Source organism: Peromyscus maniculatus, chromosome 14, assembly GCF_049852395.1.
Source record: "Peromyscus maniculatus bairdii isolate BWxNUB_F1_BW_parent chromosome 14, HU_Pman_BW_mat_3.1, whole genome shotgun sequence".
Lineage (NCBI taxonomy): Eukaryota > Metazoa > Chordata > Mammalia > Rodentia > Cricetidae > Peromyscus > Peromyscus maniculatus.
In genome coordinates this window covers 83,262,107-83,398,598 of record NC_134865.1, presented here as the reverse complement: position 1 = coordinate 83,398,598, position 136,492 = coordinate 83,262,107, and the positions used below count along the sequence as shown (strand labels likewise).

The following is a 136,492-nucleotide window of genomic DNA, read 5'->3' as shown; positions in this document are numbered from 1 at the left end:
CACACCTTTAATTCCAAAACCTGAGAGGCAGAGGCAGGATGAGCTCTGTGTCTCTGAGGTTAGCCTGGTCTACATAGCAAGTTCCAGGCCAGTCGGGGCTAAATCTCAAGAAAACAACAATATTCAGAACTCTGACTGACCCAAGGCTGGTCCTCTCATGAGAACCCACATAGAGTTACAGTGCAGAGGGGCAGCTGGAGAGCCGGCTCAAACCGGTAGGAAGACTTGTTCTTGTTTGGTTCCCAGTACCCACATGACAGCTCACAACTGCCTAGAACTCCAGTCCCAAGGAATGTCCTCTGACTTCCATGGTCACCCATACACATATTCCACACACTCGCATTCACACACACACATAATGAAAACAAAATCTTTTTTGTTTTGTTTTTTGAGACAGAGTTTCTCCGTGTAGTTTTGGTTCCTGTCTTGGATCTCGCTCTGCAGACCAGGCTGGCCTCGAACTCACAGTGATCCGCCTGGCTCAGTCTCCCGAGTGCTGGGATTAAAGGCGTGCACCCCCACCTCCCAGCTGAAAACAAAATCTTAAAAAAAAAAAAAAAGCCACAGGAGTGGTAGCGTGTGCCCAGCACTGGAGAGACAGAGCCAGGAAATCAGTGGGGTTGCTGCCAGCCCGTCTAGCCCAATCAGTGAGCTTGAGATTCAGCGAGAGACCCTGTCTCAAAAGGTAGAGGATAGAGGAGCCTCTTGATAGAGGAGCCCAAGGTCCACCTCTGGCTTCCAAGGGTGCACTTCCGAGTTCAGAGCTGCTGGGTGCACACAGCCGAGGAAATTCAAAGACTGCAGGTAGGAATTACATGAACCCAGACAGAGTGCCCATGAAACCTGCTGTTTATAAAACACTGTAGTTTTGTTGTTGCTGTTTAAGATTTTATTTACATGTGTGTACATGTGCCTGCTTGTCTGTATGTACACCGTGTGTGTGCGGGTGCCTTCAGAGGCCAGAAGAGGGCATCGGATCCCTCGGAACTGGAGTTAGAGATGGTTGTGAGCCACCATGTGGGTGCTGGGAACCCAACTCTGGTCCTCTGCAAACCCAGTAGTTAACTGCTGATCATGTCTCCAGCCCGGCTGCATTAACATAATCCTACTATGTAGCCTAAGCTTGCCTCAAATTGGCAATCCTCCTGCCTCAGTCGGCTGTGTGCTGGGATTATAGTTCTATACCTCATGCCAGGCTTGTTTTTTGACTGAAAATTTTTTCTTATAAATTAAGTTTAATTTTTTTTAAGTGCTGGGACACTAGGCTTCACTTCAGGAAGACTTCTGCACTCAGTGCCAACACAGGAAAACCTAGGCTCCCTAGAGTTGGTAATAATTTAAGAACAACTTCTGTGAACAAGCGTAGAAGTCTTCATTTTTACTCTTCTGACTTAGGTCCACTAAAATTTCATCTCCCTTTTAATGAAAACATTGTTCTATGCAGAGGTGAACAGGAACCTGTTGTTCCTGTCAGGACAGCACACTTAAAAACAATACACAAGTCCTGCTCTTGGGGTCCCTGCTTCAGGGAGTGGGTCAAATCATGTCCCCTGAATCCTGCTTCCCCAGTGTCCCAAGAGCTGGGGAGACTTGCCTCCCCGCCCCAGAGTGGAACTTGAATGGTTTCTATGGTGAATCATGGGTGGTTGTTGTTTTTGGGGTTTGTGGTTTTGCTCCATTTATATAATCAAGCCAAATTTGATGAAACTAAATTCTTTGTTTTGTTTTGTTTTTGTTTTTGTTTTTGAGACAAGGCCTCTCTATGGAACTCTCTGGCAGTCCTGGAACTCTCTATGTAGACCAGGCTGGCCTTAAACTCACAGAGACACCCCTCCTCCCCCGCCACTGCCTCCCAAGTGCTGGGATCAAAGGCGTCATAAAAGAGAGAAGAAATGTTTTTCTAAAAACTATAATATACTTCATATTTATGAGGCTGTACTTCTGTGGTTTTAAGGCTGGCTTTTTATGTGTCAAGTGCTTTGCATGTACCTGTGTGCATCACTTTTGTGCGGTGCTCAAGGAAGCCAAATCCCCTGGAACTGGAGTTACAGATGGGTGTGAGCTGGGTGGGTGCTGGGAACTGAACCCAGAGCCTCTGACAGAGCAGCCAACGCTCTTGATCTCTGAGCCATCTCTCCAGTCTGTTTGTTTTTAAGGGATTTTTTTTCTACTTCTAGACTAGAATCCATCCTAAATCCTTGCCTGTGCTGCCAATCTAACTTTCTCTATTCCTTCTTGTGAGGGGAGTGTGCATGTATGTGTGCATGTTCAGGTGCATACAGGTGCATGTGTGTGCGTGCAGGCGTGTGGGGCAGAGTACCTGTGCAGGTGTCTTCCCTCTGGAGCTCACGAAGACTAGATGGGCAGCTACCACCCCACCCCCCAGCACTGAGGTTACAGTGGTTACAAGCTTGCACCCCATGCCTGTGGGGTCTGGGAATCAACCTCAGCTCCCCCACTTGCAAGGCAAATATTCAGCCCACTGAGTCGTCTCCTCAGCCCCTCCGCTCCTCCTCTTTGCTTACTTTGTTTTTGTTTATTGAGACAGTTTTACGTACTGCCCAGGCTGTCCTCAAACTCCATCCTCCTGCCTCCGTTGTTAGCACTGGGATTGCAGGCGCTCACCACCATGCCTAGCACTGATACAGTTTTCCCCACAAAACTACTAAGAACTGGAACTGCTCTTTCCTACCTCCCTGTAAGCTAAAGCCAGGCATCCTGGGATGAACCGAAGGGACAAGCTTCCTGTCCACTGTGTGGCTACAAAGAGCAGCCCCCTGCTCCTGCACCCTAACCAGAAACAACAGCTACAGACCAGAATGAGTGAGTGCTGATGCAGTATCCAGACTGAACCTGGCAGTGAGCTGAGGGAACCTAAAGTCACCAATTACTTCCCTCTGACATGAGACCAAGCCTGACCAGGTCAACAACTGGGACAGGTCCATCCGAGCATCAGTGGCCATCAATGGCCTAAAGCCCCAGCTAATCCTGGAGGCTAAGGCAGAGAGATACTTGAGCCCCGACATTTTAATGTCTTCCTAGGATATATGGTGAAACTCCCATCTCAAAACAAAACACCATGACGAGTGGGTAAGAACACTTGCAGGGCAGGTCTGAGGACCTGAGTTCAGATCCCCATAAGTCACTTACTTAAGTATGACCACCCATGCTAGCAGGTTAAAAAAGAACAAAAACCCAAACAACCCTTTATTGGACAAGGTGGGCCCGTCCTTGCCATCAGGAGAGAAGTCGTGGTCTCAGAGGGGATGAAGAGTCCACTGGCTGGAGGAATAGCATTCTCCCAGGAGGTCAGGCCTCTGCCTCTGCCTCCCCGGCAAAGAGTGGGTTAACGAAGTAGCTGAAGTTGGTGTCCACGATGTCCACCTTCTGGTCTGAGCCAAGTGGCTCCACCGAGGGCTGTGGCTGCGGGGTTACAGTGTCAGGGGCTCATGGTGCCAAGTACCAGCCCCCCCGGAAGACCCCCAAAGCTTCTTCCCGCTGTCTCACCTGCTGCTTGAAGACCATCACGTCGAAAAGCGGATTGCGGAAACCCAGCGGCAGCCCAGCGGTTGCGGGCCCAGCCTCTTCATGCCTTCTCCACCTGCGGGATGCAGGAGCAGGTGAAGCCCTCCGCCCGGCCAACCTCTGGGAGGCCGCGCTCGCTCGGGAGGGGCCGGCGTACCTGAGCCTGCCGCTGCGATGCAGCAGCAGCAGCACGGTCCCCAACAGTGCCAGCAGCACCACGGCCGCCACGCCGCCCGCCAGCCAGGCACCGGACCCGTCCTGATACAGCGCGGAGCCTCCCGTCGCGGGCATGCCCGACTGCCGCAGCGTCGCCGACAGGATGCCGAGCACGCCGCCTGCAACAAGGAGGATTCAGCGGCGGCTCCCGGGCAGCCCGGGCAGCGGAGGGGCGGGAGGGCGCCAGGTTACCTTGTGCCACCGCGTCCTGCAGGAGCGCCTGGCCCAGCCGCCCCGCTGCGCCGGTCTCGGGCCCGGTCTCCACCAGCACCACCTGGATCTCGGTGTGAGCCTCGCGCAGCACCTTGGACACAGCCACCTGCACCCCCTGGTACTGGGGCTGGGGAGGGAGAGCGTTGATCCGGAGTCTGCCTTCGGGCTGGGGGCGGGGGAGGGCAGTAGAGTCGGGGCGCAGCTGCCAGCAGCCGGGACCCTGCCTGTGGCCTCGTTACCTGCTTTAGGAAGAGGTCCAGCAACCGTGCTCGATACTGCTCCAGGTCAAATGTGGGGTCGTGGGTCAACGACACGATGGCTCCTGCGACGGGAGGACAGATCAACGCCGCGGACCCCAGCAAGAGAGGGGAGCCCGCGGGGAGCGCATTAGAGGGCAGGCGGGGCGCTCACCGCAGAGGTCGCAGCACTGGCCTTGGGGCAGCACCGGGTCGCGGCAGGTGGCCTGGGGGCAGCGGCCGCCCAGGGGCTGCAGCAGAGACGCGCAGATCCACGGCAGCGTCTGGGTGGGGACACGGCGGTGAGTGCCGGAAAACGCAGCGACAGCCGCGCGCCCCACCACGGCCGAGCGGACCTCGCGCCGTCCCCGGCCAAGGCTCACTCACCTCGGCGTAGCCGCAGACGCAGCCTGACGCGTCGGTGCAGGCCTGGGAGCCCACTCTCAGCGCGCCCGGCCCGTGGAAGCGCAGGCGACCCTCGCGGGACGCCAGGAAAGCCGCCAGGTCCTCGTCGCGCGTGAACGTCTGCGGGTGGCGGCATCACCGGTGGCAGGCGAGGACAGAGTCTGAGCGCGCGGGGCCCCGCGCGCAGCGGCAGGACGCCATGGGGACGCGCACAGGGGGTGGGACCCGAGCCCTCCCGCGCCTGCTCACCTGGCCCACGGCCGAGACGCTGCGGACGTGCACCGGGTTGGGGCCCGGGCCGAGCGCTACGCGGAAAGACCCGTCGCGCGGGAAGAGGACATCGTCGTAGCTGCAGGGCACGCGCTCGGCGTCCACGGAGAAGAGGCCGGGCGCCTGGGTCGCGGAGCTCCACAGGTGTGGGTCAAGCCAGGAGAAGCGGTCGGGATTTCGGAAGAGCAACGGGGCGCCTGCGGGGGCACGCACCAACCCACGCCGCGCACTGAGCCCCGCGCCACGCCCTCTCCAAAGCACGCCCACTCTAGCCACGCCCCGAGCCCGCCTCCCGGGGCACGCCCCCTTCACCTTCCTCTCCGGAGTGACAGGCCGGGTCCGAGCCCACTCCTGCAGCGCTGAATGAGGCTCCAGGCGCCAGGACGAACTCCCCGTCCAGCGGCAGGAGCTGCGGAAGGCGCGGGCTGAGGTGGCGCAGGGCCCAGGCACGCACTGCGCCCAACTAACACCTCCCGGGCACCAGGAGAACCCACGCTGAGACGCTGGCAGCGATCTCGGTGAAGGGGTCAGGGCCCCGGGAACCTTAACCTGGCTGAGGCTAACCGGAACAGCTGGATCTCACCAGGGAGAGAAAAGGGAAGGGTGTTGTACACCGGGCACAACATGTGCCAGGCCTGAAAGACCCCCAACTCTGAGCTGGAGCAGAGGCTAGAGGGATATATAGGCCTAGGTGGCAGAATCTGTTGCTACGGGGCAGGACACAGCTGAGATCCTGGGAACCCGTGGAGCAGGAGGTGACGTTTGCCAGCACCCATCACTCTGGAGAAAGGATAAGACAACGTTCCCCAGGTCCTAGAAGCCGAACTTTAAAATATTCATACTCCACTGGGGAAGGGGCCCCCGCTTCAGGGAGAGCGATGCCGGCGAAGGCAGGCACCGTGAGAGCGCCTGTACCTCGTGGCATGGATCCACTTTGGGAGCCCCCTCACCCCTCACATCCTCTTCTATGCTAGGGATATGCTGTGGGAAGGGAACATACCATTTCCTGATCCCTCAAGCCGCATCCCTCCATCCTTCACCCAGAGTTTGAGGGGATGGGGGCCCGTGGGAGCTGCGCCTTGCGGGGCCACCACGTTATCATGCGTCACCCACAGCCCAGGCTCTTGTCCCCACTTGAGGGGGCAGGGCCTGCTCCGTGGCCTCCCCAGAGCTCCAGACCTGCCCCAAAGCCCACAGCAGAGAGGGGAGATGAGGTCGCAGGCTGGCTCCACCCATGCCAAGGGTGAAGCACACTGAATGGAAGGGCCTCCACCCACAGCCAGGGACAGCGAGGGACAGACATAATGTGTCTTAAGCGTGGTAGCACCTCAGCCCAGGAGGGGCACACACACACACACACACACACACACACACACACACACACACACACACACCGTGTGAATGGAATGCATTTTCATGAAGAACCGGGCTGGGGTAGAGCTCAGGGGTGCAGCACCTGCCTAGCATTTGTGAGGCCCAGGGCTCTGCCCCTAGCATCACAGGACATGAACAGAGCTGAGGAGGAAGTATGGAGAGAAGGTGGAAAACCACCCCAGTGAGATGAAATAGGCATCAGGGCTGATCCAGCTGAGGGTGTTCAGGCCAGGCTCCACAGAGGACAGCAGAGAAGTCCAGAAGGGTGGACTACTAAGACCCAGATCCACACTCGAGGGCTGGGGGAGGCGGAGGCCGAAACAAGGGAGAGAGCTTCAACACCTGAGGCTGGGAAACTTCAGCTCAAGTGCCAGCAAGCAGACTCCAACCCACATGTACCAAGCACAGAGAATATTCTAGAAAGGAAGGACAGATCACACAGGATATACAGAGACAAGAGAGGGCTGGAGAGATGGTTCAGTGGTTAAGGACGCAGACTGCTCTTGCGGAAGATGCAGGCTGGATTTCCAGCACCCACGTGGTGGCTCACAACCCGCTGTTATCTGACGCCCTCTTCTGGCCTCTTCAGGTGCTGCATGCACATGTTGCCAGGAAGACTTGGGTGTGTGTGTGTGTTGTTTTTGTTGTTGTTTTTCTGAAAATTGAAACTGAAGGTGGAACTCGCATCTCAATCCATTAGGACATGACACTGAGAAGTTCAACTACCTACTTAATTTTTAAAAAAAAGCTGTTAAGCTTTAGTAATAGAATTTCTACAATGTTCTAAAGCTTACGTCATCCAAATTTAGAGCCAGCATGGCACCCAGTAGAGAAATGTAACACACTTTTCCATTAACTAGACAACCTGACAAGGGCTCCTAATTCGATAGGAGCAGTGAGCATGACCAATAAGGAAAGGAAGAGACATACACGGCCTGGAAACAGGAGAGATGACTGCCGTCTTTCAAAAGAGAAGAGCCACCGGAACTATAGAATATAATTCTTTTTGTTTGCTTTGTTTTTTGAAACAGGGTTTCTCTGTGTAGCCGTGGCTGTCCTGGAACTCCCTCTGTAGACCAGGCTGACCTCAAACTCACAGAGATCTGCCTGCCTCTGCCTCCCGAGTGCTGGGATTAAAAGCGTGCCTCACCACTGCCCGGCTTAGAATATAATTTTTAAGGGTACCATTCATGATAGATAAAAATGCTATAAAGTACTTATGAGTTAGTCAGTATTCTACACGACCACCTATCTTTTTTAGTTAATGAAAAATTTATAGTATATGTAGCATTATGTATGTTTATATACAAGTTATAGAAAAATACTGAATTTCTTCAATATAAGTTCTTAATGATCATTAAACTGGGAATCCAGAATTTTGAAAACATTTCCTGTTTTCTAGGATGAAATAATGTGTTTCAGTCTTCCTTTTCAATTATGGCTACACATTCGAACAACAGTTTCCCCAAACTTCAAGGCTCCAGTCCAATAAAATGAAAACACAGTCCTCCACAGTCCCTGTGGGCCGGATGGGAGCTCTGGGTCGGATGACCACCTATTTTTTGTTTTGTTTTGAGACAGGATCTCTCTGTGTAGCCCTGGCTGTGCTGGAACTCACTCTATAGACCAGGCTGGCCTTGAACCCACAGAGCTCTGACTGCCTGTGATCCAGAGTGCCGAGATTAAAGACATGCGCCAGCACTCGGAGAGCGTCTTAAGTTTGTAGGAGAATGAAGCTGGCGGAAATACTGGGAGACGCAGCCCATGCTCTAGAAAGGAGAACTCGGCAACTCAAACACTCGGGTTCTGTTGGGGTGTGCATATGGGTTCTCTGCGACAATCAGAACCACAAGGAAGACCCCCATGTTGAGGTAAAGGGGGGGAGGGCTGGGTATTTGCCCACCAACAAAGATGAAGATGGAGATAGAAGTGGGTAGGAGGGGAAAAACTCCAAGGGAGGAATGTGTGAGGAACTGATGAGGTCCAAGATGAGGCCACAGGAAGCTGGAGGGGACTCCAAGAAATAGGGGTGACACTCTGCCTCCTCAAAGTGACCCCGTAGACATCCCTGGCAGTTCACACCCTGAGCTGGGGTACTGAAGAGGAAAGCGAGAAGGAAGGAAAGCTGACTGCCTGGGAGGATTTCACCTATACACATATGACTGTCTCTGGGGCCAGGGAGGTGGTGCTCTAAGTGGGTTGGGGCAATAGCTGAGACAGGGACCGTCCTCTGGGTCTGCCACACCCATGAGCCCCAGTGAGCACTCGGTGAAGGATGGGTGTAGTTAAAACTTGGGCACTGAGGCCGGGCGGTGGTGGCGCACGCCTTTAATCCCAGCACTCGGGAGGCAGAGGCAGGTGGATCTCTGTGAGTTCGAGGCCAGCCTGGGCTACCGAGTGAGATCCAGGAAAAGGCGCAAAGCTACACAGAGAAACCCTCTCTCGAAAAAACAAAAAACAAAAAACAAAAAACAAAACAAAACAAAAAAAACTTGGGCACTGAGTCTTGGCTGATGGCTCACACCTGTAATCCCAGCCTCCTGGAGGTGAGATGGGAAGGTCAGGAGTTCCAGGTCTGTCTCACGAACATAGTGAGTACAAAGCCACCTTGGGTTACTTGAGACCCTGACCCACAGAAAACATTATTTCTTGCCGGCCAGCACTTGGAAGGCAGAAGCAAGTGGATTGCTGAGTTCGAGTCCAGCCTGGTCTATAAAACGAGTTCTGGGACAGCCAGGAATACATAGAGAAACTCTGTCCTGAAAAACCAAAAACAACAACAAAAACAAAAACTTGGGGAAATGGAGGGTTTTTTTTGGGGGGGGGGGAGTTGCAATGAAATATTGTTCTTTTGGTTTGGTTTGGTTTGGTTTGGTTGGGTTGGGTTGGGTTGGGTTGGGTTGGGTTGGGTTGGGTTGGTTTGGTTTGGTTTGGTGGTGTTGCCCGCTCAGCGGTTAAGAGCACCGGCTGCTCTTCGGGAAGGACCGGGGTTTGAATCCCAGCACCCACGACCCATGGTTCACAAACATCTGTAACTCCAGCTCCAAGGGCCCCGCGCCCTCTTCTGGCCTGTGTGCACACTGCACACGGGTGGGTCACAGAAAACCCCCAGTCCTAGTTCCAACCACAGGAACTGAACGCGGTACCGAGGCCGGCAGCCTACCGCTCACTGAAGTCTTAGCATGTGCGGGCGGCAGAGGCTGTTCAGCCTCTTGCTTCTAACCTTCCAGGATATCTGGGCCACCAGCTTTGCAGACAGGTTGCTATCGTGGCCTCCAGGACGGGAAAGGGCAGGCGGCTTGCCAGAGCCCACCCTGTACAGCAGACTGGGGCGGGGGGACGGGGAGGAGAGCTGGGCTGTGAGACCCCAAGTGCTCTCTGATGTCCCCTCCCAGAGAGTATCTCCACCCAGCGGCTCCCGTGGCGACGCACAGAGGCCTGGAGAGGGATCTTCGGCGACCCTGGGGCAGCCATGACCCCCTGTGGCCACAGCCCCGAGCCTTACCATGTCCGAGATGGCGTGACTGTCTCGCACCAGGACCGACACCATCTGCAGCAAGAGGCGGCGTCAGCTGCGGGCCTGGCCGACCTCCCCACCCCAGTGCCTCCCGCGCCCCCTACCAAGGCACCTTGTCCGCCGGGAACTGGACCGCATCTCCGGCGCACGGGGTCCGGTTCTGGCTCCAGTTGGAGGCAGAATCGAAGTAGGTGTTGGGGACCCAAAGTTTGTAGGCGGCCTGAGTCAGTGCTAGAGAAAGGAAGGCTGGGTGTCTGCCTCCCTCGAGGAAGGCGGCCCTCCAGAGGAGTGGTGCACACAGCCCGGGTGCAGGTCGGGTCCCCGAGGTGGCCCCGACCCGGGCGCTGGTCTCTCAGCGCAGGTCAGACCCCACAGGAACCCCATTGCGCGGCCTTCTCCGGTGCACTCTTAGCGGATCTGCAGAGCCGCGCAAACGTGCCCTCCCACGGGACGAAGTCCCTGTTCACCCGTCGCGGACATCCCGGGATGGAGGGGAATAGGACACAGAAAGACAGAAAGGAGCTCTGGCGGGAAGCGCCCTGGGCGTAGAGAGGTGTCCCGGGATCCGGGAGCCAAGGCCCTGTCCCTTCTGCGCACAGAGGAGCCGCGAGGGGCTTGGAGTCCACAGGGACAGGACTGCGGGTTCTCCACCTCCTGGGCACTGGCGACCTCACCAGCCCATGCCAGAGGACGGGGAAATCGAGGCAGGCTACGAGCGCCGCCTCCCTTTCCCGCCCCGTCCTGAGATCACGACCCCTCGGGCCTAGAGAAACAACCTGAGGGTCCGCAGACCCCGGCCTACCGCACAGCTGCAGCCACAGCAGGACCCGGCCCGGAGCTCCCATCTCGCCGCTGCTGACGCTCGCTCTCCTGTCGCAGGTGCGGACTTTGCTCCGCCCGCCCATGTGGCCGGGTGGGGCTGAGGGGCAGGGGGCGCCCAGATGTTACACATTTACCTCCGGACCGCCCAGCTGTCTCCTGAGGCTCCTTGGAGGAATCTTCTCAGTGACCTAAAGGGCAGGGCCCCCGGTGCCCAGTAAGAGGGTGTTGGCCTGACTTGCCCTCTGGCATGGCTTGGAAGTAGCCAACAACCCTGGGGGCTCAGCGTCTTTGCCCATCTTCTCCAGGCCGGAACTCCTGGCCTGAGTTCATGCTCTGCACGGATTGTGTGTGCTGGAGACTGGAAAGGGCAGATGTGTGGTGGTTCTGAAGGTGCACATGTAGGTAGGGCAGAGTGTGGTGTTCCTGGATAGGTAGAGGGACCGTGAAGATGCGTAAGGACAGCCGGTCACCAAATGGTGGAGGAGGGGAGGGGGGCTTATGTGAGCTCAAGGTTGACAGAGGCTCCCGGCGCTGGATATTAAATGCCCGGGAGCAACGGGTGATGACGATGGCTGGAGATGACTAAGTCGGTGGCAGAGGGTGGCTGACGGATAGTAGTGGGTGGGTAGGGGACAGTGGGCGGTGGCAGGGTGGCTAGTGATGAGCAGACAGACATGAATAGGTTGTGTGGGAATGGTGGGTGGCTGGCGGATGGTGGGTAGAGGAGAGCGGGCTGTGAAGGATGGGCAATGAGCTGTTGCTGTGGGTGAAGATGTTGGTAGGCACATCTGGATGGAAGGTTGGTTGAGGTCACAGAGACGGGGAGGAGAGGTGTAGACTTTTTAATGGGGAAATGGGTGGAAATGGACGGTAGATGAGATAGGTCGCTTGGGGGATGCTGAAAAGATGGGGAACGGGCAAATGGGGATAGTGAGAGGTTACTGGGAAGCTCTTCCCTGTCCAGAGGTACACGCGTAACTCGAGAGTTGTCCCTTGTGATCCAGCCCTGCCCAGTCACGTGTCCCTGTGGGGCAAAATAGATGCGTGCAGAAAGTACCGGGAAAGGAATGTGAGTGAACAGGGTGTGATGGTTATATTCATTATCAGCCTAACTGGTCTCCATGGAAACACCTCTGGGTGTGTCCGTGAAGGTATTTCCAGAGAAGCAGGGAAGACCTGCATCAAATATGGGCAGCACAACCCCACAGGCTGGGGTTCCAGACTAAACCCAGAGGCAGAAGCAAGCAGCGCGGCAGCACTCATGTCCGCTTCCGGAGAAGCAGCACACCACAGTGCGGCCAGCTGCCTCACGCCACCATGCCTTCCCAGCGGCGTCCTCTGTGAGCCCAAGTACACGTTTCTTTCCTGAGGTTGCCTTTGTTGGATGTTTTGCCACAGCAGGGGTGTTGGAGGGATCAGCTTGGGTTCGAGTTCGTGGTGACCGAGGGACGATGCCCGGGTGATGGCGCACCTGTGGATGGTAGATGGATGTGTGTGGGTGATGGAAGGGAAGAGGTGCTCAGGCTTGGGGATTCCCTGAGCCCTCCTCCCTGGGGTCATCCACACTCATCTGCAGAGTTCAGTCCTTAACCCTCCACGCTTTTGCTTCTCCCGTGCAGAAGGCATTTCATCCACTAGGGGGCACTCATTTTCACACCCAAGTTGGGCCCAAACTGGCCAGGAATGAGCTCGATCCATCTACCCTTCACTCTGGTACAGTTGTCTTCAAAGGGGGCATCAGCTGTCCTGGCTCAGCAGGAGTAACTGTTGAGAGGGTCTTGCTCTTGGCCTCCAGCTAGGCCATGCACAAAGGAGACTTGCAGGGGGGGTGGGGGGGTGGAGGGGGGTGTCACATTCTTGTTGCCTATTGTTCTATTTCTTCCTGGAGAGGAAGCACTGTGACAGATTGGGCTCTGGCTCTCGCTGCCCAGCCAGTATGGCCGGTAGGACATAAGTTCCCGTGGCTCAGAGCCACAAGGTGGCCACATGGGAAGGGCAGTGAGTGCCTGGGCAAAGGGGGTTCCTGTAAGGGGCTGCACGAATCAGCAGCCACAGAAAGGATGGGTCACAGCGGCAGTCACAGGGCAGGAAGAACGGCGGGGGCCAGCAGGCAGTGTGTCCAGAGAGCCCTGGATTGCAAACATGACCCCAGGCACATGTAGACACACACCTGTGAACTGGTCAGGACCTTCTTCACAGGAAGCGGGAGAAATGCAGAGCCCTAGAGGAACTAGGCGTACTCATAGCATGGCTACTCCAGCAGGTAAGGGTGGAGCCAGGGGGTTGTGCTCTTGTGGCTTGACTGCCACCCTGTGTCAGATTATCTGTACAGTCAACCTGCACATGCCAGGGAAGCCATCTCCCTCACTAGGCCGCTGATACAGTCACCACGGGGCTTCCCATTGGTTCATTCAAACTGTGCAGTCAATTAATCTGGCTGGTTTTGTGCTTGGTCATTGTGGCTCATGGCCTACCCCAGGGTTGTGGGAACCCTGGATGACAGCCCTGTGGCGCTGCAGGGGCGGGTAAGCAAAAGACAGATGGACAAGGATGTCTGCAGAAACAAAGCCTACAAGGCACTGAGGCAGGGGCATGGGAGGCTAGGAGGTGGCCAAAGCTAGAAGTGGAGCCGGCCCATTGTTGCCGAGACTGGCTTGATACAGCTCTGAGGGGCGGGGTGGAGAATGTGAATTACATGGGTTGGGGCACAGTTACACCCAGAGGTTCCAATGCTGGGAGCTTCTCCGACCCTCTAAGCCTCTGGTTCATTCTTCCAACTGAAAAGTGGGTCCCAGAGCCAGTTTCCCCTTCCTGTTGGGGTGTGGGACAGGCTCTCTCGGCGGTTGCTGCCTTCTCTATCTGTAGGCAGTGGAGGCGGACAGCGGGGAGGCAGAGGGAGGGCTCCCAGCTGTCCTGTCCTGAGATACCATTTAAGTCACTGGCCTCTAAGGATGAAGAGCCAGCAGCCTTTGTCCTCCCCCCCCTCACATGGCCACCTGTCAGCTTCTGTTTGTTCCTTTGCATTGAGACTGGAAGGCCATAGGTCTCTGGGTCAGGGAAGTCACAGCTGGATGCTAGGCTTGCTGACTCCAGGCCTGAACACTCTTTGTCCCTCCTTGGGCGGGGTCCCTGCAAGGACAAAGGCTGCTTGGCTAGGAGCTGTTTGGTTGGTGGCATCCCAGGGAGGAGCAGCCCCAGAGCTGGTCCCTCGAGCTGGCCACCCACAGTGTGGTCACAGGGTGGCCTTCAGGACCCTACAGAGGTGGGGGCAGCTCACGGCAGGGTCCCAAGTCCCATAGCCAGGGGCACACAGTGGGAGTCTTTTGAGCTCAGTGCCATGGTCCTGGTGTGCTTCACCCGGGGGCTGCAGTGCTAGGCACCCCGGGAACTGAAGCACGGGGTGGAGGTGCAGGGTCCAGCAGTCCGAAGCCACCGGAGGATTCCCCCTACATGGGATCTTGGGGACAGATGCCTGAGAGAAACCTTCATAGGTCTGGTGTATTGCTACTCCAGAGTCAGCCCCCTACCGTCCCTGCCCTCAGCCTGGGCCCACAGGCCCTGCCAGTTCCCAGGAGTTCCGAGTTCCACTGTCCATGGCATCAGTCCCCATTTTGAGTTGTGGGCCACCAGCGTGTGCTCAGGGTTCTGCGGCAGGTGGCTGTGGCAGGGTTTGAACAGGACAGGGAGGGTGGCTTTGAATTCTCCAGGGTTTTAAAAATGAAGTGTTGATGAAACTGTCCATTTCCAAAAAGGGGGAACACCAGACTTTCCAGTCTCCAATGCTCCCATGTGTGTGGTTCTAGTTACCTGGCAGCATCCTACAGAGCAGGCAGGGAGCACTGAGTGATCCCCGGCCACAGGCAGCAATCCCTCACAGGACAGAGCACATGGGCCCCAGACAGCCCGGGGCCTGCCTTCCTCTCTAAGCCTCATGCTCTCTATTGAGACAGAGCTTTCAGAACATGGGCTCCCCACCTGGCCACGGCTCCTATCTAGTCCTGGTACCTGTGGATCTGGTTCTCACTCATGTTTTCTTCTTCACCCTGGACCGCCACACGGTCTTGTGAGCTGCAGGCAAGACCTGGGTGACATGAGCAAACAGGCCTTGCTCAGCACCTTCTGGTATCTCAGGATGGTGGCAGCTTGGAATGAAGGGTGTCCGCAGGCAGCTGTCACTTAGCCACTTGTGAGAACAGCTGGAGGAGGCCAACCCAAAGCTCAGTGGTGACAGACTGCAGTAAGAACGCAGGACTCTTAAATCAGCTTTATTTTCCTCTAATAGACACTTTAGCATTGCAAAATTTTGCATTCTACAGTCTTACAAACTTTATTATTAGCAGCAGAACAGAAACATCGCAAGACCTCAAAACACAAATAAATACCAAATGAAACCACACATAACATACAGTAAACAGAATACAAAACATCATAATGCTATCAGGAAATGAGACATGTTGCTAACTCCTAGTGACAGGATTATTGCTGAGCAATAACTCACACTGTCTCAGTTTCTTAGAAGAGCGGAAGAACACGGGACGCTAATCACTGGTCACAATCACTTGGACTGTCAAGATGGGGCCTCACAGCGAGCGGTTTCTACAGACGGCAAGTGTCGAAACAGGCAGATTAGAAATACAGTCAAATGAGAGATTGGCCTTCTTTGGTCTTTGTTTTTGGGTAATAGGACTGAACACAAGAGGCGTGCCATCAGAGAAAAGAACGCAACTCCACAGCAGTTATCTGCATTAATCCCCACTTCCTCAGTCAGCGCCTACAGATGCTTAGGGAAATCCTTGGAAGGAAGGCCGGCTTTTGTGTTTTCCGATTAGGTCATTTATTTGCTTTTGAAGGTTATCTGACTTGACTAAAGGGGACTAAGGGTGTACGCCAGTCACCACTGACTACAGAGTGGCACAGTGACCTCCTTTCCACAGTGAACTCACAAGAAAGACTCCAGACATGGTGTGGCAGGGGAAATGAATCACTCTGCTTGGCTGCTTGGGCCTGCTTAGCTGTATGGCTGCCTTTGTGTGGGTCACTGCCCACCTCCTAGCAATGGTGCCCAGGGAACCCTCCAAGTGGACAACAGGCTGGGACATGTCCAGGCCTTTGGGATGGGCTGCTGGCCTCTTTCTACTGTCCCTGCAGGCCTGGCTCCCTGATGCCACAGTGCCCATGGCAACCAGCACCAGCTGGAGTGGAACAGTTAATGGTGGCCGGATCACCAACTATCCCCTCACCTGACCCAGACCCTGTGGACACATTCTAGGCTGGAGAAAAGAGCTGCTATGGATTTGCAAACGGAAGACAAAACCATGATCTTAGTCTGAGAAGATTTGGGGGCAGACCCTCATTTGTCACACTCAGACACAATGAATGGCATGCCGGGAACTCACACTGGCTCTCCTGCAGTCTAGCCAGGAAAGGGCTGGATTGAAAGTTTAAAAAAAGACCCAAAGTACCCTAAGCTCCACCAAGTCATCTCCCCTCACTGGTGGTCCCAAGCAGAGGGGTGTATAGGAGGGTGGGGACTGACCCACCCTGTCCCCCGTCAGCTGGCAGATGTCTTGGCCAGGTACAAAGTGCTTCCCTGCAATGCTTGGCAGTGTGCAGGGGTGGAGAGGCGGCAAGGGTCATGCTGTTGGCACTGGCACTCCCCTGCTCCCCTCCTGGGCCGGCAGGAGTCGTCCACCTGAGACCCTGTTGCTTGGCATGCCCAGACACACTCCCCTTGGCGGGATGTAGTCCACTGGTCATCAGGCCTGTCGTGGGTGACTGCTACCATATACTGCTCAGTCACAGCGGTATCGTTAATGTCAGGCCCCAGGGAGCAGGCATGTGGCCCCGACTCCAGGTAGGACTCTGGGGCAGACTAAGGAGGTATGGGAAGGTGGCCAGCTACCCGCAAGGGACTGCATCTGACCTCTAGGGCCTCATGAGGCTGACCACAGACAGTCAGACAAAGCCAATTCCAAGGGGATCTGGTGGTGGTGGGTCTGAAGGCCCTGCTGGAGGCTGCCCAGGGAGCAAAGCCAGTGCTTCATGCCACAGCTCCCTGGAGTCCCAGTCTCTGGAGGCAATGGAGGAAGAAAAGAGAAAAGGAAGGAGGCAGGACGTGGCCATGCGCAGTGACCTCCTCCAGCTGAGTGCTGTGCTGTCTGGCTGCTCTGCTCTTAGGGACACGGTACATCTGTGCACAGGCTACTTCAAGAAGGGGAGACGGAAATGGACCGAGGTGCAGGCTCCCTCAACAGCCCTTTGCTTCTTCAAATGCTAAGCACGGGTTTGAGAGAAACTGGTGGCTGGGTAGGTTGGGGTGTGGGCACCACTCGCCTCCTCCATGAGCCCATCACGCATACTCATCTGCAGTCTCATCCATTGCTGTCTTACCCGCAGCCTGGCAGGCTACACGGCCTCGGTTGGGTCTGTCTATCCCCAAGAGGTAAGGGAGGCCCAGTCAGGGCCTTCAGGCCACCTTCCTTTCCCTGACCAACGAAGGTAGAAGGCGCTCACTCCCAGCCTGCTCCTGGGCTGTTACTGACGCAGGCTTTCCACTACTCACAAAAACCCTGGGTCAGGCCTCAGGACACACTGCGACTTAGTGGCTTGCATCTTACCGGGGTGGCTTTGAGCAGTACAGACACTGGCCCAGGCCAGCAGGAGTTGTGTCCAATTTCCTCATGGAGGCCACGGGGCTAATGGCCTTTATAGAGTGAGCAACTGACACTTTCGCAGAGCCAGGTACACACACTACATGACCAGCCTGTGTTTCTTGTGGCCAGGACCCTGTGAAATGGTGAGGGCTGCCTGGCTGCCAGAACTGGCAGCAGGGCCTCAACTATGCTGAGACCACAGCCCAAAGCTGGCCCAGGCGGTGAGCACCAAGGGGCACCAAGGAATGCTGAGCCGGAGCAGAGCAAGGCACACCCAGGCAGGACACGACACGCTCCGCCCCTCCCGGGAGACATGTCTCGCATGCACGTCCTTCACACACTGAGACAGGGCACAAAGGGATGAGCTGGCCCACTACTCTACAAAAGACACACTACAGGAAGCTGTGACATGCTGGGCCCTCATCCCAGGGGACAACAGTTACTTAGTTGCTTTCCTCACATCCTGCAGGTACCCAGGGGGGGGGCCAGGAGGGCCCGCATCACGTAGGAAGAGTCTTTTAAAAAGTCTCACTAACAGGGACCCTGTGCCTGAGGATCCCTCAGGGTCACCCTTATAGCAAGGTCTAAACCTAAAGACCTTTCTATCAGCCCACAATGCTGCTGGCCTCTACCTATTGGCCCTGTGCCGACTTCTTCAAAGGGGTGTTGACAGGATGTCCCTGCTGCTGACACCTGCCCATGAAAAAGCTACCTGAGGCCGGCTAAGGACTGCCAGGTCTTTGGGGAAGAACCCTGGGGGGCAGGCCTGGAGGAAAAGAGGGCACCTCTAAAAGGATGTGGGCTGTGCAGGCTTCCACTGACTTACCCCAAAGCGATGCCAGCAGAGTGGAGAAGGGAGCAGCAGGTGAGGAACCCAATGTTTCAGCCATGGAAGGGCAGGACAAGTGCTGGAGACCAGGAGGTCACTCATGGAGGCATGGGGACAGGTGTGCAGGAGGAGGGCACTTCCAGCAGGCACTGGGGCAAAGGCACACCCAGGACAGATGGCAGCACCAGAGACAAGGTGGGCCACCAGGCACCAACCCAGCTGTCCCCGCGCGACCATGGGGAGAGCCCAGAGGCAGGCAGTCTGAAGCGCGGGCCCAGCTGGCCAATTGTGGGCGCGCCTTTTGGGCAAGTGGCACAGATGTGGTGGTTCGCACACATTGGTTTTGCCTAAGAAGCACCCGTCGCGTGTAGCACCCATCAGTGTGAGAGCACCATGAAGTGTGGTGCATAGCAAAGGGGCACCGGGGCAGGGCTCCAGGCTTCTATCACAGTTGGACCATCGAGAGACGTAAACAGTGAGCTGGGAGTGCCATCTGGACAGGACAGGCTGGGGCATCAGCTGGCCATCCTTCTAACAGGGAGGCCAGGGCCGCTGCTGGCCAGCCTGGGCAGGCCCCCAGACCAGTGGTTCGGTCTTGGGAATGCTTAGGGTGGGGTGTGGGGGGGGGTTTCTCCTTCATGCTGTGGGGGTTTTCAGGGCCCTTGTGGAGACCTGGAAGGGTGTGGCTTTTGCTTACACCTCCCTCCCTTGGGGTGGGACTGAGCTGCTCTTGGGGGCCTAGAGTTGGAATCCGTGACTAGTTAGCAGCAGAGCCTCCAGAAGCTGCCAATGGAGGCCTGGCTTCCCCAGGCAGGTTCGCAGTTGTCTGAGGGCCCTGGTAGAGACAAAGATTGGTGGTGGAGAGAGAAAGATCTGGTTAAACTACCACTTTCTAGAATCATGGTGAATGCAAACCCAAGGACGAGAAGCAGCATGTCACATCTAAGGCACATGTACCGTATGCCACCATCTCTGAGCACAGACGTTGCTTTCGGAGATCATTGGCCTCCTGCAGCAGTATGACAGAATGAGAAACACTGGCTGGGGCCTCCTGCAGCACAGGTCACCTGCCCATCCCCATACACTGGACACTGGAGACCACGGCTGGCGCTGTCAGCAACAGAGAGCTTGTCTAAACATGGGGCAGAATTTTAAAAACCTACAGGGTTTTGTGTAGAACTCCAAAGTTCAACTAATGCCCTATTTTAGGGTGAAGACAACTGTAAGTCTGCAATGATGCACAGCATCCATGAGCATTGTCCCTCTCAGTCATTGGGAAGATGTCACTAACTACGACAGATAGTGAAGGGTTACATTTCTAACGAGAAATAACGACAGGTTGAATATTCTCTTTCCTATCACAAGTGATAACCAGTGTTTGATATTTTACATTTTCTTCCAAGAAATATCAGTCTATCAACGTTTTAAAACAAAATGTTGCAGTAACAATTATTTGTAGAACTTTAAATTAAAAATGACTTCTGAATTTAGAGACTTGATGTCTACTCAGGGCCTTCTGACAAACAGATTATTAGAACAGAGACCAGATGAGGCCTTAAAAATAGACAATATACTATATTTGAAACAAGATTGCACTCTTGAATTTTAGGATGAATATATCAAAACTGTATTATTATTTCGTAAGTTCTCCTTTTAAATTAACATGCTGACACGCCCAGCTACCTCCACGTGTGTTTTCTGTTTTGGTGTTCAAGTTAAGGAAGAAAAATCATGTTTCTTTTTAGCATATATGTTTCCACCTTAATTAACTAGATCTTTAAAAATGAAAATGAAAACCTCCTCTGACAGCAGTATTTATCTTGTTGAAGGATAAATAATTCTTCAGAGTGAGTGTGGCTAGTCTATTAGAAATCCGTTGGGGTCTGTTTTCACGTGTGGCTCCTCCAGCCACGCCTCCTCCTCCTCCTCCTCCGGCTGCTTACCCTGTTCCACACGGTCCTTTTTGAGGGCGAGGACCTTCGTGAAGACAGACCGCTTCAACCCCCCAGAGGAGTTACCTTCTGCTGAATCCACCTCCCCAATCACTTGTCAGGGGTCAGGCAGATCCGAAGTATCCACTATGACTTTAATAAAAATTGTATCATCTTTAATATACGTCCCATTCTCCAGAACAGTTTGGGCGACAAAGACTGGGCAGCCAGAGGCGATATTCATCTCTCCAGTGGGTTTCTTGAAGCTGCTGCTGTTGGGATCAGGCTTGAATGCATCTCCCAGATGACGTCGAGAGGACCCCTGATCCATCAGCATGAGTGTCACTTTCTGCTTGAATGGCCACGGCAACAAAGCATCATATTCTCCACGCATAATGACAAAAAACAGCGACAAGTGTGTCCCTTTCCCCATTCCGTCCCCATTCAGGTAGACCCTGGCGCACATCTTATAGCCAAAATAGCCCGTGTAGAAAGGCTGGCTGTAGAGAGACAAGGTCTTCCCCATGACGGCTTCCTGCTTCCGGCGCTTGTAGTCACGGATCTTCCAGATCAGCACACCATTGTAGCTGGCGGTCTCAAGGACCTGGAACCGCAGGTCCATGTCCGCCAAGCGGATGTCATGAACACTCAGCATCTGGTCATGCCGGCTCAGCTGGGACTCCAGCAAGCCTGCCACAGGCAAGAAAACATTTGGCAAACGAGACATGCAAACCTCAGAGAAGCACATATGTACCAGTGTCTGGACTGTGACTGCACAGGGCAGACGTGCAGGGTGAACAAGGTGTGGGGCATCTGCATTCTATCTTCCTTTCCCTCCTCTCCGGTGGCCACAGTGTACCTACCGACTGTCAGGCCACAGCTGTCAGAGCCTGGCGGCCTACTTGCCCATGCTCCCCTGCCTTATGGCCTGAGCCTAAGCTGTCCCTACTCTGTTCTGACCACCACCCACCCATGTAGCACAGTCATCTACACCTACTCCCTAAGCCTTCCACACAGGCCATCACTGCACTCGTTCCGACTCAAAGCTATAGGCACACATCTGCTCACCATGTCGGAGATACCTGTGCACTAGGCTGCCCACCTCCCCTGCCTGGTCTGCTCCTGTCTCCGGGCCCTCAGAGTGTGTCTGTGTAGTCCAGCCTCTCTAAAGGAGGGCTCTGTACCCCGCCATGCTGGGACTCCTGTGGAGGGACAACTCTAAGTGAAAGCCCGTCTCTGCTGGAAGCCTCTCCGCATGCAGCACCTGTGCCTCCAGGCTGTGGTGCGGCTGCCTGTGCGGTGCCTAACACACCCCCTCCTCAGGCAGTGGTGCCTGTGCGGTGCCTGACACACCCCTCCTCAGGCAGTGGCTGCCTGTGCGGTGCCTGACACACCCCCTCCTCAGGCAGTGGCTGCCTGTGCGGTGCCTGACACACCCCCTCCTCAGGCAGTGGCTGCCTGTGCGGTGCCTGACACACCCCCTCCTCAGGCAGTGGCTGCCTGTGCGGTGCCTGACACACCCCCTCCTCAGGCAGTGGTGCCGCGGCAAGTGCACGCCGCCGCCTCAGACCCAGTGCCTCACCTGTGTTGCGAGCCGCCTGCCCTGCACTTTTGTCCACGCTTTCCAGCTCGGTCACACGGTTCTGGAGGGACTCCACACTGCTCTTCATGCTGTCTGCTTCCTCCCAGTTCTGCCGGAAGGGACGGATCTCCTTGTCCAGTTCTTTCAGTTTCTCTGCTTGGCTGTCTATTACTCGCTTCCAGACCAGAGGGGTTAAGGGTAAAAACCAGTCAGAACTCGGGGCATGCTGTGCTGTCACCCCCACGTGCCAGGTGGAGCTGTCAACCCCTGTGCACCCACTGGCGGAGACCCACCAGCCTCCAGGGGACAAGAACTTGTCAGAACACAGTGAAGCTGGAAGCAGTCAGATAATGACCTGGATAACGTGCCATCACATCGAGCCTGCAGGGTTTCTGTGTGCATGTGGTCCAGAAGTCGTTCTTCCTTTTCCTGCCCATCAGACATGTGGTACATGACCTGTCTCTCTTTTCTTTCAGAGTGTGTGTGTGTGTGTGTGTGTGTGTGTGTGTGTGTGTGTGTGTACAGCCACACACACACATGGAGTCAATTCTCTTTTTCTACCATGGGTTTTAGGGACTGAACTCAAGTTGTCAAGACTTGGCAACAAGCACCTTTATCCACTGATCTACTTTACCCCTCGCTCTCTCGCTCGCTTTCTCTCTCTCTCTCTCTCTCTCTCTCTCTCTCTCTCTCTCTCTCTCTCTCTCTCTCTCTCTCTCTAAATATCCCTTGAAGTGGTCCAAATGGAACCCAGGGTCTTAAGCATGCTAGGTAAGCACACTACCACTTAAGCTTTGCATTCAGCCCTTTTTAGTTTTTAGTTTTATTTTGAGACAGGCTATCACTAAACTGCCCAGGTTAGCCTTGGACTCTCCATCCAGGATATCTTTTTGTTTTTGTTTCTCTGTGACTGTCCTGGAACTCACTTTGTAGATCAGACTACTCTCAAAGTCACAGAGATCTGCCAAAGGTGTGTGCTACCACATCCGGCTACTATTTTTTAAAAAATGATTTCTTTTTATTTTATGTGCATTGTGTTTTGCCTGCATGTATGATTGTGTGAGGGTGTTGGATCCCCTAGAACTGGAGTTACAGAGAATTGTGAGCAGCTACGTGAGTGTTGGGAATTGAACCAGGTACTCTGGAAGAGCAGAGCCAGCTGTCAACTGCTGAACCAGCTCTCCAGCCCCCAGGCTACCATTTTGATAAAAAAAAAATTGGTTTGCTGGACCTAGGAGCAGAGGTCTGCAATCTCAGTTATTGAAGAGGTTGAAGAATGAGGGTCACAAGTGCAAGGCCTACCTGGGCTATGAACTGTGTTGAAGCCCAGCCTAGGCAACTTACTGAGACTCTGTCCCAAATAAAAAGTCAACAGGGATCAAGTTTAGCCAGTTCAAGAACTTGGGTTCAATCCCAGTACTGGGGGTGGGGTGGGTGTCAAAACCCAAACACGTTTTCTTTTTTTTTTAGTGTGTGTGTGTGTGTGTGTGTGTGTGTGTGTGTGTGTGTGTGTGTGTGTGTGTATGCAGGTGTGGCTTGTGCAAGGGCCAGAGGTTGACTTTCGGATTCTTCCTTGCTTGTTCTTCACCTTATTCTTTTCAGAAAGTTCTTTCAACTTAACCCAGAGCTCACTGCTATGACTAGTCTTGCTAGCCAGACTTTCTGGAGGCCTTTAGAGCACTGGAATTATAGGCAGGTTGCCATGTCCACCCAGCATTCACATAGGTCCTGGGGTACCCAACTAGTTTGTGTGACAAGCATTTTTCCCATGACCCATCTCCCTAGCCCCAAACATATTCTTTCGTACTCACAAAGATTCTCCTGCCTCTGCCTCCCAAGTGCTGGGATCAAAAGCAGGTGCCACACAGCCAGCTGTTCTTTAAAATTCTGTTAAGAAACACTTCAAGCCGGCTGGTGCTTTTTATCCCAGCACTCGGGAGGCAGAGTCAGGCGGATCTCTGTGAGTTCCAGGCCAGCCTGGTCTATAGAGTGAGTTCCAGGACAGCCAGGACTACACACAGAAATCCTGTCTTAAACAAAACAACACCCCCACACCCCCAAACACACACACAAAAAAACCACAACATACTTCAATTCTATTTCCTTTAACAGCTTCGGCACCACATGAATGCAATGCCCACAGAGGCCAGAAGAGGGCACCAGAGTCTTTGGAAATAGAGTTACAGACAGCTGTGATACAGGTTCTGGGAATTAAACCCTAGTCCTCTGCAAGAGTAGCTGGTGCTCTTACCCACAGAATATCTCTCCAGCTTTGCAAAAGTTTATGCATTTGTTCTTTTGTGAGGATCTTTGGATTATTATGGTAAAATAAAGTTAGGAGTGTGTGTGTGTGTGTGTGTGTGTGTGTGTGTGTGTGTGTGTGTGTGTGTGTGTGAAAACTCAGAACCAGCAGTTTGGCTTGATTTTGCTTTAGGAAGTGAAACTTGGCATACAGTACTAATGAACAATGTATCTTAAATAGTAATAAAAATAAGATTGTACACACACTGTCTTTTTGCAGTGGTGGGGGTGGAACCTAGGGCCTTGCACATGCTAGGCAAATGCTCTACCACTGAGCTATACCCCATCCAAAATAGCTCATTTTCATTCTCTCTCTCTCTCTCTCTCTCTCTCTCGCTCTCGCTCTCGCTCTCGCTCTCGCTCTCGCTCTCGCTCTCTCGCTCCCTCTCTACCTACCTACCTACCTATTTTTGTTTTGTTTTGTTTTTTTTGAGACAGGGTTTCTCTTTGTAGCTCTGGCTGTCCTCAAACTCAGAGACCTGTCTGCCTCTGCCTCCCAAGCACTGGGATTAAAGGTGTGCACCAACGTAGCCTGGTGGTGGGCTAAAAACAGCTAATTTTTAAAACAAGGGCTTTAAGTTTTACTTTGCTCCAATGGGTTGAAAAAACACAAGAGGGGTTTTGGGTCAGCTTCCTAGGCAGGTCCATGCTGACCCACGTTGCTCAAGTGTTCACACAAACAAGAGAAGCTGTGGGCCTGTCTGCCGGGACTCAGTGAGTGATGCCTGCACCAGGCAGGGTGCTCACCTGCAAATGAAGGATTTTGGATTCATTGTTTCGAAGCATTTCCTTCTGTCTCTCAATTTCAATTTCAAAGCTACATATCTGATTGTGCAAACTTTGGATGCTCTTGTTTTTTTCAACGCTTTCATTCTGCAGCAAGGAAACCTGAGGAAGAAGTTCTTCAATTAGTTTAACAAAAAGTGGTTTGGTATTAATTAACAATAATGATAGTAATTAAAATTTCACGATATAAGCTTTCTACTGGCTTCTGAAAAGGAACCCAGGAGAAAAATCCCTCCATACAAAAAGAGGGAATTCTGGAGAGCTAGCAGGGAGCCCTAGGGAGGGGTCAACAATTTCAGAACAAGGGGCTGGTCTTTAAAGTGCTCACTGAAGCTGGGCGGTGGTGGTGCACGCCTTTAATCCCAGCACTGAGGAGGCAGAGCCAGGCGGATCTCAGTGAGTTTGAGGCCAGCCTGGTCTACAGGGCTGAGATCCAGGACAGGCACCAAAAGTACACAGAGAAACCTGGTCTCGAAAAACCAACAAACTAGTAAGTGCTCACTGAAAACAAGTCTTTTACCAGTGAAGCTTCCAGATTTGGCCAGGGCACATGGTAACAGAGTTTCCTATTTTATCCAGCTCACACAAGCACTGAAACACGGGCCTCACAGAATCACACCTGTTCTAAAAACACAGCATACTCCAAAGCTTCTGCTTTAGTCTTTCTTTGTGACACAAAAATAATCATAGAAAGCTAGTCCTGGAGGGCATCACTGGCTGAAAGCAGGCCAGGGACAGAAAGACACACTGCCTGTTTTCACAACTGGAACTGAAGAGCTGAAGCCAGAAGCAAAGGGAAGGGGCACCGGGACTGGGGAGACAGACACCGGCCACATGCACAAAGCTTCAGCGTAACTGTTCTACAAACTCCTGCACAATATGCTGGCAATGGTTAGCAATGACATGAGGACACCAAACTGCTGAGAACAGATCTGAAATGTTCACATCATTAAAAAAAAGGGGTGGTGGAGGCGGCAATGTATGGGCCCATCAACTAACTTGTTTTAATCATTTTCTAATATATGAATACCCAAACATCACACTATACATACAATCACTATCTGTCATTTTTTTTTTTTTTTTTGAGACAGGGTTTCTCTGTGTAGTTTTTGGTGCTCGTTCTGGATCCCGCTCTGTAGATCAGTCTGGCCTCACAGCTATCCGCCTGGCCCTGCCTCCTGAGTGCTGGGATTAAAGGTGTGTGTGCACCTCAGTCGACTTTTAAAAAGCCAATCCCTGCCCAGTGAATGTGGTCTCAACTCTGCAAGAGCCTACCCACTAGCGTGACATCCCTAAACACAGGAGAGGGGCTGGAAAGCTGTCACACAGGTACTTCATCCCACCCTCGGGCTAGCCCGTAACTCCTCACAAACAGATGGAGCTCACACCCAACGAGACCCTGACACAAACACTCAGTGAAGTCAGCCAGGTGTGGTGGCACAGGCCTTCAATCCTAGCACTTGGGAGGTGGAGGCAGGCAGATCTCTGTGAGTTCCAGGACAGTCAGGGCTACACAGAGAAACCCTGTCTCGAAAAACCTAGAAAAAGAAAGAAAACAAATGGAGCGCACCAAGGCTGCATGTCTCTTAGGCAAACGACACCTTCAAGTTCCCAGCTTTCTCTCACCACCTAAGGCCATAAGCTTCTGCAGTACCAACTTGCACCAATGAAGGGCAACAGCAGTTTTACAAAACTCTTCTCAAGTTAATGTTCAATCATTCCCATCTGGCAAAGCAGATCGAGTTTCCAGGCCTTTCTCACCCTTACCCCAAGTGGGAACATCATTTTTAACAAGAGTCTCATTGATATTTCTAAAAATACCAATTTTCCTCAAGTATTGGTTGAGCAGAAGCAACTAACAGTAACATGCACCCATTGTACCAACTAATCTTTCTTCTCTGTCGAGTTTCCCGTATTTGAACTGTGAACTCCCACTCACACGCTGCCTTCATCTGCCTCTTGAATAACCACCATCGAGGGTAGCAGGCAGCTGTGTTCCAGAAGTACAGCATACCCACTCCCTCCCGTCAGTTACAGTAGAGACCCCAGGAACCTGCAAACCTGCTTCTACCCCGGCACTTCCTGAGCGGGCCTACTGGACAGCCACACACCTCACAGCCACTAACGCCTATGCTGCTGTTACAGTGCAGTGAACAAGACCAACAAAACAAAACACTAATTCTTTTTTTTTCCTTTTGAGACAGGGTCTCAAGGAGCCTAGACTGGTCTTGAACTTGCTATATAGCTGAAGATGACCTTGAACTTCTGATCTTCCCTCCCTCCACCTCCCAAGGGCTGGGATTTTACAGGTATGTGCCACAATACCTGGATAAAAATTAAGTAATTAAGTAAAAGGAAGAGCCTTTTAAATGTACACGTGAGATACAAGACATCCTGAGTTATATAGTAACTTAAAAATGGCGGAAACAGAACACCTTCTTCAAGAAGAGGGGGAAAAAAGATTCCTAGGGAGCTATCAATGGGCTCAGAGCAAAACTATGTGTCCCAGGGGGAAATGGCCACCGACTGGGCTACCAGAGACTTTCTGTGCACTGGCACACTCCTGCAGCTGGTGGCTCTGGTTCTTCCTAGTCCTCACCTCACCTTTCCAGTTGTACCAGCACATGGTACCATGCTGGCTCTCTTGAGAATCTCCCGTTTTGTCACTTTAGACCAGCAGTTCTCAACCTGTAGGTCGTGACCCCTTTGACAGGCTTCTATCTCCAAAAAGCATTTACATTACAATTCATAACAGTAGCAAAATTACAGTTATGAAGTAGCAAGGACTATAATTGTATGGCTGGGGTCAGCACAACCTGAGGAACTGTATTAAAGGGTCACAGCATCAGGAAGGTTGGGAAGCACTGCTCTAGACTCTGAAGCACATTTGTATTAAGCACTTAACACAAGACTCTCAGATCTTTATAAAACTCCGGTGTCACCTACACCAAGCTCTTAAATCCATCTCAGTGCCCTCCTGACACAAGGTTTAACCGATGTACTGAATGTAAACGAGCCATGGTGAGTGTGAGCCCATAACCAGTTCTCCCTTCAGTCCTTGGAGTGTCCACCTTCACCATGGAATCCAGCCCTGCTGTGGGGGAACACCACAGCACAGACGGCATGAGTACGGTGCACTCTCACCGGAAGGACCTTGCTTGAGGCCCACGCCCTCCTGGGAAATGAGACTGTTGGTAGTGGTGCTCTCTATGCGGTCGGCACAGCCGAGAAAACCAACTGCAAACACAGGGAGAAGGAAACACGTTTTCTGCTCTGGGTCTTACAAAAGGCACAGCTGTAGATCATCAACACTAGTAGCCAGACACGTGGGGATTGGCAAACCTGCTCTGTGAGGAGCCAACCAGTACTTGGGGTTAAGTGGTCCAGCCTAGCAGTTTCCATGCCAAAGCAGCCAGAGGCAATTCACCTGTCCAGAGTATGGATGCTGGGCCCATCTTTGTGCTAGATCAGTGCTAAGACGACCACAAGACGATTCAGTCGAGAAGGAATCGGGCACTGCACGTTGCTTGGCAGCTTAACAGGAGCAAACACCTCTATGTGGAAGCTCAAGATTCAAAACAGAACTGACTCTGACAATCTCTTCATGCTGGTCCTTTCATTGAAAAACCCAATGATAATTACAGAAGAGATTTCCTCTTCAACTAGTCTGAAGCATTACAGAACCTGACGAAAGCCAGGAGCCCCGAGCCTACCTTCTTCTCCAGGGAGTTGCTCCACTCCTTGAGCAGATTCACGTGCTGCACTGCGGAGCTGGCCTCGTGGGCCTTGATCTGCTGGTTTGTACCCTGCAAGAGCCAAGGGGGGACACTAAGCCAGCCACTCCACTCAAGGGACAGAAAGCCTCAGACTCAACTCTAGGAGCAGCAGTACACATGAAGGGGCTTATTTATGGACAGAGAATTCCAGACTCTCACTCGGGGCCTCCTAGGCTACGGTGCAGGGCACATGCCAAGAGCACTATGATGCTGCAGAGCTAACCTCAAGTTCTCTCTAGTGGCTTCTCATCAACGTTTCATACTTGCAAAACCAAATAATTAAATTTGAAACTCATCCTATTCCTTTACAAATCATTTTCATTAAGATGTACCAAGAGAATATTCTGGAACCTATAGCTGCAGCCAGATGCTGCTACAGCAGTCCAGTGAACTATGGTACAGCATTGTACCCAAAAAGACATCGCCTCACCAGGCTGAGTGTGCTGAGGAATTTACATACAGAACATAAACAATCTACAGAGTACATAAGATGCAGATCATTCAAGCCAAGAGCAAGCACATTAAATAGTACTTTGCATATTCAAGGAAACAACCAACTTGAGATTATAATTTGTTTTGATACCAGAAAATGAAGAAATCAGAAAAAGCGTTTTCATGATCTCCAAAACATATACTCTGTACATAGACTCTCTCTCTGTATGCCGATCTGAGCACAGCCCCGCATCAGCATACACACGCACACACACAGATGGATGGCACTACGCACGACACAACAGGGAGGTGCAGGCCCTCCTAGACTAAAGCAAGGGAGAACTTCATTCTCAGTCTCAGCTTTTTCTTAGGAAAAAGTACTGCAGCCAGGCGGGGTTAGCACTCGCCTTTAATCCCAGCACTAGGGAGGCAGAGCCAGGCGGAGCTCTGTGAGTTGGAGGCCAGCCTGGTCTACAGAGCGAGATCCAGGACAGGCACCAAAACTACACAGAGAAACCCTGTCTCTAAAAACCAAAAAAAAAAAAAAAACTAAATAGATGTTTTCTTTGTAACATATTTTGCCTTTTGGTAAATAAACTCAGTCTTAACTTGTAATCCTAGGTATGTTTAAAAACAGAAAACCACAGGCAGGTTTCTGATATGAACACTGTTTCCCAGGAAGTAGTTTTTTTACAGGCTTTGCTCAGTCAAATCCAACTCTGGCAGGGTAAAAGCCAGCACATATGTGTAAACAAAGCATTACAGACACCCATGTGTGATTCTTACAGCTAAGGGCTGACAGACGATGTCAAAGCTACGTCAAGTTTAATATTCACTCAGGTAATGAACAGTTAAAATCGCCACAGAAACTCCACCAGATGCCACTGCTTTCTTACTACCCGGAGCTGTCTGGGAGGGAGCAGTTCTCCTGGCATACTGACTTCCCCATGCTGTTCCATCTGAGTCTCAAAACGCCCTGGCCTGGCAAGTGAACACCCCCCCTGCTGCATGTATGGCTTGTTTCACCCATGCAGCAGGGTGATGTGGTTTCACAACAAAGACTGAAAGAGTGAGAACTCAAATCTTATAATATTATTATGAGAACTTTCTTCAATGGCAGAATGTCAGTGACTGGGAAGGACAAATGTTGGATACTGACCTGAAAAACGCAGCCATAGCGCTTAAAACTACAGGTGCTGGGGGCATTGACACACTCTGACAAGTGTGCACTCAACTGCAACGGGAAAAAGACGTGAGTTGTGACACAAACGTTTGCATGAAAATGTTCAAACATATCAGGGCACAGAGAGCATCCAGGCCATACTGTTAAGGGTGTTTATCAGCTGCAGGTGTGTCGCATCGTCTGCGTGCTGGACTTCAGGCAGTAAAATACAGTTTCATCACAAGTGTACACGTATACACACCAATATACATAAATACATTCACTGTAACAGTTCTTAACTTCCAATTTCTTTAGAACGAATTGTTCAAACTGTGACATGCCGTCTGAAGTGCCAGAATTGAAGAAAGAAAAAAAAAAGAACTGAAATGCACATTTAAAGACTATTAACAAAAACTGTATGAAACACAAAAAATCAGAAAGCATTTGGGATGCAACTGGGTCACACACCTACTATACAGTACACAAAAAGAAACCCATTTTCAAAGCAAGCTCACACACCCAACCATTACTAGTAATACCTGAGATGGCCGAAGGCGAGTTACGCCTTCATCTGAAAAGCCTTTTGTCCCTGGCATGTTCATAGCCTCATAAGCTTTTCAAAGGTCCCTACAGCTATTCTAACAACAGGAATCTCATACTCTCTCCTCTAGCTGATAGATGAAAATTAGGAGCACCTGGAAAAAATCCAAGCTACCCTGAGAGAAGACAGCCTCTTGTTTAACTCCAGGATGCCCCAAGCAAGAGACCAGGGAACTGAAAAGATGATCCTAAAGACAGACTTGTATCTGGGCTTGTGTCGCTGTGGGCTGCAACACAACTCCTGCATGCCTGCTGCCTTATTCTCACCGCTCTAACTCTGCACTGTCTGCGCAGATATGGGTAGGTGCAGGTTGGTGTAGCTTTGGGATTTTCCTCGGTCTACCAGGACCAAGGTGGCTATTCGCTATGCCTGGTATTTAGGAATGAGGGACAAACAGGGATCCAGTCTTGCTCTGCTCACTGACCCTGTCACAATAGCTCAGCAGAAAGGCAACCTGGAAAAGGGCCTTGAGGCCCCCCCCACAACCAACCATAAAAAGGGCCTGTTAGTTAGGCAGTCATAATGATCAGCAGCCTAGTGAGCGTGCAGTTTCCCTGAGCCCAGCCAGACACCCTGGGCTGGACTCAGAGGAAGTCCCCAGAAGGCCCCACAGGCAGGTCAACGTGGACCAGTTTAAAACTTGAAGGTGTGACATTCTTTCAGGGCCATTTACAATCACAACCAGCTAACACTTCTAATGCTACAACCAGGGCATGCTGTTCTGACATGTTATTTCTACCATAAACTCACTGTCCCACCTTTTCCTAACCTGGTTTTATTATAAGCACACTCAGGGCCCTGAAGAATTTACAGGAGCTTCGGAACAGACTAATGCACAGCCCAACAGCTCCTTTCACTGAAACCAAGGGAAACGCAGCTGAAAGTTTTATTTTGAAATAAAAGTAACTTAGAGGATGCCTTTCATCTTAATTCCGAGCTCTGAGTGGACAGAACTGAGGTGAGGGTTATAAACTCGGGATCATTTCAGCAGTTACCCTCTCCAGACACTGACTTTAACAGAAGGATCTTCCAGTGGCCCAGCATGGACAGAGGCCTTTCAGCAACCTTACCCATCATTGTCCTGGAGGCTGTACCTAGGGAGTGACTCTCAGGGTCTTCCCAGCTCTCTGGGCCCCTAGCACAAGGCCCACGTTAACTCTGTTTCTAAGCCACCTTCCTCCAACTGCCAGGAGGATGCCAGGCTGCTGGAGAAGACTCAGGAGGCTCCAAAGACTAGAGACTCAAATACTAAGCAACCACGGGGGCTCCAGGTCAGGTCACATGTAAAAGTGTTAGGATCCCTGGAACTTTCCACATGGATCCATCCATATGGGCAGATCAAATGAAATCAATGATAAAATCTACCACCCCCACCCCCCCACCCCCGCCTTACAGAAGCACCTGGGCAGGGTGCAGCGCACAGTCGCTGGGAGCAGATGCTCCTCCACTCAGAATCTACTTCCCCTCTAGCACTGCCCTGCCCATGAGGTGGGCAAATGGTTTTAAAAGTCTAAAATCACTTTTTTGAGACAATCTTACAGAAATTCATTATTTTGTAGAATTTAAAAATAAAGACTTTGAAGCACCACCTTTACTTACAATTGTAAATTAGTCACATTTTTTTTCAATTATTAATATTTTCAACCCCAAATGTACCTTTTTGTAGCGCTTTGTAGCTTCTGATTTCCAAAAAATCCCAGTTAGTTTTGTCTTTGTTGTTACACACATTACCATAGTTGACCATGAATGAAGACGATACAGATGCCCACAACTTGGGAGAGTGGACCTACAGGACATGGGACCCACTGTCACAGGGCTCCTGCCTGGGCCCTGGCTGTGCCTTACCTCACTTCTCAGAAGAGTCTGGACGCTGCACTTATGCGGGCAGGACACCACCACACAGGGACAATCAGTGTCTTCGTGTTTCTACAAAGAAAAAGGAAGTGAGTCAAGTGTGGACCAGCAGTCCATCCCTCTCAGTGCCCACCAGCTCTCCAATACAGACACAAAGGAAACTGTATCCACCATTACCCCATCACACTCATCAGACTATGACTGTCTAGGACCTTGTGACATCAGGTCAGATCTGACTCAAAGGGAACTTGTGGAGTACACTGCTGGTGATATCCCAATGCCAGCTGCCTCCACAGCAGATTCCAGGTCAAGGGCCCTATGGACAATGTGGGGTTGGTCAAATGCCCATGCTCAGATTTTTCTCTGGCCTTTCAGTTTGGAGTCTGAACAATCCTGAAAGTGGCATGGTCTCCTGGATACTGTCCTAAAATCTTGCCTGCATTATCTTTAGTACACAAGAATGGGTAAATTTTGGTCTAGGCCCTGTTGAAATTGTATCATCTTTAGCTGTGTAGGAGAAGAGCAACTGCTCAATGCCAGGGGCACCTGTCCATAAAAAAGCAAGGGCAGGAACTTGTGGAGGACATCAAACCTAAGGGCCCAAGAAAGTACCACTAGACCCACAATGACGGCACAGGCAGAGACAGAAGTGCCAGTATAGCAACTCCTATTGAGTAAGGATACTCAGTCGCTCTTCTGAGGTCCTGGGACACTTCAGGTCTCAGTAGGTCCTCTGGTTCCTTTGGCCTTCACTGACACTTGTCTTTAGGTGGATTTGGACCATGGCACTTGTTCCAGCACTGGTTCAGTCTAACTAGGCAGGTACAGGGCCAAAACAGTGTCCATACAATGGAAGTACATGGTTTGTTTGTTTGTTTGTTTGTTTGTTTGTTTTTGTTTTTCAAGACAGGGTCTCTCTGTGTAACAGCCTTGGCTGTCCTGGAACTCTCTGTAGATCAGGCTGGCCTCAAACTCAGAGATCCACCTGCTTCTGCCTTCCAAGTGCTGGGATTAAAGTCATGTGCTACCACTGCCTGGCTAGAAGTACACATTTAACAGAGGATATCAACCTGAGGGGGGTACCAGGCTCAATTTTGTTGGAATTTTGAAGGCCTATGCCTTCTTAGTATGAACACTGCATCTGCAGAGCAGGGAAATGCCTACAAGATTAGCTGCTCTGACAGGTAATGCCTGGGGGGCGCTCACCAACCTAAGACAGAGCGCCTGTGTGGCCTGGGCAGGCGTCTCCATGACGGGTAAGGTGACCTGCTGACGTCCCACCCAACCCAAGTCAGAAGCTCATTTATTAGTAAAACGAGGACCTGTAGGGTCCTGGCCCTTGTTTTGGGTAACTGTTGCCTTGCTTGCTGACCATGACCTTGATAGCTTCTCTATGCTAATTCCCTCCCGAGTTCCACCCTCTTGAATGCTTAAGGGAAGTTCCTTGTCTGTGTATCCTGCATAATGGGCATTAATAGCTTTGATGCAAGATTGTAAAACATCAGTAGCAAACTTCTGCCCTCCAGGGTTCTCCCATTGTGCTATAAGCCTGTATTTAAGACCTCTTCCCTCCTTCAATAAACAGCATTTGGCATTAAATTTAAAAAAAAAAAAAAAGAGAGAGAGAGAGATTAGCTGCTCTGCTCCTGACCTGGGTCTCAGAGTCCCTAGAGTACATGGTAAGCAAGTCAATTACCATTCCATACTGACCAGGGAGAACCTGGTCATAGGCCTACCTCAGGAGACAGCTTGCTCAAGGACCCAGCATACATGCTGGATTTGCATTGAGCTGGAGTTTTCAAGACCCACAAAGGCAAGGCATTCTGTACATTTCAGAGGAAACCCCAGTAACCAGTCTTGCTTCTCTGATACTGACCATATCTGTGAACCAAGTTTGACTACACAACCTCCCAAGCGCGGAGACCACAAGTCCCCATCATAGAGGGTCTCTGAAACATGGTGAAGGAACCACAGGTGCTCTCTTTGCTCCCTGTACCTACTACACACTCCCATCTTCATTCTCTGGGCTGGAAGCTTGCCTCGTGCCTCATGGACACAAGCACAGTGGAAGGGGGGGGGGACCAAGATAGCACTGGGGGAGGTAAGGGAAAGCAGGGCTGGGAGAGGAGGGGAGAAAGGGTGGGCAGGCTGACTGGGAGGTCAATGAGGCAGAACAGCCAGTATCTTTGCATGACTTCTGCACACCTATGAAAGAATATCAGGAAGGTTTTAAAAGCATCAAAGGATGCACATTTTAAGTTAGATTTTGATGAACTGTTGTCAAATTGCCCTCCAATAACCTGACCACAATCTGGAATCTCATTATCATGAGAAAGCATATTCCTGCACTTTACCAGTTCTATCACACTTTTTAATCTATGACAGTCTAATGGAAGGGATACAATGTGGGGAGGGGGTAGGGGCGTGTCCTGCAGCGCAGGCATTGTGAATTGTTATATTTCCTCTTATTAATCATAGATTTTTTTCATTGAATTGCCTGTTCAAGACTTCTAGCCATAATAGTGACTGAATAGTGGGTCCTCTCACAATACTGCCTATGTTCATTCAGAACCTGTGAATGGGACCTTATTGGATCTGGTTCTTTGCAGCTGTCATTAATTAGGACAGACCCTCAGTCTCATGACTGCATCCTTAGAGAAGCAAGGACTCAGGAGCAATCACCTAAACACAGAGACAGAGCAGGAGCTGTGCAACTTCTAGTCAAAGGTGGATGACAACCAGGAGAGTCTTGGGAAAGGAACAAAGTACTCAGAGCTGCTGCTGGGAACACAGCCCTGTCAACACCTTGGTTTCTGATTTCTTTTTACATTTATTTGACTTAATGAGTGTGTGAGTGTTTTGCTTGCATGTATGGCTATGCATCACATGTGTGCCAGGTACCATGGAGGTCAGAGGATGGCATTACAGATGACCTTAAGCCACCACGTGATGCCTAGTGATACTGTGTTGTAACAGCCGAGGGAAGGATGCAACACTGAAAACACAAAACTTGGGCCAGGCTTGCACATGGTGCATGCCTTTAACCCCAGCATTTGGGAAAGGCAGGCAGATCTCTGTGAGTTTGAGCTTAGCCTGATCTCATAGCAAGTTCCAGGTCAGCTGGGGCTACATAATGAGACTGTCACAAACAAAACAAAAACTTGATGCATGCTGTAGTGGTTTGTAAGAAGACTGGTTACCTAGAAAACAGTGTAGCTTTGAATCCTTGCCTCTGCCTTTCGATTGCAAATTTGACCACACATGTGGGAAATACAAAGCCTAGCTATACAATGAACATTCATGAAGCACTACCTAGGTGGAGAACATAATCAACACTTCCCACCTACCTCATCCTTACTTCCTTTAAGTAATCACTAAAACAATGCTGAATTCTGTATTTCTGCCTTTTACTTAAAAGCTTCATCACATATTTATGTGTCCCTAACAAAAGAATTTCATTTGGGTTGTATTCAGATTTTATTAAAATACAGTTTGCTACAACAAGAACCGCATGTAGTCTGGTCCTGCACCAGACACTGGCGGTAATGCATTGCCAGCTATAAAGTGTACGCTACAGGTCCTATCCTAGCCTACTGTGTGGCACATTTCACTGTGGAGAGATTAAGGGTGCTAGAGCTAAAAATCAGAAGATTTGGGCATGCCATGCTGGCACTAACTAGGAGAGGAAGACCAGAGCAAGTCACAGAACCTTCCTAGTATTACAAAGAAGTGAGTGCACACTTGCTCTGCTAGTGTCAGGAACTGTGCAGTGTCACAGAGGGGATGCACAGGCAATGCTAGTTAAAACCACTGCTGGAGCTGCAGACACACAGCTTATAGGTAGAGTGCACGCCTAGACCAGCATGTTCAATGCTCTGGCTTCAGTTGTCACTATGATTTAAGAGTCTGAAAACTAGAGGAGAATGTGGTGGTATTGTGTTCCCCAAAATATTATGTACCTTAATAAACTTATCTGGGGTCAGAGAACAGAACAGCCACTAGTTAGGCAGTGATAGCACACTTTAATCCTAGCATTCCAGAGGCAGAAATCCATCTGGATCTCTGTGAGTTCAAGGCCACATTGGAAACAGCCAGGCATGGTGACTCACGCCTTTAATCCCAGGAAGCAAGCCTTTAATCCTAGGGAGTGATGGTAGAAAGCAGAAAGGTATATTAGGCGTGAGGACCAGAAACTAGAAGCATTTGGCTGGTTAAGTTTTCAGGCTTTGGAGCAACACAGTTCAGCTGAGATTCATTCTGGATGAGGACTCAGAGGCTTCCAACCTGAGGAAACAGGACCAGCTGAGGAATTGGCAAGGTGAGATAGCTGTGGCTTGTTCTGTCTCTCTGATCTTCCAGTATTCACCCCAATAACTGGCCTCGGGTTTGATTTTATTAATAAGAACTTTTTTTTTTTTTTTTTTTTTTTAAACTGAGCTTTTACAGTAAGGCATATCTCATCATAAGGTCTCTTTTCTTTTTAATAAGAACTTTTAAGATTCCTGCTACAGGAGAAAGCAATCTGGGCCTTAATACAGGCAGGTAGTTGTGGCACACACCCATAATCCTAGTGCTTAGGAGGTGATGGCAAGAGAATCAGGAGTTCAAGGTCATCCTTGGGAATCTAGTAAATTGAAGATCAGCCTGGGCTTTTACAAAAGAACCTATTTCAAAACAGAAATGGAAACGAAAGGCCACTGGGGTGCCACATGCTGGTGACTATAACTACTTAGGAGGCCAAGGCAGGAGGATGCCAAATTTTAAGCCCAGCCTGGATGAATGGTGATTTCAAGGACAGTCAGACCATGTCTTAAAATAAAAACAAAATTAAAAAGCAGTCTCTGAGGATGGCCGAGTTCAATCCTGAGTAACAAACAAAATGAATGCAGCAGAGGAACACGCCAGTGACACTGTTCAAGGAACTTGCAGCCAGTTTCCACCACAAAGGCCTCCAGAGATTTACAAGCAAGTCATTTCTTTGTGAACTTCAGATCTCAAACTGCCTTCCAGGTCCAATTAAAACTCAAATGAAATAAATAGGCACTGCTTCTTCACTGACCTTTCCTGGCCCTTCCTTATTGGTGTTCTGTACACATGGTGGTCACAGTACTTTCCATACTACAGGAATTTAACTGCATACCTGGTTCTCCTTCTGCAGACTGCTGACTAAGGATAGAAACTTCAAGTCAGCCCCTGTGCCATCAACACGTGGTTGACCATGACCCTCCTGACTCTTACAGCCTCGCCTGCTGTTCAGAGGTGGCTGCTTATGCGGCATCTAACTGACATGTTTTCAGTTCCTTCTCAAATGAATACTACTTGATTTTACTCTGTAAATAACTGATCTCTGCAAGAAGCAAAGTGTAACTTTGGTAGCAGTGTATTAACATGTGTACAGCCTGGACGGCTACTCATTAGGTCAGTGTCTCCCTCACTGCAAGTTTGTTACTGGATAAACTGCTCAATTAGAAGACAGTCTACTATTGCTTCCCAGGTGGGGAGACACAGTCCTGGAAAGCTCTTAGTAACTGGTAGTCTATAAGAAAAAGATGTCCAGATAAAATGAGGCCCAGACTCAGGCCTGGCTGGTGATGGAGTGAGTGCTGAGACAGCAGAGCAGAACACATCTCATTTCACAGGGTAGGAGACTCATGGTGGCCATGACATGTACCCTGGCTATACCCAAACAGTGCCCCTTCTGATGACCCCAGCATCACCACCAAGAGTAGTCCCTACCTGCTTGGCCTCTCGACAATACCTGGCCAGGGCCCCAGCTCTCCTGACATTCCTAAAGCCCCTCTCAACAACCTGCAAGCAGTCCATGTGCTGGAATGGCGTGGCACACAGGTAGGTACACAACCGATGTTTATTCGGTGAATGACTGTTTTTAAAGTTGTTCTTCTACCCTCAATGTCTCTTTCACCTTTCACACAGAAATGATTCCACTGCATATACACAAAGACCATGCCAAAACAATGAGGCAGGAAAACATTTAAATGCTCATCTCTCCCCAAGACAGACAGCTGCCTTTGACACTGCAGGAAAAATGAGCCTGTTGTAAGTGATGGTTGTGTCATACAGCTGTGAGAAGATGAGCACTCCATCAAAATTTGAGGCTATTCTTTGGGACAAGTTACAAATTCTACCTTTTTTGAATCATCATTCTTCATTTTTTTTTGACATCTCAAATGAGTCAATCAAGGCAATGGAAAGTGTTAATTATATAAATCAAAATAGGCAAAACAAATACAGCTTTACTCTGAAATAAAGTTAGATGAAAATTGCTATTTAATCCTCTTTCTCTTTATCCTTGTTAGAATCCTCATCTCTGCAGAGGAAGTGCACCTGAGCTGAGCAGAAGGGACATGAACAGCACAACATCGCACCTGCAGTGTGATCATGGGGACTTGGCTCTTGCAGTGATTGCACGTGGCCTCTCGGTATTTACAGGCCTTTTCCACATGATCCCGCAAGTCTTTTCTCAATACTTTTTCTTTGCAATCGGCACGAAGACAGGGAAGCTCCTCAAACTGGCATTCATTTTTTAGGTGCATCTGTAGAACAAACCAAAGTTTTTAACTGGCAAAAAGTGAATGTGAAATGGCAGGCTGTAACTGCCACAGTGAGGTCCTACAGAATGCTATGACCCTGCTATAGGGACAGCTCTACGCAACAGAGTGGCAAAGCACAGCAAGAGACAGGTTCACTGTGTGCACCTTGGGTTTTCTCAACACACATGTGAGTGAGGGACCATACACCCTTCTCTCTGTTACCAGAACTGAGCACTGAGGTGTCTCTGCTGAGAACTGTTCTAGCCAGATGTGGCAATATAGACCTGACCTGTCATCCTAGCAGAATGGGCTGAGATGGGGGGGGTCTGGAGTTCAAAGCCCACCTGAACTATATAGCAATACCAATGTCAAAACCTACACACAGACACACACAGACTATAGAGTAATACCTGTGTCAACTTCCCCTCCCACAAAAACACCACTACCACAGACACACACACACAACACACCAACCCTTTAAAGTCTTTATTCTAATTCAATTATCCACTCTGAATAAAATACAAAAATTAAAAATAAAAAAGCAACCTTAATTTATGTGTAATTTCATGGTAGAAGTAATAAAGTGCCTTTGAAAATCAAAACCCAACTCCAATTTCTTTATTCTAAGTAGGACAGAGGATGACAACTCACTGATGTCATGAAAAGTGACACTTTAGGTCCTAGGATTGGACACTCTCTTGCATGGCTCTGTTTGGAAAGAATATAGTAAAGAGAGCACTATGGTGCACACAGTGCTGTCGACCTGGCCAGGCAGTTAGATGAGATGATGCAGCTCTCTGCTGAACAGAGATGGCTCTGGTTCTGGGACCACTCGGGTACTCACCAGCAGATGTCCCAGAGTCAGTTGCTCTACACAACCTCTGCTTTCATTCCGACAGTAGATCTGAAGGGCCAGGATCTCTCTCTTGCAGCAATTATCCTTAAACACCTGAATTGAAAGGTAGTTAGAGGATTAATACTTCTTAATCTTCACATGTTGCCATTGGACAAGGCAAAACCACTCTAAAAATGCTAAGAGCAACTCTTAAGTGGGCCTCAGAAAGCATTAAGGACTGTTTTAATTTCTGTAAGTACAATGAAGGAGCTGGCCCCACTAAGACACCATTTAACTCATAGAACTTTAACCATTATCTCTTATTAGGTAAATCAGAAGACACATGAGCAACGGTACTTTGGAGCACTATGGTCCTTGAGTACTGACAGCCTCAGGACAGGGTAGGATCAAGCCCCCAGCCAATAAGCAACAGATGGCCCTGGAGGCACACCTCCTGCCAAAGGACTTGGCAACATGCTGGCAACTCAACAGAATGTATAAAAAGCTTGTCAGAATCAAACCAACAGTTATGGAGATAAGGTTTTTGGACAATATGTGAAACAATTTTGGTTCCTTCTTAGTGTATGCTGCTTATAACTCAGTTTTTTACCAAAGGATGCTTCTTCTTTTTTTTTTTTTTTTTTTTTTTTGGTTTTTCGAGACAGGGTTTCTCTGTGTAGCTTTGCGCCTTTCCTGAAACTCACATGGTAGCCCAGGCTGGCCTCGAACTCACAGAGATCCGCCTGGCTCTGCCTCCCGAGTGCTGGGATTAAAGGCATGCGCCACCACCGCCCGGCCAGGATGCTTCTTCTTTTACTTTCTCTTTTCCCCAGAAAGGATGGACTCCCAGGTCCTTAAGCATGCTTGGGAAACACTCCAATCACAGAGCCACATCTTAGCCCAAAGGAAGCTTTAAATATGTGTCACAAGCATGAGCTAGTACTGAACTATTTCTCCTGAAAACGAATACCTGCTTGCCTTTAACTTTCCTGTAGAGAACAAGCACTCTGCCTCTAACAACAGTCTATAGCCTCAGTCCTCAGGCATTTCTGAGACACTCCCACCAATGAACTGTGTGACAGGAAGACAGAGCACTTAATATGCCCTTCCAAACTTCCAGGCAGAGACAGATCAGTAACTGGTAAAACTAAAGATAGAGATGCCTCAGTCACCTCTGTGCTTGCTGTACAAGCACAAAGATCTGAGTTTGGATGCTGACATCTACATAAAAATCAAGCGTGGTGGTGTGCACCTTTACCCCAGTGCTGGGGAGGTGGAGACAAGATTTGGAGCTTATTGGCAAGCTAGTCTATCCAATCAGCAAGCTTCGGGATCTGTGACAGATCCTGTTTCAAAACTAAGATGGAAGATGGGCATGGTGGTGCACACCTTTAATCACAGCCCTTGGGAAGCAGAGGTATGAGAATTTCTGTGAGTTTGAGGCCAGCCTGGTCTACACAGTGAGCTCCAGGACCATAAGGACTATGAAGAGAACCTGTCTCAAGAAGAAAAGTTAAAGGTAAAGGTAAAAAAGGTAAAGGAAAAAAAGGGAAAGGGAAAGGGAAAGGGAAAGGGAAAGGGAAAGGGAAAGGGAAAGGGAAAGGGAAGGAGAGGAGAGGAGAGGAGAGGAGAGGAGAGGAAAGGAAAGGAAAGGAAAGGAAATAGGAACCATGATTGTGAATGAAACAGATACTTAAAAAAGCCACCTTAGCTTGTGGCTTTTAACTTCTTCCTCTCAGTCATACTTTTCAATACATGTGAAAAAGGTAGCCCACTGCCATGTAAAGAAAAGAAATGGGGTAAGAGCCAGGCTCGGTAGTGCATGTCTTTAATTCCAGCACTTGGGAGGCAGAGGCAGGTGGATCTGAGTTCAAGGCCAGCCTGGTCTACATCTACACAGAGAAACCCTGTCTAAAAAAAAAAGAACAAGAAAAAGGAAGGAAGAAAGGGGGGGGAGGAAAGGAGTGGGGTAAGTGATCTGCTTTTCTTAACTGGCTGGAGTCTTCAGCAGCGTAGATATGCTCCTGTGCTAGACAAAGCGGGGAGCATTGGCTAACTGCCTTCCTAACTATTGAGAACAAGGTCCATCAGAGGCCCTTCTCTCTAGAGCCCAAGGGCCCTGTGGCCAGCTGCCTCACCTGGCCTGCCCTGACCAGCAAGTCCAGCATTTGCAAATGCTTTTGACAGGAAACCCCAGAGCAAGACTCTTACTGTGGGATTTAATAGCCTACATTAAAAACTGTTAGGTTCATTAATCAGAATATTGGAATCATAGATATTTTTATTGACATTTAAGTCCTTAAGAGTGAGCTATTTCAAGCTACAAGTGTGCCTGGAAGGGCTTAGCAGTATGTGGGTGGCCATGTGCCAGAGGAAAGGAGAGGGAGTGGGTTTAGGAAGAAGATGGAGGAGCGCCTCGGTGGTACCCACTCACTAAGTGCACACCGACACCCACAAGGGCAGAGAGCAGGCTGATCTCACTCACTGTCTCAGCCCTTCAAGATACTAGTGAAGGGGAGGAGGACAAATTCCACTGCCCACCCCGCACTGGCACGCTGAGGGCCGCTGTAGGAGAGAAAGCTAAGAAGAGCAATGGCTGGACCACAGGCAGCACTGCCGTGACAGACACCTCCGCACTTCTCAAGTCCCCACTCCACATACACCCTCCCCTGCAGCAAACAGGTGCTGACACTGTGATGGGGAAGCAACTGGCTCAGTGGACAGAGTGCCTTGCAGGAATTAGAGCAGAAGTGTCTGCCCAGGCACTCACATGACACATCAGGCCCTGGAGCCTGCTGCACTACTGTCAAAACGAAGAGCTGAGTACTGTGGCACACACCTGCAATCCTAGGAGGCTGAGGCAGGAGGACTGCCATGAGTTTCAGGCCAGGATGGGCTACATAGGAAGACCCAATCCCAAAAAACAAAACAGAAGGAAGGAAGGAAGGAAGGAAGGAGGGAGGGAGGGAGGGAAGGAGGGAGGGAGGGAGGGAGAGAGAGAGGGGGAGAGGGGAGGGAGGGAGGAGGGAGGGAGGGAGGGAGGGAGGGGAGGGAGGGAGGGAGGGAGGGAGGGAGGGGGAGAGGGGAGGGAGGGAGGAAGGGAGGGAGAGAGGGGAGGGAGGGAAGGGAGGGAGGGAAGGGAGGGGAGGGAGGGAGGCAGGCAGGAAAAAAACAATCTCAGGGGACTTGCCATGTGTGGAAGCAGAAGCAGGTAGAGAGGCCTCTGAGTTCAAGGCCAGCCAAGGCTACACAGTGAAACCCTGTCTAAAAAAAAAAAAAACACCCAAGGTATGGAGATCTAACTCAGTTGGTGGTGTGCTTGCCTAGAATACTTGAAGCCCTGGGATATTTCCTCAAGTGCTGTATAAACAATGTCTGGGAGTGCATACCTGTAATCCCAGAATTTGGGAGATGGAAACAGGACCTTAGCTACTAAGTTTAGTTCAAGGCTAGCTTGAGCTAGACTGCCACCCTCACCTCCCCACAAAAATATTAACTTTTTTAAAAAAGACAGCCTCTCTTTATTATGTAGTTCTAGCTGTCCTGGAATTGCCTATGTAGATGAGGCTGGCCTTAAACTCCCAGAGATCCCCTGCCTCTGCCTCCTAAGTACTGGGACTAAAGGTGTGCCCCACCATGTCCATTTTAATTTTAAAAGGTGAAATAGCTAGGCAGTGGTAGGACACGCTTTAATCCCAGCACTTGGGAGGCAGAGGCAGGCAGATCACTGTGAGTTCAAGGCCCAAAAACCAAAAACAAAAAAGTGAAATAAAACTAAATTTCAGTAAACTGTACAAAAGTTATGTAAAAAGGTGGCTCAGAGATAAATTATTTTCTGTGCAAACCTGGCAACCTGAATTTGATCCCTAGGACCCAATTAAAGACAGGAGAGAATCTCATAAAGTTGTTCTCTGACCTCTACATGAACACTTAACTATGGCATACATGCACCTCCCCCCAATAATAATGAATAAATAATAAATAAAATAAAAATTTAAGCTGAATTCCAGAGCACCAAATGCAAGCTATGTGAAATGTATCAACCACCCAAGAAGCCCAGCATGGTGACACACCCCTGCACTCAGAGGCTGGGGCCACCCTGGACTATAGAGCAAGCCTCCGTTTGAAGAAAGGAAACAGTTAAGAGTACCTTGTCTTTGATGATGCTTTCTTGGCACGCTGTACATTTTGGACTCGAGGAGCTGAAGGAAACAAAGTAAGCATGTTAGAGCAGCAGCCTCCTTCCTTCCCTCAGGCTCCCTGGGAACACAGAATGCTTTCCTTCATAGGCAGCCCGCTCTAGCTTGTAGCAACAGGCAGGGCTGCAGGATGCCATTGGAAAATCTAACTTCAACAGCAATCCACAGGAGAACAAGAGCCAAACTTTAAAAAATGGTAATTTTTCAAAAGGAAGCTATTTTGTTCAATAACCCAGTCCCATTGGAAAGACTTAAAGAACACTCTGGTTTTCAGAGAGGGCCTTCTGAGAAGAGCACCCACAAGTACTGAGGGCCTTTGATGTTCTCGTCTTGGGCTACAGACAAGTTCTCTATGTGTAAAAACGCCAGTGGCACCTGCACAGGGGGACGGCCCCCTCCCCAGGATAACCCAAGTTCAACTAGGGTCCTTTCACCCTCAGCAGGCAAAGCCAAGTGGGCTGTGTGGATCCAGTGAATGGATGCGATGAGAATCTGGGGTACACAGGAGACTGGCTACTGGGCCTGGCCTTGGTCTCAGGCACCCAGCTGTGAGTGGCCAGCTGGGAAGAGGGTGGCCCTCTCATGCTAATGTGCCGAGGGGCACTGAAGGTCCGATGATGCAGTATGTTCTGTAGTGACGAGTGCCAAGCACAATGCCTGGTAAATACACAACAGGATGTCGTTCTTCCTGGCCAATCCAACTCTGTCCTCTAACTCCAGCCTGCCCTTGTGATTTTACCACAGCAACCCATAAGGCTCATGAGCATCTCGGGTCTTGGTACAAGCTCTATGTGTACCCCCTGGGCAAACATGCATACTTACACCTGTTTTGTCCTACAGGTGACCCTGACCTTCCTCTACCATGGGCCAGTGGTACCCTTCTAATTTTTTTTAAAAAGGATTTAATTTATTATGTATACAGTGTTCTGCCTGCATGTATGCCTGAGCACCAGATCTCATTACAGAAGGCTGTGAGCCACCATGTGGTTGCTGGGAATTGAACTCAGGACCTCTGGAAGAGCAGCCAGTGCTCTTAACCTCTGAGCCATCTCTCCAGCCCCCGCACCCTTCTATTTAAAGACTTATGACCATTTGGTGTCACTATCATAAACGTGAACTTCACGAGCAGAATACAGCAGCACAGGTGGGGGACAGAGGCTTTGTAGACAGAGTGCTGACACCACTGAGGAGCCTTCAGGGGAGGGGCCTGGGGGAGTAGGATGTGAGGCAGGCAGGGCAAGGTGCAGAGGCCTCAGAAAACTCAGCCATGAGATCTGCCTAAGTTTCCCTGAAGGCCTCTGAAGCTGGACCTAAAAGCATTCACGGTTTTGAGGGAAACAGGTGAAGATGTAGGCAGCACCCACCTGAGCAGGGCAGCCATGCAGCTCTCACAGAACCGGTGCCCACACTCAGTCTGCTTGGGGTTGCACAGCACCAGGCGGCACTTCTCGCACTTGTACTTGTCCTCCACCGTCTTCACAAACTTCTCCTTGTAGCCGCCTTGCTCTGGCACGAGCACTGAGCCTGCACCCCGGTCAGGCTGCAGCTTGAGGGGTGGGTTGGGCTGCAGTGCGCCAGCAGCGTCCATCTTTTTGCTTGACTCCATCTTAGGAAAAAGAAATTCTGCCAGGAGAAAAGTAATGATAAGTGTGCATCATCTCCTCCTCTCTTGAAAAGGCCCAACAAACATGCCCAAGAAAAGTAAAAGTGCCCGAGGGTCACACTTCCGTATTTAAACAGTGACCAGAATCCTTCCCAGCCTTAGTCTGCCATGGCACAAGACATGACCATGTAACTTCCTTCTTTATGTTATCCAGACGACATTGTTAACACCGATACGCAAATACTTCCTGAGAAATAGACTTAGTAAACTGTATTTTCAAGATTCTTTAAAATACATATCATATTTTTCTGTGCCGAAACTTCATTCCAATGATTTGGCTGGAGCCTGAGCCATTGTTATTGTTAGGATTTGTTTTGCTTTTAATTGTGTGTGTGTGTGTGTGTGTGTGTGTGTGTGTGTGAGAGAGAGAGAGAGAGAGAGAGAGAGAGAGAGAGAGAGAGAGAGAGAGAGAGAGAGATCTACACACGAAGACACACACATCAGCGCAGGCACCCTTGGAAGCAAAAGGCCTCAGATCCATGGAGCTGGAGTTAGAAGTAGTTGTAAGCTATCACACTTGGTTCCTCTGCAAGAACAGTAGGCACTCTTAACCGCTGAGCCACCCACTCCTCCAGACCCAGCAACAGCCATTCTTGACCAATTTTATTTTCTGGTTAACTCCCTGACCATAACTCCCACCGTACTGTGCTAGAACCAGAGTGGGCCTGTGGCTAGTACACTACCTTTTGTTCCAGCAGTACTTACTGGAAACGAGTGTTTCCAGACCACAAGAGCCATGTGTGAATGCGCCTGCAGGATGTAGGGCCCTTGTTTCTGCCCTCTGCCCTCAAGTTTACCAAGCCTGGGTTGGCCTGAGTAAGCCCCCACATCACAGAGCCATGGTATTGTCACATGAAGCCTGTGAAGAGCAGAGAGTGGAAAGATGCAGGCAGGTATAAAGGTGCTCAGGTCAGGCCTGGCAGAGGAACATGGGACTGGATAGATCACCGAGCCCCTGCACAGGTTCATTTCTGACACCTGGCTACCAGTTTCTCTGCCTTCCACCTGCAAGTCCCATGATGGACAATGAGAGCACTCCCTAAATCAGCCACACAGATCCCAGAATAGGCAGCTCTGTTAGTTGAGCCTTGAGGTCAAGTAAGCAAAACTAAGCAAGAACACAAAGCAGTTGACTAGGTTCCTAAGGAAACACTGGCTGTCATGGAAATTAGAGCCAGCATCAAGAACACACACCAATACCGACTATCACCTTCAGCAGTCCCAGCACAGACGGAATGAGTCCAGATGGTGGTAAAAAGGCTGGTTTCTCTTTCCTTCCTTTGTGGATATTCCATAATCAGTGTGAAGTTTTATAACAAGAAACTTTGAATGATGGACAGCTGCATCTATTAGTACATTGTGAAGTTCCTCAGAGAAGTTTTTTCGGAGTTTGTCACACTCCTCTCTGGGTGCTTCTAGCACACAGATACACTTTGTCTCAGCTCTGCTTGCAAAGCTCCATGAGCCCTGTCCTGGGTACCTCAGCAGGGAAGCAGGTCAGAGACCGCAGAAAGAAGCCTGTGCTGGCCTCCAAACACAAAGTTTATTTTCCTGTCTCCCACTCCCAGTCCTTTCCCACACCATGCCATGTATCTGCTAAGTAAACAGGTTCTTTCAAAAGTTAACAGTTCCCTTAAAAAATGCATTGTGTTCTTGCCCAATTTATTTTTGCTACTTAAGAAACTACAGGTTTGAATGGGCATGTATATAATTCAGTTGGTAGAGAGTTGGAGTGGATTTGATCCCAAGTATCAAATAAAACGTGTCATGCACCTGTAATCCTAGCATTAAGGAGGCAAAGAAAAAGGAGGATCAGTAGTTCAGGGTCACCCTCTGCTCCACAGTGAGTTTGAGGCTAGTTTGAGATCCATGAGAACCATCGCAAAAACAAAAAACATAAAAACAAAACTCTCTAAACCCATGGGACAGATCCCGTCAACTCAACAATATCTGGAGCATCTACCCCCAGAACTCCCCTTACTTCTCATGTTAGTGTGAGACTCAGAGCTATGCAGTAGGACTGGGAACCCCCACATACCAGAGGCACAGAGCAGATACAAGTGCTCAGGAGAAGGCTGCGGCAGAGCCGAGTCCTCCTCTTCCCCTAAGCCCTGCTCATGTACTGTTTTCTGCTGCTCTTTCTGAGGTGCAAGGAACAAATGTTTCATGGCTAGGGATGCACAAAAATGGCTGTCAGCAGCCACACCTGGGTAAGCTTTAATAAGAAAGAATGTTGCTGTGGCCTTGTATGAAACCCACAGATGTGTAAAAGTAAATTTTCAAGGTGACTTCAAGCGGTCAGTGACTCTGCTTACAGTCTGACATTGAGAAGCTTGCTCACTAGAACGACAGCTTACCTTTCTGAGCTATGTGAGAAGCTGCCTGGACTGAAGATCTGCAGGGAGCTCACTGGCTGCCCATCACCAACAATTCTGTACCTCTGGGGATGCTCCAGTATCTCTGCATAGCCCAACCTCACTGTGTCCCCTTCCTCTAAAGGAGCTCCCAGCAATCCTGTGTGCTTGTCCAAGGCACTTTCCACTGAAGAGCAGACGACTTGGATACGGTCTGGGATTTGGATCTCTTCAGCTGACTTATGAGCCCCAGGTGCTGAGAGCCCCAGGTGCCTGATAGGTAGTGAGTGCTCAGTATGCACTTGCTGAGTTTCTAGACAGGCAAAGTCTGAGACACCCGTCTCAAATGACAAGCTAATTCCAGGAGCAGAGAACTTTAAAATACTGATCTAATTCTGTGCAATGTAAAAACCAAGAAGGATTTCTTTCAGCTCCTCACAGCTTTAGTGTGGTGCTCTGCTCTATAGTACTTGGGAGATCGGGGGAAGCTGTGTTCAGTAGGATCTCATGACGAGAAATGAGGGTAACTGAATTCCTATTTCTAAGTATCTTAGTTGGGGTTTTGTGGGAGCCCGTTCTGGGGTTCCTCGTGGCTTTACCCAGCAGGTCCGAATAGAGGATGATCAGGACCACGGGCCTGAGTGCAGGTGTCTGAGATGGCCTGCACTTGGCTGTGCTGGGGGAGGAGGTCTTTTGCTCCACCCCTTGGCGTCTCTATAAAAACCCTGGACCAGAGACAGTCCGGGCCCGTTGGAATAGGTTCCAGGCCCTCTCGAGGCTATCCTTTATTTTCTATCTGTTTATCTCCGCAAGATTCTCCGCTATAAATCCTTCTATCTAATATTTCCTGCTGCTCGCACTCAAGAAAACTCTGGGAAGCTGTGGGGGTGGTGGGTAAACGCCCCACAGAATGGCGCCATGAACAGGGACTAAAAAGGGACTAAAAAAAGGGGACTAAAGAAAAAAAAAGGGACTAAAGAAAAAAGGGACAAAAAAAGGGGGGACTAAAGACAAATGAACAGGGACTTAAGACAAAGTAATAGGGACTAAAGATAAAGGAAAATAATAGTTTTATTACAGAGTTTTTGGTGAAAGTGCTGAGTTAGCCCTGCCAGTGGAAAGGCATGCCGGTGTTATGGAATATATATATATTTTTATATATATTTTTTGGGAAGGCAGGCGTTTTATCCTCGAGAGAAAAGGAAAGCGGACTGGAAGGATGTCCGATGCTGCAGCGAAATTCTCTTCTGTCAAAATTTTCTATCTTCTATCCCTTTCTCAATTTCTATCTGTGATAAGTATAAGATATAGGGTAGTAATATAGTTTAGGAAAAACTTAGAAGTATAAGATTGTGTAGGAAAAAATAAGTAAGGCAACTAGACAGAAAAACTCAATTTTCTAACTTTGGGGGCTTTGAAAGCAAACTGGGGAAAAAATCGTTCTTTGGGCTTTTCAGGTAGTAAAAAAGCTCTTCTTGGAGCTTATGGGGAAGGAAAAGTTTCCTATGGAAGCTTTTGACCTGGGGACAGCTGAAAAGCCAAATCCAAGCAGCAGGAGAAAGTAATTTCTCCCTGAAGCAAAAATGGGAGTGTAAGAAGTCAAAGTTTAAAGTTGGGAAGTTTTGGGATAAGTTGGTCTTTCTCCTGGGGAAAAAAAACCTTTCTCTTAAACTAAAAGCTCTTCTTGGAAAATTTTGGGGGAAAAATCGCTCTAAAAAGCCTTAATCTTTCTCAAAAGCTCTTAAACTTAAAAACGAAAGCCTTTCAAAACTCTCTCTCAGAAGGACAAAAATTAGAATCACCTGAAGATATTAGTATGGGGACCACCTGTGATTAGCTCTAAGGGAAAACAACAAACTTAAGACAGCAAAACCTCTAAGTTCTCTTTCAAGCTCTAAAAATCCTCCCTGCAATGCAGGAGGCAAGGACAAGTTTCTAAAAACCCCTTCTAAGCTCTGTCTCTTCAAGCTAGTAAAAGACAGTGGGTCAGAGTACCCTGAGGGAAATGCTTGGGGAGAGTAAGGGTGAAAAGCTACAGAGAGCCCAAAAGGGCAGGAAACTTTACCTGAGAAAAGCAAAAAAGCCAAGCTTTTCAGTTACAGCCGAGCTGAGGCAGTAAAGGTTTTGAGTGAGCATTTCAGAATGGAAAGGTGCTCCTAATCATCCTAATGCAAAGATTCCCTGAAGCAATGCAAACTCGGTTAGCATTGTATCCTCGCTTCTGAGCAAAAACCCAGAGGTGACTGGCCAGCATCTCTGAGTTGGAGTGCATTTCGGGGATACTAGGGTTCCTGCAGTTGTAAACTTCCTGGAGCACAGAGCTGAGGCAGGAAGGTGCAGGACCCAGGGGAAGATTGCTAATGAACAAAGCTAAAGCCGGTGGGAACGGCACAGTTATCCACTTTCCTACAAGTCCCAGGTTTATAGGTCCATAATTGCAAAAAGAAATCTGAGAAAAGCTTTCCTATCAGAGTAAGGACCTTTCTGGGAAAACAGTAAAGCTGAACTGTCTGATGCAGTCATGCTGCCGAGTCAGAACGCTGTCTGGGGAAAGAGCCCAGCCAGGGCAGAACAGAACTAACCAGAAGTAAAGCTTTCTTTTCTGTCAGAGAAAGCACCTCTTTGAGAAAAGCTTTGTTTCAACTGACTCCCGATGAGATGAGGGAGTGTAGCCCTAAGGGGTGATGGCCTCTGGCATAAGCTCTGTCCTTGAGCACCCAGACAAGCAAACACAACCCACTGGGGGACTGGGCCAGGTGAAGGCCTGATGAGGCAAAACACCTGTCCAATGGGAGTTTAGAAATGGCGAAAACCTCCCTTGCTAAGCTTGATTTATGAACACAAACCTCAGACCCTGAAAAATAGAAACGTACAAAAGCCCCTACCTTCAGTAGCAGGGAAAGCCGCCGCTGTAGTGTCGGAAACCGTTTCTGGGGTAGAGGGGATAAACTGAGACCAAACTGGGAACTGACTGTGAGAAAGACTCTGAAGAAACAGAGAAGGGACAAAATCCTCCCCAGAAAATATGACCTGAAAAAGCTGCTAGAATTTGAGGCAGATTCAGGGGGAGAAAAAAAAGCCCCTACCTCCAAAGGCAGCTAGCAGAGGTACAGAGCTGCAGACAGATACCTGAAGCTCTGCATCTGGGGGGTAAGGAATAAACAAAATGAGAATAAGATCAGTGGGAGAAAATCTCTCTGAAAGAGCTATGGAAAAGCTGTTGTAAATGATCTTGTTTTTCACTGACTGGCTAAGGAAAGCACAAGCCCCGAGGAAAGTTGCTATCAGAAATGCCAGCCTCAATGCGCGCTAATGAGGCAGGTGTGGTTCTGATCGGGGGTCCAGTGTCAAATGAAGGAGAGACACCTGTTGAAGCCAGCTGAGGAGAATAGAAACCTCCCAATGTGCCATAGCTGAAAATGTAAAATGCTTGTTCAAATCTCCCGTTGCAAAAGCCAAAAAACTTTGTTCAAACCTCCCGGGCAAGAATTTGTAAGCAAGTCTGGTAAAAGAGAACCAGTTGACTCTCAGACCCAAAAAGAACTATGGGAAATGATATAAGGGACTGATATAAGGGACTGATATGGGACTGATATTATGGACTGATATAAGGGAAATGCATTCTGGGAAAGGTAGTTTTTCCGCTAAAGATGGCGACATTGCTCTGAAATCCTTTTGTCAGCTCAAAAATACGTTCATGGTAAACTTAAAATACAGCTTTTAAAAGAATAAGGAGGAAAATCGTCTAAGAGTTTAAGTGTCAGTTCCGAAGAAAAATTGAAAGGATACGGAACTAGGTGCTTCGTGGTTTGGGGCGCCGTTGGTAAAATGCCTTATTTACCCTAATAGCTGTGCAAAGTTTTTACGGCAGTTGGATGACAAAAAGCTACCTATAAGAGCAAACAAGTCACTTAAAAATCCTTAAAATACCACCTAATAGCTGTGCAGTTTTTGGTGAAGAGCTTTACAGCAGCTAAATATGGTAATTTCACCTTCAGTGTGAAGTGAAGTTTTTCAGTAGAACAAACCAAAAGTACTGCTGTGATAGAAATGTTTGTTTGAGTTGAAGTTCTTAGGGGAGCTATTATGAATTTGGGTGAAGGGACAGCCTCTAGTTAAAAACCGTTTACCACTGACAGTGCATCTCTGCCGGTTCGAAAAGGCCCACTCGCAACTTTGTGGTGTGGCTTTGTCCTGAGAATGTTACAATCCCCTAGCAACAAGTATCACAACTCTATAATGACAACAATCACTAAATCCCAGTGCTTTATAACAAAGCTAACTATAAACTGTAAACTTTAGAAATGATGTACGTACTTCCTGTCTAGTTAAGAGAATCTTTCTGATAGAGATGGTGATGATAATTAAGAGTAAGAAGTAGAAAGACGTATATAAGATATGTGAGTTTGTAAAAATTCTGTCTTGTTAGATCTGTGTTAAGAAATCTTTAGGTGTTTGCTAAATATATTTGCTAAAGTAGTTCTATAGTTTCCTTAAAGTATATATGCTAATGGTAGCCTAAAATAGATCTATAGAAGAAGTATCTAAGGTAGTCTTAAGACATGTAGTAATAAACTTGTAAGATGCTAGTTGTAAATGTATAAATAAGTAGATGTTAATATGTTGTATGTGAGTTTGTAAAAACGTGTAAATGTTGAATATGAGTCTAAATGCTTTGCAAGGCAAAAAATGTTATATGTGAGTTTGTGAAAAAGTGTAAATGTTAAGTGTGAGTCTATTAATGTATATGGTGAAAACACCTGAGACACAGGAGATAGTGTCCTAGTAGACTGCAAAATAGGCAGTCTGAATGGTTTCAAAAGCTCCAGAAGCCGCTAAGAAGCTAAGAATGGCGGACGCCAGAACCAGCACAAGGCATCCGCAGCCGAGATCCGTGGAATATCAACGCAGCACAGAAAAACCTGAGCTTAACAGCAAAAACGGTGCGGTTTAAAATCTTACTATACTAAAAAGGTCTGTCTGTGAGAACAAAAGTTGCAGAGACGCTTGTTTGAACAAAAATTATTAACTGCAAAAAGTTTTGGTTAAAAAAGTCTCTTCATATTTGGAAGTAAAAGCCTGGTACCAGAATTTATTTCTTATTTAAACTTTTTGAACTTAAAATGAGATAAAATTACAAAAACATTTTGGTTATGGATTTCTTCAAATTTGGAAGGCTAGTACCAATATTTATCATTTGAATTTTGGTACTTAAATGAAATGAACAATAGAGATTTCATTGCAATGGGACAATTTTGAGCTTACTTATAGTAATGACCTAGGAACGGTTTTCTGGAATTGGGTTAAAAAGGAAACTGTTTAAATGAAGAAATGTATTTCTACTTAGAATCAAGATGCAATTTTGTGTATGCGTATATGCTTTATTAACTGGAGATTTATGAATTGTTTTGTGGAACTGTTTATGTAAAAATGGAATTACTTATGGAACTGGTTTTGTGTTACAAATGGAACTGTTCAAACAGATAAGTTTGGGTTCCTCTAACTAGGTTTGAGACTTTGTTTAAAAAATTATAAAGAAAAGGAGGAGTTATGAGATTGAATTATGTTCGCAGAAACCTATTGATATTAATGCACCCTGGCTTTGTGGAATTGAGGAAATGTTTAAGTTTGATGTGAATACATCGAAGTTTTTTCTATGTTCTGTTAACAAGAAAATTCAAATGACTGAGTTAAAGTTGTAAGACGAAGAAAATTGTTAACTATATATAGCACCATATATGCTAATTCTAATGGTTCTGTTAAGAGTTTGTTTTGAGTTGTAAGATTGAGAGAATTGTGACTATGTATAGCAATATTTATGTTAACCTGTTAATGGTAATGATGAAGCTAAGGGATTCTTTAAGTTTGTAGTCGCCTTAAGAGTTTTGGTTTAGAAAGGGCTTGAGGCAGCTAAGACTGCTGTGGTCACCTTGGACCTAATTCAAAAGAGAAATGCCATCTATATCATCCTCTACTCCCATACTGGGAGGTGTAACAGCTATGGAGATTGCTGTAAGACATTAATAGTTGTTTTTTTATATATTAAGAAGGGGGGACCTGTGGGAGCCCGTTCTGGGGTTCCTCGTGGCTTTACCCAGCAGGTCCGAATAGAGGATGATCAGGACCACGGGCCTGAGTGCAGGTGTCTGAGATGGCCTGCACTTGGCTGTGCTGGGGGAGGAGGTCTTTTGCTCCACCCCTTGGCGTCTCTATAAAAACCCTGGACCAGAGACAGTCCGGGCCCGTTGGAATAGGTTCCAGGCCCTCTCGAGGCTATCCTTTATTTTCTATCTGTTTATCTCCGCAAGATTCTCCGCTATAAATCCTTCTATCTAATATTTCCTGCTGCTCGCACTCAAGAAAACTCTGGGAAGCTGTGGGGGTGGTGGGTAAACGCCCCACAGGGTTTCTACTGCTGTGAAGAGACACCATGACTACACCAACTCTTACAGAAGAAAGCATTTAATTGGGGCTGGCTTATAGTTCAGAAGTTTAGTACATCATCAGCATGGTAGGAAGCTTAGAGGCACACAGGCAGACATGGTGCTGGAGAGGTAGCTGAGAGTTCTACATCTGGATCCACAGGCAGCAGCAGGGCTTGGGCATTTGAAACCCCAAAGCTCACCCCCAGTGACGTACTTCCTCCATCAAGGCCACACCTCCTACGGCCACTCCCTAAGCATTCAAAGGTTTTTGTTTATAAGGGCCATTTTTATTTAAAGCACCACACTAAGGGACCAAGATAATGATGAATAATCTTTCTTCTTCTGTGGAATGCTATGCGCCACAGAAACAAGTAAAGACTGCAACTGCAGAATGCCAAAGAAAAGCAAACAAATTAAAAAAAAAAATGCTATCCCAAGCTTATCAACTAGAGCCTTGCAGCACTCTGCTGCAAAAGGTACAGAATATCTGGAGGCAGGTCTGCTGGGACTTACCTCACCACCTGCCCCCCAACACATACACCCAGGACCACCATAGGCCTCTGAAAACCTGTCTACCCCCATTACACAGCCATTCTTGAGCTCAGTGGTTGTGAAGGAAGCAGCTTCAGAAAAAAGAAACCACAGGATGGGTACAGCAGGTCTGTGTGCTGCACACTTACCAGCCATGACAGCCTGAGAAAAGCACCCCAGTCCAGTGCCCAGGGCAGGAGCCCAGACACAGTGGGGATCAGTGCTGCGGGAGCCAGGAAAGAAGACTGTGGCAGACGCACTGCCAGGGGGTGTGGGGCTTCTTGGTGGGAAGGTAAGAATATTCTGGAATTAGAGTGCCGTTAGCTATACCACCCTAACAGTAGACTAAAGCCACTGGGCTTGTACTTTAATGGGAGTGAATTTTGCATTTAAACATAAAATCTTGATGTAAACTAATATAAAATAATTTACTCAAAATAATACAATTTAAATTTGATTCGTTTGTGATATATAATAGATAGAGCAGGTCACATTAACCTTAATGCTGAAGCTGTACAGTGCTGCACGCTGTGGACTGTATTTGCCACGAAGGACAAGCCTCTCGTTTTTATTGTAATAATTAAGACATGAACAATCCCAAATTCCCTGATGCAACTACCCAGCAGACAATTTCTTCCCATGCTTAGAGTAAAGAATGCAGTAACCCAGCCAATGCACAAGCAAGCAAACAGCTACTCCTCCCTCCACAAGCTGGGCCAAACATCCGAATTAACCTAAGTTTTCATTTGCTTCCAATAATTTATCCTAAAGAATTCTCTTATCAGCATGTGAAAGCCTGAATTATTATTATTTGTTATTCTAGGATACTTTTTTTTTGGTTTTTCGAGACAGGGTTTCTCTGTGTAGCTTTGCGCTTTTCCTGGATCTCACTTGGTAGCCCAGGCTGGCCTCAAACTCACAGAGATCCGCCTGGCTCTGCCACCCGAGTGCTGGGATTAAAGGCGTGCGCCACTACCGCCCGGCCTTCTAGGATACTTTTTTTTTAAATCTTTTTTAAAATTTATTTATTTTTATTTTATTTGCATTGGTGCTTTTGCTTGCATGTACGTCTATGTGAAGGCGTCAGATCTTGGAGTTACAGACAGTTATCAGCTGCCATGTGGGTGCTGGGAATTGAACTCGTGTTCTCTGGAAGAGCAGTCAGTGCTCTTAACCGCTGAGCCATCTCTCCAGCCCTAGGATACTTTTTATTGAGGTATCTTTCACTCATGCTGTTATCTTCTGAGTTTTATTATACAGCTTACTACTGACAGTTAAATTGTTTTGTTTTGTTTTTTAACCTGTAAATAGCGTGAACAAGTTTCTCCATAGGGACACTGAGAAAGATGATATGCCACAGGAATTTTTCTTTTTCTCTTCTTTTCCTCTCCCTTCCTTCCTTCATTTTTTGAGACAGGAGTTCTCTTGTGTAGCCCTGGCTGTCCTGGAACTTTCTCTGTGGACAAGGCTAGCCTTGAACTCACAGAATTTCACCTGCCTCTGCTTCCTAAGTGCTGGGATTGAATGCATGGCAGTGCACTACTGCCTGGCACATGGTTTCTTTAAATTACATTAATTTATAGGGGAAGCTGAAGGGATAGTGAGTGTATGCTATGGTATACGTATCAGAAGACAATTTGCCAAGAGTCAGTTCTCTCCTTCCATCATGTAAGTCTTAGGAATCAAACTTCAGTCAGTAAGTTTGGCAGCAAGAGCCCTTACCCAATGAGCCATCTCACTGGCTTCCATGTAGTGGTGTAGTGGTGTGTGTGTGTGTGTGTGTGTGTGTGTCTGTCTGTCTGTCTGTCTGTCTGTCTGTCACTGGGATTAAAGGCATGTGTTATCATGCCTATATAGTTACCTTTCCTAGAATTTGACAATTAACCTAAAATTTTTCTTTCAGGATAAAGATAACTTTGCCCATACCCAGCAGGAAGCAATTTTAAGAATACGACGCCTACATTCCCAAAGAGGTGGTGTGGGGCGGGTGGTTTTTTTGTCTTTTAATGGGTTTTGGGTCTGGGATAATTTTCAGTGTTTAGGGGGGTTGGTTACAAGTTGTTAATTGTTAATGGTCAGGAAAAAAGCTGAACATGGAGATTAGATTCAGAGGTTTGTTTAAAAAAGAAAGAAAAAGCCGGGCGGTGGTGGCGCACGCCTTTAATCCCAGCACTCAGGAGGCAGAGCCAGGCGGATCTCTGTGAGTCGAGGCCAGCCTGGGCTACCAAGTAAGCTCCAGGAAAGGCGCAAAGCTACACAGAGAAGCCCTGTCTCGAAAGAACCAAAAAAAAAAAAAAAAAAAAAGAAAAAGAAAGAAAGAAAAAAGAATATAGATATGAGATAGATCACTGAATCTATTCTGAGAAAAAAGATAAAGACTAATAGGATAAGTGGGTAGATCACTGAATCTACACTAAAAAGAAAAAGGAAAATATAAAAATGACAAAAGGTAGATTATTGAATCTATTATGAAAAGAAAAAATACTTTTAAAAAGGAATTACTTGTTTTAAATAAAATAAGTAATGAAAATTTTTTGTATGAATTTGTCAAATGTTACTGGACTGGACATTGTTATATATTAATGGAGTTTTTTGTCTGAATCTGTCAAATGTTAATGGACTAGACATCGTTAATGTAATCTTGACTGTGTATATTGTATATACTTATTGGACATAATTTTTCTTCTATTAGCTTTTTTAAATTTTAGACAAAAAAGGAGAAATATGGTGGTATTGTGTTCCCCAAAATATTGTGCACCCTAATAAACTTATCTGGGGTCAGAGTACAGAACAGCCACTAGATACAAAGGCTAGAAAATGGTGGCACTCACACGTTTAATCCTAGCATTCCAGAGGTAGAAATCCCTCTGGATCTCTGTGAGTTCAAGGCCACATTGGAAACGGCCAGGCATGGTGACACACGCCTTTAATCCCAGAAAGGGAGCCTTTAATCCCAGATAGTGGTGGTAGAAAGCAGAAAGGTATATAAGGCATGAGGACCAGAAACAAGAAGCATTTGGCTGGTTAAGCTTTTGGCTGGTTAAGCTTCAGGCTTCTGAGCAGCAGTTCAGCTGATAATCACTGGGATGAGGACACAGAAGCATCCAGTCTGAGGAAACAAGACCAGCTGAGAAGTTGGCCAGGTGAGGTGGGCTGTGGTTTGTTTTGTCTCTCTGATCTTCCAGAATAACCCCAATAACTGGCCACAGGTTTGATTTTATTAATAAGACTCTTTAAGATTCCTGCTACAATGCCTGGCCCATGTCTTTTTTAATTGCAAAGCTAACAAAATGTCTAAACCAGATATAGTAACTGAGCTTCTACAGGCAATATATTTAAGCCAAAAGACTTAAAAAAGACCAACTGGGCTGTGGTGGCACATGCCTTTAATCCTAGCACACAGGAGGCAGAGGCAAGCAGATCTCTGTGAGTTCGAGGCCAGCCTGGTCTACAGACCGAGTTCCAGGAAAGGCTCCAAAGCCATACAGAGAAACCCTGTCTCGATAACAACAACAAAAAGATTTAAAAAGACCATGCTCTCTAGCTCAATTAGGGGAGTCTGGTTTCCTACAGAACACTCAGTATCAACAGCATGCTATACTCTCAGAGGCTGGATGACACCCTAATAATCCTGCTCAGAATATTTATCCCAATACCTTTCCCAGTTTCCAATTCACAAATAAAGATAATAGTTTGTTTACTCTGCTTCAGAAAGCCTCTTCCAAGTTGTTTTGTTCACAATGGCAATGTTCAAAAGTGTACTGAAGATAACTGGACCACAGACTATAGAAGCTCCTTCATAAGAACTTCGGAAGGAGCATGGGATGCAGTGCAATGCTAGAATGCATGGAAGCATGGGCAAGGTCCTAGGACTGATCCTCAGTGCTTTTTACACGTAAACTAATAAGATAATTTAAAAGTTCATGTGGACATGTAAGAGCAGACAAATTTTGAAAAAGAGTAACACTCAACTCAGCTCAGCAATGAGGACTCTGGCATAAGGGTAAGGGCTGCAGAGCTGAGCTGGTGGTTGGTTACTGGCTAGTAGCTGCTTGGACACTTGTGGTGTCCTTGTGGTTCCCTCCAAGTGGTCAACCCTATTGAAGACACTGCTTTGGGGACAATAAGTGGTAGGTTCTAAAACCTCTCTGGTGGGATCTTTTCTTTGCTTAGAAACAATGGACTAAGGGACATATTCTGATCATATGCAAAATACACAGACAGACCCATGAAGTGAAACTTCAAAGTTTAAGTATTGCTCCTTTCTTGTATCCCACCCCCTTCAAATGCAAACATCATCTGAACTTTCTGTTCCTAAGTCTCTTACTAACATTCATATTTAAAAATTTTTGTTTTACGTATATGGATATTTTGCCTACATGTATATCTATGCATGTCTGCTGCTCAGGAGACCAGAAGTGTTGGATTTCCTGGAACTAGAATTCTAGACAGTTGTGAACTACCACATGAATGCTGGGAAATCAAGCCAGGGTCTCTGTAAGAGCAGCCATCTCTTCAAATCCCTTGCTTGTTTTATTGAGACACAGAGTCAGATAGTCTAGGTTGGCCTCAAACTTAATATGTAGCTGAGGATGACCTTGATGGGTTGAATGTATTGGGCCAGAAGGACAGATAGAAAAAATTAAAACCATATGTGGCTAACATAACAATAAATTTATGGGGAAGTGATTTATTACAACAATGAAAAACACAGATTAACATTCCTCTGATCTCAAAAACAAACCATAAAGTAGAAAATGCTTCTGAGAGAAATATTAGGAGGCATTCTTAAAAGTGGTCACAGACTGTTCAGGTTGTACATAAGCAGGGCACAGCAGCTGGTGATGTTTCAAAGGTACCAACAGCCCTACCTTTATAATAGTTAACTGACAAACCCGTCTGGTGCAACAATGGCCTTTAACATCAGAAAACTTATGGGACTTAGAACAGCTGGTACAGGAGCAGCCAAATGTTGAACATATTGAAGGATCGACCAGTCCTTGGAATTCTCCTGTATTTGTCACTACAAACAATTCTGGAGAATGTTAACAGATTTGGAGCCCTAAATAAGAAAATTCAGCCAGTGGGATCTTTACAGGTTGGAACTCCCTTGCCTTATCTATTAGCTAAAGGCTGGTGTATTATAGTGATTGATTTAAAAGACTGTTTTCTTACTATATCTTTACAAGAACAGGACAGAGAAAATTTGCCTTCATGGTGCCTACTTATAGTAATTCTCAGCCTGTTAAAAGGTATCAGCGGAAAGTTCTTCCGCAAGGAATGTTAAACAGCCCCACCTTGTGTCAATATTTTGTACAAGAGCCATCAGAAATAATTCATAAAGTTTCCACAATCTATAATTTACCATTATATGGATGATATCTTACTAGCTGATTCAAATGCAGATACCATAGGAAAAAATGTTTGAAGAAGTAAAGAAAATATTGCCTTGTGGAGATTACAAATTGCTCCTGAAAAAACAGAGAGGAGATTCTATTAAATACCTAGGATATAAGATAAGTTTACAAAATATTCAACCACAAAAGATACAAATCAGGAAAGATCAATTGCAAACTCTTAATGATTTTCAAAAATTTCTGGGAGATATTAACTGGCTAACAGCCCACAACTGGATTAACAACTCAAGAACTATGTAATTTATTTGAAACCTTACAAAGTGATAAAGACTTAAGTAGTCCAAGAAAATTACCAGCCGAGGCTGAGAGAGAATTGACTTTGGTTAAAAAAAAAAAAAAAAAGTATGTGTACACGTACACACACACACACACACACACACACACACAGATACACATGTGGATCACTTGGATCCAGAGCTTGACTGTATCCTAGTCATTCTACCTTCTACTCATTCTCCTAGAGGAATTCTCATGCAGAGAGAAGATAATACTTTAGAATGGATATTTTTGCCACACAAACAATGTAAAAAATTAAAGGTCTATGTAGAAAAGGTTTCTAAATTGATTCTGAAAGGAAAGTTGAGACTTTGTCAATTAACAGGAATGGACCCAACAGAAATTGCAGTACCTTTTACTATTGCTGAAATGTTCTCATTATGGGCAAAAAATGAACACTGTCAAAGAGCTTACAATAATTTTTTTGGAGCAATTAACAACAAATATCTTCAAAACAAGAGACTTCAATTTATAAAAAGAACCAACTGGGTCCTCCTCACATTGTGTGGGGAACACCAATATCTGGAGCCCCTATGTTCTATACTGATGCAAATAAATCAGGAAAGGCAGTTTATAAATCAGGAAGTTTAAGTAAAGTGGCTCAAAGCCCTTATGGGGATTCTGTCAAACACTGAAATTATATGCGATTCTCATGGTATTATTAGATTTTCCAGAACTTCTCAATATAGTTACCGACTCTCAATAGGCATAACAAATTGTTTTACACATTGAAACCGCTGAACTTACTTATGATGATTCAGAATTAACTTTGTTATTTATTCAATTGCAGGAAATAGTCAGAAATAGAAATCCCTTATATATAACACATATCGGATCCCATACAGGCCCTACCAGACCTTTTAGCACAAGATAATGATGAAATTGATCAGCTATTGGTAGGAAATGTGCCAGAAGCCTCAAAATTTTGTAAGACACACCATGTTAATAGCAAAGGTTTAAAAACAGAGTTTTCTATCACTTGGCAACAAGCCAAGAAAATTTCATTATACTTGTGCCCTATAGAACTAAACTCCACTAACTGCAGGAAGTAATTCTAAGTGTATTCAAAGAAATGAAATATGGCAAATGGATGTGTTTCATTTTGCAAAATTTGGAAAATTAAAGTATGTGCACTATACCATACATACATATTCAGGATTTCAATGGGCAACTGCTCTGAGTTCTGAAAAGGCTGATTCTGTAATCACATACTTATTAAAGATTATAGCCATTATGAAATACCTGTACAAATTAAGATTGACAATGCTCCAACATATGTCTCTAATAAAATGAAACAGTTCTTTACATATTACAACATAAAGCATATTACAGGTATACCACACAATCTTACAGGACAGTTACAGAAAGATCTAATTTCACTTTAAAATATATGCTTAATAAACAGAAAGGGGTAATAAAGACCCCTAGAGATAGACTGCACAATGTTTTATTAACTTTAACTTTTTTAAATGCTAATGAAAAAGGAATAACAGCTGCAGAGAGACATTGGATAATAGAAGAAAATGTTGAACTAAATCAGCCAGTATATTTCAAAGATGTGTTGACCTCAGAATGGAAACCAGGATATGTGTTATGTTGGGGAAGGTTTTGCTTTTGTTTCCACAGGAGAAGAAAAGATATGGATACCATCAATATTGCTAAAGATTTATTTAGCAATTAGAACATGAGAGACCTCTTGATTAGGAGAGGTGATGGTTCATCAAACAGCTTGGTCATTCAACCTGGCAAAAAGGAAAATTTCCCCAAATTAAGGTTGGGGTAAGGTTTTGTTTTTGTCTTTCCAGGAGAATAAAAACATCCAACTAAGAAATCTGAAGACCATTGGACAAATGAAGCATCTGAAGAAGGAAGAATCATCTGGAAAAACTGTCCCAAGAAGAGGAAGGAGTAAATTGGCCTAACAGTATAGCACACTTTGCTGTGGGATGGTCTTTCTGTATGCTGTGAATATGCATTGCTACTATTGGTTAATAAAAAAGCTGTTTTGGGCTATGGTAAGGCAAGATAAGAGGCAGGTAGATAATCCAAGAAAGAGACAAGGAGAAGGGGGTGGAGTCAAAGAGATGCCAGCTCACCACCCAAGGAGCAACATGCCAGCAGACTGGTAAAGCCATGACCACATGGCAAAATATAGATTAATAGAAATGGGTTAATTTAAGATGTAATAGCTAGCTAGCAATAAGCCTGAGCCATAGACCAAACAGTCTGTAATTAATATTAAGCCTCTGAGTGATTATCTTATAAGTGGTTGAGGGACCACAGAACTGGGTGGGACAGAGAAAGGCTTCTGGTTACCAATGGTGCCCAATGTGGGGCACAAACCCATGACCCTGAGATTAAGAGTCTCATGCTCTATCTGAGCTAGCCACGGGACCGGGTGGGACAGAGAAAGGCTTCTGGTTACAACACTTCCAACAGAATAAAAACATAAATCTTTCAAAATGTTTGTTTCTGCTGTTCTCGACTGACATGTTAGGCAAATGGTCTTTATGTAGTCCTAACTCAATTAAAAACTTAAGTTGGCTTTGAAGCTGGAGTGCAGTTCTCTCCTTCTCTAAACCCAAGCATGTTTGTTAAAGAAAATCCAAATACTCTGTCTCATGTCAGGAGAGCCAGCTGGCATGGGACAGAAGAAAAATAAAATCTAGGGACTATTACATTGTCACTAATCTCATATCCCTCAAATTTATTTTGACTCTTTAAAACTTTTCTTAAGGCATAAATATTACCTCAAAATTTATAAGATCAATATACATATGTATTTATCAATATATGTATTTAAACGTTCTGTTGTGATATTAATAGTCATACTGAGTACTAACTAATGCTTTTTTTTTTTTTTTTTTTTTGGTTTTTCGAGACAGGGTTTCTCTGTGTAGCTTTGTGCCTTTACTGGAACTCACTTTGTAGACCAGGCTGGCCTCGAACTCACAGAGATCCACCTGCCTCTGCCTCCCGAGTGCTGGGATTAAAGGCATGCGCCACCATCACCCGGCAAGTTTTGTTTTTTGTTTTTTTTAAGACAGAGTTTCTGTGTGTAGTTTTGATGCCTGTCCTGGATCTTGCTCTGTAGACCAGGCTGGCCTCAAACTCACAGAGACCCGTCTGGTTCTGCCTCCCAAATGCTTTTAAAGGTGCCGCCACCACCCAGCTGAGTACTAACTAATTCTAACCTTAGGCTTCATGTAGCTTCCTGTATGTGATTTCATGCCTGAGTCTAAAGTGAGTATTTAGGAATTAAGCCTGTGTATCCTAGGTGTATTTAATATTTAATAATTAATATGGTCCTTTAACCTCTCCAAGATCTGCTGCACATTAAAATGTTTAAGTTTTCTGAAGTGAATGATGAGTATTCCTAACAGTGACCTTTGAAGTCTCCAAAAGATGATGGGGTCCCACAACAACAATTCTACCTGGATTGTGGTATTGCCGATAAGGTGACAAACACCATCCAAAGATCAGCTTTGGACTACCAAGTGCTCAGGACAACTTCAAGACAGTTAAGATGGTCCAGGCTCTTAGACTACTCCAGCCAGGACTTCTGATAGCCTTGCACTGTCCTGTCACACTAGACTGGACAACAGCTGGATTCCCCGGAACTTGACCACTATCTCTATTTTCTCAGGGTCCCCTAAAGATGCTAGCACCCCATGTCAACAGAAAACAGTCTAGAAAACATGACTCCTACATTCCCAAGAGGTGGATGGATGGTTTTTGTCCTTCAGTGTGGGATGACTCATCCCTAACAGGCTGGAGGGCCAGCCAGTCCAAACCAGAAATTAGACATTTTTCTGAAAGCCAACCTGGTTCTGCCTAAGGGCCCTAGCAACAGCAGCTGAGACATGACCTGGACCAATGAGAGGCAGCCATGTCATACCAGCAGATGAATATTCATTAGACTCCCTCCCCTACCCCGTGTGGGGTGGAGGGTATATAAGGCTGCCTCTTCCTGAATAAACTGAAGTTGTTTCAACCTTCTCCCAGAGTCTGTCATTGATTCTGTGCCTACTTGGCCCCCTCCCCCAAAGGGAACAATAACACAGGACCCTGCCACACTTCAGTGGATTATGAATGTTTGTTATTTTTAGGGGGGTTGGCTGAAAATTCTTATTAGTCTTGGTCAAGAAAAAACTATGCAAAGGAGATTAGATTTAGGAATCTCTTTTTGAAAAGAAAAAGGGGGAGATATAGGAATAATAGGAAAAAAGTGTAGATTATTGAATCTACTTTAATCCAAAAAGCAACTATTAATCTCAAAAAATTTTACAATGGCATGGAGTTTACTTTCTTTGTGGCAAAAGCTGGCCATCTGGGCAAGAAATTGCCCTTTCCTCGACTGCTGACAGTAAGTATACTGTTCAAACTGGACAAGCAGGACACAAAGAAATGCGACTGCTGAACTTTGCCAAGACAAGGTAGGGCATTCCTTCAAAATTTCCTGCTTCTCAGAAATATCTGTCAGATATTCTAGGCCTATAGGCAGAAGTTGGATGTCCCAATATCTCTGAGGAACACAGGGTGACTGGCCAAGCAGCCAACTGTTTCTGTCATTTCTTAGAATTTTGTAAGTTGTTTGCTCTGTATTTCCTGTTTACTCAGGTAACATTATATCCTTCTCAGGTCTTTGATGGGGTTGAAGACTAGATACTTACAGTTACAGTTCTCCTAAATCATAGTAGAAAGTATTTTAGGTACAAAACTTTGAATCCATCAGGAAAAGACAGCTAATTGGGTAGCTTCTCTAAATTTGACAAATACATATGGACTGGACATTGTGAATGTATTTCTTACTTGATAATTGCTCTTGTATATAGTTTCATTTTTTAGGGTTAATACCTTCCCTTTCTATTTAGACAATACCTGATAATTGTATTATATAGTTTTACTATGTTAGAGTTAGAACCTTTCCTTTTTAATTAGACAAAAAGAGGGAAATGTTATGGGAATTTTGTGTTGTGGTCTGATGTCCAATGGAGTCCAGCATTGGTTTGATACATGGGGTTCACATTCAGCTGGCCAGAATGGATCATGTAGTTCCCTGATGGACTTGGGAGAAGGTAAAGAAAGGCCCTTGGAGGAGGAAGAGGTGGGTCCAGGGAATTGTGTGGGCATTTTAAGCCAGGAAGTGGACAGTGGTGGTATGTTGTGGTTGTTTGCAGTTCTCTTGGATTTATATCCTTAATATTCATCCCCAAGTTTTATTTTTTAATAAATGATAAAAATTGACAAAAAAAAAAAAAAACCTGTCTCGAAAACTCCCCTCCAACAACAACAACAAAAAGGATTCCTAAAGTTAGACAGCTACATCCATCCTGATGGGTAAGGAATCCCCCATGTCCCACTTGTAAGCCATGCACTATTATCAGAAAAAAATAGCAAAATCAATCTTTAAAACCTTTCCAAATAGAAGACCATAGAAACTTTTGATTAGATTTCACAATTAGATAGAAATACTTTAATTTCACTTATTTTTGCATGGCTATAAACATCGTATACCTCTGTCCTAAAATCTAGATTTAGCAATTATAAGCTAATGAAATTCTGTATTTATAACTGTATTGAAGAAGAAAATTTATGCTGGGTCAGTCAAATGCATTCAAGATGGTGTTTGAAGCAACTTTTTAGGGTTTGGTCAACTAACGTTTAACAGCCTGAGCTGGAAAAGCAACATGGAGTTTCCAATGCCCAGAAACTGAACACATTCAAGTCTGGGTAACATGGCAGGTCACCCACACGAGGGAAACCTGAGGCTACTGCCAACACTTCTGCTTCCATCCTCCTGGAAATCAAGTGGGAAAAGAATGTTTGCTTCCACACATGAAGAGCTAGCTTTTGCTGAATGGACATGATGGCACCCCTAGGGAAGGGGTTACCCTAGGGAAGGGGTCACAGTGAAGGGAACTGCATGGCTAGAACATGGCATTTACCACTCATATACAATGGGACCCTGAAGAGGAACCACAGCCAGCAGTGAGCAGAAACAGCAGCCCTGGAGCCCACATCCTGGCACTGCTATATTATAGAACTCTGTGCTGTCCTTCAAGCAGACTTAGTGCTCTATTCTTCACTATCTGCTATATTTTCAGGTGTAAATATATGGTATCTGAAGGCCTTATTTTACCCACCATAAGATATCTCTAGGACATAGCTTTACGGTTTCCATTCAGCTGCTGTGGATGCTTCGCTTACATGTGTGATGCAGCAAAATGGATGGTGACTTCACACTTGTAACTTCAGTATTAAGGTCTCTACTGTGATTTCACCATATTTTAATTTTGGAGCTTAGAAACTAGAAACAAAAGTACATCTGCTGACAAAAGTATTCCAAAAAACTGGAAAGCCCGGGGAAAACCGAAAAAGGGAAGCATCAAATAAACAAAGAAAATGGCTCCTGCCAGCAAGAAAGGATGAAACAGCACTCATGCAGAGAACAAGCGTAACATCAAGTCCAGCAGGGAATCGGTGCCATCCAGTGAGGCCAATGGTGAAGGGGAGGGGAGGGGTGGTGAGCAGGCAGGTGTGCTCTGACAATAAAGATACCTCCTGGAACCCTGCTTTGGCACAGCAGCCCCTTCATGATTCCTGATGCCAGATGCTACACAGTGGCAGAAGGCCCAGCCTCTCCTGCACAGCACAGGTGAAGAGCACGCAAACAAGCGAGCAGAGCATCCACACCATGTGTTACTATCTGTGCCTGTTCTGTTACTGATCTAGCCAAGGCAACTTTAGGGAGGGAGGGAGGGAGAAAAGATGGGAGGGAGGATGGGAGGGAGGGAGGGAGGGAGGGAGGGAAGGAGGGAGGGCGGGCTCATCTTAGCTCACAGTCTGAAGGTGCAGCTCTACATGGTGGGGGTGGGGGAGGTGTGGCAGCGAGGGCCTGAGGCAGCTGCAGTCAGGCAGCAGAGATGGATGCTGGTGCTCAGCCCACTTTCTCCTTCTTTTAATTTAGTCTACTGCCTCAGCCCATGAAGTAATGCAGTCTGTATAGATGGTGGTCTTTTAGTAAATCTTTCTGGAAATATGTTCATAAACATATCCAGAGGTGTGTTTCCATGGTGATTCTAAATTCAGTCAACCCAACAAGATTAATTATCTTATTAAAAGTCCTGGTTCAAAGAGAGAATGAGACAGACCAACCCACCCAAACTGACAGGAGCAAAAACCTAAATTATAGATAATAGCTTACAACTATAAGAAAATAGCAGCCACTTGTAGCTCTACATTACCACTTGGTTCATACAATTTAGGATATTTATTAATTAAGATTTACTTATTTTTAATTTTTATGTATGAGTGTTTTATCTCACCTAGGTGTTCCATGCATGGTACTCAGGGAGGCAAGAAGATGGCACTGGACCCCCTGGAACTGGAGCTACAGGTGATTGTCAACTGAATGTCGGTGCTGGGAACTAAAACCAGGACTTCTTCAAGAGCAGTAAGTGTTCTTAGCTGCTGAACCATCTCTGCAGTCCCACAACTTAGGAGTTTTAAAGCACCTCATAGATGCAGACCTGTAGCTCTCCTGGCCCATAGCTGGAGTCCTGCCATCTGGATAGAAAGGAAGCAGCAGGAGCCAGAGCTCAAGCCACTCTGCAGGTCACCAGGAGCAGGCAGCCCCTTTTCAGGGGAGGTTCTGCCTGCCCATCAGAAAGGGGGTAGGGAGAGGGGGAGGGGCTGCAATTCCCTTTCCTAGAGTATTACCTTTATAGGAAAACGGAGTCAAAGAGCAAGACACACGGCTACATTAAGGAGGGGCTTACACTATGTAAAACTTGAGAATAAAATGTGGTATTCAAGTCAGCAGCTTTTGTCTCTCCTTCCATTCCCCATCACACTGTCCCTTTTCTGCTGGATTGAAACTCGGCTCCAGTTCTAATCCAAATCCTCCCGTCTCCTTCACTGAACACTTGACACTGAGGTACCTAGGTAGGGCATGGGGGCCCTAAGAAGACACCTCTTCCTCTCCATCTCTGAAAACACATGAGAAACTTTAGCAACCTATTTTTTGTCACTGTGAAGAAGGATTGGGAATAGAAGCTAGGATTTTTGAGAAGTATTTAATTGTGACTTAGAATCATGAAAAGGTTTTGTAAAGTCACAATACAAATAAAATGAAAAAGAACCTCTTCCCTTAAAAAATAGTTAAGTAAGTGCATTTAACCATGCAACCAGCTGATGGTACTGCAAGGGAATGGCTTATCTTAGTCAGGTTTTCTGTTGCTGTGACAAACACCACAATCAAGGCAACCGACAGAAGAAAGAGTTCATGTGGGCTCACAGTTCCAGAGGGAGAGTCCATGACAGGAAGCATGGCAGTGGACAGGCAGGCATGGCACTGGAGCAGTAGCTGAGAGCTTACATTTAAATCCATAAGCAGGAGGCAGAGAGACAGGAGGTGGTGGTGGGGGGATGGGGGACATGAGTCTTTTAAAAGTTCAGAGCCTATCCTCAGTGACACACCTCCTCCAATGAGGCCACACCTCCTAGTCCTTCCCAAACAGCTCCACCAACTGGGGACCAAGCATTCAAATATATGAGCCCATGGGGGCCATTTTCATTCAAATAACCACATGACTCAAGTGACTTAAAAAGACAGCTGTTTGGCAGTCCAATGACACAAAGAACTGCAGGAAATATAAAGCTGTGTTGGTAGTATAATGTTGTTGATATGTTGCTAGTACTGTTATTTAAAACAAGCATATACTTTTACAGGTTAAAACAAGTGAATGAATATGGTAAGTATGTTAGGAACCAAGATTTTCAGCATGAGGGGGGAAAAGATAAATATAAAATCAAAGAAGTAAAACTCAAATACTCCTAAATCACATGTGAAGACTGAACAACACATCATGGTCTCCAGGACCAGAGATGATTAGCAGCTCCACAGCAGGAGCATTCATGCTGGCAAGCTCCCACATCGTGAGTGCCCATATCGGCAAGAGTCCTAGGGCCTCAAGATCCCACTTCCCACAAAGGAAACCAGAGCTGCTGAGAAAAGCAGGCAGTTGTAAGAGGCAGCAAAGAAGGCTCAAGGTAAGTAGATAACACCTACAGAGACCAGAAAGCAAGGAGGGCAAGCTTTGGTGCAGGTCAAACACTGTGGCTAGAACCAGGAGGCTCTGCTGGCCAGAAATGGCATCTGACCATCTCTAAGAATACCTGAAAATATGATTCAATTCACAAGTAACAACTGGTTACATGCCAAGTGATAGTAGAACCGTATGGCTGAGAACTTATAGAAATAAAGACTCAGGCATGCATTTATCCTATATCCTATTTGAACTGTCCTTTAGGGCAAGCAAATACCCAATGGGGAAGCTACTGACACAATAGTATAGAAACATTTCAGTTATTCAAGGAGGAATACATGACAAAGCTAGAACAGAAGCATTCTGCAGGCTCTAGTGACTGAGCATTGAGCAGCAGCAGACGCTGTGCCTCCCAGCAAGAACACACTAGCACTGAGTGCCTACAAGGAGGGCTGATGAAGCCAGGGAGCCAGCCTCTGCATAGACCCACCTGTCACATGTTCAGTGCTAATGGACAAAGCAGGGAAAGCTCTGGTCACAGGACAACCAGCCTGGAATTTAGAGCACAAAAAAAATCCAGAGGAACTGGGTGGAAAAGATTATAATGAATAAGACTCACTGGCTTCTAGCCCCACTTCACAAACTGAAAGAACTGTTAACTATGGGGAGGGGGTGGCACTGTGATGATATTGTGATTAGAAATGAAACTTAAATGACAGTTTTCTGGCTACTTTTCAACTGATCAAAAGTAGCCATGTATTAACTCTCACTTTGCAATTTTCAAACCCTTTTGGTATTATCTTAATATTGTAACATATTACAGGTTCTTAATTCCAAGTATAAAATGTCACTCAATCACCACCATACCTAGAAACAGTCACGTCCTTTCCTTTTTTATTTCTTTTTTTCCAATCACAAATTAGAGATTAAAACAGTATTATTTTTTCCCCTTTCAAGTCTCTACTGAAAGGTGGTTAAGAAGGCAAAGGCACAGTCTATGTGGCACTGGCCAGAAGGCTGTCAAGGAGGCATGCTTATGGGTGGGATGCAGGGAGGGGTAAGAGCTTCCAGAGTAGGCCTGGCAAGGCAGCAAGGCCGCTACTCTTGTTTTTCAAAGTTATGAAATCATTCTTTAGCCCCAGAGGCCCTGTCCACTGTGGTCACAGTTTAGTGCTAGTTTTAAAAGACTGGAAGAGGGCTGAAGAGATGGTTCAGCAGTTAGGAGATGTAGTGCTTTTAAAAAGGTCCTGAGTTTGGATCCCAGGACCCTTATCAGGCAGCTCACAAGTGCCTGTACTTCCAGCTCCAGGGTATTTTTACACCCTCCTGGATTTCACAGATATCCTGCACTCTGATGCACAAACCACAAAACATACACACACACACACACACACACACACACACACACAATAAATGTTAAAAAGGAAAGGGAAAAAAAGCTGAAAGATACAGTCAAACACAAACCAAAACCCAGGGGCACATCTGCAGATCCTCAACAACTGTCTCAGAAGGAAACTGCTATGTACAGTAACTTCAGCATGTTTTGGAACTAGATTATTTCCATGCAAAGCAAAAAGATAATAGCTTAAGAAAGAAGCCTGCCCATATTAAACATTCCTAACAGCATACCTGTGTCATATGCTGTAAGGAGGTTTCAGGGAGGCTCAGGAGTGAGGGAGAAGCTTCCACAAAGACGTCGAGCAGTGCCAGCCTTATCCTTCAAGTAATGGGGATCTTGTACCTGGGAAATCAAGAGGAAGGCCTGGTCAGCTTTCATCTGGAAAATGCCAAAAGCTCTAAATAACAGAATTTCAGAGCATACATTTTTATAAAATGACAAAGTTCAAGGTAAGTATTTTTAATCATCCTATATGCATATGTACTATGGTTTTTCTACACTTTAAAAATCAAACCATGCATTATAAAGTCTGGTTCTTTTTTCCTTTAAGTCTCTTTTATGCTAAACTATTACATACAGACAGCAAAGTTCAGGGAACAATCACACAGTGTTACCATGGTTATTACACACTAAGACTAGTACCAACCTGGCCAGGTAAGGGAGTGCTGCCAGAACTCCAGAAACACAGAATGTCTTGTTCTGATAGCAATGATTCTGTAACTTCCAAGAAACCACTACCTTGGCCAGGTAGTGGTGGCACACACCTTTAATCCCAGCACTCAGGAAACAGATTCAGGTGAATCTGAGTTTGAGGCCAGCCTGATCTACAGAGCGAGTTCCAGGATAGCCAGGGTTAAATGGAGAAACTCTGTTTTGAAAAACTAAAATAAATAAAAATAAAAAAGAAACCACTACCTTAACTTTTATGGTTGTATTTCTCTGCGTTTCTTACTACAGTTAAAACCCAGGTAAACAACCCTAAAACATACTAGAGTTTTCTTTTTCTTATTTTTGCTTGCTTCTGAATTTTATATAAATACACCAGGCTGGCTTCAATCTCACAGAGATCTGCCTGCCTCTGCCTCGAAGAACTGAGATTAAAGGTGTGCACCACCATGCCTGGCTGTCTGTCTATAATTTCATCTTGCTTTTTGTTGTTCAACACTGCTGTTGCTATAGCTATGGTCTGTTTCCATTATCATGGAATACTGGAGTATAAACACACAACTTGGCTATCCAGTCCTTGGTCCAACATTCCTGATTAAGAACAATTATGAACCTCAAATGATCTTTCTGCTACATCCACCTCAAATATATAGGCACATAGGTGCACACACACACATCTAGAAGAGTGACTGCTACATCAGGCAAGTATGTAATTCAACATTTTCTACAGAACGCCTAGTACTTCTCACAGCAGCTCTAATAATGTGCATTCCTAGAAGAAGGGTCTGATAGGACCTCCTGCTCACTTTTCCAACAGAACTCGGTGGATGTATTCATCCTGCTGACTAAATAGCTGCGTAATGGTATCTTACAAACTCTTAATACAAAGTATAGATTATTTTGAATAAATTTTATAAAAATTTACATCTGATGATCACTGCATAGAAATTTAATTCTGCAACTAAGCATCTGTTCAGGGTCTTGCACCCAATTTCTCACCAAGTTTAACTTCCCATTCTGAGTCCACCAGCTTCTAAGCTCTGGGCCTAGAGAAGCACTAACTTGGGCCTGTCTTACCAGAGATGGTCTACTCTCTGAACATGGCCCAAGTCAAAAGTTTACGATGTTTTTACTTAAAGAGATTGTTTCCCACAGAACTTGAACATAAATATAAAGAAGTCTGCAGCTGACAATGTCATCAGCCAACTCTGAGTAAAGTTTTGACTTGAGAAGAGAGCAAACCTGGAGGACCATGCAAGAAAGAGCTTCACCCAGTAGGGTACCCACAGGCAGCCTACCCAATGTTTCCAACTGCTGATACACAGTTTCTATTATTCTATTGTGGTGATATTTTAATTGTGCTGAAATGTGATTTTATTTGTACGTTAATAAATAAAGTTTGCCTAGAGATCAGAGGTCATATAGCGAGGTCATATAGCCATTAACAGGAATCAGGCAGTGGCAGTATGAGCCCTTAATCCAATCACATGGCAGGCAGAGTCTCTGTGTGGTCAAGGACACAGCCAAGCGTGGTGACACGAGCCTTTAATCCCAGTACCAACCATAGAGACCTAGAGGTCTGTACAGACAGGCAGTGACGAGGAAGTCATGTGGCTGGGCTTAGAGCCAATGAGAAGGCAGAACAAGAAGGCAATAAAAACACAGGTTTAATGGGAAGAAACTCTCTGGGGAAGCGATGGTGGCGAGGTGGTAAGATAAGGCTCTTCACTAGTTCTCTGATCTCTTTGGCTATCACCTCTGTATTTGGCTCTGTGTTTCTTATTTAATAAGACTGTTTAGAGATTCATCTACATTCTACCTAAAATGTTTTCTAGCTTTCACTAATGTTCTTTAATTGGGAGTTATGTGAAAGAATTATTTATTTTGAAATGAGTTTCACTATGTGGCCCTGGCTTGTCTGGAATTTACTATGCAGATCAGGCTGGCCTCAAACTTGCAGCAACCCCCCTCCCTCTGCTGAGTGCTAGCATTACAAACATGTACCATCATGCCCAACAAAAGTTTATTTTTAAACTCTGAGGATTTTGTAATTACCTTTTTATTCCTGATTTATAACTTAATTCCACAGAGATCATAGACTACAATTGTATTACAACAGTGTTCTGAAATGCACTGACACTGATTTGAACTACTATGAAAGACTGGCCAGTTGTTTGTTTGCTTATTTATTTATTTATTTATTTATTTATTTATTTATTTATTTATTTATTTTTTCCCAAGACAGGGTTTCTCTGTGTAGCCCTGACTGTCTTGGAACTCGCTCTGTAGACCAGGGTGGCCTTGAACTCAGAAATCCACTTACCTTTGCCTCCTGAGTGCTGGAATTTAAGGTGTGGGCCATCACCGCCTGGTCTGATTGGCCAAGGTTTATAAACATCTTTGCCTACTTGAAAGATAACTATGATGTTATTTTTTAGATATATTATATATGTAACATCAAACCAGAGAGTTAGATGCTAGTTACATTTACCTTTTGTTTGCTTGTGTCATCAATTATAGTGATGTGCAAAATCTTCATCATGATTATGAATGTGCTCATTTCTCTTAGACTGCTGTCAGTGTCTACTTGTCCATTCTGAAGTTATGCTGTTAGGTTTATCTAAGTTTAAAATTAGTTTTCCTCTGAACTGAAACTTTTATAATTACAAACTGAGGAAAGCTTTATATGCCCCCAAATAATTTCCTTAGCCTGATGGGCACATAGATACATGCCAGTGACTAGCCTGTTGGATGAGTCAACTTCTGCTAAGAAAATGTAAGCGTCTTTAATCCCAGCACTCGGGGGAAGGAGCCAGCACCGTGGGACTCAATGAGAAGGACCAGAGCATTCTGCCTGAGGCCGACCCAGGGCCCAGCTGCCAATCCTGCAAAGCCCAACAACTTGGAGGTGTTGGTGAGATTGCCCTACTGATCAAACTGTTCAGCTGAGATCCATTCGGGAAAGGATTCAGAAACCTGCAGCCTTCAGTCTGAGGAAACAAGGTCAGCTGAGGAGTGGGTGAGCAACTGAGAAGGCAAAAGAGAAGGAGCCGTCCAGCTACCGAACCAGATCACCAGAGTCATAAGCCTACACTACATCAACTGGGAACAGGTAAGGCCCCATCTCCGGACAGGCAGACCAGGTCTCTAGTCCCTAGGCCCAGCCATCACAGCCCAAGGGACCAGATAGCTACCTTTCCCTGCTCCTTTGCGCAAAAAAAAAAAAAAAAAAAAAAAAAAAAAAAAAAAAAAACCTCAGCCCCTGTGAACCCAACAACCACCAAAGTCATAAACCCACCCTGCACCAACTGGGAACAGCCATTGGAGCCCCAGGGACTGGACAGGGGCCTCTTTTCCCTGTCCCCCTCACCAAGAACACCATCCCATGTGACACCAACAATTACAGAAGCCATAAACCCAACCTCCCTGATTGGGAACAGCTGTTCCCTGAGACAGAACCCACTAACACCCATGGGACTAAGCTATTCCTGGAGAAACAGAGCCCAACAGCATCCATTTGACCAGGACTCCCAGAGGACCAAGACTATCAATTTGAACAAGAGAGGCACCCTCAAACACAGACACCGCCTGCACTGAGCGGAGGAAGAGATGTGTAGATGCCGGTGCAAAAATACAGGCAATAACATAAAGACCTATATGACAACATCAGAACGTAGTGATTCTACACCTGCAAGAGCTGAACATACCAAGACAGAAGAAACACAAGAAATCAACCCTAAAAATGACTTTAAGAAGATGATAGGCTCTTAAGAGAAAATAAAAAATTCCCTTAAAGAAATGGAAGAAAAAAACAAAAATTTGGAAGAAATCAAAGAAAGCCAAGAAAAAAAGAAATTAAACAGATGAAGGAAACAGTTCAAGATTTGAAAATTGAAATTGACAAAATAAAGACACAAACTGAGGGAATGCTGGAAATAAAAAATCTGACTAAACAAACAGGAACTACAGATGCAAGCATAACCAACAGAATGCAAGAGATGGAACAGAGAATCTCTGACATTGAAGACACAATAGAGAAAATAAATTCATCAGTCAAAGAAAACACTAAAGCCAAAAAAAAGTCATAACACAAAACATCCAGGAAATTTGGGATACCATGAAAAGACCAAACCTAAGAATAATAGGGATAATTCCTACCAAAGGCACAGAAAATATACTCAATAAAATCACAGAAGAAAACTTTCCCAACCTAAAGAAAAAAATACCTATGAAGATACAAGAAGCTTACAGAACACCAAATAGGCTGGATTAAAAAAAAAAAAGTCCCCTTGCCCCATAATAATTAAAACACTAAACATACATAACAAAGTAAAAATATTAAGAGCCACAAAGGAAAAAGGCCAAGTAACATGTAAAGGCAGACCCATCAGAAAAACAGCAGACTTTTCAATAGAGACTATGAAAGCTAGAAGATCAGGGACAAATCTTATGCAGACACTAAGAGACCACGGATGCCAACCCAGACTATTATACCCAGCAAAACTCTCAATCACCATAGACGGAGTAAACAAAATATTCCACGATAAAACCAGATTTAAACAATACCTATCCACAAATCCAGCTCCACGGAAAGCACTAGAAGGAAAAATCCAACCTAAGGAAATTAAACACACCCATGAAAACTCAGGCAATAGATAATCCCACACCAACAAATACCAAAGAAGGGAAACACAACACTACCACCAAAAAAATAACAGGAATTAACAATCACTGGTCATTAATATCCATCAATATTAATGGTCTCCACTTACCTATAAAAAGACACAGGCTAACAGAATGGATAAGAAGACAGGATCGATCCTTCTGCTGCATACAAGAAACACACCTAAACTTCAAAGACAGACACTACCTCCGAGTAAAGGGCTGGGAAAAGACATTCCAACTAAATGGACTTAAGAAGCAAGCTGGTAGCCGGGCAGTGGTAGCGCATGCCTTTAATCCCAGCACTCGGGAGGCAGAGGCAGGCGGATCTCTGTGTGTTCAATGCCAGCCTGGGCTACCAAGTGAATTCCAGGAAAGGTGCAAAGCTACACAGAGAAACCCTGTCTCGAAAAAACCAAAAAAAAAAAAAAAAAAAAAAAAGGGGGGGGGGCTACATAGCTAAACAGAGAATTCTCAAAAGAAGAATCTCAAATGGCTGAAAGACATTTAAGGAAATGCTCAACATCATTAGTCATCAGAGAGAAGTAAATCAAAATGACTCTGAGATACATGGCTATGATCAAAAACACTAATGACAGTCTATGTTGAAGAGGATGTGGCGTAAGGGGAACACTCCTCTACTGTTGGTGGGAGTGCAAACTTGTACAACCACTGTAGAAATCAGTATGGCAGTTTCTCAGAAAACTGGGAATCAATCTTCCACAAGAATCAGCCATACCACTCTTGGGCATATAACCAAGGAATGCTCCATCATACCACAAAGATACATGATCAACTATGTTCATAGCAGCATTATTTGTAATAGCTAGAACCTGGAAACCACCTAGATGCCCATCAACTGAAACATGGATTAAGAAAATGTGGTACATATACACAATGGAGTACTACTCAGCAGAGAAAAACAATGACATCATGAAATTTGCAGGAAAATGGATGGAACTAGAAAGTATCATCCTGAGTGAGGTAACTCAGACTCAGCATGACAAGCATGGTATGTACTCACTCATAAGTGGATACTAGATGTAAAACAAAGAACAATCAGACTGCAACCCACAACTCCAGGGAGGCTATATAGCAGGGGGGACCCTAGGACGACTGTGGCTTATAATAAGTTTTGGTTTTGCCCAACCACTGGGCAAGCTTTAGGGAAACAATTCACTATTAAGGTAAGAATTTGTACTGTATCAAGCTGATGAAAGAAAATGCTGGCCATACTTTCAGGAGAGGAGGCCAAAATCTTTTTAGATTATGGATTAGCCTATAGAAAAAAAATGTCTGCCATAAATCAAAAAGTGAAGGGGAAGATGAATAAGAATCTCACTTACACAACTTAAATAAAACATAGCTCTCTGAACAGATGAAGATAGGTTTCTTCTGTAGCCCAAAGTCTAGTCAATATTTATAATTATAATTCAGCTGTCATTTAGCTTAAAAGGGCTTATTGGGAAATGTTATCATTTTTACTATTTTCTATAGAGAAAATACTTTCCTGTTTAAAGGAAAAAAATAAAAGAAAATGTAAGCATAAGCAAAATGTATACTGCTTTCAGGCCTGGCCTAACCACATGTAGATTCTCTCTGCTCTCTTCCCCAAGTGAGACAATCCTGCAGAGCATGCCAAGGTTCTAAAAGATGATAATATGGAGAGGTAGAAAAAAAACTCGAAGTGGGCTGATGAAAAGGCTCATAGTAAATAAAGGCACTTGCCATACAAATCTGATGACCTGAGTTGTGATCCCTGGAGCCTACATCAGGGTGGAAGGAAACAAATCCAAAGCTGTCCTCTGACTACCACATGCTTTCTGTGGCGTACTTGTCCACCTCTCCCTCCCTCTCTCCTTCTCTCCCTCCCTCCCCCCCCCCTCTCTCTCTCTCTCTCACACACACACACACACACACACACACACACACAAATGATAAATTTTAAATTAAAAAAAAAACACAAACCTTGAATCCCCAAATTACCATGTGGAAAGCAATCTGCCCACTAGGACAGACCTCTACATGGCAGAAAATGAATACATTAATAAACTGCTGATATGTGTGACACCCTCGCCCACAGTACTATGTCTGTCACAGTGTGCATTTTATCTGATTTTATACAATTGTGCATCTGGTTGGTATCTGTGTTCTTCATTTTGATTTCAACATTTCTTAATCCTTATGCCCTGGAAGGGTCCCTAGTGAGCAGCACTGTCTTAAATTTCTTAGAATTCCAATTTAATATTTTTATATTTTTTAACATTTTTAAAGATTTGTATTTTATGTATGAGTGCTTTATCTGCATATACACCTGCACATCAGAAGAGGGCATCAGATCCCATTATAAATGGTTGAGAGCCACCATGTGGTTGCTGGGAATTAAACTTGGTACCTTTGGAAGAGCAGCCACTGTTCTTAACGGCTAAACCATCTCACCAGCCCTAATATTTTTATCTTTAACTGGAACACTTGATCTATTTACACTAGAAGTGATTATTCATATTTGGGTTTCAATCTGCTCTTTTTTTTTTTTTTTTTTTTTTAAGATTCATTTATTTATTTTGTATACAGCATGTATGATTACAGGTCAGAAGAGGGCACCAGATCTCGTTACAGGTGGTTGTGAGCCACCATGTGGTTGCTGGGAATTGAACTCAGGACCTCTAGAAGAGCAGTCAGTACTCTTAACCTCTGAGCCATCTCTCCAGCCCTCAATCTGCTCTTTTACAAGATTGTTTCCATTGCCTTCTTTTGGATTAGTTACCATTCCTGCCCCTGCTTCTTAGTTATCAAGCTAAATAGTCTCTTTTTTTCTTTATTATTTAGAAATTATAGCATAAAGGGTGACTTATCAAGGCCCAACACTTGCAAAGTCTTACCACTCCTTTGGATGACAAAAACCGTAAGCCATTAACTCCATTCACATTTCAACTGTTCCATGTGTACACATGCATATGTGTTCACAACCTGCAAACCATTATGCTTTATGCGACAGTCATTTATCTCTGTTAGATACTGGACTTCTGCATGGCTGAGCAGTGTCTTGTATAGCCCACACTGACCTCCACCTCAACTATGCAGCTGAGAATAACCCTGAACTCCTGATCCTCCTGTCTGCAGTCTGGCATCTTTTATATGCTCTGAACATCTTCAACCATTACCTTTCCAAGATACTCCTGTACCAGCCACCTACCCCCCTCCTTTCCTTTCCCTTCTGTCTTCACTTTCATCTGGGGCATCATTTTATGTCTTCTGCCTTCTGTGCTTTCTATTTCCCATTTCTGCATCACTGTGGCATTTCTCTTTGCTTATTACTCCAGTTGGCCACAATGGATTTTCCAATGTTAGACCTACCTTTCATTCCCAAGATAAACTACTTTTGGCTATTATGGAGCAACCTCTTTATCTGTTGCTATATAGATTTGATTTGCCATATGTATGGGGGATTTTTCTTTGATTTACAGATCTGTCATGGAAATTTGTCATTATGTCTTGTCTGGTCTTGCAATTAGGATAGTGCCAGCTTTGGAAAATTGATTAGAAAATATTTTCTATTTTTTGAAAAAAGCTTTTTTTTCTCTTATTTTTAGATTTACTTTATGCTTATGCATGCTTTGCTTGCACTCATATACAGGCACTAAGTGCATACTTGGTGCCTGTAGGGGTGTGAAGAGGGCATTAGATCCCCTAGAACTGGAGGTACCGATGGTCATGAGTCTCATGAGTCACCGTGAGAATGCTAGGAACTGAACCCAGGTCCTCTGCAAGAGCAACAACTTCTCTTAACCACTGAACCATCTCTCCAGCCCCAACATTGGTTTTTTTTTTGGTGGTGGTGTGGGGGTAGGTTTCAAGACAGTGTTTTCCTGTTTAGTCCTTGCTGTCCTGGAACTCACTTTGTAGACCAGGCTGGCCTTGAACTCAGAGATCTTCCTGCCTCTGCCTCCCAAGTGCTGGGATTAAAGGGTGTTTCACCATCACATGACTAGCCCCAATATTCTTGTTTTTTATTTTTAAAGATTTATTTATTTATTATGTATACAGTATTCTGTCTGCATATATACCTGCAGGCCAGAAGAGGGTGCCAGATCTCATTACAGATGGTTGTGAGCCACCATGTGGTTGCTGGGATTGAACTCAGGACCTTTGAAAGAACAGTCAGTGCTCTTAACTGCTGAGCCATCTCTCCAGCCCCCCAATATTCTTTCTCTTAAACATTTAGTATAATTTGCCAGTAAAACATTGTATACGTAGTCTTCTTTCAGGCATTTTAAATAAAACTAAGTTCTTTTTCAAAATTTTTTTCTTTTTCAAAAATTTTAAAGTTTTTTAAAATTACATTTATTTATTTTGTGTATGTGTGAAGTCAGAGGACAGCTTGCAGAGTTAGTCCCAGAGACTGAACTCCAGTCCTCAGGCTTGAGGTCCTTGGCCTTCACCTGCTCTGCTCTTACTAGCACTCAACATAGCTCTTTAATAAATAAATAAATAGATTGTATATATTTCCTTGAGTAAGACTCAACAATTGTGTTCATTTGTCAAACTGCTGGCATAAAGACATTTCTATTATCATGCTTCAGCCTGTAATCTGTGGTATTGTCTCACTGTGTATTTTTTTTTTTTTTTTTGGTTTTTCGAGACAGGGTTTCTCTGTGTAGCTTTGCGCCTTTCCTGGAGCTCACTTGGTAGCCCAGGCTGGCCTCGAACTCACAAAGATCCGCCTGCCTCTGCCTCCCGAGTGCTGGGATTAAAGGCGTGCGCCACCACGCCCGGCTCCATCACTGTGTATTTCTGATGTTGGCCTTTGTTTTTTTTCCCCTGAAGAAATATTTCCCTGATCTAATTAATCTAATACATCCTCAATTTTGCACAGTGCAGAACCTTATATAGTTCCATAGCCAGGCACAGTGGCACATGCCTCTAACCCCACCATTCAGGAAGCTGAGGCTGGAAGATCACAGACTCCCTGCCAGTCTAAGATACATAGAGACTCACAAAAAACAAAAACAAACAAAACCTTATGAACTCCATACTTGCATTTTCTTCCTTTCATTTTTTTGCTGTTACTATTTATTTCACCTCTACAAGTATTACAACTTCCAAAATACATTATTTATTTTTCATGTTAAATAGTCAACTTTTCAAAAGCCATTTAAAGTAAGTAAAATGAGCCCTGTATGGACCATTTCAAGTTCCTACCTTTTTTTTTTCTCCAAAAGCTTCCACATTGTCTTTCCCTTCTATCTGAACGCCCCTTGGTATTTCCTGAAGTGTAATTCTGCTGGCAATCAGCTGTTACTTTTCTTTCTTTTTTCTTTTTTTTTTTTTTAAGTTTAGATTTTTTTCCCTGAGACAGGGTTTCTCTGTGTAGTTTTGGTGCCTTTCCTGAAACTCACTCTGAAGCCCAGGCTGGCCTCGAACTCACAGATCCGTCTGCCTCTGCTTCCTGAGTGCTGGGATTAAAGGTGTGGGCCACCACTGCCGGGCTCTTGTTGAGTTTTAATGTAGTGGTTGGAAACAAACTCAGAGCCCTGTCTACACTAAGCATTCTCTCACCCATTGTGCCCCAGCCTCATGGGGCCCTTACCATACGTTTTCAAGTTCCTGGGTTTTGTTCTTGGAATACAGATAAATGACCTAGACTTGGCTAGAGAAAATCTGAAGCAACTTACTTTAGGGCTCCAGCCTCCTACGGGTTATATCCTTCTGAGCTAGCTACCCATCATCCTAGGTAAAAAGTTGCTCTGCATACCACTAACAGTAAAAAGGCAATCCTTAAAGGATCTAACTGACATCACCACAGCAGGAGGACATATTCCCAGCCTTCTGTGACAGTCCTCTTTCTGATGGCTTTTTCTGGCTTTGAGGTATATCCACTGTGTATGTGACAATCCAAGCAAGATTTTGGGTCGCTGTGCAGATCCCTGCAGTTCTAAGCAAGTCTCTTCCTCAGATTTGCTCAGCTTTGTCACACTGATGAGGCTGCTGGACTCTGGATTTTCTCCCCGTTACCTGAAGTGTGGAGACTCTGCCTCTGAATCAGGTAAAAAGCTACCTGAAGGCCAAATCCAACCTGCTGCTGCTTTTATAATGAAGTTTTGTTAGAACAAATCTATACTTGTTTGATTACATTCTTGCTTTCACAAAGGAAACACAAGTGATAGCAGAGTGGCCATGACAGAAACAAGAGTTCCAACAAGCCCAGCACGGGTGCTTGTGCCCTCTGTAAGGAAAGCACGCAGTGCCTGCTCCAGGGAACGAGCTGGGCACTGTGCGCTTGCGCACCTGGTTCCCTGTCTCAGGGGACACAGTCCTAATCTACCCTGTATAAACCTCTGAAAATTGTTGTTTTACATATTCTGCCTGACTTCGAATTTATTAAGATGGTCTGTTCTGGATTAGGGTGAAGTAGAAGACTTGCCTCAGGCACAAATTTTAGGAGAATGCAGAAAAAGCATAATGATAGAGAACATCAAAATTATTGGGGAGGACACTAAGGAACAACACACACAAATATTATATACAGCATCAGTCACAGTGCTGTGTGAGGAAAAACAATCAATATCAATATCATCTTTACCTAAACTTTTTATTTTTCACCACAGATTTCATTTGACTTTTAAAAGTATTACATTAAAATGTCATTAATCTCAATTACCAACATTTTTGGTGCCCTCTTAAATTCTATACTATTTGCCTCCCCTAATCTGGCAGAGATCTAGTCCCTGTTATTCCATCATAGCGCAAACGGAAGTCTCCAGGAATAAGTCTTCCTTCCATTCAGTAGAATTAAGACCAATGCTGACCAAGTTGAGAAAGAGCTACATCCTGATCCACAGGCAGAGAAAGAGACTGGGCCTAGATGTGGGCTTCTGAAACCTCAGAGCCAGTGACATACTCCTCCAGTAAGAACACACCTCCTAATCCTTATAATCCTTTCAAATAGTGCCACTCCCTGGTGACTAAGCATGTAAATACTATGAGCCTGTGGGGACCGTTCTCATTCAAGCCACCACAGGTAATAATTTATAATGGAGTATGAGGAACAGCAAACAGCCATCTGCAGCACTGACACCAAGTCAACTGACTGGCGAGTGAAGACCTTAGTGCATGTCAGTTCAATCATAAGTAAGTGGACTGACAAACTTCCTGACTTGGTTTTACAGAAAAACTATACATCTGAAATCAGCCATCTCATTTCCCAAATATTCCCAACTCCTAATTCTGCTGAATAAACAAGGAACTTTCACCCAATTCCCACATATTTTCTACATCATTGATTTCTTTTCTAATGCATAGTGTAAAAGAAGTCTTCAAATATTCTGTCAACATTCCTTATACAAATGAAATAGTTACATTAATGAATTTTGTTGAAAAAATTATGGGGGAAAAACTCTGAAGATAGGCTAGACAGTTACTAACCAAGTCCAGGAAAGACCCAGTGCAGAGGGTATACCTGGAAGACAGCTGGCACAAAAGGTGCTGTGGCACAGCCAATCCCACCTTGCCATGCAAGCTGGCAAGCCAGCCAGACACCAGCAGGAACCTAGCACCCACTATTTTTCAATGCCAACACTTTTTCCTCTGGTCTAGCACTTAGAGGAAAACAAACTTAAGAGGACTGCCTATAAATAAGAATGCCAAAAGCTCTGGGCAGGTTTTACTAGTTTTTCAAAAAATTACCTCATTCTCTCCATCTCTCTCTTTAAATGCAAACACAAGGGAAGAGTAACAAGGAATGGCCTGCTTGGGACAAAAATGGTCATTTATTCTAGGAGGAGGAAGAAAATGGAAGTAATCAACAGTTTGAAAAACTAGTCAAGTTGATTATGAAAAAAAAAAAACTTCTGAGGAAATCTTACAAAGGAAAGGGTTAACACAGACTTTAGACCACCCTAATTTATCTGATGTCGATGCTGGGGGCACTATGAAGGAGAAGAAGATAAGGACAGAGGCCCTGCATTCACCAACTGTCAGGCTAAGAAGGTGGTCAACCCGACCCCCAGGTGTAAGACAGGAAAACTACTAAAGGGAGATGTGGAAATTGAATTAGGTATGGCCCTCACAGACTCACGTGTTTGAATGTTTGGTCCATAGGGGGTGGCACTATTTGCAGGTGTGGCTTTGGTGGAGTAGGTGGCCTTGTTGGAAGAAGTGGGTCACTGTGGGGGTGGGCTTTGAGGTCTCCTTTGCTCAAGCTTTGCTCAGTGTGACACTCAGCCCACTTCCAGTTGCCTGCAGATCAAGATGTAGACATCTCAGCTCCTTCTCCAGCACCATGTCTGCCTGCAAGATGCCATGTCCTGCCAGGATGATAATGGTCTAAACTTCTGAACCTGTAAGCCACACTAATTAAATGTTTTCCTTTATAAGATTAGCGGTGGTCATGGCGTCTCTTCACAGCAAGAGAAACCCTAAGACAAGAGATACACAATATATAGAGCAATGGCTCCTATGCACAGGGCTTTAGAAAAGATCTCCCCAAGAGGACATTTATGCATAAGCTAAAGGATAGACAGAAATTAATCATTTTCTCTAATCCTCAGATTTAGAAATAATAGACATAGGTAAATAGAGTAAAAAGCAGCTCAGTACTAAACATCTCCCTTCCTAAAGCATGTGTTTTATATCAGTATGGATGTGTGTGTACAAGTACACAGGGCTTCCTAAGTGATTAGGTAAACTGGGGAGGCTGTCCTCTTGAGCTTGAAGAGGATACTTAAAAGGATACTTCTTGGGGCTGGGGAGATGGCTCAAAGGATACGAGTGCTTGCTGTGCCCGCATGAGAATCTGAGTTTGAATCCCCAGTGTCCACATATAAAACTGGGCATGGCCACACATGCCTGTAACCCACCCCTACCATTGGTAAATTCCAGAGCTTGCTGGCCAGCCAGCCTGGACAAAATACAGAGTTTTAGGTTCAGTGAGAGACCCTGTCTCCAGAGAATAAAGCTGAGGGTGATGGAAGAAGACACATGACATCCTCCTCTGGCCTCCACATGGGCATGCCTGGGTAAATGCATCTGCATACACCTCCCCATTTTTCCTCACACCTCTTTCCATAAAAGAAAAAAAGGGGGGGCATCTCTCATCTTTTCCAAACGCAAAAGAAAACTTTGTGTTAAATGACTGCCAGGTATTAAATGGCACTTTAAAATTATTCTTATTGATGGGCGGTGGTGGTGCACACCTTTAATCCCAAAACTCAGGAGGCAAAGGCAGGTGGATCTCTGTGAGTTCGAGGCCTTGCTGGTCTACAGAGCTAGTTCCAGGACAGCCAGGGTTACACAAAGACACCCTGTCTCGAAAAACAAACAAACAAATAAAAACAAAAACAAAAAAAAAACCAAACTTTTTTAAAGGTGAAATATAGTTGGTTTTCTTGATTTTGTTTCAATTTTTTTTACTCTTTTTTTGTATGCTGTTTTATTGTATGCTGCAGCCAGTGTATATAAAGTAGTTAAACCTTGTGAAACAGAAACCCATGAAAATTCAGAGGTAGATGTTAAAGATTGCTAAGATTGCATATTATGGCTCATGTGTTATAGGGAGACTTTCTGTATAGACTTCAAATTTAGTTCTCTTGAACAGTCACTGGTTTGTGAAAAGTGCTTTGAGAAACCTCTGAAAAATGTGACTACAAAAGGGAGCAGACTTTCTGGGGGCTGCAGGGACTTGTAGAAGACGACACCAGTCAACAGAAGATCATTTTGAACATTCTGTAGACAGAACTGTTTTGAGTGTGCAGCTAGCTGCCTGGGAAAATTTCACATGGTTGAACCTGGCCTCTAGCCAGAGCTGCTGAACCACCTTCTCCATGGTGGTGATGCTGGAGGAACCCGACATGGTACTCAGGACAATGTGTAACTCGTTTGTCCTAGTGAGCGGCAGGAGGTAGCAGGTGTCTGTCTGTTTTTTGAGACTGGCTGTCCTGGAACTCTATGTAGACCAGGTTAGCCTCAAACTCACAAAGATCCTCCTGCCCCCTGGGATTTAAGGCATTCTTAAACAAATAATACATTAAAAACCTGTTCTAAGTTAATACTACCAACAGAACTTTACATGAGCAAATTTGAAAGCAGGAAACAATTGGTTTTACAAGTTTAGAGGTGGCAGCTCTAGTGGTCACACTGACCATGATGACAATAGTAGCAGCACTTTCTTCAGAAAGGGGGAAGCAAGTTGAGGAACCACAGGTTCTGAGTCAAGGCCCTAAGGCAAGCACATCACTGGTATTCTGGGCAGCAGGACCCATAACTAGGTCTGAGAGAAAGGGCATCCCCAGATGGGCAGCACATAGCCTAGCGCCAGACAGGCTGGGCAAGAGGTGTCACCAAGACTATCACCTTGGCTTGAGTGTCTTCCACAGTTGGAAGCGTCAGAGGCAACTTTTCATGGTGTGGCAAACTGGATCTCACGTTTAACACTTTCTTTCAAAATATTTGAACTCAGCCTGCTAAGTGTAGGGACATGGTTTTTTTTTTTTTGTTTGTTTTTTTTTTTGTTTTTTTTTTTGGTTTTTTCGAGACAGGGTTTCTCTGTGTAGCTTTGCGCCTTTCCTGGAGCTCACTTGGTAGCCCAGGCTGGCCTCGAACTCACAGAGATCCGCCTGCCTCTGCCTCCCAAGTGCTGGGATTAAAGGCGTGCGCCACCACGCCCGGCTGGGACATGGTTTTAATTCTATGATAGATGTTACACAGAAATGTTACAGCCTGTCTTAGTAAGGCTTTTATTGCTATGAAGCAACACCATGACTCTTATAAAGAAAACATTTAATTGGGATGGCTCACTTACAGTTTAAGAGGTTCAGTCCATTATCATCAGGATGGGGAGCATGCATGATGGCTTGAGCATAAGAGACCTCAAAGCCTACCCCACAGTGGCATATTTCCTCCAACAAAGTCATACCTCCTAATAGTGCCACCCCCTTTTGAGGCCATTTTTATTTTTCAAACCACCACACAGACTAGAGAAGGACAGTCCAAAGTCTGGTTCTCTGGTCTGCTGAGTCCTCTGAATTGAAAGATATAGCAAGGGCTACATAAACAAGCCTCAAAAGCAAGTCTTCTCTGACCTCTTGTCCCCTGTCTTTTCTACTCTACAGTGATTCACAGAAACCATATTTCCTCTTCCCAAGTTAGGCCACATCAACTATGTAACTTCATCCCTACTCAAAATCTCAGGCCTACTTCAACTGATAGCAGGTCCTAAGACACTCCAGAGCACCCTGCTGGGGCAGGAAAAGATGAGGCTGCATATGGAGGCCAAGCAGGATCTGAATATCCAGGTTTCCTCAGGTCTCATTCAGATCAAGATCTCTGGTCATGTCTACACAACTGTCCACCATTCATTAAACCTAGACATTACAAACAAAAGAAAGTGTCACAGACAGAATCAGAGGCAAGAAAATCATACACCTGAGGCCAGTCTAGACAATACAGCCCAAGGCAGCTTTCCTGGAACCTCTGAGTCTTCATTTTTTTCCTTTGAGATGTGGTCTCATTCTGAAGCCCAGGTCAGCTTAGAGCTTACTATGTAGTACAGGCTGCTCCTGAACTGTAATAATCCTGCCTTAGCCTCTCAAATGCTGGGATTCCAAATGTGATCCACCCTAGAAATTTTCTTCATTTTTGTTTTGAGACAGAATCTCACTCTGTAGCCAGACTAGCCTGGAATTTGTTCTATAATCTCACAGTCTAGGCTAACTTTGAACTCATGGAGATCCTCCTGCCTCCCAGTACTGAAATAATAGGCATAAGATACCATGCTCAGCTTGATGAAGCCTTCCTAAATCACATGAAAGTGTAAAAAACTAAAAATTTTGACGTTTCTTGTGGAAGCGTTTAAGAGGTTTATGTTCTTGTGTATACACCATGTGCCACTGTGTATACATGTACATCAGAGGAAAACATGTGGGAGTCAAGTCTCCCTTTCTACATGTAGGTTCCAAGAATCAAACTCAGGTTGTCAGGTTTAGTATCAAGTGCCTTTAACTGTTGAGCCATCTTGTTGGCCCTGAATCAACTTCCTCTGTTCTTCTCTTATAAACCCATATTTTGTTACAGGAATGTCAGCTATGATCCTTATTACTTTTCTCCTCTATGGAAAATAGACATCCTCTAGCTAAACACAGGCCATCAGCTGAGGTATAGTATACACAAGGATGTGTTCCCCAACCAGAGGGTCTAGACACTTTCAAAAGGTTTAAATAATGCATCTGCTTGTGAAATATCATTCTCTAACACATGTAGGGTTTATCTGACCATGAAAAGTTAAATTCCCCTGAACTGAATTTCATCCTCTCCTCTTTGGTTTTGTTTGTTTGTTTTTTCAAGATAGGGTCTCACAATGTAGCTCTGGCTGCCCTGGAACTCACGAAGTGGCCAGGCTGACCTTGAACTCAGAGATCTGTCTGCCTCTATCTCATTAGTCCTAGGATTAAAGGCATGTAGCATTATACAGGCTCTGAGACAAGATGTCACTATGTAGTCCTGGAACTCACTATATAGACCAAGCTCACCTCAAATGGAGATCTATTTGATTCTGCCTCCTGAATACTGGGATCAAAGGGGTACACCACTATACTTGGCTCACATCTCTCTCTCTCTCTTTTTTTTTTTTTTTTGTAAGTCAAGAAAATATCCTTAAATGACTATATTTTCTTCCTCTAAACAAAAGAATAATCTTAAGATTTTTCTACTGAATTTATTCTTAGTGTAAAATATGCCTTTAATACTAGAACCAGTTTCACAGAGGCAGATACACAGCAATGACTCACAAATATTTATTAAATGGTCTTCTGCAGACAAATGGTGCTGACCCCACTGGTTCTGGCTAGGACCAGATCTTTCCTTTTGGGATCATGTCTTTACTTCTCCCACTGATGTGATCTTTAAAACAGGCATGTGTGGGAATAAAGGGGCACAGGGCAGACAAGACAGGCAAATGCACACATGGCACAGGAAAATTGTGCAGGTACATCATACACTTAAACTCAAACCCTGTAGTCTATTTTCATCTGACCAGAAGATCTGCCACAAATGTCCTTCTGTCTGTAGTCTGACCTCTGACCTACCATAATTGACTTTCCCTCCCCAAAATTCTAGTTTACAGCTCACCTCTCACCAGAGCCTCAATATAAAGTCTTATTCACATAAGAAGTGCTTCTGAGCTGGATGGTGGCGCACACCTTTAATCCCAGCACACGGAAGGCAGAGCCAGGCGGATCTCTGTGAGTTCGAGGCCAGCCTGGTCTACAGAGTGAGTTCCAGGACAGACTCCAAAGCTACACAGAGAAACCCTGTCTTGAAAAACCAAAAAAAAAGAAGTGCTTCTTAAGTGCAGCAGCAAGGCCACTGTAGTCACAGGTTACCACTTCACTCTTCAATCTAAATGTGTTCCTGCAAGGTACACAGGACCACAGTTCAGCGTAATGTGCCATGATGCTGGTCTTTCATTCTTATTTGTCTGTTGAATAAATTGTCTATAACTTCAGGATGATTAAAAGTGTTCTAAAATCAAATAGAATTCTGAACAACTGTGAACATATCAACACTGGATACCACTGTATCACAAGACAGTTTATCCTATATGAATTATGTTATCAAAAACACATTTTGGGCCAATGAGATGGCTCACTGAATAAAGGCAATGCAGCAGAGAAAGAAGAAAAGAAGAAAGAGCTGGAGAGAAGGCTCAGTGATTAAGAGCACTTGCTCTTCTTCTAAGGGATTCGGATTTGGTTCCCAGCATCCACAAGGCAGCTTACAACCATTCTTAACTCCAGTTCTAGGGGAGCCGACACTTCTGGTCTCTGTGAGCACCAGTCATGCACACATATATACACATAACACTCACACGAAGAAACTAAAAATTTAAAAAAAAATCTTTTTTGTGGGAGAAGAAAACAGGTGTGGTAGTGCACACCTTCAACCCCAGCGCTGGAGAAGCAGAGATAGACATCTCTATGAGTTTAACACCAGCCTGGTCTACAGAGAGAGTTCTAGCACAGCCAGGGCTGTTACACAGAGAAACCCTGTCTCAGAAAACCAAAATAAATAAATAATTGACTGATTGAACCTACTGTCATTATGTCATTCTGCCTTCGTAGGTGTGGTGTCATAACCGTGACTGAATACAGGTGTTGAGCCAGAATTGTAAGTGTATGAGTCTTGGTGGCAAGAGGTTGACACTGAGTGTCTTATTCTATCATTCTCCACCTCAGTTTTGTTTTTTGTTTTTGTTTTTGTTTTTTGGTTTGTTGAGGCAAGGTCCCTCTGTGTGGCCCTGGCTGTCCTGGAACTCACTCTAGACCAGGCTGGCCTTGAACTCAGAGATCCATCTGCCTCTGCCTCCCGAGGTGCTGGGATTAAAGGCATAGGCCACCACGGCCTGGCTAAGGTCTCTTCCTAAACCTGGAACTTGCTGACTTGGTAGCCTTACTAACCAGCAGGCTCTGGGGACTCTCCTGTTTCTACCCCCCCCCCCTGCTCCCCCAAGCCCTGGCACGTAGGATGCTGGGGATCCAAACCCTGGCCCTCATGCTTGCATGGTAAGCACTGTACAACTGAGCCATCTCCCCAGCTCTGCAATTCTGAATCTAGCTGCAAAGTCCATGACTGCTCACAGCTCTCATCACAGAAAGTGGCACACAGGGCAGAGGCCATGTCCTCCCCATGAATGTATCAGTATCTGTACACTAAGCAGACATTCATAAATGATGCAAGAAAAAAAAGAAACATGGAAATTTAATGTTTTTTTTTTTCAATTGAAAGCTCTAAGTTAGAGACCTGAAATTATGAAAGACACCCTTTCTGACAAAAGGAAAACAAAAAAGTATTAACTGAGAGCAAACCTTGTCTGTCAGGAAATGAACCTCAGGGGATCAGACAGCCAGGAGCCAGGAGGAGGTTTCTGACAGTGGACCTGGTTCTGATCTATTCTGGGACCTCAACCAAGTGGATAACTTCTTTGGGCCTCAGTTTCTTCATCTGAAAATAAAGGGATAGAATTAGACAAAGATTCTAAATGAGACCCATAGGTAAGCCACAGCAATACACCCACTAAATGGGTAACTCCAAGAATAAGCTCCCTTCCAATTAAAAGTTACACCATACAATTCTGAATTATAGGCCAGACAGGTATGGGTAATAAACTCAAGCAAACTGGTGCTTTAAAGCAAGACCCTATCTCCAAAAAGATTGCAATGAGGTTTAAACGCACATTGAAGACTGTTTTGTTTTGCTTTGTTTTGTTTTAATTTTTGCTGTTTGAGAGATCTATGTAGCTATGGCTGGCTTGGAACTCACTTTGTAGACCAGGTTGGCCTTGAACTCACAGATATCCATCTGCCTCTGCCTTCTGAGTGCTGGGATTAAAGGTGTATATCATTATGCTCAGCTTGGGGAATGAACTAGCTCTAAATGTTGCCAGCAATTCTTTGATAATGAAGCCATGGACAGCCCCCCCACTTTTATAACTCTCACAAGCTTGATCACCGGGGGCCCCCTTCCCCAAACCAACCACTACAACATCCAAGCTAAGAGGAAGTCAGGCTTGGAGCCTGGAAACTTCCGGAAAGAAGTTCTTCACATGGACAGAAAGCTCCACCAAGACACTACACCACATCAGGACATGAAGTACAAGTACAGTTCAGGAAGCAGGGATCACCAGGCATTGTCAGTCCCATTCTACATGGCCCACTGGCCGATTGTGATGAGATGGCTCCTCAGCCTGAGGCTGAAAACAAGCTTTCAACCATAGTCTGTGACCAGGAACCAAGAGGCAAGGTAGATGTCACCAGAGAAAGAGCTGAGCAGGGTAGCCAACTCTGTTAAGCACAGAGAAAGGATGTGCATTCCGTAGAAAGCTGAATTTATTTACACTGATCATGTATGCAGGCTCTCAGCTGGAAAATCTCAGTTAAAATGCCAGGAGGTTCAGAGCCCATTCACAAGCTTTTCAGAACACATGCAGTTGCCATGGTAACCCTGACATTATATTTCTTGGCGCTGGACATATAAAATTAACAACCATGAAGCATTCAATGCATTTTGGGGTCACCAATTTATAGCAAAACCATTCTGAGTTTGGATTTAGCCTCCCTTTTAGATAAACAAAGAGGACCAGCTGAAGGTAGTGGCCAGCTCACCCCATGCATAAGCACAGAGCTCCACACTTGAGAATATGCTCATCTGAGGATTTTTATCTGAGGAAAAATAAGAACTCAGGGAACTGGACTTTATCATCCATCATCTTATGGCTGATGATATATCTTATGCCAGATCAATGAAATAGTCATTGTTTAAAAGAAACAAATGTTATAATCCATATCTACATTTCTGAGATTCAAGCTTGCTTATTAGAAAGCCAAAGGAAAGGCTAACCCTTTTCAAAGAACACCCTGAGTAATTCATTAGAGAACATTAGTTCACAATAAATAAGACAATTCTTCAAATGTCAAAACTGTCATTAACAAGATACAAAGTTTTATTTCTTAGATTCAGTGGAGATCTATTCAAATCATGATTTACTTTGATTTTGGATATTCATAAATACTTAAAATACACAAATGCATGCTTTTTAAAGTCCCTTACCTTTGTATAACCCGCCATCTGAACTCATAGATGAAAACCAAATTACCAGGCACAGACTGCAAAGGCATCTTCAGTTTCACATTCCGAGGAAAGCCTACTGCACCAGGAACTAAGAGCTGCTGCAGGACAAGCCTGTGCTAGCAAAGGCACTCACAAAACTGCCTGCATCTAACCACAGAACCGAGGGTCCTGAGGCATGGTAGACCCACCATCTCCTCCTTCAGCTCACAGGCAGCAGGCAGCAGTCTGAAGGGGAGCGAGTGGCTTCCATATTAGCAGGGCTTTGCTAACCGCTGCATTGCAGTCTTTCTGAAAGCTACCAACCTCAGAAGCAAAGGCGCTGGAGACAGACTTCTCGGCAGAGGGAGCTGCGTTTGGAGCCACAAAGATTTTTTTTTTTTTAAAAAGGATTTTAAGAAATGTTACAAACTTCTAGAGGTATTTCTGGGTTTCCAACCTGTTTCCTAAGGGCTGTCTGGTTTGTGGTTTATACTGGGGTATGGCTGGGACAACTGGTTGAGCCAGGTAACAATGCTGAAATGAATGAAATGTACATAGTGACAGTCATTAATGCTCAAGATGCCTGTGAGGACTGTGCACATCTGCCACCAGGAATGTCAGCTTCCAGGCTCCTGCTGAGAAGCTCTGAGAATGAACCACAGCTTTCATTAAAAAATAAAAAACAAAAACAAGTAAGCCATGTCTAGCTCCTGTACAGGCAGCTTTCACCTCGACGCCCAGCCACCTTCTCAGCATGGTAAAAACTCCTATGTGGTCAGAAGACCTAAAATATTAAACCATTGACCATGCAATCAAATTTAGAAAAAGATTTTAACAATAGTAGCAGTTTCTTAAATGACTTTTACATTGCATTAATTAATTTGTTCATTCATTGATTCATTTGGTGAACACTATGTATTATATGGAAAAGGGATATGAATGACAGTTTACCATTATGGTGGTTACAGGCCATTCAATGAGAGTGCAACTGGGGAACAAGTCATTCCAAATGTGAGGACAAATGCTCTGGTCAGGGCCAGCACACTGAAGGGAGAACAGGAGCTATTTTGGGAATCCAGACAGGGATCAGGACAAGGTCCTATAAGGAAAGAACCTATGATGGATGAAAGAATGGGCTGGCCTGGAAAGAGGAAGGATGAGAGGATGTATACTCAAGACAGTTGTGCACATCCCTATGTGGGAAAACAGGTGGTCAGTAAGAGTTTATGAGCACCACTCTAATGTTAGGGCCTGACCCTCTAGACTCACAGCAGCACCCTTGAGTAGCTCTGTGCACCCACAGCTGACAAACTATCAGAGTATCTTGTATCTGAGGCATACACTTGCCCAAAGCTAATGAGGACCAAGTGGCAAGGCCAGAATGTGAACCTAGCAGACAGCTCTGTGCCATGCAGTCCTACTCTATTGCCCTGAGCAGGTTAACAGCTGGCTTCCAGGGATTCTGGTGACTGACCAGAAGGGATTCCTGTCTATAGTGGCTTCTGCTCAGATGTACTTTGTTCTACTGTGAATCTGTGGCCCAATCTGACTTGAACAGACAGTAGATCAGGACTAGGTGAGTGAATAAACAAACTGAAGCTCTGCTGGCCACTCCCACACATCCCTGCAGACATCATGAAAACTCTCCCTCCTCTTCACCTCTCCTATCTACCTAACTATACTTTAACCACAGGCTCTGGGATCACCTCCTGGAAATTTTCAGAAACTCCTTTCCCATGGCCAGCATCAAGGCCCCTTTCTCCTGTCACCCCTAAGGGTTACCACACTATGCTCGTGACATATATTTCCATGGGTATTGCATGATGTTGTAGCTGCCATTCACAAGACACACCATCAGTCTCACTCAGAGAACTCAATTGCTCCCTGTGAGGTAGCTTCTAGTATCATCTCCACCTGACAGATAGGGAAACTGAGGCACAAGGACCCTACGTTATAATCCAGGATTGAAACCCAGACCCTGGCCTCCATAGGTCATTTGCTAACTAGCCACTTCCTGCTTTTATGGGCACCCACAAGGTTCACTGATACTAACTTGGAAAGAGGATGTTAGCCTTATAGAGAACTTTCAAGAACTATTTATTTATTTGTTTGTTTGTTTGTTTGTTTTTCAAGAAAGGGTTTCTCTGTATAGCCCTGGCTGTTGTAGAACTCATTCTGTAGACCAGGCTAGTCTCAAACTCACAGAGATCCCCCTGCCTCTGACTCCTGAGTGCTGGGATTTAAAGGCCTGTGCCACCACCGCCCAGCAAGAACATTTTCTATTCTTCCTGCTCTGTCTCTTTTTCCAAGCAAGACATGAATAAATCAATACAGTCGCATCACATAATGACATCTGGTCAGCAGTGGACTACTATAAGGCTGTGGTCCCAGGACCACAGTCACAGCCTGTGGTAGCTGTCCTGATGTGAGCATGCTATGATGCTCTCACTCTTCAATCACTGGCACATTCTGTACATCCATCCTCCATCCTTTTGGGATGCATGACTGTTGATTCTACTCACTAGTAAATTCCTGACTGACCTGGAAACTCGCACAGCACGGAGAAAATGAGTGGAGAGACAGCAGGAGGAAATGTCTTTTTGTCATCACTGTGCTTTAGAGACTCACTGGAGTAGTTAAACCCTCAGAGGAGCTTTCATCACATGCTGCTGGGCAAATTTAGGTGCCACTGTGGGCGCTCCCCACTGAAGTCCCAGTAGAGCTCTACCTTTCAAGTTAGGGATCAAGGCTTGTGCTCTGTGGTCGTCTCAATCCCACCAGCTACAGGCAGCTGTAGCAGAGCAGCTCAATTTCTCCACTTAGCTGGCCAGTCCAATGCAGCCCAATGAAGCCAAGCCCTGTGCTCCAACCTGAACGGGGTTTCCCAGCAGAGTACTGCAGGGACAGGCCCTTCTATCAAGACTCTTGAGCCTCCTAGGGACACCTACAGAGGTGGAGCCAACAGCTAATCAGTGTACAATACATGGGGATGCAAAGAGGCCAGCAGTGGACACAACCTGCCCCCAGTGCTGGTGCTATAAACAAGAGGTACTCATCTTGTAGTCCTTCATTCCACCTTTAAGACTGACCACTGGGAAGCCTAGAATAGGGAAGTTCAGTGTGGACATGACTGGGTTCCACAGGTCTGTGGTGGTGGCTTCCTGCTACCTCTATTTCACAGAATACTACAATTGAGGAATGGCTTTCTGAGTGTGCCAACACTCAAGCCATGTGCTTGCACCTTTAGTTCAGATCGGGCATGAGCAGAGGGCAGCACCTGCTCCTCTGGTGTACACTGCAGGCAGACTAGGAAGGGCTCTTACTACTCTGGTGTGACTCTTCTCAAGCAACTGCTCCTGTGCTAAATCCCAGGTTCCTTGACCAGAAAAGGAATGAGACGCATACTATCAAACCGTCATGGAGATGATGTGACTCAGCTGATGATGTGTATGCAAGACCCTTGAAAGGACAAGCAGTCTCAAAATGTTGGGCACAATGGTTACAAAATACAACTGTAAGACCTTGGAATGACCACAGCAAGACCCGTCCCTTTACTAAATAGTCATATTGAAATTAAGAATCCAACTTAAGCAAATTAACTATTATTAGTGCACATTTATGTGGATTTGATATGAATTATAAAACCATCCCCAGAGGTTTCACTTAGACGCTTTAAAAATGCTAAAGGGGGCTGGAGAGATGGCTGAGTGGTTAAGATAAAAGGATAGCTGGGTGGTTAAGCCATTTTGCTTTTCTTTCTCTAGGTTCAGTTCCCAGGATCCTCACAGTGGCTTACAACCATCTGATACTCAATGTAGTACCACATACATGCAAGCAAAACATATATACACATAAAGAATAAAAATAAAGCCTTCTATTGTTGTTTTGTTTGTCTACTGGTTTTTCAAGACAGGGTTTCTCTGTGTAGCCTGAATAGAAAACACAGAAAAACATTCACTGATTAATACCTGTAATCCTAGCACTCAGGAGTTGGAGGCAGGAAGATCAGGAGAATGAGACAAGCCTAGGCTACAAGAGGCTTAGAGGGCTGCAGAGACAGCTCAGTGGTTAAAAGCACTGGTTACTCTTGCATAGGATCCAGGTTTGATTCCCAGTACCCACACAAAGGCTCCAACCATCCGTAATATCAGTCCAGGAGATCTGGAGCACATGCCTACATACATGTAGCCAATATACTCATACACACAAAATAAATAACTAAATCTTAAAAATAAACAAAAAATCCAGCCAGTTTAGCCAGATACAGTGGTGCAAGCCTTTAATCTCAGCACTGGAGAGGTGGAGGCAGGCAGATCTCTTTGATTTCGAAGCCAGCCTTGTCTACAGAGTGAGTTCCAGGACAGCCAAGGCTACATACACCATGAAATTCTGTATGGAGGGGGTGGGGTAAACAAACAAACAAACAAAACCCAGCCAGTTGGTAAACTAAGTGTAATTCTGCAATTGGCTGAAATCATTACCACAATAGTGTGTCTTTACTTTCTGGGGGAGAGAATCACATCTACTCACAATGAGTCAGCTAGTGTCAGGGTATTCTCATTAAGTCACCAGGAATTACAGGTATAGAGGTGCCTCTCTAGTAACTGAACCAAAATCAAGAAAAGAAACTACTACAGATATGCACACTTTTAGTCCCACAGACCAAATTCTTTTCGTGGTTATATTTAGAATTATTCACATTAGTAAATTCAGGGTTTTAAAATCAGCCTGTTGGCAACATAGATAATTTAAATTTAGCTGGGTAGTGGTGGCATATACCTTTAATCCCAGAACTCAGGAGGCAGAGGCAGGCAGATCTCTTAGTTTGAAGTCAGTATAATCTACAGAGCAAGTTCAAGGACAGCTAGGGCTACACAGAGAAACCCTGTCTCGAGAAAAATTAATTAATTAATTGAAATAAACTTGGTTTAGAGACACTATGTTGCTTGCTATCCCTGTAGCTAGGCAAAGCAAAACCTTGAGATGGCTTCAGGTTCAGTTTTCTGTTTCTGAGATGTGGTCTCACTACATAGCCCAGGACAGCCTTAGCCACATGAGTACAGGGTTACAAATGGGTACCACAATGCTTGGCTAGTGAACCCTAAAATGGTGACATGATTGTTGCAAAACTGTGTTCCTACCTGAAGTGTCAATAGAGCCTTCCTCCCATGATGCTTCACTGCAAAAGCATTTTTTTGTAGAGACTCTTGTGATACTGGACTCACTCAGTATTTCCCACATGCTATCTTCATTTTGTTTGTTTGGTTGGTTGGTTGGGTTTTTTTTTTTTTTTTTTGAGACCGAGTTTCTCTGTGTAGCTTTACGCCTTTCCTGGAACTAGCTTTGTATACCAGGCTGGCCTCGAACTCACAGAGATCCACCTGGCTCTGCCTCTGGAGTGCTGGCATTAAAGGCGTGTGCCACCAACGTCCGGTTCATTGTTTTTTAAATAACAGTGAAAGCAGATATTCAAGCTATCAAAAACCTGGAACTTTCCTGTTTTTTCTAATTGTAATTCCATCACAATACAGAGATAGACATCTTATCTCTATCTACATGACATGCATTAAAAAATCAGAGGCTGAGCACCTGCAGGTATGTGCAGCTAATCCTGTAACTTTTACTTTGGAAGTTAGTTCCCAGAAAATGATAACTGTTAAACCTAGGATGGAGACTCTTTTCCTGCTTCCTTTTTAAAGATTTGCTGGTTGTAAGGCAGGACCCCAAGTTTGCCTCTATCTTGGCATCATTACTTAAAAGTCAGAATGTGCAATAAAAGAAAATGCTGCAATGTAAACTATTTAAATTTTGTGTATCTGTTTGATGACCACATCTGTAGGATATTCTACAATATGTGCTACACTTACTAATTTTCTTCACAAATCTGAAAATTCCAAATTTTCAGGATACCTATTCCTAAGAATTGCAGATAAAGGACTGTGGTCCCTAAAGCATTCAATGTCAACAGGACAAGCTCTGGCTGAGACATGCTACACTGGAGATGCAAATGGACAACATGAGGACATGCACTTTACTGGCCAGGAAACAGTACCAGTTTATGTTGGGGAGATGGGTATATCCCTGCCTGGTTGAATGAGACCCTGAATGAGAAGGCTGAACTTGTCCCCAGCAAACTCAGCTGGGGCTAGTATGGAGTAACAAGGAGGGGAGCTGATAATCTTTAGGAAGGAGCTGGCAGAGGAAGCACAGAAGGCCTCTGCAGGCTGCCAGACAACTGTGAGAAGGATGGACTGGTGGACAAATAGTGTGCTATTATGGTAGGACATACCTCTAGAGAGTTAAGATAACTGAGACAGCCTACCTTGGAGGCTCTTGGAGTGGAGAAGCATGAAAGTCTGGGAGGTGGCAGACCAGTTAGAATTTTTGTGGAAAAGGACAGAGTTTCACTATGTAGGCCAGGTTGTCCTTGAACTTGGCATCCTCTTCTCTTTCCCTCCTGAGTGCTGAGATTACAGGCATGCATCCTACCAGCTAAAGTTTTTAAACTAATTTTCAACTGACAGGAAAAATGTATTTGTTTATGGGTTCAAACGATGTCTCAGTATATGTTCTCATTGTGAAAAGATTGGCATGCCCATCGTCTCAGCTATCTCTGTTGTATTTGGTAAGAACATTTAAGAGCTATTCTTTTAGCAACTGCCTATGTGCATTATTATTATTTTTTTTTGTTTGTTTTTGTTTTTTGTTTTTTTGAGACAGGGTTTCTCTGTGTAGCTTTGCGCCTTTCCTGGAGCTCACTTGGTAGCCCAGGCTGGCCTCGAACTCACAGAGATCCGCCTGGCTCTGCCTCCCGAGTGCTGGGACTAAAGGCGTGCGCCACCAACGCCCGGCGATGTGCATTATTATTAACATGGTCATGGATGAACCTCAAGAATATTATGTTAAGTGAGACACTCGAGATGCATTCTACGTGTATTTTTAAAAGTTGAAGCGCTGGGCGGTGGTGGTGGTGGTGGTGGTGGTGGTGGTGGTGGTGGTGGTGGTGGTGGTGGTGGTGGTGGTGGTGCACACCTTTAATCCCAGCACTCGGGAGGCAGAGCCAGGCAGATCTCTGTGAGTTCGAGGTCAGCCTGGGCTACCAAGTGAGTTTCAGGAAAGGTGCCAAAACTACACAGAGAAACCCTGTCTCGAAAAACAAACAAACAAACAAACAAAAAAGTTGAAGCAAGGTGTAGGGTGGTGGTTCCCACAGGCTGGGGGAGAGATATCAGTCATAGGGCATAAAATTTCAGTCAGCATTGGGACTTAAGTATGATAGACCTAGCCATGAATATATGGACTAATTACTGATCAACACCCCCCCCACACACACACAGCCTGTCATGTCATCTTTCAAAAGGAAGAAGGACAGAGTTGATGCTGCAGTCCAGTCACTGTACTTCTTCCCACTGAGGAGGGAGGGAGGGGCATGAGGACCTGGAGCTCCACAACAGCCTCTGCTACACGAGAACCTTTCTCAAAGAATAAGACAAAGGCCAGGTCTCTGCTTCCTCGAAGACTTCCTTCAATGACTGTTCACAGCACTTTCTTCTATAAAGGCTGAAGAATTTTCTTTTAAGACAGGGTCTCACTACATAATCCAGGCTGGTCTTAAATTCTAAATGCTCCTGCCTCAACTTCCTAAGTGCTGATGTTATAGGCATGCACAGCCATGTCAGGTTAGACTTCGATTGCCAAGGAAATTACTCACATTAACTGTATAGGAAGAAAAAAATGAGCTATGCCAACAACTTTCAATCACTGCTGACGATTAACTATTATAAACTGTAGCTAAGAACCCTGTATTTGGCTCACCCAAGCACTCTGCCAGAATTAGGAGCAGCAGCATCTCTATTAAGAGTGAACACATTGCCGAATGGTAGAGCAAGCCTTTAATCCCAGTGCCAGGAAGGCAAAGGCAGGTGGATCTCTTGAGTTTGAGGCCAGCCTGGTCTACAAAGTGAGTTCCAGGACAGCCAGAGCCATACACAGAAACACTGTCATGAAAACCAAAACCAAACAAACAAACAAACAAACAGAGTAAGATGACAGGGAAAAAGAGCTCCTGACACTGCCCCTAGGGAGCCTAGGCAGGACCCATTCCCTCCACATCCTTACCTGGGGAGGATATGGGACTCTCTAGAGGCCACTGCAGTATGCCATGCAGACCTTTCCCAGTGCAGAATGAAGTGGCTTGCCAAACTATGCACAATTGGAGGGATATTTGGAGCAGCTGCAAAAGCTCTATTAGGGATAACAGAATGGGTAAGTGAATCTCAAACTCTTTAAGGTTAAACACTCACTAGGGTGAGATTTAATAACACAACAACAGACTACAATAATGAAGTGACTTCTCAAACTTTTCATCAAAGCACCCCCAAGGCACAGGAGAGAAAACCCTGAGGGGAAGCACTTAGAGGCAACTCAATTGATATGTATTCCTATGTTTTGTATTAAAAATTCACACACAGTTTGCAATGAAACAAAATATACCCCTCAAAACCTTCCTCCTATTATTCTTTCCCTCTTGGAAACAGAGGCAATGGGAGATGCTCTTCCCTCCCACTGGCTGCCAAATGGAGGGCTTGCCTTCCTGATGTACTTGCTCTTTGTATTCCACAGGCAAGGCCACACACCACTCTGGCACTGGGTCCTTGGCCCTCCTTCTCACCCCACCCCTTTCCAGGTCACAGGCTGCTGGCAGTGAGCCCTGCTCCCCCCCCCCCCATTCTCCCATCCAATGACCACATCAGCATCTCCAACTAAGTACCAAAAGGCATCTCACACTTAGCAGGTCAAACACTGAACCCAGGGGCCCCTTCCTTCCCATCTGTCTTCAGCCATCCCTGCTCTAATAAACAGTACCATACAATTGCTCAGATCAAAAAGGTACCCCTTTCTCACATGCCTCCACCCTCAGAACCCAGAAGCAAACAGACACCAAACCAAGCCCACTCGCACTTCAGAGGGTTTCTACTCTCTGCTCCCTCTGCCTGAAACGTTCTGCTCTCAGGTCTTCATGCGGCCCCCTGGTCCTCAACTCTTTTAGTCCTGACTCAAATACCATCCTCTCAGAAAGACCTGGCAAATATACCAAGTGGGCAAGCACTCTGCCGGCAGCCTAACTGTGATTCTGCTTTCTTTCCTTTGCTAATGCTGCCCTTTAGTATTAACTAATTTACTGCCTGTTGACCATTCCTCGCTCACTAAAATATCAACTCCAAGAAGACCAGAATTTGAACTACCAAATTTCCCAACCCTCCCAACAGAACTTGACTCCTCATGGAGACTCTATATGCTTAGTGATTCTTTGCAGAGCCTTATTTTAAAACCAGTTTGTTAAAATGAAAACATTCACAACTCTTAACATAAGAAAGAGTCTGTATTATGTAGACCACACAAACATGTTTATGCAGTGTCTTGGTAGCAGTCACAGGAGTACAGAAGACCACAGCAAGCAGAGAAAACTGGAAACAACCTACATGTCCAACAATACAGAACTGAGTCAAGAAACCATGACACAACCATTACATAACCAACCACATTATTAAGAAATACCTCTGGCCTCAACCCTAGACAAAGAACTACAGGCAAGTAAGGAATGCTGAGAGCAGAAGTGATCCTCCCTGGGGAAAAGCAGAGCAACTGATTATCCTATACCAAATTGCCAGGCCTGAACATATATGCATATAAGTAACATCAGACAGACTGAGTAGTTTATACTTAATTATTTAGGAAAATATACATACACACATATTCATATGTAACAAATAAAGAGAGGCCTTGAATTTGAAAGAAAAGAAAAGGGCCAGAGAGGTGGCAAATACTTTTAATTCCAGCACTTGGAAGGCAGGGTCAGGCAGATCTCTGTGAGTTTGGGGCTGGCCTGGTCTGCACATGGAGGTACAGGACTACATAGTAAGACCCTGTTTGGGGGGAGAAAAATAAAAGAGAGGAAAGAAGGAAGAATGAAAGAAGGGGAGGGAGGGAGGGAGGGAGGGAGGGAGAAGCTATGTGGGAGGGCTTGGAGAGAAGAAAGAGAAGGGGGAAATTATATATTATAATTATATAATAATCTCAAAAATACTAAAATGAAAATACCTCTGAAGGGCTTCAATACAGCTCACTGGTACAGCACTTTTCTTAGTGTACCCTGCGATCTAGCTCCAGCATGGGTGTGGGAGACATTCTAGTGTTTTTAAAAAAGGAAAATTTTCTGTTCAACAGAAATGATAAGGACATATGTCTTAGTCAGGGTTTCTATTGCTGTGAAGAGACACCATGATCATGGCAACTCTTATAAAAGAAAAACATTCAATTGAGGTAGCTTACATTTTCAGGTTTAGTCCATTATCATCATGGAGCAACATGGTGGCATGCAGGAGGACATGCAGGAGGGCATGGTGCTGGAGGAGCTAAGAGTCCTACATCTTGACCTACAGGCAACAGGAAGGGTTTGTCTCACTGGGTGTGGCTTGAGCAGAGGAGTCCTCAAAGCCCACTTCCACAGTGACACACTTCCTCCAACAAGACTACACCTACTCTCTTTGGGGGCCATTTTCTTTTAAACCACCACAACATAACATATTTTTATTTGTTATTATTATTTGTGTATGTGCATGTGTAAAAAATGCATGAACGTCTAAGAACCACTTTGTGGAGTCAGTTTTCTCCTATCTTTACATGGGTTCCAGGAACCAAACTTAGGTCACCAGATGTGCTCAGAAAGCACCGTTACTCACTGAACCATCCATCCCATTGGCCTGATAATCACATAATTTTATATGTCCTATTGGGCATATTGAAGTAACCCACAAGATTGGCTAATGAATATTATCTAACTCGATGTAATATTTTATAGTATCTTTTTTATTTTTGAGACCTTTATTTATTTTTACCTTCTGTGTTTTATGAAGTCTGTCCTGACAGCTATCACAGGCTACATGAAGACCAGCTCAAGGTTATTCAAAGGTAGCTACAGAAAGGAGGGATACTCTCCAGGGAGCAACTTGAAATAAGTGACTGCAAAGCCTCTGTCCTCACGAACTGGCCTGTCCCTAAAAATCAGACTGTCTGCTGGAATCGCAGCACCTTCTCTTCCTCTGAAAGAGCACATCCACACTCAGGTGTGCTGACTCTGACATACCACTGTGGAAATTCTACACACAGAAGGTAAATGGCTGAAACTGATATTAACTTCAGCAAGAACATTTCCATCTGTCTCTAGGTTCTCTCAAGCTCCTCCGTTTATTAAATCATGTCTACTGCAGACCCAAAAGTGTAAACAAATGTCAACCCGAAATCACAGCTGTAGACCCGCTGAACACCCAACACCAGAACCAGAAGCCTGGCTGTAAGGAGTGTGCTCCCTTTTGAACATGTAACTGACAAGTGATGGAGAACATGTCTCAGAACCACCTGAACTGTTTGTTTTCAATTTAAAAGCTGTTTGTGGTTTGTAGCTTCAGATTACGTTTAAGCTCTTCCCTTACAACCCCAAAGCACCACCCAAGGACACTGCCAATCTGCTGGACAGCAGGCACGCCTCTTCGCCATGGTATCTTCGCCATGGCATCTCCACTGTGACAAAACCACTACCACGGCTGCCCTGAAGTTAAAACAAAACCAAAAAAATTTATTTTGTAAAAATTCTTGCTTTGGCCTTGTTGTTGCAGGTGTATGGGGCTTTTTGTTTGTTTGTTTGTTTGTTTGTTTGTGGGATGGTGGTGGTTTTGTTTTTTTCCTTCTGGTAAAAATTCCTGAATTTCTAAGCCAAAAAAAACAACAAACATTTTTGTGCATAAAATTAGAAAGCATGTATTTTCAGCAAAAGAGCCACAGACAGTTCCTGTCATACACTCTTCTTTGCCTAATTTTACAACCCATAAAAACATGAACAAGCCAGGTGGTGGTGGCACACGCTTTAATCCCAGCACTCAAGATGCAGATGTAGGCAGATCTCTGTGAGTTCAAGGCCAGCCTGGTCTACAAAGTGAGTTCCACGACAGTCAGGGCTGTTACACAGAGAAACCCTGTCTTGGGGGAAAAAATGAACATTATTAAAACTGGGGTTTGCCAAATCTCTTAAGATACATTATTCTCACACCAGGCTCAAAGGTCCATTCTGTGCCATTTCTGCCTTGCCATTATTAATTCCTAATGCTGTGGTTCTACTACACTTTCTGTTCTGCCCTAATACCCCACACTGCATACTGCCCCCACCCTTGCCCACAAGACTTCATGCTCTTTGAAACAGGAAAAATTTATTTCTATCAAACTAATACAATTGAAATTTTTGGTCCATGAATCTTCAAAATGATAATTTTTAAACAGAGTATGCTGAATGTTAAATTCTTAGTAAGCACTTCCATCCCAAGCAGCTAAAAAAAACTTGTTTTTGCTTAAGCAAACAGTCCTAAGGCACTTCTTGAGCACACAAAGACAGCCCGGTGTCAGAGGTATGAACCTTTGCAGTTTGGTTTCAGACACACAAACTTGTGAGCTAAACAATGACTTTCTGTCAGAAATGTCTTCATGGTTTGTTTTTTATTTTTTTGAGACAGAGTTTCTCTGTGTAACAGCCCTAGCTATCCTGGAACTCGCTTTGAAGACCAGGATGGCCTCGAACTCACAGAGACCCACCTGTCTCTGCCTCCCAAGTGCTAGGACTAAAGGCATAAGCCATCGTGCCCAGCTAAAATAATTGTTTAAAATTTATCTTATGTATATGGTGCTCTATCTGCATATACACCTGAATGCCAGAAGAGGGCATCAAATCCTATTATAGATGGTTGTGAACCATCATGTGGTTGCTGGGAATTAAACGCAGGACCTCTGGATGAGTTGCCAATGCTCTTAACTACTGAGCAATCTCTCCAGCCCCCATTTTCATGGTCTTTAAGAGCAGTGGGTAAAGGCACTTGTTGCCAAGCCTGACCACCTTAATTTGATCCCAGAAACATACACGGTGGAAGGAAAGAATAAATACCAAGGGTTGTCCTCTGAACTCCACTTCCTTATCCTGGAGACAGACAGACAGACACACACTCTCTCTCCCCCCCCCCTCTCTCAACAAATAAATATGATTTTAAAAAATAAGAGTAAAATCTAAAAAAATAATAAAAAGGTAAAATTCTGTGCTGTCAGAGATTTCATTATAAAACTTAAAAACAATCTTCAGGGGCTGGAGATGGTTTAGTAGTTAAGAACACTGGCTGTTCTTCCAGAGGACCCACATGGTAGCTCATGACTTTCTGTAACTCCTCTTCTGGCCTCCATGGGCACAAGGCCTGCAAGTGGTACACAGACATAAATGTAGGTAAACTACCTATATACATAAAATAAAATATTTAAAAAAAAAAACCTTCACTTGGGAGCCTAGATTTGATTCCTTTCACCCACATGGCAGCTCACAGCTGGCTGTAACTCTAGTTCCAGGAAACTGGACACCCTCTTCTGGCCTCCATAGGTACCAGGCATGTACATGGCACATAAACATACATGGAGGCAAACACTTTTTTTTTTTTTTCAGGGCTGAGGACCGAACCCAGGGAATTGTGCTTGCTAGGCAAGCGCGCTACCACTGAGCTAAATCCCCAACCCCGGCAAACACTTTTATATATATACATAAAATAATAAATTTAAAAATTGTGAGCCAGGCAGTGGTGGCGCACACCTTTGATACCAGCATTCAGGAGGCAGAGCCAGGCGGATCTCTGTGAGTTTGAGGACAGCCTAGTCTACAGAGCAAGATCCAGGACAGACACCAATACTACACAGAGAAACCCAGTCTCCAAAAAACAAAACAAAAAAGTGAACCATAAAATGATCCTCACTTGGTGTACACTGAGTTTCTAGATGAAACAGAAGTTTTCAAAAAGTAAAGGCTGGAGCCATAGGTCCGTGGTAGAATGTTTGCCTAGCATGCATGAGGCCTGAGGTTCAGACACCAGCACCACCAAAAAATAAAATAAAATAAACAAATTAAAAAGTCTATTGTATCAAAAGCTTAAAAAAAAAAAAAAAAAGTAGGACCAAAACTGGGTATGGTAGAGCATCTTGTAATTTTAACACTTGCAAGACGGAGGCAGGGGGATTAGGCATTCAAAAGTGACTTTAGCTATAGGAGCAGAGTAGCCTAGGATACAAGAGACCTTGTTGAAAACAGATTTAGACAAGGACTAGAATTTCTCTAGAAACAGCACCAGCAATTACACTCAGAGTGTACTTCCCCAGCAGGAAATTAGTATCTCCAGCTCCTTTTAATAAAATGTATGTCCACCCAAGACCTGCCTCTTAGATCAATTTGGAAATGTGTCACCCACAAATCATCCTAAATGTCTCAGTTTCTTCTCTCTGAAGCCCCTCAGGACTCCTGTGTCACCTGACTATCTTCTTGTCCTTCTTTCTAAATTTTAGAATGCCACAGTAAAGCCTGTCAGAAACAAGGGACAAAGCCAGAGTGACTCCTTCTGCCCCTTTCCACATCCTGCCCATCCAAAACACTGAACCAAACACACACACCATTTCAAGTACACAGGCACCTGGACTGTGTACGTCCCATCTCTAACACATTGAGATGGAGCAATTTAGATATGACTTAAAGATCAGCAGAGCAGGAAGTACACCACCTCAACTTTGTTGCCATAGCAATTTGCATGCTAGAGTAATTATGGCAATACAGTGTCTTGAGTTTTCCACTTCCTTGTTGGTAATGAGAAAGGCAACTTCAAAAGCTTCTAACATCACACAACTCCCCTTCTGAAGACAGGGATAACTACAGGCCAGCTGTAGGGATCAGAACTCCCAGGAGGTGCAATCACTGTCTCCACCCCTCATCACTTAAGCTGCAGTTCTTTTCATACTCTCAAAGGGTGAGGAAAAAATAGACAGAAAAATCCCCTATGCAAAAGTCCCAACTCTGCAGGAAGGAGGGTGGGTCCCTGTGAATCATCCCTCCTCTAGCGAAAGGTGGCCCAGGTAAGTGGTTTTTGTGTCTGAAGAGGCCAATAGCCAGCGACACAGAACTGCAGGTCGGGGAGAGTCAGAGGGGCTCCTGCAGCAAACAGATCAGTAGGCCTGAGTGCAGGAGCAGACTCACCACAGGAAGGGCAAAGCCAAGGGCAGGGCGAGTAGGCATCCAAGAAATGGTATTCTAGGCAGGAGAGGCACACTACAGGTAGATAATGTAGTGGGGACTGGAGCCGAGAAAAGTTAAGAGCAGCAGCATGACAAAGGGGCTCATGTGGACTGACGGACCAGATGGGTGAGGACAGCAGGATTAAAAACAGCACCAGGACTGAACAGGAGGCAGAAGACGGGTCAGTGAGGAGCCCCAGTCTTCTGGCTTAGCTGGCAGTAGACAGGAAGGAGGCAGGAATCCTAGAGAAAGAGCAAGTGAAACCCCAGGTGCTCTCAGTTGGCCTAATTACTCCCTCCGGAGCTTGTAAGTAAAACGATTCCTTCTTGGGGCTAGACAGATGGCTCAGTGGTTAGTAGCACTGGCTACTCTTCCAGAGGTCCGGATTCAATACCCAGTACACACTACTGCAGACAACCGTCTGTAACTTCAGCCCCAAGGAATCTGATACCCTCTTCTGGCTTCTGAGAGCACTGCATGCATGTGCTGCACAGACACACAAGCAAGCAAATATCCACACACAAAAAGTAAAATGAAAAACAATGGCAAAAATCTTCCTCCTCCAGAGGAGTTAGCTGACTCCTCTCAGATAACTGTGTGAAACATTCTACTCCATCTGTCACAACTCTACCAACACCCCTCAAATCTTCTGGCATGAGCTGGTGGGCTTTCTGTCCTTCATGACAACGCACTAGCCGCCAACATGGCTTCCTGAACATATTACCCTTAGGACTCCAGCAATAGTCCAATAAACACACAGTCCAATGGCAAAACTCAAGAGGAGCACAAGCTAAACACACACATTTGGGGAACTTGGAACCACAGCTGGAAATTTATTATTTTTCTAATAGTACCTACTCAAAAAATCCCATTCTACTAACCTAAGTTTTGCTGTAGACTACAGAACCTTAGGAAGAGACTATCCAAGTAAATTTAATAGACATCTGGGCTTCTATCCCAGGCACTCTAACCTCCCAGTTTCCTCTGCCAGTTTTACTTTTATTTTTATTTTTATTTTTTGGTTTTTCGAGACAGGGTTTCTCTGTGTAGTTTTGCGCCTTTCCTGGAGCTCACTTGGTAGCCCAGGATGGCCTCGAACTCACAGAGATCCGCCTGGCTCTGCCTCCCGAGTGCTGGGATTAAAGGCGTGCGCCACCACCGCCCGGCCCAGTTTTATTTTTTTAACATTTATTTTACAGCCAGGTGGTGGCACATGCCTTTAATCCTAGCACTCAGGAGGCAGAGGCAGGAGGATCTCTGTGAGTTTGAGGCCAGCCTGGTCTACAGAGCAAGTTCCAGAATAACCAGAGATATAAAGAGAAACTCTGTCCTGGGGGGGAAAAAGATTTAGTTTTATCATACATATGTATGTGTATCTGCATATAGGTATGTACATATGAGTGTAGGTGCCTGTGGAGACCAGAGGAGTTGGATCCCCTGAAGCTAAGCGTGAGAGGCATTTGTGAGCCACTCAACATGGGTGCTGAGAACTGAACTTGGTTCTGCTATAAGAGCAGTATGTGTTAACTGCTAAACCATCTCCAGCTTCCTCCTTACACCCACCTGTTTTAACACACTCTCACTCTAGCCCTGCTATTTTAAAAATATTTTTAATGCTTAAGTCATTTAATGACTGAAACTTGAATTTTCTATCAGAAGTACTTCACCTTACAAAAACATTAAACCTGGGCTAGGCATGGTGGCGCACACCTTTAATTCCAGCACGCAAGAGGCAGAGGCAGGCCTATCTCTGAGTTCCAGGCCACACTAGTTTACATAGGGAGTTCTAGGCCAGCCAGGGCTACACAGTGAGCCCATCTCAAAACAAACAAACGCACACATTAATCCTGAGTCACGCACTTAACAGAACCAAAAAAGGATGTCCTTGCACAATTTCTAGAACAAGATTTCTCATGTTGGCACTAAGGATATTTCATACCACATAAGTCCAGTGGTGGTGCTGAGCATGGACTGTGGGTCCATGCACTCAGGAGGCAGAGGCAGGTGGAGTTCTGTGAGCCGGAGGACAGTCAGGGCTACACAGAGAAAAACAACAGCGAGATGAGTACTTGGGAGGTGGAGGCAGATGGATCATGAGTTCAAAGCCAGTCGCCATTACTTCAGAGAATTCTCGGCCAGCCCACAACATGCGAGTTAAACAACTAAGGAAACCCGATGATGAAGTCCAACCTGGTGAAGGTGAAAGCACACAGAGACAGCCATCCTAGTGAGACAGTTGGCCGCAACATCAGAAATGCTGATGCTTCTTCTGGAGAGCGAGCGAGCGAGTCTGAGCTAAGAGCTGCGAGAGGAACACATCACCTGGCCTTTTCACTGCTACGGGAGGAAGATCCTCAAATAAAGCAACCGCCTGGCTGACACAGCCTTTCGAGGCTGACGACACACTGGAAAACAAGGCTCTGAAGCCCGTGCTCTCAATCCACAGGCAGCACTGGGGAGTCACAGAAGTGACAGGCCTCCCTGGTACTGCTGTGCCATGCTGGCTCATCAGCTGGGAAAATCACACCTTCAGCCTCAGCAGAACCCCCAAGGGGCACTGGTCTGAAGTTAGTGTGGACTCTACCTGAAGAGCTTAGATGGCCCAGAACCCACAGACCAAGACTGAACCTCGTGCAGGTCCTTTCTTCTCCCTGATATCATTTCCATGAACACCACTTAGTGCAGAGAAGTCAGTGTTTCCTGCACACTTTAAATCACTTGAGACTTCGGTAATATTAATATCTCAGATGCTCACATCAACTTACCATTTTTTAAAGTTTTAACTTCTCCCTCCACTATCTAAGAAGAGCCATCACACAAATGTCAGTGAGTCTCTTGGCCTTCCACATTCCCCTTGATGGGATTAGGGATGGTGGTTTCCAGACTGAAATTTCTCTCTCTCTCTCTTTCTCTCTCTCTCTCTCTCTCTCTCTCTCTCTCTCTCTCTCTCTCTCTCTCTCTCTCTGGGTTGTTTTTTGTTTTTTTGTTTTGTTTTGTTTTTGAGAAAGGGTTTCTCTGTGTAACAGCCCTGGCTGTCCTGGAACTTGTTCTGTAGATCAGGCTGGCCTCGAACTCACAAGAGATCTGCCTGCCTCTGCCTCCTGAATGCTAGGATTAAAGGCGTGCACCACCACTGCCCAACAAGATTGAAATTTTTGATGAGACCAAAACCAGCTGCCAATTATCTAAATTATTTAAACCAAAAGGCACTAAATATGCATGTAGAGCAAATATGCCCCTAAGGGCCAAGGAAAACTGAAGATAAATAATTAAGAGATTAGAGAAGTGTCAATTTCTGTGCTCAAGGAAAGTCCAAATCCTTCCTGGTGCTTGATTTAAAAGCATGAATTGTATGGTGGGCAAAGATATGTTGTACATTTTCCTGTCCTAAAAAGTCCAACTTCAGTGCACAGAAAGAATTTCAGATGTCTGTAACAATAAAAATATACATTTACACCAGAATGTAAAATTCAGGTGAGTTTAAATATTACGAGTCCACAGAACCCAGTATTAAGAACAAGCTACTTCACAATATTGTATTCTCGGTCCTCTGAAAGGGCATAGGTCACATGTTTACTCTCCTCTGTCACTGTCCACAGTGGGCAGTTTGGGAGATACTTATAGTCATTTTCAATGCAATAAAAATATCCCAATTATTTTCCCAGCCCAGGTCAATTAGAGTAAAAAATCCGAAGGATTCTCCAGAGAACTGAAGGGTCCAAGTCTCTATAGAGAAAAATCAGTAAAGGTTGAAGCTGTCTGTAAAGACAGGTACAAATACATGTTATTATTTCTGAATTTTCAGTCAGCTCTTCAGTGAACTTCATGTGGTCACCTCCTCAAAGGCAAGACCTGTATTGATGCGTATTTTTGTGATATTCGCAGCCATCATCAGAGACTCACAAAGAAAAAGAGTAGAGATGTAGTTCAGCTGGAGGAGTAGTTACTGACGGCCACCAGCACTGCAAAGACCAGACACGGTGGCCCACATATGTAATCCCAGTACCCGAAAGGTAGCCACAGAAGGACAATAAACTCAAGGTCATCCTCAGCTACATGAGTGCAAGGCCAGCTTGGGATACAAGAGACTCTGCTGCTGCAGATTAATTAATGGTAAAATATGAAGGTACAAAAGGCAGAGAGAAACGGGCGACCGCTCAAAGCCATTCTATAAGCAAGCAAGGACCCACTGGCTCCATCTCTCAAACCCAATCCCAACAAGAAAATTCCATTCAGAGTTCCAAGTTAGTCATTAGTTTCCACTACTATTCTTGTACCATTAGGTTACTAGTTTCTAATTAAACACTTGTGCTAAATGCTATTTATTTTACTTATTTTTTTGAGACAGGATCTCACTGTATAGCTAAGGCTGGCTTGGAATTTGATACTGCTCAGCCTGGCTTCAAACCCACTATTTTCCTGTCTTGGCCTCCCAAGTCCTGGGATTACAAGTATATGCCATCATACGTGGCTTAGACACTTTTTTCATCTCTACTCTCTGAGGTGGGTACTGTTACCCCTATTTCTAGATAAACACATACTCCAGAGGTGAAGTCATTTGCCCAAGACCCATGGTCACTTGGGCAAGACAGCCCGCACCCAGCATCCCCACTGTTAATCACCACACCACCCTTGTCCCTGGAGATACCCAGGCATGCATCCTCTAGACAGAAAGAGAAGTAAAAAGCTGAGGGTCTGCCATCTCTCCCACATTTAATGCCCAACAAAAATCCCATCACCATCATGCAGTGGCCCCTGCAATCCCAGCACTCAGGAGGCTTAGGTATGAAGAATGAGTTCCAAGCCAGCCTGGGCTACACAGTGAATCCCTGTCTTTAAAAAAATTCCTAGCTTCTATAAAAAGCTAGGCAGGAGACCAGACCAAGAGCATGGGCCACCTTCTAACATGTCTTCTTCTCTTGCCTTGAATGTCAATCACTTAAGTGGCCGGGGAAGCAGGCACTTTTCCATCTATTCATGTTTTCTTTCTAGAACTATTTTCCAAGCTGTGCTGGCAAGTTCCGTGTCATGTGACATTTGTCTTAGTTAGGTTTCTATTGCTGTGATAAAGGCCGTAACCAAAGCAACTTAGGGAGAAAAGGGTTTAGTTTAGCTTATAGATGTAGTCCATGTGACAGGAAGTCAGGGCAGGAATTCAAAATGGGAACCTGAAGGCAGGAAGTGAAGCAGAGACCATGGAGGAGTGCTACAGACTGGCTTGCTCCTCATGGCTGACTCAGCCTGCCTTCTTTTTTTTTTTTTTTTTTTTTTTTTTTGGTTTTTCGAGACAGGGTTTCTCTGTGTAGCTTTGCGCCTTTTCCTGGAACTCACTTGGTAGCCCAGGCTGGCCTCGAACTCACAGAGATCCGCCTGGCTCTGCCTCCCGAGTGCTGGGATTAAAGGCGTGCGCCACCACCGCCCGGCTTCAGCCTGCCTTCTTATAGCACCCAGAACGATCTGCCCAGAGGTGGTACTGCCCATTGTGAGCTGGGTCCTCTTCTATCAGTCATCAATCAGAAGATGCCCCACAGGCTTACCCACGGGCCAATCTGGTGGGGCATTTTCTCAGCTGAGGTTCCCTCTTCACAAATGACTCTGGTTTGTGTCAAGGCCATGTAAACTAGATAGTGTAATATTTTTTACCTCCATAACACCTAGCCAAGCGACCTCACAGACTAGATGATGCATACCCATTGTGGGTTCAATTTACTTCTGATTCACTCAGCCTGGTTTACAAAAAACATTGCAGTATCTGAAAGACAAAGCCTGGCATACAAAATTTATATGTGCTGGGAAAATAGGAATGAAGCAGTGAAGTGAAGCCACACAAATGGAGGAATCGGGAGAGCACCAACAACTGCTTTGGTGAATACCTTCTAACTCCCTGAGTTTTACACACACTGACACATACCAATGCTGCCTAAGCTAACAGACCATAAGATGGGCATCTATAACACCAATCAGACTCTTATCCAATGGTGTTGTCAGGTGTGTTTCAGGGTTCAGAATATTTTTGGATTTTTAGAAAGGAAATATTTTTTGTGTACACTATATAGCACTTCCAGGTAAGTCTGGGATAATTTCCAGGAGAAAACACACTAAACTGTCTGCAGAGAAATACAGAGATATTCCCATGATTCACATGAAGTGGAACAGAGTCTAAGCAGCCTCCCCTAAGTTCAGGTCTGATGGCACAAACAAACCTACGGAAAAATTTGTTTTCAGAGGTTCTGAAGTTTCAAAATTGTAGCTGAAGAGTGGGTGTCTGCATATCCATACTCATTTTGTGAGCAAGGGCCAGAGGCTCAGGAAGGCTGGTAACCTGCTCAGATTCATGAATGCTTTGAAGGACAGGTCTTGACTCACACCCCAACACAGTACAGTGCTTCTCGCACTGAATGCACAGGGGCTGAGATGGAAGCTGTGGATCATGCGGACCTGTGCATCTGTATTTCTCAAGAACTGAACAGAGAACGTTCTTCATATAGCAAAGGCTCTTAGCCTGGTTAAGCATCATGTCATCTCTTGGGAGCTCTTAAAAAGTGATTTTTTAAAAAACAGCATCTCAAAATAGAGCCCAGGCTGGTCTCAAACTCATGATCTTCATACTTCCACCTCCTGAATATTACAGAGGTCAGGATAGAGATACAGCTCAGTGGTAAAGCACTTGCCCAGCATACATAAGGCCCTGGGTTCAATTCTCAACACCACACACACAAATAACAGGTATATACATACCACCATGCCTTTTTCAAAGAACCACCAAACTCCTATTTCTTGTCTTCCCTGACAGAAATGATCTGGAGTAGAGTCCACATTTTTGTGGTTATTTCTGACAGCTGTAATATGCAGTCAGGAATCAGAAATACCAGACCAAACTATTCAGAGAAGCTGCTATGGAACAAGCCTAAGAAAGCGTCTGCACGTCCTGTCAGGGAGTCCCCACGGAATCCATATTTCCATCAGAGAAGCTGGGAGGCTTCCAATGATGACCATGAAGTGACATTAAACTCTTCAGAGATGGAACATCCCCAGCATCAAAGACTCTAGACCATTTGTACTTTTTCCTTTCTCTGAATACAACAAACTCCTAATCATACCTCCCAAACGCCATCAAGTCCTCACCAATAGGCACAGAAATGTGAAACCCAGAAATCCCACTGCCTGGCAGCTGACAGAACAAATCTTAGCAGCAGAAGAGAAGGTTTGGCAGTTATGTTGGTGCTACTTTGTAGACATGAGCTTATTAACTGAGTAGAATCTGTGCACACTGGTCAAAGTGTGAATTTTACAACTATGCTCACCAAATTCTAATCTCAAAATAGACCTTAGGTTCATCCAGCCAGTTCCTCCAACATCTAGTACCCAAATGGTAACCTGCAATATGACCCCAACATTGTCACCCTCTTTTAAATTTTTTTATTATTATTCTATGTCTATAAGTGTTTTGCCTGCATGCATGACTGTGCACCATGTGCACGACTGTATCCATGGAACCCAGAAGAGCATGTCAGATTCTCTAAAGTGGACTTACAAACAGTTGTAAACTGCCATGTGGGTACTGGAAATTGAAGCCAGATCCTCTGGAAAAGTAGTCAGTGCTCTTAACCACTAAGCCGAATCGCCAGCCCCCATCACCCTAACTCTTAGCCACAGTTTCCCAGATGTGTCTCAGATCACTCCTTCTGTCTTCTATATGTACTATGTCCCAGTTTCCACCCTAACATCAGTTTTATTTGGTAACATTTCCCATGTAGTCTGAACAGGTCTCCTAGCCTGATCTAAGCATCAGTTTGCTTGCTTAGCTTATGATCTGGGTATTCTACGTTTCCATTCTACTGACCTTTACATAAAGCACAATATTTCAAACTCAGTAGCTTAATATATATTGAACTATAAATGTTCAGTGGGCACAGCCCACCTTCTCTCTCTGAATTGAAAAATACAACTTTAACCTTAAATACCTTTGTTTGTTTGCTTGCTTTTTTGTTTTGTTTTTTGTTTTTTCGAGACAAGGTTTCTCTGTGTGGCCCTGGCTGTCCTGGCACTCTGTAAATCAGGTTGGCCTTAAACTCAGAAATCCGCCTGCCTCTGCCTCCCGTGTTGGGAGAATAAAGGCATCCACCACCACTGTCCAGCTTAGACAGCATTTTTTTTTCCTGAGGCAGGGTTTCTCTGTGTAGCTTTGCGCCTTTCCTGGAACTCACTTTGTAAACCAGGCTGGCCTCGAACTCATAGAGATCCGCCTGCCTCTGCCTCCCGAGTACTGGGATTAAAGGCATGCGCTACCACTGCCCGGCTAAACAGCATTTTTTTATCTTTGTGGTAAATGTGTTTATGATGAGCTTATTATTTTATTGCCACAGTAACTGTGAAAGTCATCTAGATATGGCTAAATCGTAGGACCCTTCCAAGAAAATGGGTTTCAACAGGGGCTACAAGAATTTTCAAAAGTCACAAGGACTGGTGGCCCACTTGGCTGCTGGCCCCCTGCTGTGACTCTTGTCCCTTCACCATACAGCCTTATCAGGCAAGAGGGCACGCTCCCTAGAATTAGCTCCTTTTCTTGTTGCTGTGACCAAAGCCGGGTGACAAAAAGCCGTGTTTATTCTAGCTTACATTTGAGGAGGCAGTCTGTCATGGCAGGGAAGGCATGGGGGGGGGGGAGGGGAGAGAGAGAGAGAGAGAGAGAGAGAGAGAGAGAGAGAGAGAGAGAGAGAGGGAGGGAGAGAGAGAGCGCCAGAAAACTGAAAGAGATAAATTTTGAATTTTGGTACTCAACTAGCTCTCTCCTCAATGTGTGCGCGTGTGTATGCGTGTTAAGTGTGTGTGTGTGTGTGTGTGTGTGTGTGTGTGTGTGTGTGTGTGTGTGTGTGTGTTTAAACTTAGTCCAAAACCCTATCACATGGGATGGTGCTACCTACACTAGGGTGGGTGTTCCCTCCTCAGTTAACCTTCTCTGGAACCTCCTTCACAGACACATCCATATCTGTTCCCTAGGTGACTTAAATCCTGTCAGGCTGAGCATCACAATTCCATGTCTCTTTAACTTGACACCCAAATTAAGTGTCACATTAAATCAAACATTCCATTTCTGGCTCCTAAAGTTTGTTTTTAATCTCATAATGAAAATACAGTTGGTCATCTCTTCCATCTCTAAAAGTTTCCATTGTCTTTTAACAATCCCACAATTGCTCAAGTCTATTCTGAGACTCAAGACAATCTCTTATCTATGAGTTTATGTTAAAAAAAAAAAAAGTTTTAAAAAGGCAGCTAGTCCCAATATACAAAGGTACAAAATAAACATTTCCCATATCAAAATGGAGTACTGGGGGCATAGTAAGGAGACAGCAGGCCAAACCAAGATCCATATTCCACAAGGCAAACATCAAATCCTGAGGCTCCCTGTCCAGAACATCATCTGGGCCCCCACAGGCTAGACCAGCACTGGGTTTTCCGTTGTGCCATCTGCTGCACACACAGCCTCTAGAGGAGCTGCTTCCTTCTGTGTCCCCACTGTTCTCAGTAGACATCCCATGGTCTCAGGTGCAATTCAGGCTTTACCACCACAACCTCCTACCATCACCTCTTGGGGCCTCACTGTAGGAAATCCAACCCTACCAGACACTGTGTGGCTTCAACAGCCTTCTGGATCCTTGGTGCAAGCTGCCTTCATTACTTCATAATTCTTGCATTTTTCATGCCTGAAAACCACATGGACAATAATGCCAAGTCCTGCTGCCAGCTGAAGATATAGTCTGACCCCCTTCTACCACAGCTAAACTGGCTTCTCTGTGCCTTGAGGGCTGAACCTGGGAGAACATTTCTCTAGAGGTTTGTTTTCAAGCAGGAAATCCTTTCCTTGGCATTAGCAATCTGGTCTCTCTTTCAAATGAATCTCCATTTTCATTGATTACAGCCATCTTCTGGGTGGGGGTCTACTCTCAGGGCATGGCTCCTCTACTGTCTGCATATTCTGAGGACTCTTCAATAGTGCTTATCTTGTCAATAGGTATAGCTGCTTCTTCTACACCAACCTCCACTGAAACTTTAGACTTACTCAAATCCTGTCTTCACCCAACTACAGACATTATTTCTGTTCTTCCTCGACGTAAGTCTGAGAAAGAGTAGTCAACAGTACTCATGCCAGTCTTCATGTTATGCTGTGTTAAAGCTCCCTACACCAGCTGGGCATGGTGGCAAATGATTTGAATCCCAGCACTAGGGAGGCAAAGGTAGGAGGATCTCTGTGGCCAGCCTGAACTACACAGTGAGCTCCAGGGCAGTCAGGACTACATAGAGAGACCTCAGCTCAATAAACAAACAAACAAATAAAATCCCTACAGCAAACAACTTATTGTATTTAAATTCAGCCACACTCAAGTTTTTAGAACATAAACAAAAAAGTAGCCAGAATTTTTTTTTTAATTTTTGGGGGGCAAGAATGTAACAATAATGGCCACTAGCCCAGTTCCCAGTAGGGTCCTTGGCTCCTTTAGAACCTACTGAGCACAGTCTTTACCATCTACCTTTCTAGTAGCATTTGGTCGTCCATAGTTTTACCAGCATGGCCCATTAAGCCCTGGTTACAGCACCCTAGGGTTTCTCTAGCACACAACTCCAAACTCTTCCACATTCTTTCCCCCTAAACTAGTCACAAAAGCCTGTGAACCAAATGGCCAGATCTGCCCAGAAAGCAGCCCCACCCCTTGGCATCCTTGTTCGGTACTGACTATACTTTCTCATCGCTGTGACCAAAGTCTTGACAAAAAGCAACTTAAGAAAAAAGTGTCTGTTTTACTTAATGGTTTAAAGGTACAGTGTGTCACGGCAGTAAAGACACAGGTGTCAGCAGAATGAGATACTGGTCACGGAACATCTGCAGTTCTATGAGAGGCAGAGAGAGACCGAAATGCTGGTGCGCAGGTGGTTCCTTCCTCTTTTCCACTGTATTCAGCCCAGGGCCCCGGGTCCTTGTGTTGGAGGCACCCACATTCGGAGATGCTGTTGTCCCCTCAGTTAAACCTCTTTGGGAACATCACAGATAGACCTGGGGTATGTTTCCTAGGTGATTCTAAATCCAGACAAAGCTAACATGAAGAATAACCATCACAGCCCTCTACCCCAACAGTCCAGCCTCTACTCACTCACACAATGCACATGTCCAACACTCAGAAACAGGTCCATTACATAAGCCGGGTGGTGGTGTATGCCTTTGATCCTAGCACTCAGAGGCAGAGGCTGACACAGGAGGATCTCTATGCATTTGAAGACAGTCTTATCTACATAGCAAGTTCCAGGCCAGCCAGGACTACATAGTAAGACCTTGTCTTTTTTTTTTTTTTTTTTTTTTTTAAGGAAGCTACTGGGCATGATGACATGTGTAATCTAGGACTTGGAAAATAGATTTGGGAGGAATTCAAGGTGATTCTTGGCTACACACTAAGTCTAAGGCCAGCCTAGACTAAATGTGACCAGGTCTCAAAAAGTTAAAGGAAAAAAAAAAGCCATGCCTAGAAAAACAAAAGGCCAAATCTTTACATATGGAGGTGTGGTCTCAAGGAAGACTTCTCAGACAGCTTTTCACAGGTTAAACCATACCTGATGGGTTTCACTTCAAGCATAAGTGACTAAAACCTAAAGCAGTTCCTAAGAGCCCTAGGAAAAAAATGAAAGGTTAGCTACATTAGTACATTGTAAATCAAGGCAAATCACGCTATAAGAACCAGAACTGAGAAATAAGGCAAGTTAAAGGCATGCACAACTGTGTGAAATGTTGGCCTTGCACCTCCGTTACCATCCTCCCCAAAGACTAATTACCCAACTTTGGCCCCCATATTGGTCAGGCCTGGGCCACAGTCACCAATCACACTGTGGTATAGAAAATCCTGAAGGCGATAGTGGATGAGAAAGGTACATGACATCAAATAACATGGCCAGAGGATTACCGAGAGCAAATATTTTGTCCTATATGATACTCCAAAACTGGCAAATTTAAAGAATTAAAAGGAAAAAAAAATGAAAAGCAGACACCCTATTCAAAACATATATTTATAACTTTATTGTGGCAAGAGACCTCAGACCATGTAGACCAGAAGTTCTTGACCTCAGAAGTCACAAGAGGGGAAGTAGAAGAACCCAGGGTTCCTTGAAATTCCCCATCAGTCATTCTGGTGTATCACACACTTGAAGAACATGCTCTTCATTCATGCTTTTTGCACTGAAGGCAAGATGCCTAGACGTGACTTGCTTGGGAAACAACACTAGTGACTTCCCGGCCAGAAATGTTGGGGCTCACTGTGCAGATGCAAACAGGCATGACTCTTCCCTCACAGATTCCAACACACAATGGCATGAGAGACATACTTCTAGTTTCATTATTTAACTCTACTCCTCATTCCCCTATGATGTCATCATCTGAGCTCTTGCTCAGATAAGTGTTGCAGCCATCAGCTGAAATAGGCTGAGAAGGCAAGAGCCACAGAAAATGAAACTTCTATATTAGAGCTGATGCATACATCTCTGTGCACACTAACTGATCCCATCCTTTATATAGAAATAGCCACAGGTTAATTCTAATATGTCTCTAAGGAATTTGCTAAAATGATCTACATGAAAAGGAAATTTATGATATGTAGATTTACTATTATTTTCTCAACGAAGCTTTTTAAAGAACAGACAGAAGCTGGGGGCGGTGGCACACACACCTTTAATCCCAGCACTTGGGAGGCAGAGCCAGGCAGATCTTTGTGAGTTCGAGGTTGGCCTGGTCTACAGAGTGAATTACGGAAAAGCTACACAGAGAAACCCAGTCTCAAAAAAACGGGGGAAAAAAAACAGACAGAAATATTGGCCATATGTGGTGGCACATGTCTTGAATCCCAGCACTTGGGAGGCAAAGGCAGGCAGATCTCTGAGTCTGTAGGCCAGCCTGGTCTACAAAATGAGTTCTAGAACAGCCAAGGCTACACAGAGAAATCTGACTTGAAAATCCAAAGAGAACGGAGAGAAATACTAACTTAAATTTCCCAACACAAGTGTCAACTGATCTTGTTAAATCAACTCACAGGAAGGAAAGGATCACAGACCCAAAGCTGCCTCAAACTACTGATCAAACTCTTAGAATCTGATCACAAGTGAAAGACCAAAGGCCAATGCTGAGTCCACCCTAGTGGTGCACCCTAAGATCCATCCACTTGGAGTGAAAAAGCAGGAGGGTCAGCAACTGCAAGGTCAGCCTGGGCTATACAGCAAGACCAGGGCTAGAAAAGAGAAAAGCAGCTCCTGATCTGTGAATGATCCATCGTATGAATGGGGACACTCCAGAGCTTACTTGTGAATCCATTCAGAGGTGTATCTGATAGCACTGCTGAGAGCACCATGCTACCTAAGCATCGTACATACAGTGGTGGGTGTTTACAAATCTTGACACTCTTCCCATTAAGAAGATCCCATCTGGGGGCTGGAGAGATGGCCCAATGGTTAAGAGCACCGACTGTTCTTCCAGAGGTTCTGAGTTCAATTCCCAGCAACCACATGGTGGCTCACAACCACTTGTAATGAGACCTGGTGCCCTCTTCTGGCCTGCAAGGACACATGTAGGCAGAATACTGTATACATAATAAATAAAATAAATCTTTAAAAAAAAAAAGATCCCATCTACAGTGCACCCTTTAAATCTGGAAGGGCTCTGGGGCAGGAACAACACTATACTGATTTCCAAACTCAGGTTTAAGAAAGGCAGCTCTTAAGAAAGATCACTGTCTATGAGTTCTGAGCAATCACACTCAGGAATGAGTCAACAACAGCAACAGACCTGAGATCACAAAAAAGAAAGGAAAACACTGATCTAGACCTTCCAACCACACAGGCATATGAGTACAACCACTGGATCCTTAAGACCAGCTCGGCCACCAGACAGATCCCAGTGAGTGACTTCAATCAGTGCTACCTGAACCAGAACCAAACAATGGAAGTACACCTTTTTCCTATCGAGGCATCAAGGACAGAGTTCCCTTCCTAATTTTCTATTGGTAGACACAGAATGATGGAGGTAATGTCAGTCATGATTTTCCCAGCTGTTAGCCATTGGGGGAAACTCCTGACCTTACAGCCAGTTCTATAGTGATGTGTTGGGAAGTATGGGAAATAAGCTATATGGTATCATCACCATGTCTGCTTTGAACCTTCCTAGAATTTTCTGTATGATTGGAGATTGGAGAGACCAGGTAACAAAATTCTACAAAAACACAATATACCTTTTAGTGCCTTGATAACAAAGCAAAAGATATTAGAAGAAAACAAAGTTACAAACATAAGCATAAACATCCTCAGCAGAACTGTGGCACATCATGTAATAACTATGAAAAGGATTGCATTCATGACAAACCAGGATTTACCCTAGGAATGCAAGGATGATTCAATACACACCATCACCAGGGCTAGAGGAACAACAACTCAGTCAGTAAAAGTGCTTGCCATGCAAGCAGGGGTACCTGAATTTGATTCCACTACACGTAAGGCAGGTGCACAGGCAGGTGACTCGCTGACCAGCCAGCCTAGTCCAACTGGCAAAACTCAAGTTCCAGACAGAGATCTTGGTTCAAAAAAGAAGGTAAATGATCTGAGAAATAATACCTAATGGTGATTTCAAGCCTCAGGTGCATGATACCTACATAAACAAATATGCACATAGACTTATAAACACACACACACACACACACACACACACACAACATGCACACAGGCTCACACATACACACACAAACATGCATAGGCTTGTACACACACACAATCACTATAACAGTATACTAATAAGACAAAGAAAAAAAAATACATGTTCATTCTCAAACTACAAAAAGACTTGATAAAATTCAACAACCCTGGTGTGAGATGGTAAACACCTTTGATTCCGGCATGCAGGAGGATCTCTGTTAAGTTCAAGGCCAGATTGGTCTACTAAGCAAGCTCCAGGACAACCAGGCCTCCACAGAGAGACTGTGTCTCAAAAACAAAACAAAACCAGCAAAGTAGGAACGGAGAGGAACAAAAACTTCCTTACTTTAGCAAAGAGCCTTTAAGGATTTGTGCCAACCCCTACCCCAAGCTGGGAATCCAATCCAGGGCCCTACACAGGCTAAGCATTGAACCAGTGAGAGACAAAGTTTCCTATGAGATCAGGAGCAATCAATACAAGGATGCTCACCACCACTATGATCCTCATCACTATCCTGGATACTGAAGATGGAGTAATTGGGTAAGAAAGACAAAAGCATGAGGTTGGCCAGGTGGCAGTGGGGCACACCTTTAATCCCAGCACTCGGGAGGCAGAGGCAGGTGGATCTCTATGAGTTCGAGCCAGCCAGGTCTACAGATCAAGATCCAGGACAGGCACCAAAACTACACAGAGAAACCCTGTCTCGAAAAAACAAAAAATAAAAAAAATTTAAAAAAAAACACATCAGGCTGGAAAGTGGATGTAAAGCATCTCTATTTGCATACAAGATGACTGAAGAAATTCCCACAGGGGCCTAGAGAGATGGCTCAGAGGTTAAGAGCACTGATTGCTCTTCCAGAAAACCTGGGTTCAATGCCCAGAACCCACAACCATCTGTAACTCCAGTCCCAGGAAATCTGATGCCCTCTTCTGGCCTCTGTAAGCACTAGGCATACACACAGGGCACAGATATACACACAAACAAAATTCCCATATACATTTAAAAAAAAATACCCCACAAAATATCTGCTACAGGCAACTCATGAACTCAGCACAGTTGTAGCACATCAAAACAGAACAAAAGAAAAACATTGTGCTTCTATACATCACTAACAGCAATCCAAAATGAAAATAAAAAATTCTATTTACAGTAGAATCCACAAAAAACAAAATATTAAGGAATTAAAATCATCCAAGGAGTTGAATATTTATACACTGAAACTACAAGGTACTGATGAAAAATAAATGAAAGCAGGCTGGGCGACTGCTCAATAGCAGAGCATTTGTCTAGCTCTCCTGAGGACCTCAGTTCAATCCCTAGCAGCACAAAGGAAGGGAAGGAGGGAAAGAAGGAAGGAAGAGGGAGCCGGGAGAGCAAGTGGGAAAACACCCATGTTCATGGAGTGGAAGGCATCGTTAAGACAGGGACTCCAAAGCAATCTGATTCAGTGCAGCCCTACTAGAATTCCAGTAACCATTTTTACAGAAACAGAAAAGCAACCCTTACAATTCAGATGAAACATCAAGGGGCTCAAAACTGTCGATACAATATTGGAAATGAAAAAGCTGGAATACTCTCATTTTCAAAGCTCACTACTTCAATATTTACTACAAAGCTACAACAATCAAAATAGTGTGGCGCTGACATTAGGATAGGCATACAGATCAAGAGAACAGACCTGAGTCCAGAAATAAATGTAAATATCTATAACCAATATATTTTAAACCTTTCTATGGGTTAAGAATAGTCTCTTCAAAAGCATGCCAGAAGAACTGGATAATCACTTACAAAACAAAACAAAACAAAAAAATGAAATGGGAACACTCCTACCTCAATCCACATACAAAAACAAACTCAAACTGGATCAAAGACCTAAATATAAAAACTAAACCTATAAAACTCTTAGAAAACATAATGGTAAATCTTGATGGCTTAACAGTAGATTCTCAGACTTGACACCAAAAGCACAAGTAACAAAAAAAAAAAAAAAAAAAAAAAGGGGGAAAAAAAAGCCGGGCAGTGGTGGCGCACACCTTTAATCCCAGCACTCAGGAGGCAGAGGCAGGTGGATCTCTGTGAGTTCTCGGCCAGCCTGGGCTACAGAATGAGATCCAGGAAAGGCACAAAGCTACACGGAGAAATCCTGTCTCAAAAAACCAAAAGGTAAAAAAAAAAAGAAAGAAAGAAAAGAATGAACTCCAAATAAAACTTGTGCAAAGGATAATATCAACAAAATTTATGAAGCAGTCTACTAAATGAAAGAAAACAATTGCAACTCATGTGTCTAAAGGGTTTCATGTCCACAATATATAAAGAGCTCTTATAACTCAACAAGAAAAAAATCACCCCAATTAAAGCAGAGACAAAGGGCTTAGGCATTTATACAAATATATACAAATAGACACCAAGCACATAGAGAGACATTCAGTATCACTGGTCATCAAGAGATAACAAAACAAAATGACAACAACACAGAAATTCACATACTAGTTTAACAGAGTTAGTTTTAGTGAAGATGTGCAGAAACTGTAACACTGCTGGTGGGAATAAATTAAACTCAGATATGTAGTATTACCAATGCACTGTGAGATATATCCAGAAGAAAAGAAGACACACACACACACACACACAATTAAACACCTGCTTATGGCAACATTATTCCTAACAGTAAAGAGGATGAAAACTAAATGTTCATAGACAGATAAGTAGATAAAGTGCAAACACAGATGCTCGAGCACGAACCCTCATGCATACACATACATGTGTACGTACACGTGTACACACACACACACACACACACACACACACACACACACACACACACGACAGATTATTATTCAGCCACTAAAGGAATAAAATACCAGTACCTACTATAACTTGGATACACCTCAAAGACATTACACAGACATAAGTGGTCATATATTTATTGCATGATTACTTTCACATGGTATATTAAAAATAAGCAAATCCAGGAAACAGCAAATTAGACCAGGGCTTGGGGGGGGCAGTAATTACTCAAAAAGTATGGGGTCCAAGTTTTGAACTAGAAAGACCCAGTAACTGAATGACATTTTGAGTACAATAAATACCACTGGACTGCATACCTTAGAATAGTTAACTATGAGCTGGGCGGTGGTGGCCCACACCTTTAATTCCAGCACTTGGGAGGCAGAGCCAGGCGGATCTCTGTGAGTTTGAGGCCAGCCTGGGCTACCAAGTGAGTTCCAGGAAAGGCGCAAAGCTACACAGAGAAACCCTGTCTCAAAAAACCAAAATAAATAAATAAATAGTTAACTATGTGCTATGTGAATTTTGTCTCAATAGAAGAGAATGTTGAACTATTTTATGGATTCATTTAACCAATAGTTGACTACCAACCATATGTCAGAAACTCTCTTCATGAAGGTGATAAACATTTTTTTTTTTTGCCACAATGGAAAAGAAGCAAGCTAAGAGATTATGAGAAACATGGGCTATTTTAAGAGAGTTTAAGAAGACCTTTCAAATATTTGAAAAGAGACCTGAATAAATCAGAAAACATTATTCCTGATAAATAATGGGAAAGAAAAGATCAAAATACAACTTATCAAAATTCAATCATATGCAAAAATTGCTTTCTTAAAAAAAAAAAACCAGAAATATCTAAATATAGATGTTCCTTTTATGCAAATGTAATGTGACTTTGGTTTCCAGACATTTACCTTCTTTTCTAGACTTTCTTAGCTGGGCATGGTAGCTTACACCTATTAGTCCACCACTCAATCTCAGGAGGATGAGGTAGGAGAACTGTAAGTCTCAAGGTCAGTTTTGACTACACAGCAAGACCCTATCTCAAAAAAAACTGAAAAGAAAGAAAGAAAAAGAAAATGGGGGGAAATACTTTCTTCATAATCCAATGTTCTCCCTCAACCCCATATATAAAGTACTCTTCTGGCAGCCCATACACCTTGTTGAAAATATGCAGGAAAAGAAAAAGAGCGCAATTATCACTTCTTTTAAATTATTTTCCGGAGACAGGTCTTTAAATATCCCCAGCTGGCCTCACACTGATTCTGAAGCCCAGGCTACACAATCCCCACTCTCCTGCCTCTGCCTCACAGGTACTGGTTGAATTATGACTGTGGTATACTAATTCTCATATTCCACTACTTATCACTTCTTTTGAACAATGTCTCTGTGAGTGATATACACGAGTGAAGATGCCCTTGGAAGACAGATGCACCTGATCCTCCTGGAGCTGGAGTTACAGCAGTTGTGAGCGACCAGGCCCGGGTGCTGTCCTCTGCAAGGGCAGTACATGCCCTTAACTGTAGAGCCATTGCTCCAGCTCCCCCACTACCTCTCACTTTTATACCTCACAATTAATTTTCTAATGTTGTAACACACATAAGGTTTTCCATCTCAGCCATTTTAAACATATAGTTTAGTGATGTGAAATCAGTCGTAATGGACAGCTGTCACCAGGACCCAGCTCCAGGGCTCTGCATTCCATAGACAGAAAACTGAGCTTAGAGACAATGAGAAACTGGACGGTCAGCTAAAGGAATAACCGGAATTCAAGTAATGTCTGTCTCCTTACATACATGAATGTGTCTCACTTTTTTTTTAAGATCTTTTTTATTCTATGTACATGAGTGTTTTGCCTATATGCAGGGATGTGTACTGCATATACGCCTGGTGCCAATAGAGGTCAGAAGAGGGTGTCAGATCCCCTGGAACTGGAGTGAAGAATGGTTATGAGACATCAAGGGGGGAATGGGAATTGACTCCAAGTCCTCGGGAAGGACAGCCAGTGCTCTTAACCACTGGGCCATCTCTTCAGCCCCAAATGTGTCTCATTTTCATTCACACTTTGTGGTGGTATTATGTTCCCCAAAATATTGTGCACCCTAATAAACTTATCTGGGGTCAGAGACAGAACAGCCACTAGATACAAAGGCTAGAAAATGGTGGCACTCACACCTTTAATCCTAGCATTCCAGAGGTAGAAATCCCTCTGGATCTCTGTGAGTTCAAGGCCACACTGGAAACAGCCAGGCATGGTGACTCATGCCTTTAATCCCAGAAAGCGAGCCTTTAATCCCAGGGAGTGGTGGTAGAAAGCAGAAAAGTATCTAAGGCGTGAGGACCAGAAACTAGAAGCATTTGGCTGGTTAAGCGTTCAGGCTTCTAGCAACACAGTTCAGCTGAGACCCATTCTGGATGAGGACTCAGAGGCCTCCAGTCTGAGGAAACAGGATCAGCTGAGGATCCGGGGAGGTGAGTTAGCTGTGGCTTGCTCTGGTTCTCTGATCTTCCAGAATCCACCCCAATACCTGACTCAGGTTTGATTTTATTAATAAGACTCTCTAAGATTCCTGCTACAACACTTCAGGCTAAACTGTGAAAAAACAAAGGAGCAAACAACCCCCTTTTCCCAGCCAGGCAGTGGTGCCACACACCATTAATCCCAGCATTCAGGAGGCAGAAGTAGGTGGGTCTCTGTGAGTTTGAGAACAGCCTGGTCTGCACATCAAGTTCCAGGACAGCTGGGGCTACACAGAGAAACCCTGTCTCAGGGGGAAAAAAATTTTTCATCTCAATCTCAGAGATCAGTCAGAGCCACACCAGAACTTCCCTGAACCTGGAGAAGGGCACGGAAATTTTTGGACTCGTTAAGATCCTTGCTCACATACTACTGCCTGTTACTTGCTTTTGTCTAAAACAAAAATCAAGCCTCTATCAACCCAGGGACTTGGGTTGAGCCTTGGTGTCTAGCCCTCCCTGGAGTAGGAACATGGCCATGAAAGAAGTCCCATACCTCTGACCCAGCAGTCCCTGGTCCTTCCTGGTTCCAATTCAACACTTCACAGTGGTTCTAGCTATAACAGCCAGATCGTCTGAAGCAGCCAACATCACTTCCCTGCTAATTGGGGAAAAACTTCTTTCTTTTAACTTGTATTCCCATGAGCCATCTGTAGTCATAATTAAATTCGAGATAAACGGGTGCTGAGTTATAACCATAATGCTCCTCTCTACAGAGTGACCAGGCCTCAGGGACTTGTTCACTAACAAGCTAATGTTTGTAAAACTCTGCAAAGGCAGAGGACTAAATACTATCATTAGTACTAGACTACTGGTTTAAATGTAAATTAAGAGAGATAAAGAGGGAAAAAAACACATTAGTAAATCAGGTTAGGGACTGCTAAGATGTATGAAATATCTGAAACCACAAGAGTAAACAGTATCCTAACTGAGTTTTTCTCACTGCTGGGATGAAACCCATGGCTTTGCATGTGGTAGGCTCTACACTGAGCTACAACCCCAGTCTCTAGCTGGTCTTGTTAAAGAATACAAGCACACTGGTGCTGGTCTAAGAAACTAGCCTAAATCACAGAAAAGGAATGAAAACTGACTAGGGACAGGGGAAAGACCATATAGCCAAGCAAATGTCAGCAGAAAAAGGCTGCATGAAAAACTGCTCCAAAATCCACAATGTATTTGAAAAAATACTATACAGGAACAAAACAAAATCTACACTCATGAAACAAAAACCAAAAACTCTACAACTGAACAAAATCTACATGCCTGTAAAGCCCAGCACTTGGAGGCAGAGACAGGAAGACTGGAAAGTCAAGATAATCTGGGCTACATGGTGATTGTGAGGCCAAAGTGAACTACACAGGAGACTCCATCTCAAAAACCAAACAACAAACTACCTGGCCTAAAGGGTCCACAGGTGAAAAGGGTGTGGTGAAAACAGGACCCCTAGAAAAGACCTCTGCTCTTCCTTCCCTCTCCTGTTCCCTTTCCAGGAAGGGTGGCTATGGAATCACTCAGACTTATGGTACTTCAACTCTGGGGCACTCTTCACCACAATTCCTCTTCATTTATACTTCTTACTCTAGTTAAACTCCAAAGAATTCCTGCACAGCCTGTGATCCAAACCCCACGACACTTCTATTCAGCTGTCACAGCGCCTCACATCGAGTTATCACCAAAGTGTTCTAGCTTGGCCCTGGCATGGAGACTCCATGAGGCCAGAGGTCATTCAATATCTTACCTGACTTTTTAGTTTTAATCACCAGCATAGTACATGCTCGGGAAAAAAAGAAAAAGAAGAAAAGAAAATGTAGTTTGATTAAATACAGGTTGAAAAAGCCTTTCTTCAAAACACCTGGCAACAAAAGTATTTCAAATGTGTGGTTAGATCACAGAGGCTCCAAAGAGAGCCATGAATAAACACAATGCATCTTTTGCAGAATCAATTCTACTAAAAGATTAGGAGCAGAGTGTGTTTATATTAAAACAGGCTACAGAGGACCATGTATAATTTACATTAAGATAAAATTTCATGTGCTTGCCCCATCCCTACTGAAGGTAAAGTCCTAGAGAAAAGCCTTCTGAAACCTATGCACTTAATTTACCCTATAATAAGGCGGCAGCAGACTGCACTGAATTTCCAGTGTGAAGTTAGGACTTCTGAGCATTACTGGGCAAAGTGCTCCAGAAAACTAATTTCCATGTTCTTCGAAGAAAGAAGTTTGTATCAAAGAAGTTTTCTGCCAAGCTTGGTGGTGCACACCTTTAATCCCTGTACTCTGGAGGCAGACACATTGACAGATGGATCTCTTGTGAATTTGAGGCCAGCCTGGTCTATGGGGCAAGTTCCAGGACAGCCAGGGCAACATAAAGAGCCCTTGTTTCAAAACAACAACAACATAGTAGTCGTTTCTTACTGTGAAACTCCCGCTAATGTGTCAGAGCAGCAAGGCAACACAGTGGCATCTAGGAAAATGATCAAGGGAGGCACTAGGTCTGCACAACTACAACACAGACTTGGAACCCAGGGAAACACTGTGGTCATCTGTCATGTCCTTCTCTTCCTACCTTGCAGAATCTGGATACAAACATTCACCAAGCACTTACCGTGTGCCTGGCCTTTGGTGGAAGGAGAACAGGCATTATAAGCACCTAACTATAATTACCTCCTGCGCATGTAGGTCTCTAAATGGGCATTAGCCTTTCAGAGTAAAAGTTAACCTTGGAAAACCTCATTAAAACTATTATGACTCATCAGGCATGGTAGCTCACTAGGCACTAGGGAGGCTGAGGCAGAAGGATCCCAAGTTCAAGGGCAACCTGGGACTATAAAGGGAGAATCTGTCTCAAAAATAAACAAAAATCATCATGCCTCCTAGAGAAGTATTTCACCACTGGAATGCTGCTTACTACCGTCCGAAAGGTCACATCATTTCACTTGGTTATTCAATTTAGCCTTTCCCACCACTTAAAAGATGTCAAGCTTCTCATTGATATGGCATTATGGTCTGGATGTAAGATCAGTGCTCAAATTGGAGAGGACATCAGGAAATCAGAACAACAGTCCCTGGTCTCTTTTTTAGTAAATGGCCTCATGAGAAGTTGAAGTTACCAAATAGCCTCTTCATTTTTTTTTCCTTTACATTTTTAATGGGGGAAAGAGGCACATGTGTGGAGGTCAGAGGGCGATCGAAAAAAAATCAGTTCTCTCCTTCCACCAACTCTTTCCTTTCCCCATGAGTTCCAGGGATCAAACTCAGGTCATCAGGCTTGTTGGCAAGCCCCTTTACCTGCTGAGCCATTTCAAATGGTTAAACCCGCTAGTTTCAAATAGTTAAAATCAACATGAAACCAATCTTTTAAAAAATGAAATCATGAAATGAAACACTGGGGACTGTGAGATGGCTCAGTGGGCAAAGGTGTTTGCCATCCAAAGATGCAAGTGTGACCACCTGAACTCAATCGACAGAACCCAGGACGGAACGGACTCACAAAGTTCAAGAGTCACTCACCCCTTGTCACTCACACACACACACACACACACACACACACACACACACACACACACACGTCATAGAATACAATAATAATCAATAATTTTAAAACAGTGAAACACAGAGTCCAATATTTCATTTCTTGAGAATTAAAACATTTTAAATCCATCAGTAAGGACCAGAGTGGTGGGTTTGGGAAAAGTGTGATTTGTCTCTCCCACCACCACCAATTTTTGAAATTTTCTACCTACAATAGTTATTCTCAACATGTGGTTCATGACCCCTTGTGGGTGCATATCAGATATTTATTTACATTACGATTCATAAGAGTAGCAAAATTACAGGTAGGTATGAAGTAGTAACAAAATAATGTTATGCTTGGAGGCCGCCGCCACTGCATAAAGAACTGTATTAAAGGGTCGCAGCATTAGGAAGGATGAGAATCACTGACCTTCACAGAGAAACAGTAGGCACAGCAACATGCTATGGTCCAAACTAGTACCCTTGCTCTCTGCCCTTCCACAAGCCAAGCTCTTCAGTCAGAGACAGCCAGACTACTTCAGCTCCAAATCACACACAGCCTGAAAGAGCTGGAGGTCAGCACAGGAAATGTAACATCTGGAAAACGGGCTAGCAGCACTACCAGCATCATCTGGACCAGCAGGGAGCACAGCAGCAAGCTAACAGGTCACATCTTACACAGAAGGGAAGGGAGGGTCCCCAGACTGCCATTCTCAGGGCCCTACAAGTGGGACCACACTTCCTAACATGTGGTCATCCGGGGTGCCTTTCCCAGTCAGGGGGCCAGCTTTTCTCTTACAGGCACACAGCCCCCACCCCATACTTGCAGACTTCTATACAACCCACTAATTCATTTCCTCCTACACATATGGGTGACTTTCCTTGTTTTTCCTGGTTAAGTCTTTGGGGGGGTGCCGGTGACTTGGTTTTCCTTCACTCTTCTTTTAGAAAGTTCTTGAACTGGTGTCACAGTCAAATCTCAGGTGGGTTCCGGCACTGCCCTTCATTCTTCATAGGAACCCAGATGTCCCAGATATCTACAGATCACACCCCTAAAAGCAGGTGCTGTGTCTCACTCATCCTAGCATAGTAACCAGATTATGGGAACTCAGGGCACATTAATTGAATGTTAATTAAATGAGCAAAAGACTCCCAAGTCCCAGCTAATAATATGCTCGTCTGAATGCAGCATGCATGCCAACATGACTCCTGGAGGGGCCAGAAGCCAACAGTCACCTGCATCAGTGACATCCAGCTCCCTGCCAGCTGACCCCAAATGTGTAAGCACCAACAGGTTTCACCAAAGGTTCTATGTTTAACAGGAATTTCACCTTCTTCCTAGAGTGGCCTCTCATCCCAATTCTTTCCTGGAACATGCAAAACAATAAAGGCTTTCCAAAATGAAAAGGTATTTTATATTTTTATTAATTAGGAATCATAGAAATTACACAAATAAATTTAATGTTTTCCTCTATACTTTTCTTTTTAAAACCGAATTTTCTTCTTTCTGCTAGCTCCTCTGGGACCACACCAATCAATGCCCAGCTACCTCTCTCTACTGCTTCCTGTCTGCAGGCCTCTGGGCCTCCCTCACTCTGGCTCCAGGCCTAAGCACCATGCTGTACTCACTCAGGCCTCGGCTGCTGCTCTCTGGTCACCTTCCAAAGCCTCTGGCCTCACCTCTTTCCTCACTTTAGCTCTCTTCCCAACTTCCCTCCCTGTCTGGAATGTAATGAGCATATACATACACAAACATCAACAAAAAAATTAATTTTCTTCTGTAAATACTTGCAAAGACACATACAGGGGTTCTGATTCCACAAATCACGCTAAGGCCTTGGGTCATGAGATTTCTCTGTTAATAATTCTAAAATTGACCACTGAGAAGAAACTGAGCTATTGCATAATATTTAACAGGTTAGCTCATTTGCTGTTTGGAGAGTCTTACTATACAAGATGAGAAAACAAAGATGGGCAAATTTTATATGCAATTTCCTTTGTGTGTCTGAGCTAGCTCAGGCTTGCAACACCACAGTGACAGTTTCATCTCTCTAGAGGTACAGTTTCAGCATTACAAAAAAGGATTTCAAGGGAATGATAATTCATGCTCATCTTTTTGGCTCATTAGCATATCTATCCTGACAATGCCCCCAAGAAGTCCTTCCTGGTTTACACACTGAAAATTTCTAAGGGATTCTAGCAGAAGTGTTTAGAAAAAAAATCCCAAACACAGGGACAACAAGAAGTATCCAGTTAAATGAAGGACTTTCTTCAGAGCTCCAGCAAGAGTGGCAGAAACAACTGACTACTGCCTGTTTCCAACGGAATGTCTCTGCAGCCTTCTCACCGGGCCATCTTCTTAATTCCAAAAGGAATGGATAGCATCCAAGAAAAATAATTGGTCTGCTTTTCCCTCACAGAAAAATTCACATTCATGTCTTGGTTTAAAAATGCTGGAATTCTCCCCGGCCAGCTCTCTGCCTCCCTGGCTTCTGCACTGTGACAGCTGGAACAGAGGTGTCTGGGTGAGACACCTTACATCTTAAACGTTGTCCGCGATGGGGTCTGATCTGAGCCAGTGAGGCTGGAACCATCCCCAGCACCTACTCACAGGGATTTCTGACTCCTATGAGAGATTCCTCAGTTTTTACACTTTAAAGGTTCAATTTGCTTTGACCAGAGAATTTTCACCTTCAGACTAATTGTTACTATTTAAGATGTCACAATATGGCGAAAAGGGAAACATTTCCTCTCCTTTGAGTAAAGGACGGCTGTACACTATTTTGCCAGACATCCTACAATGATGCAGTATTTTCAACAGGCCATTTTCCAAGACCTGAAAAGCACCAGAAGATTTTAAAGCCCGACTGAGGGTCCACCTGGACATTTCTACACAGAAGCATTTTACAGACAACACAAAACAGCATTTCCAAAGATTTCACCTGTGCATCTCGTCACAGAAAATGCAACCCCCCCCAAAAAAAAATTATGGCTCCTCTTCAGTTGTATGCTGTGAATGTAAATTAAGACGCCAATACAACACTCGATATACCCTTTAAGACTCCACAAAAAAGAGCACACATACACACACACACACACACACACACACACACACACACACACACACACACCCTCCTTCTATTTCATTCTCAAAACTGAGTCAAAGCTCACTACAAAAGCCGTGGAAATAAAATCAGTTCCTTGAGCCGATCATTCGTCTGAATGCTTCTTAGATTTCAGAGCACGTCCACGGCACTTCACCCATTTGCATTCTGTTGCCGTTTCAAATTAAAGGTAAAGAATTTTCCACGCGGAATTCTCTCTAAAGGTTTAATCCTGAAACCCGCGTCCCCAACCGGGGGGTGATGACAGTGTGGAAACGTGGCGAAACGTACGTGAGCCATAGCCTGGCGCCTGCAAACCCTGCAAAGCCCCGCGGCAGGGAGCGTTTTAATGACTCGCCCGTGGGGAGCCCACTCTGACCTTTGGTGTTAATCGAAGGTGGAAGGTGTGCATTCGGCCCCAGCTGGATCCCAGAACCGCCTGCCTTCCAGCCTCTCTGCAGCTCTCCGACTATGAATCAGTCATTCATCTGCAGAGCAATGACTCAGTATAAACTTTTAAATAATGGCTCAAAAACCCACCTCCACCAGCCAGGGCGAGCACGCTTATCTACACGGGCAGCCCGACTCCGTCGTTCCGCACCGCGCCAAAGCCCCGGGGCCTCTGAGATGCTGCCGGCTCAGCACCCCTCGGGGCGGGCACCTAGGGCGCGAGGCCTGGCTGCCCCGTCTGCCTGAAGCGCCGGCGCCTCCGGCCGGGAGCCGGCCCCACACACAAAGTTTCCAAAGTTGGGGCGGCGGGCGGGCCGCACCACAGACGGTGAGGAGGCCGGGCCTGGCCTCGCAGGACCCGCCGGGCCCCGGGGCCGCCGCCGAGATGGAGCCGCCCGCCGCCCCGCCGCCCCGCCGCCCCGGCCCGCCGACCTTACCCCGCGGCCCGCCCGCTCGGCCGGCTCAGGGGCGCCGCGCGCATCCTCCGCCGTCGTCTGCAGCGTCCAGCTCCCCGGGCAGCCCCATGTCGGGGGGCGGGGAAGGGCCGGCGGCCGCCGCCGCCGCCGCCGCCGCCGGCTGGAAAGTCCCTGCTGGGCTGCAACCCGGCTCGCGCACGCGGCGGCCGCCGGCCGCGCCGCCTCACGCACCCTCGCGCTGGCACTTCCTCTCGCGCGCTGGAAATCCCCGCGGGCCGCCGCCGCCGCCGCCGCCGCCGGCGCGCGCCCCCGCCGCCCGCGCGCGCCTCCCGCCCGCGCGCGCCTCCCGCCCGCGCGCGCCTCCCCCCCCCCACGCCCCACCACTCCCCCCCCGCGGCTGGCGCGCGCCCGCGCCCGTTGCTAGGGGCCCTCGGCCCCGCGCTCGCCGCCGGCCTTAGCAACGGCGGCGCGCGCCCCAGGCGCCTCAGGGCCCCGGCGGGGGTGGAGGGGGTCCACCCTCCGCGCGCTCTCGCTTGCTCTCGCGCGCGCGCGCGCGCGTGCGCCCTCGCGCCCCGCCCGCCTCCCGGGCTTTCCGGGTCAAAAAGCCAGCGGAGCCGAGTTCAAGGCGAGGAAGGGTTCCTCGACGGGCGGTCCCCGACACGCTCGCCTTCCCGACCGAGCACTCACGTCGTCCTCACACCTGTAGAAGGCACGGGGGTCGCGGGCACCCGCTGACAC

The 136,492-nt window shown here is 45.5% G+C and overlaps 2 protein-coding genes and 1 pseudogene across 11 annotated transcripts; all 3 read right to left on the bottom strand.

The window, feature by feature from the left end:
• Positions 1 to 3,177: 3,177 nt before the first annotated feature.
• On the bottom strand, positions 3,178 to 10,686 carry Amn (amnion associated transmembrane protein). The gene is made up of 12 exons (XM_076551425.1): positions 10,559 to 10,686; positions 9,869 to 9,987; positions 9,745 to 9,789; positions 5,178 to 5,274; positions 4,845 to 5,062; positions 4,578 to 4,715; positions 4,366 to 4,474; positions 4,194 to 4,276; positions 3,934 to 4,081; positions 3,683 to 3,860; positions 3,508 to 3,601; positions 3,178 to 3,423 (listed from the first exon to the last, which is right to left on the bottom strand). Exons 1-12 carry the CDS (start codon positions 10,659 to 10,661, stop codon positions 3,310 to 3,312), a joined length of 1,446 nt encoding a protein of 481 aa, XP_076407540.1. The 5' UTR covers positions 10,662 to 10,686; the 3' UTR covers positions 3,178 to 3,309.
• A 4,141-nt stretch (positions 10,687 to 14,827) lies between these two features.
• On the bottom strand, positions 14,828 to 135,956 carry Traf3 (TNF receptor associated factor 3). 10 transcript variants are annotated; one of them, XM_076551417.1, is made up of 15 exons: positions 135,776 to 135,954; positions 135,268 to 135,376; positions 101,231 to 101,356; positions 91,372 to 91,507; positions 71,416 to 71,527; positions 45,435 to 45,693; positions 44,022 to 44,073; positions 39,881 to 39,985; positions 38,872 to 39,039; positions 32,477 to 32,557; positions 30,028 to 30,102; positions 28,374 to 28,466; positions 24,622 to 24,762; positions 21,574 to 21,748; positions 14,828 to 20,681 (listed from the first exon to the last, which is right to left on the bottom strand). In XM_076551417.1, the coding sequence occupies exons 6-15, from the start codon at positions 45,674 to 45,676 to the stop codon at positions 20,110 to 20,112; spliced, it is 1,704 nt and encodes a 567-aa protein (XP_076407532.1). In that variant the 5' UTR covers positions 45,677 to 45,693; positions 71,416 to 71,527; positions 91,372 to 91,507; positions 101,231 to 101,356; positions 135,268 to 135,376; positions 135,776 to 135,954; the 3' UTR covers positions 14,828 to 20,109. The 10 variants fall into 10 exon arrangements, with proteins under 10 accessions (XP_076407532.1, XP_076407535.1, XP_076407531.1 ...); XM_076551420.1 differs by lacking the exon at positions 101,231 to 101,356 and adding an exon at positions 84,591 to 84,751; XM_076551416.1 differs by lacking the exon at positions 101,231 to 101,356.
• Positions 84,760 to 87,010, bottom strand: LOC143268500 (guanine nucleotide-binding protein G(I)/G(S)/G(O) subunit gamma-5 pseudogene; annotated as a pseudogene).
• Positions 135,957 to 136,492: the final 536 nt, after the last annotated feature.

Coding starts and splice junctions, on each gene's coding strand:
- Traf3 (XM_076551423.1), bottom strand. CDS start 45,676: ATGGAGTCAAGCAAAAAGATGGACGCTGCTGGCGCACTGCAGCCCAAC. Junction 44,074..45,434: donor TGCATGGCTGCCCTGCTCAG/GTGGGTGCTGCC, acceptor TGTTTCCTTCAG/CTCCTCGAGTCCAAAATGTA. Junction 30,103..32,476: donor AGACTCTTCTGAGAAGTGAG/GTAAGGCACAGC, acceptor TTCCCGTTGCAG/TTGAGTGCACACTTGTCAGA.
- Amn (XM_076551425.1), bottom strand. CDS start 10,661: ATGGGCGGGCGGAGCAAAGTCCGCACCTGCGACAGGAGAGCGAGCGTC. Junction 4,277..4,365: donor CCAGTGCTGCGACCTCTGCG/GTGAGCGCCCCG, acceptor CTCCCGTCGCAG/GAGCCATCGTGTCGTTGACC. Junction 3,602..3,682: donor CATCGCAGCGGCAGGCTCAG/GTACGCCGGCCC, acceptor TGCATCCCGCAG/GTGGAGAAGGCATGAAGAGG.